General features: G+C 54.1%; 6 protein-coding genes across 12 annotated transcripts; 3 read left to right on the top strand and 3 right to left on the bottom strand.

The window, feature by feature from the left end:
* Positions 1-10257: 10257 nt before the first annotated feature.
* On the top strand, positions 10258-25462 carry LLGL1 (LLGL scribble cell polarity complex component 1; the record flags this gene model as incomplete). Of its 4 annotated transcripts, none has more annotated exons than XM_080713451.1 (22): positions 10258-10338; positions 15507-15604; positions 17392-17473; positions 17563-17693; positions 18658-18816; positions 18887-19049; positions 19123-19258; positions 19354-19408; positions 19523-19677; positions 19747-19970; positions 20067-20134; positions 21035-21188; positions 21259-21363; positions 22229-22521; positions 22606-22753; positions 22882-23035; positions 23615-23910; positions 24302-24566; positions 24660-24772; positions 24911-25019; positions 25177-25297; positions 25384-25462. In XM_080713451.1, the coding sequence occupies 22 exons, from the start codon at positions 10258-10260 to the stop codon at positions 25460-25462; spliced, it is 3189 nt and encodes a 1062-aa protein (XP_080569577.1). The 4 variants fall into 4 exon arrangements, with proteins under 4 accessions (XP_080569577.1, XP_080569576.1, XP_080569578.1 ...); XM_080713450.1 differs by having other exon boundaries at positions 24660-24774; positions 24907-25019; XM_080713452.1 differs by lacking the exon at positions 25384-25462 and having other exon boundaries at positions 19126-19258; positions 25177-25301.
* A 1038-nt stretch (positions 25463-26500) lies between these two features.
* On the bottom strand, positions 26501-44230 carry FLII (FLII actin remodeling protein; the record flags this gene model as incomplete). 2 transcript variants are annotated; one of them, XM_080713266.1, is made up of 30 exons in its annotated part: positions 26501-26635; positions 26715-26780; positions 26893-26998; positions 27077-27183; positions 27257-27385; positions 27468-27528; positions 27602-27756; positions 27852-28092; positions 28171-28310; positions 29144-29332; positions 29400-29591; positions 29670-29774; positions 31014-31185; positions 31274-31357; positions 31457-31531; positions 31646-31728; positions 33359-33538; positions 33693-33905; positions 34090-34223; positions 34354-34504; positions 35093-35177; positions 35596-35753; positions 35838-36013; positions 38347-38450; positions 38546-38707; positions 38784-38869; positions 39385-39465; positions 40523-40594; positions 41047-41157; positions 44168-44230. In XM_080713266.1, the coding sequence occupies 30 exons, from the start codon at positions 44228-44230 to the stop codon at positions 26501-26503; spliced, it is 3816 nt and encodes a 1271-aa protein (XP_080569392.1). The 2 variants fall into 2 exon arrangements, with proteins under 2 accessions (XP_080569392.1, XP_080569393.1); XM_080713267.1 differs by lacking the exon at positions 38546-38707.
* A 2820-nt stretch (positions 44231-47050) lies between these two features.
* Positions 47051-49657, top strand: MIEF2 (mitochondrial elongation factor 2). Its single transcript, XM_080712657.1, has 3 exons — positions 47051-47479; positions 47639-47801; positions 48531-49657. The coding sequence occupies exons 1-3, from the start codon at positions 47333-47335 to the stop codon at positions 49583-49585; spliced, it is 1365 nt and encodes a 454-aa protein (XP_080568783.1). The 5' UTR covers positions 47051-47332; the 3' UTR covers positions 49586-49657.
* A 3767-nt stretch (positions 49658-53424) lies between these two features.
* TOP3A (DNA topoisomerase III alpha) lies at positions 53425-78427 on the bottom strand (the record flags this gene model as incomplete). 2 transcript variants are annotated; one of them, XM_080712472.1, is made up of 19 exons in its annotated part: positions 53425-53612; positions 54936-55609; positions 57213-57335; positions 59628-59771; positions 60755-60920; positions 61015-61128; positions 62380-62509; positions 62602-62787; positions 65001-65208; positions 66451-66533; positions 66817-66891; positions 68708-68808; positions 69863-70033; positions 70147-70290; positions 71706-71814; positions 73712-73783; positions 74315-74392; positions 75518-75577; positions 78248-78427. In XM_080712472.1, 19 exons carry the CDS (start codon positions 78425-78427, stop codon positions 53425-53427), a joined length of 3006 nt encoding a protein of 1001 aa, XP_080568598.1. The 2 variants fall into 2 exon arrangements, with proteins under 2 accessions (XP_080568598.1, XP_080568599.1); XM_080712473.1 differs by lacking the exons at positions 74315-74392; positions 78248-78427 and having other exon boundaries at positions 73712-73787; positions 75518-75546.
* Positions 78428-79403: 976 nt separating this feature from the next.
* On the top strand, positions 79404-87471 carry SMCR8 (SMCR8-C9orf72 complex subunit; the record flags this gene model as incomplete). The annotated part of the gene is made up of 2 exons (XM_080713579.1): positions 79404-81763; positions 87018-87471. 2 exons carry the CDS (start codon positions 79404-79406, stop codon positions 87469-87471), a joined length of 2814 nt encoding a protein of 937 aa, XP_080569705.1.
* Positions 87472-92525: 5054 nt separating this feature from the next.
* SHMT1 (serine hydroxymethyltransferase 1) lies at positions 92526-108991 on the bottom strand (the record flags this gene model as incomplete). Of its 2 annotated transcripts, XM_080712783.1 has the most annotated exons (11): positions 92526-92698; positions 92943-93053; positions 94883-94999; positions 96043-96165; positions 97656-97772; positions 100241-100453; positions 101359-101440; positions 104176-104336; positions 104600-104715; positions 106178-106323; positions 108896-108991. In XM_080712783.1, 11 exons carry the CDS (start codon positions 108989-108991, stop codon positions 92526-92528), a joined length of 1455 nt encoding a protein of 484 aa, XP_080568909.1. The 2 variants fall into 2 exon arrangements, with proteins under 2 accessions (XP_080568909.1, XP_080568910.1); XM_080712784.1 differs by lacking the exon at positions 97656-97772.
* Positions 108992-118329: the final 9338 nt, after the last annotated feature.

Genomic DNA, 118329 nt, shown 5'->3' with positions numbered 1-118329 from the left:
CCGCCCCCCTCTCGCCTGCGCGTCTCCAGGCTCTGGAAGCGCATGCGCCTGTCCTCCCTCCCTCCCTGGCAGGGTGATGGGGTTGGTTAGAGGGCGTAGGCAGTCTAGCCCTGCCCCCCGGAGCTACTGCTGAGCCCTCAGGCTCCTTCCACGCCCTCTGGCCTGCTCTGCCCGCTCCTCCTTGGGCCGCCAGGGGCTGGCACAGTGGTCCTGACTCCTCCCAGAGCACGCCTCTTTGCTGGTTGCACCTTTCAAGCAGATGCGCGGGATTGTATGGAAAGTTAGACTGTCCGTGTCGGGTCAGTTTTAGGAGTTGTTTCTAGCTAGAGACTGGTGTCCTTCCAAGTCTGGCATTTGGGGTATGGGAAATCATTGTGGTGTGGTAGGGCTTTGTTTTCTGTTTTGGGTTCTATTTTCCTTGGTCTCTGGCTTTCTCATCCACTGGCCAGCTGGGGCCTCTTTCTTCTGTTGTCCCTCTAGGAAGGACCCCTCCCCCGTCCACCTGCAGCATGCATCCGAGGCCAGAGCTCAGGCCTACACACTGGGATGGTGCCTTCTCCGCCTCAGGGGCATGGGAGCTGGGGATGGGGCTTCTTAAAAATAATAATAATAATAAAAGAAAAAAGGTGACGTCTTTGGCAGTTTCTACCCACTCAGATCCTGGAAGGCTGCGAGGTTTTGCTGATCTAGATTCATTAGGAATATGTCTTGCCAGCCAGGCCGGGACCTGGGCCTGCCAGGATCGGGCAGGCCTCCCGGCAACCACACGGCCACCTCTCCAGGGCCTCGTGTTGAGAGGCCCAGGCCCGAGGCCGCGGGCTGCAGAAATCTGGGCAGCTGCCATCAAGAAGCCCCACTCAGGGGCCAGAACTCCTTTGCCAGCGTGGACTCCTCAAGTCAGGACTGCATAACTAAAGCAGTTGCAGTTTTATTTTTTTTACAGCTTTCTTCCCAAAAATGATTTGTAGTTGTGTGTGCAGCACTTTGCCCTGATATGTGTGCTCTACAATAAAAACCAAATCTAATATATTTTGAAACGGTTGTCTGATGCTGTGGTAAGAGGAAGCTTGCTTACCTTTGGTGCCTCTTTTTAATCCCTTGATTTTCTTACACGTTGAGCAGAGGTTGGGGAGCGGGGCTCACTGCCCGGCACTGTCCCAGGGGACACAAGCAGTTGCTGACACCGGAGCGTGGACTTGGCCCCTGCCCCGTCCACCCTGAGGAGGATGGCCTTCCTAGAGCACGGTGTCCAGGGGGCCACACCTCTCCTTGGGTGTGGTCAGAGGGGGCACTTCCCAGTGGGGGGAACAGCCTGAACCGAGACAGAGGAGGTTGGCTTGTGCAGAGGGTGTGCGAGTGGTCTTGCTTACTAAGAAAGTTCTAGAGCTCCCACAAGCTGGCCGGCCCCTCACTGGAGCCCCAGGGCCGAGCAAAACGCTTCTGGTCGCCGGCAGCAGAATATGGGATGGGGACGGGCGCGTAGTAGGCGTCTTTGGGTGGAGTGAGGCTGGTGCCAGAGGGCTTCAATCCCCTCAGTTCCCTGACCAGCTCCCAGTGTTCAAGGCTTCCGTCCGGAGTCTCCCTCACTCTTCCCTGTGCTCAGGGCCAGCTGGCTTGGCCAGGTTCCTGCTGTGGAAACCTGGACAAGCTGCTTGACTGCCTACTTAACAGAGAAGAGAGTCCAGAGGGGGCAGATGGCTGCCTGGGGCTGGCTGAGAACCAGTGCCAGGGGAAGGAGAGAGGCCAGGGTCTCTGTCCTGGGTGCCCTGGAGAGGAACACACTTGAACTGAGGGAGGTGGCTCACTGAGGGTCATTCAGACGCACGTGGCAGAGCGGTCACCCCTCCCCGTGCCTGGGCCCAGAGCATAGGAGCTCTGAGGGATGGCAGCTGGGCGGGACCTTTTATAGCTGTGACAGTCGGGCCTAGGCTCCTGTCAGCCCCTGAGGAGCACTCTTGCCCTTCATCCTGTGATCCTGGCAATTCCTGCTGTCCCTGGCTTCAGCCTCTGTCCTGTACTGTGACTCTGTAGCCATCCATGTGAGGAGAATCCTGAGCAGGGGCCCCAGCATCTGAATATGCCTCCTCCCTCTACCTCCCAGGACACTGGGCCAGGCGCTGAGTCCCATGAGCCCCTGCCCACCCAGAAGGGCACCCCGTTCCCCAACCCTGTGGTGTGGAGGGGAAACAGACCCAGAGAGGTTAAGGGACTCGCCCAAGGTCATTTGTTCATTCAAAATAAATCGGAGTGACCTACTGTGTCCCAAGCTCGGTGCTAGAGATATAAGACAGACCTGAGATAGAATGTCAGGCACACGTACACATAGGGTATCTTGAACTTTACCGATAAGAAGGTAGCACATAAGTTGTAAATAGTAAAAAAAAAAAAAAAAAAAAACCACAGCGCTCTATTGTTAATTCCAGATAACCAGTTATTTCTCACAGAACATTTTCATTGGCCCTTTTGCCGAATTCTGGTATTTTGTGGTTTTAATTCAACCACAGTGGGAGGGAGATGTCTCCTACCCGCTTGTATTCGTTTTCCAAACTGGGAAAACAAATGACCACAAACAACAGAAATTTATTCCCTCGGTTCCTGGAGGTCAAGTCCTAAATTGCTACCACTGATTGAAGTCAAGGTTGCTTCCTCCAGAGGCTCACGGGAAACCTGTCCCTTACCTCAAACACCTGGTCGCTTCCCTAATACAACTTCAGGCCCTGCCTCTGGGCACCCGGCCTGGTCACGTCTCTCCGCCCCTCTCAACAGGACACCTGTGATTGGATATAAGGACACCCACACAATCCAAAATAATCCCTTGCAAAGATCTTCGGTCACGTCCACAGACTTTTTCCTCACGTTGGGGGCCAGGGGACAGAGCCCAGGCCCTCGGAAGTGCTAGTGCTCCACCACTGAGCTACGCCCTCCCCAGCCCCTGACCCTTTCTCTTTTCTTACCTGTTCCTGGGCTGAGGACCTGATAGCCTTGGGTCACTGTTGGGTTCACCACGGTGCTCCTCTTGCCCATAAATTGTCATTAAACCTGATAGATACCCTATTGGTTCCTGAAGGAATTACACTAATTGGATTGAGATCTCTCGACCTCAGTATTATGTTGGAATTTATAGACTGTTAACATTTTGTCCGCTGCGTACATCTAGGTCTGCGCTATCCAATATGGTGGCCACTGGACTCTGGCCGTCAAGCACTCGAAATGTGGCTAGTTTGCATTGAGATGTGATTTAAGTGTAAATACATAGCAGAATTTGAAGTCAGGATGAGAATGTAAAATGTATCATTGATAACTTTATATTGATTACATGTTGAAATGACACTATTTTGGACATACTGGGTTAAATAAAATATGCTATTTAAGTTAATTTCACCTATTTTTTTTTTTGTTTCTGTATTTAAGATTTTTTTTTTTTTTTTGTGGTACTCGAGGTGGAACCCAGGGGCATTCGACCTCTAGGCTATGCCCTCAGCCCTATTTTATTTTTTATTTTGAAATAGGGTCTCACTAAATTGCTGAGGCTATTATTTTGCCCCAGCCCTAGGGATTTTAGTTTACATATGTGGCTCCCATTATGTTTTAATTGGATGGCACTTGTCTAGGAAATCATCAAATCAAGCCTGATTTGTGGTGTCTGCCAATTTCTATGGTGCAAATATCCCCATTTTTTGAATTGAGCATGATGTCAGATACCTGTAATGCCAGTACGTGGGAGGCTGAGGCAGGAGGATAGGCCAGCTTGTGGTAACTTAAGATCCTGTTTGAAAGATAAAAATGAGGCAGGCAATCCCAGGGTTTGGGAGGCTGAAGAGAATTGGAGGTTCGAGGCCACAGCCTCAACAATTTAGCAAGATCTTGTTTCAAAATAAAATATAAAAAAAAAAAAGCTGGAGGGTGGGTGTCTTGGCATTTGTTTTAATCCCAGTACTTGGAAGGCTGAGACAGGAGGATCTCAGGTTTGTGGCCAGCCTCCGCTACCTCCACAACTTAATGAGACCCTATTTCAAAATAGAGAATAAAGCTGTGTGTGGTGGCGCACGCTTTTAATCCCAGCATTCGGGAGGCTGAGACAGGAGGATCACAGGTTCTAAGCCAGCCTCAGCTACTTAGGCCCTCCTCAATTTAGTGAGACCCTGTTTCAAAATAAAGAATAAAAAAATAGGACTGGAGGTATAACTCAGAGGTAAAATGCCTCTGAGTTCAATCCCCAGTACTGAAAAAAAAGAATAAAAAATAGGGGTGGGGGTGTTGCTTGGAAGTAGAATGCCCCTGGGTTCCATCCCCAGTACTGGAAAAAAAGAGCATAGGTATTTTTCTAACTCAACTGATCATGAATAAGGGGGCGAAACTGATTGAATCAATGAATGAAGCATTGGGCTGGGCCTGCCTGCAGCTTAGTTGGAGAGCGCTTGTCTAGGATGCATGGAGTCTGGGTTCCATCCCAACCAAGCACCACAAAACAGACATAGATAATGGCAAATACAGTAAAAATAAACAAGAAATGCAGTTATGAATATTTTTTTCTGGTCCTGGGGAATTGAACCCAGGGACCTTCTAACCTCCAAGCTAAAACCCTAGCCCTGTTTTGTTTTTTATTTTGAAATGGGTTCTCCTGAAATTGCTGAGACTGGCCTCTAAACTGCAATCCTTCTGTTTCTACCTCCCAAGTATTAGAGTTACAGGCATGTGCCAGCATGCCCAGCTCCAATATGACTATTTATTTTATTTATTGTAGTACTGGGGGTGGAACCCAGGGGCTTTCTACCTCCGGGCTATACTCCCAGACCTATTTTATATTTTATTTGGAAACAGGGTCCTACCAAGTTGCTGAGAGCCTCACTAAGTAGCTGAGGCTGGCTTCGAACCTGTGCGATCCTCCTGTCTCAGCCTCCCAAGCAGGGGGATTACAAGCGTGCGCCACCATGCCTGGCTTGGCTTGTGGGATCTTGTAAGTGGCCCCAGCATACACTGGGCTCCAGGTGGAGGCTTTTTCATGGAGCAGCCCCTGCACCCCGCCACACGCTGCCAGGTCTCAGGAGCTCACAGCTGCAGTTCCCCATGCGTCCAGAGTATGGCAGCAGAGCCCGAGGATGGTACATAGCAGTGGGGGCAAGGGACAATTGTCTCTCCGTTTCCATGGGAACCGAGGGCCCCAGATCCTGCCAGACATTACCTTAGAGGCAAGAACGCAAGTTCCCCACTGTTTCTGACCCACTCTGCCAGGGCCCTCAGGGCTTGTTGCTATCGAGGGGCACTGAGACCTGGGGGGCAAGCAGGAGCCCCCGAGGTCAGTCGGGCTGAGCGCCCAACCTGGGTCACACAGCTCCTCTCCTGCTGCCTTTGCCCAAGCCAGTGCCCTTTGCCCTTCGCCCCAGGCCGCCCTGCTGGAAGCCAACTTCAGGGCCCCTAGCCAGGCCTCTTGGGGCAGCCCCGGGGCTCCCTCAGCTCAGCTCAGGGTGTACTCTGTGGTTCCAATGTTTATACTCCCTGCTGGGAGATTCAGTCTGAACTTCTACATTTTCTCTTTTCTCAGGGTAAATTCGGCCCTTGTCTTTTTTTTTTTTTTTTTTTTTTTTTAAGCGTAGTCCTGGAAATTGAATCCAGGGGTGTTCTACCTCTGAGCTACACCCCCAGCTCTATTTTACTTTATTCATTTATTTACTTAATTTGGGGAAGTTCTGGGGACTGAATCCAGGGGCATTCTACCTCCGAGCTACACCCCCAGCCCAACTGTATTCTTATTTGGAAACAGGGTCTCACTAGGTTGATGAGCGTCTCACTATTTGCTGAGGCTGTCCTGGAACGTGCGATCCTCCTGTCTCAGTCTCTCCAGTACCTGGGATTATAAGCATGTGCCTTATTTATTTACTTATTGGTGGTACTGGGGATGCTATTTTTTTATATTTTATTTGGAAACAGGGTCTCCTAAGCCAGCGATCCTCCTGTCTCAGCCTCCCAAGCGCGGGGATTATAAGCGTGCGCCACCACGCCCGGTTTATTTATTTATTTTTTTGAAACAGGGTACCAGTAAAGCAAAGAGTCTTGTCAAGTTGCCGAGGCTGGCCTCAAACCTGTGATCCTCCTGTCTCAGCCTCTCAAGTACTGGGATGACAGGCTTGCACCACTATGCCTGGCTTTCCTGTCTCATTTTAATCCTGGCCAATCTCTCTGACCTCATTTGGGACCAGTCATATCCTGATTCTACTAGCTGTGTGACTTGGCCAAATTACTTGACCTCTCTGGCTTCAGTTTCTTCTTGTGTAAAATGTGCCTAGAATTAAAGAAACAACCATGAGCTGGGCGTGGTGGCGCACGCTTGTAATCCCAGCCTTCGGGAGGCTGAGACCTGGAGGATCACGGTTCGCCGACAGCCTCAGCTACTTAGTGAGGCCCTCTGCAACTCAGAGAGACCCGGTTTCAAAATAAAGAATAAAAAATAGGGCAGGGGGTGTAGCTCGGAGGTCAAATGCCCCTGGGTTCCATCCCCAAACCCGCAAAAAAAAAGAAAAAAAGAAACAACCATGAAACTGGGCACAGTAATGCACACCTGTAATCCCAGTACTTGGGAAGCTAAACAGGAATGCAGATTCAAGACCAGCAGGCAGTAATTTAGCAGTCGCTGTTTCAAAATAAAAAATAGCTGGGCGTAGTGTCGCATGCTTGTAATTCCAGCATTTGGGACAGGATCATGGTTCACAGCCAGCCTCGGCTACTTAGGCCCTCTGCAACTCAGTGAGACCCTGTTTCAAAACAAAGAATAAAAAATAGGGCTGGGGGTGTAGCTGGGAGGTAGAATGGCCCGAGTTCCACCCCAGTACTGCCAAAAAAAATAAATAAATAAAAAATAGAACCGGGGGTGTAGCTTAGAGGTAGACTGCCCCTAGATTCAATCCTCGGTATCCCATACACACACACAGGGCTGAATCCCCTGTGCTGGCCCAGTACCCCACGGGGAGGAGGATGGGCAGGGTCTGCCCCCCCCCATACTCCCCTCCACTGCCCAGTCTGGCCTTTGTCCTACCTACTCCTACTGGAGAATGCTATTTATCCATTTATCCTCTGGGTGGGTGCAGTAGTCCTGAACCCATGGCTCCCTCCCACCGGCTCCTGCTCCCAGGCCAGCCTCAGTTTGCATTCCACCCTGCTGGAATCCCAGTCAGCCCCTCAGCCCCCCTTCTCCCTCCTCCCACCTACATCCTCCCCCCCAACCCCCAGCCGAGATTCTGAGCCAGGAATCCTTGGGCCTGCCAAGGGCTGGAACCACCCGGAAGAAACTGTGTGGGTGGTTGGAGTGTCTCCGAAGGGTCCTGGCCCGGGCTGGGATCTGAGCCAGCTCCTAGAAGGCAGGGCCGCTTCCTTCAGCCTGAGCTTGGACCCCTCCTCCCCACTGCCTGGGATCGCCTCTCCTCCAGCGCCTCCCTCTACAGGGAAGGGACCGGCCTCAGAACCAACCACCTCTCTACTCTCAGCTTCTCCTTCCTGTGGGGAAGTGGGGCCGTCCTCTACCTACCAGGACTGAAGGTGATGAGCCAGACGGCACTTGCTGGGGCACCTGCCTCTGAGAACACCCTCGATGCGTACCAGCCTGGCTCAGGGATGCCCCAGCACCCACCTGCCACCACCTGCTATCAACCACCTCTTCCTGTGTGTTTAATTCCTCCTCCTCCACCTCCTCCTCCTCCTCCTCCTCCTCTTCCTCCTCCTATTATTATTATTATTATTATTATTATTATTATTATTACAGGTCTGCGGATGAAACCCAGGGGCATTTGACCTCTGAGCTACACCCCTTGCCCTATTTTTTATTCTTTATTTTGAAACAGGGTCTAACTAAGTTGCAGAGGGCCTAAGTAGCTAAGGATGTCCTTGAACTGGTATCCTATCTCAGCCTCCAGAATGCTGGGATTACAAGTCTGTGCCACCACACCTGGCATTATTATTATTATTATTATTATTATTATTATTATTATTATTTTGTTTGTTTGTTTTGGTGGTACTGGGGTTCCTGGAAACCCTTCTACCTCCAGGCTACACTCCCAGACCTATTTTTTATATTTTTATTTGGAAACAGGGTCTCTTAAGCCAGTGAGGCTGGTTTTGAACCTGCAGGATCCTCCTGTCTCCGCCTCCCAAGCACGGGGATTACAAACTTGCGCCATCACGCCTGGCTGCTATTATTATTATTATCATTATCATTATCATTAATAATTTTATGTATGTGTGCTGCTGGAGATAACCAGGACCCAGTACATGCTAGGCACACATGTGTTCTACCTTTTTTTTTTTTTTTTTTTTTTTTGCAGTACTGGGGATAGAACCCAAGGGCATTCTAACTCTGTGCTACACCCTCAGCCCTATTTTTTATTCTTTATTTTGAAACAGGGTCTCACTGAGTTGCAGAGGGCCTCACTAAGTAGCTGAGGCTGGCCGCGAACCTGTGAGCCTCCTGGCTCAGCCTCCCAAGTACCAGGCGTGACCCATGGCGTGCGTAGCCTTTAAATGTTGCCGATACCTGGATCCTCTCTCCAGAACCTCTCCGGCCCCAACTCCGGAGATGGGCTGAGTGTGGGCTGCCAGGTCAGAGGTCAGCCCCTCCTCTCCTGTGCAGCTTGGGGCCCGCCCACCGGCCCCACCTAAGCTTCAGGGACCTCGCCCAGCAACGAGCCCAGGGCAGCCGATCCTTAGTCTGGAAGCAGAAGTTCGGCCAGGAGGCCTTTGTCCAGAAGAGAAAAGGTCTGGGAGGTGGGTGGGGATTAGCAGAAAGGAGTTGGGGGCGGGGCGCAGCTTTGTGCAAAAACCGCTCCCTGTGGAGGGGAAGCTCTTCTTCCTTCTCCGAAAAACCCAAACCCCGTCTCTGGGCAGCCTCGAATGCCAGCTCCTGCTGGGTCCTCGTCACTTGGGCTGATTTCAGCCCCGCGAATCCTCAGTGCTGGTGTAATGAGCCTTTTGCATCGGGTCCTGAAGGAGATGTCGGAGTTCCCCAGGGGTTGAGGAAGGAATTCCAGACCACGCAGCCAAGGCGAGTGTGTGGCAGTGGGAGATGCTGTGGCGTACTTGGGAAGAAAGTGGTGCTCCACCCCGAGAGTTATAAAATATAAACTTGGAGCCGGGCGTGGCGGCGCACCTTGCGATCCCAGTACTTGGGAGGCTGAGACAGGAGGATCGCAGGTTCGCGGACAGCCTCAGCTACTTAGGCCCTTTGCAACTCAGTGAGACCCTGTTTCAAAATAAAGACTAAAAAAATAGGGCGTATCTCAGAGTTAGAATGCCCCTGGGCTCCATCCCCAGTACCGGAAGAAAAAAAAAAAATTCTGAACCAGGCGTGAAGGCACACGATTGTAATCCCAGTACTTTAGAGGAGGTTGAGACAGGAGGATCACCTATTTGCCACCAGCCTCAACTACTTAGGCCCTCTGCAACTTAGACCATGTTTCAAAATAAATGAAATAATAATAGTAATAATAATAATAATAATAATAATAATAATAAATAAAGGACTAAGGGTGTAGCTCAGAGGTAGAATATCCTTGGGTTCAATTCCCAGTACCGCTAAATAAATAAATAAATGCAAAATAAGTAAAAAATACAAATCTGGGCAGAATGCTCCTGGGTTCAATCCCTAGTACCAAGGGTTGGGGATACATCTCAGAAGTAGAGTATTCCTGGGTTCAATCCCCAATATCACAAAAAAATTGCGTATATATGTATATATGTGTGTGTATCTTTAATGTATATGTAAACAAATTTGGCAACCATGGGACTAGTAGCATAAATGGGAAAACTTAAGGCTCACAAGGGCCGGGGAGTTGTCCTAGAGCTGGTCTGGCTCTCGGAACAGGGCTGTCCCATTTCAGGAATGTGCGCCAAAGAAACGTCCCTCCCGAACAGCGCCCTCTAAACAGCGTCCCCGCCGCCCACGCTGAAGCCGGGCCGGCGGACTACAAGTCCCGGCAGGCCCCGCGCCGCGCGCAGGCGCAGAGGGCGCCGCCTGGCGAGCCCGGCCGAGCCCGGGGGCCCCGTCCTCCCCCTTTGTCTGGACGGCGGGGGGCGGAGCGGACGGCTCGACGCGCTCGCCTATTGGTCGGCCGGCCCGTCCGTCGCGCCGCGCCGCGCCCGCCCCCGCCCTGGCCCCGCCCCCTCGCCCGCCTCCGCCGCCTGGCGCCCCGCCCGCGCCTCAGGACCGGCGGGGCCGCGCGGCGCATCCTGCGGGCGGCGGCGGCGGCGGCGGCGGCGGCGGCCGGGCGCAAGATGATGAAGTTTCGGTTCCGGCGGCAGGGCGCGGACCCGCAGCGCGAGAAGCTCAAGCAGGAGCTCTTCGCCTTCCACAAGGTGCGGCCGCGGCCGGGACGGGGCGGCGGGGGGCGGGCCGGGCCGGGCTGGGGCCGGGGTCCGCCACGTCGGGCCGGGGGAGGGGGCGCGCGGGGGGCGGGCCCCCCTCAAGCTCGGGCGCGGGTCGGGGTCCCGCCGGCTTCGGAGCCTGCCTCCCGGCCCCGCACGCCCGGCCGCGGTCCTCGGGGTCTGTGTCCGAGCCGCTCTTTGCAGGTCTTCGGGTCCTGCCCCACCCTCCCCGCCGGTGCCCGCCGCCCCCTCTCGGTGCGTGTGCGTGTGCGTGCGTGTGTGTGTGTGTGCGCGCGTGTGTGCGCGCCTCTGTCCCTGCGTGTCGGTCCCAGGGCCCCGCAGTTCCCTCTTTCCGTCTCTGTCTCTGCATCGGCTGTCTCTCCCTGCGAGCCTTCCTCCGTCTCTGAGGCTCACCCCTCTTCTTTCTCTCTCTCTCTCTCTCTCTCTCTCTCTCTCTCTCTCTCTCTCTCTCTCTCTCTTTTTCTTTGTGGCCCTCGGTTTTGTTTTGCTTTCGCACCCTAGCCGGCGGGAGAGGTGAGGGGTGGAGGCCGGAGTGGGGGTGGGGCTGGGAAATCCCTGGCCGGAGCCTCCCCTCCCCCACCTCCCCAGGCCCTGCCATACCTGGGGCTCCCAGTCCAGGGGACGTGCTCGGAGCCTGCTGCCTCCGTTTCCCCAGCAACGAAAGGGGGCCACTGCCCTCCTTAATGCCAGGAGGGCCGGCTCCAAGTGGAGGGCTGGTCCTTCCATTTCTGGGTGAGGCAGGAGGGATCCTGGGGGTCTTCAGTTCCCAGCAGCCCCAGCATTGGTGGGAGGTGCAGGGAGGCCTCCTCCTGTCTCTTGTAACTCCTCACCCGGTGGCCATGGCCGGGGTTGGTTTGTGCCTCGGTTTTACCCCAAATCAGTTTCCTGCTGTTTGAGATTAGATTTGTTATCCCCATCACACAGGTGAAGAAACAGAGGTTTGGCAAAGAGGCCTTGCGAAGTCACAGCGAGAGCGGGGCCACTCCGTCCCTCTTGAGTTCCCTGTGGTGCCATTGGGCCTTAGCCTCAGGGGCAGTGGTGTGGGGAGGGATTGCTGCCATCCTGAGCCAGGCCAGGTACCCTGGGCCACCCTGAGACTTGTCACCCACAAGCACTTTTCCTAGCTGAGGCCCCAGGTGGTTGGGGTGGGGGAGGGGCTGTCAGGATCCTTAGACCCTTAGACTAAGAACCTGCCAGGGACCTGAAAGGGGAGGGAGGCTAGCGCCCAGGGGCCCCCAGCTGGGGGCTGGGAGAATGAGTCAGTCCCCCTGAAGAGAGAGAATGACCTACCCAGGAATGCAGGGTCGAGCAGTGGGCTGAGGCAGTCAGGAGAGGCCTGTGACAGGTGGGGGAGGCTCTGAGCCGGGGGCTCACCTGGCGGCCCTAGGGCATCTATCTGGAGGTGAGGAGGATGAGGCTCCACTCCAAGTGGGCAGCACTGGTCTTGGGGAAGGGGCTGGCCTGGCACTGGCTGGTGATCCCTAGGGAACAGACCCCTGATTCCTGAGATCTGGAGACATCTTGGGGGTCGTCCCCAGCCTGGCCCAGGAGTTGCCTGTGTTGCGTGTGCCTTTTGTGTTCCTGTAATACTGAGCCCCTGCTCCTTGGTGTTGGGGACCCTGAGGAGACCCAAAGGGACAGACACCTCCGTACTCAGGGGATGAAAGTGCAGGATGGAGCGGTTTAGATCACGGCGCAGCTGCCTGAGGTTCAGCAGGGCCAGGGCCCGGGGAATGTGGCAGGGGGGCCGCTGCTGCAGCCGGGCTATTGGGAGGCCTGACTTAGGGAGGCCTGTGGGAGCAATTGCTTCCTGAGTGGTGGGCCATGGGAGTGCCGGGTGAGCCTGCTGGGGCCAACGACAGCAGATGCAAAGGCCCTGAGGCTGGGCAGGGCAGGAGACTGCCCCGCGAATTGGAGGAGAGCCAAAGGGCACTGGGCCTTGAGCCAGGGGGGCAAATGTGGACAGAGGGGACCAGTTGGTAAGGACTTTAGCTTTGACTGTGGGTAATCCAGGAACCCTTTCCCTCGGGCTTGCTTTGGCCTCTGCGGGCGCAGAGTGTCGGGACTGCTAGTCCAGGCAGGCAGCGGCAGGGCCTGGAGCAGCGTGGGGGCCCTCGGGTGTGGGATGGGTGGCCTCTGTGTATCTTGAAGCCAAGCTGGCAGGGCTCAGGAGTGGATGGGACTCCAGGCGTGAAGGACAGAGATGTCAGACAAATGGCCTGCCTCTTCTCTCTGGAAAGCGGAGTCCGCTGGGGCCCACTCAAGGCTGCGGGGACCTGCTGTGATCTGCCTGTGCCTCATCTGTGGGCCACTGGGCCGGAGCCTGGATCTGGCTAGCCGGGCTCAAGGCCCACCAGTTCCCAGTCATGTCACGAGGGTCACTCTGTCCTCGGGGAGCTCGCTGTCCAGGGCTGGAGGGGAATCACTTGATAGGTATTATGATAAGTCCAAGGACAAGTAGGCCACAGCCAAGCCAGCTGTCCAGAGGGCTTGGCCCCACCTGGATTAGCTGGGGCTGGGGTCACAGGCTCGGATGGGGTTTCATTTATGATTTATTTATTTATTCATTTATTATTTATTTATTTTGTGGTACTAAGAATTGAATCCAGGGGCATTCTACCTCCGAGCCAAACTCCCAGCCCTATTTTTTTATTCTTCTTTTTTTGTAGTGCTGGGGATTGAACCCAGGGGCATTTTGCCTCCAAGCTACACCCCCAGCCTGATTTTTTTATCCTCTGTTTGTTTGTGGTACTGGGGATGGAACCCCAGAGACATTCTACCTCCGAGCTATACTCCCAGCCCGATTTTTTATTCTTTATTTTGAAACAGGGTCTCACTAAGTTGCAAAGGACCTCACTAAGTAGCTGAGGCTGTCCACAAACCGCCAACCTCCTGTCTCAGCCTCCCAAATGCTGGGATTATAAGTGTGCACCACCACGCCCAGCTTTATCCTTTTACCTCTGAGCTATACCCCCAGCCCTGTTTTTTATTCTTTAGTTTGAAACAGGGTCTCACTGATTTGCAAAGGGCCTCACTAAGCAGCCGAGCCTGTGTCCACAAACCGCGATCCTCCTATCTCGGCCTCCCAAATATTGGGATTACAAGTGTGCGCCACCACGCCCAGCTTTATCCTTTATTTTGAAATAGGGTCTCACTAAGTTACGGAGGGCTTCACTATGTGGCTGAGGCTGGCCGCAAACCTGAGATCCTCCTGTCTCAGCCTCCGATGTACTGAGATTACAAGTGTGCTCCACCACGCCTGGCTGCTTTTTTTTTTTCTTCTTCATAATTATTTTTATACTGGGGATTGAACTTGGGGACATTCTACCTCTGAACTTCACCTCCAGTCCTATATTATTATTATTTGAAACAAGAGTCTTGATAAGATGCTGAGGGTCCTGATAAATTAGTTGCCGAGGCTGGCCATGAACTTGTGATCCTCCTGTCTCAGCCTCCCAGGTACTGCGGTTACAGGCCCGCGCCACCAGCCCTGGGTTGGGGATGCAGTTTTTCTGTGTCTTCCTGAGGCAGTGGCCTGCACTGGGTCTCTCACACTGATGTGTTCAGGATTTGGCTGGTGCCCAGGTGTGTGCCGGCTCTCCAGGGGGTGAGTAGGAGCTCTGGGGGTGGTGGACAAGCAAATGTAGGGATAGACAGCCTGACCACAGGAAGAGTGTGCAGGAGCCTGGTGGATGGAAGGGGCCACAGCATCCCTGGCCGGGCCTTCCTAGGAGTAGAGGACGGGCATGGAGCTGTGCTGTGGATGGGTCACCTTACCCCTTCCCCCACTAGTGGGCCTGGGACGTGTGTAACCTCGCTGTTTTCCAATGGGGAAGTAGAATGATACCTTCAGGTCAGGCCGAACAGGAAGCTACCTCTATCTGGAACTCTGGGAAGAACCTCTGCCTAGGTGATCCTGGGTGTTGACCTTTTTGTGTGTGTGTTTGCGGTGCTGGGGATTGAACCCAAGGGTGTTCTATCTCTGAGGTACACCCCCTCACCCTATCCAGTTTTTATTGTTTGTTTGTTTATTTATTTATTTATGGGTCTGGGGATGGAACCCAAGGGCATTCAACCTCCGAGCTACACCCCCTCCCCAATTTTTTTTTTCTTTATTTGAAACAGGGTCTCACTGGGATGCAGAGGGCCTCACTAAGTAGCTGAGGCTGTCCGCGAACCGCGATCCTCCGGTCTCAGCCTCCCAAATGGGGGGATTGCAAGTGTGCGCCACCACGTCCGGCTTTTTGTTTATTTTGAAACAGGGTCTCCCTAAGTTGCAAAGGGGCTCGTGTTGCTGAGGCTGGCTGGGAACCTGAGATCCTCCTGTCTCAGCCTCCCAAGTACTAGGATTACAAGTGTTTGCCACCAAGTTAGGCTCCTGGGTATTGACCTTGACCTCTGACCTATATATAGGCCTTAGGTTTGGGGAGTGTCGTGGACTTCACCTAGGGCTGCTGGCAGTATGACTTCACACCAAACTGCAGTCTGTGCCTCTTAAGATGGGGCAAAATTTGGGTGTGGTGGTGTACACCTGTAATCCTAGCTACTCGGGAGGCTGAGGCAGGAGGATCTTTGAGGCCAGATGGTGGTTCACGGCCAGCCTCAGCTACTTAGTGGGGCCCTCTGCAACTCAATGAGAGAGACCCTGTTTCAAAATAAATAATAAAAAATAGGGCTGGGAGTATAGCTCAGAGGTAGAATGCCCCTGGGTTTCGTCCCCAGTACTGCAAAAAAAAAAGGTTTGAGGCCAGCCTGGACAATTTACTGAGACCCTTGTCTTAAAATAAAAAAGGGCTGAGGGTATACTCGTTGACAGATTATGGCTCTGGGTTTAATTCCCAGTACCACACCAAGACCATGGGGTGTCTAAGCCTCATGGAGCAGGTGGGTCCTCTTGAATACCCACACCTCTGTGAGCCTCATTATTACTAGAACTTTGTGACTGGGGGGCTGGGGGGATGTACACGGGTGTGGAGGAACTGGAGGGGAGGGTCTGCGTGGGCTCAGCCTTTTCAGAGAGTAGGCACACCTGGCTCCTGCCCCCCAGTGCAGCAGTGGCAGAGACCCTAGGCTTCCTTGGGGTGGGCGGGGCAGCAGGGTGTGTGTGCCCCACCCCCAGCATCCCTTCTCTCCTGCAGACTGTGGAACATGGCTTCCCTAACCAGCCCAGCGCCCTGGCCTTCGACCCTGAACTTCGCATCATGGCCCTGGGCACCAGGTCTGGGGCTGTCAAGATGTATCCTTTGCAACTGTGGTGTTGGGCCCTACCAGGGTCACCTGCACACAGATCCCGGTGCCCTGTCCCAGCGGCCGCAGTGGGTGCTGGGATCTTGGAGGAGGTCCCCGCTGTGTGCCTGGTGGGGCTGCGATGGCCCTGGAGAAGATGAGGTCCTCTTGCTAGGAGATTGGTGGGGGGTCAGTTTGCAGTGGCCACAGCTGGCCCTTGCTGCTGTGTTCTAACGTGCCAGTTTCCTAGGCGACCTTGCCACCATCCCTGTTACTGTCTCTGGGGAGGCTGGGCTGTGATAGCCCTTAGAGGTGGTGGGTGGGCTGGGGAGTGGGTGCCCACATGTGGGTACTGGCGTGTAGAACACGTGTGTTAAGCCAAGGGGGCGGGACAGTGCCAGGCTCGGCGTGGCGAGCGCAGTGTGGCCCCCACCTGGATCCTGGCAGCGCACAATGGACCATGTGAGCTGCACAAAGCGGGCATTTTCCCCGCAGGCCTGGGCTGGGGGCGGGGCTGGCGGCAGCTGCCTGCCTCCTTGCCCTCCCTGGAGAGCCCCGCCCTGAAGCTCAGAGGGAAACTGAGGTCTGCGCAGGGTCTAGCCAGCAGCTGCTTAGTGAGGGTGCCAGCTGCCCCTTCACCGTGATAACTCGGGTCTCACTGCCCGCGGCCTGGACATCAGGTGGTGAAAGACGGGGCCATGTAGCAGGAACGGGAGGTGTGTGCGGGATGGGCGCTCCCCCAGGAGGTTCTGGTGAGGCAGGGGCGTTGGGGCTTGTGGTCTGTTAGGAGTATGGCGTGTCCCCTTTTCTCTCCTGTGCTCTGATCCCCACCTGCCTGCCGACTCCCCACCTTTCCCCCTGCTGCGGGGGTGGGGACCTGCAGCATATCCCTTAGAGTCTGAGCCATCGAGGCCAGAGTGGGCTCCCCTTCGCCTCCCTCCTTCCTCCAGAGCCCTTGCCTCAGGAAACTGAGGCTGGAGAGCGCCAGCCCAGCCCAGGAGCCGCCCCTCCCCCTGCCTGGCTGCCCCATCTCCTTGACGACCCTGCTTCCCGCCAGCTGCTCCTGCCCCCTCTTTTGTCCCCTCCTCTGTCCTGGCCAGGCTCCTGCAGGGAATCCCAGCTCAGGCTCCAGGCAACGGCTCCTGCCCGGTCACTGGGGCAACGCCGCCAAGACCCCTCACAGCCCCTGCGGGCCCTGCTGGCCCCAGTTAGCTGCGGCTGCCTGGACTTTGGACACAGGTGCTGGGCACTTCAAGCAGGTCCCACCCTCTCCACGCCTCCATGTGCTCATCTGCAGGGTGGATAGGCCAGGATCTCTGCTCCCTTGTGGTGGGCGCTGTTGGCTGCTGACCCAGAGGGAAGTGCTTTTCCTCTCCCATGGCCAGGGCCGTGGGGAGAGGCAGCCTGTCTGTGTCTGCCCTTCAGCTCCTTGTTTGGCCTGGCCTTGTGTCTCTAGCGTACGCAGTCCCAGCCTGCCACGCTCACAGCCTGAACGCGCGGCCCAAACAGAGCAGGGCCCTGGAGCGCCTGGTCTGACCCGGCGTGAGGCAGGATTTTATTCTTACCCGATCTGCAGCTGCTGTGCCAAGCTGGCGTCGCTGGCCCGTTTCACAGATGAGGAGGTGGAGGCTGCCCTCTGAGCCTGGGGGCTTCTGGGGGAGCAGGGCCAGAGTTGCCTCAGGTGTTGGAGCGCCCCTGGGTGGGTGAGTCTGTAATAGAGCCCATTAGGCCAGTCCTAGGGAAGGAGAAGGCGTATGCCTGTGTCCACATGTGTCTGTCCTTGACCGACCGCCTCAGCTACGGCGCGCCTGGCGTGGAGTTCACGGGCCTCCACCGGGACACGGCCACCGTCACCCAGATGCACTTCCTGCCTGGCCAGGTGAGCTGCTGCCCCTTCCCGCCAGCCTCGTGGTCCTTGCGTCCTCGGAGCCTCCAGGCCAGCCCACTTTGGTCTCTGCCTACCCCCAGGGCCGCCTCTTGACCTTGCTGGATGACAGTAGCCTGCATCTCTGGGAGATTGTCCACCACAACGGCTGCGCCCACCTGGAGGAAGCACTCAGCTTCCAGCCGCCTAGCCGGCTCGGCTTCGACGGTGTCAGGTGCTAGGGGCTTGGCTGGGGCAGCCACGGGCAGGGGGTCCCAGGGAGGCTGTGGGAGCTGGCTGTGCCAGAGTGCGGCAGGGACAGGCAGCTGCCAGCAGGGCTGTGCTTCATCCCTGGATGGGCCCCTGCTTGTCTGGTGTGTGGACTTTTAGGGGTTTGATGGGAGGTTCTGGCTGAGTCTAAGGTGAGCAGGCAGGGTCTGTGCTACTAATGGAGTCCATAGTGGGCATGAGTCCAGGACAACTCTGGCCCACGCCTGGCACTGTGTTCTCGGTAGTGGTGAGGGTGTCTGGCGCTTGGGGCCGGGTCTCAGTCAAGCTGTCCTCCCCAAAGGCCCCTGGTCCCTTGAGTTGGGAGTAGGGGATGGGCCATTGTGTGCAGAGATGAGTGGGCGCGGGACAAAGCAGGGGCCTGTCGGCTGGGCTAGGTAGGGTGCTGCAGATGCGGCGAATGCTCCTGGACCCCCAGGTGAGAGAATGGGGCCTTTCCCTACGCAGCCTGGCCTGCAGAGGCCAGAAGAGGAAGGCTGGACTCAGGGGCAAGCTTCTGGGCAGTCCTGGCCTCTCGAGGCAGGGCGCCTGGATCCTTCTGGGAAGTCGAGGCGTCCAGAGGGCCAGTGGCGGGGCTCCCGGGGGCTGGGCTGTGTGTCCAGGAGCGCTGGTTCTGGTTGGCGCGATGCCCTGGTTCCTGCCATTGCTTCCCGGTGGTGGAAGAGCCAGGGATTGGGCTCCAAGACTTGGGGAACCTATTTTTATCGCTCTCCCTGCTGACATCCTGATGAATAATTGAGTGCACTAATTACACTGCACGGTTGCCTTCCTGGGGCGCTGGGGCACCGGCCTCCTCTGTAAGTAGGCCCCCCGTGAGCACAGAGGGGCCGGCGTGAGGCAGCAGTGAGGGCCCGGCCCTCCACGCCTCCTCAGCCGGGGATGGCTCATACCCTACCCGTTCCTCCCTGCAGCGCCCCGTCCAGCCTCAGCCGCGTCACCGTGGTTCTGCTGGTGGCTGCTGGCAACACGGCAGCCCTGGGCACCGAGGGCGGCAGCATCTTCTTTCTAGACGTCACCATGCTGACGCTGCTGGAGGGGCAGACTCTCAGCCCAGACGAGGTGCTGCGCAGGTGAGTGTGGCCGGCTGCCCCCGGCCCCCGTGGGAAGTTCTCCCCACTCACGTGGGCTCCCTCTGTGCAGCGTGCCAGATGACTACCGCTGCGGGAAGGCCCTGGGCCCCGTGGAGTCGCTTCAGGGACATCCGCGGGACCCCGCCAAGATCCTCATTGGCTACAGCCGGGGCCTGCTGGTCATCTGGAACCGGGCTGCGCAGTGCGTGGACCACGTCTTCCTGGGGAACCAGGTAAGCGGGGGAGGCCTGCACCCCGTCGGGGCACTGTGCTGCCCGCCAGCTCATGCCTCCTCGCCGTCCACAGCAGCTGGAGAGCCTGTGCTGGGGCCGTGATGGCAGCACCATCGTCAGCTCACACAGCGATGGCAGCTATGCTGTGTGGTCCCTGGACACCAGCAGCTCCCTGACGCCACAGCCCACGATGGCGACCACGCCCTATGGTGAGCACAGGCAGTGCCTGGCCCCCGGGGGCCTGTCGGGGGCAGTGGGCCTTCCCTGGGGCGGGGTGGGAGCTGACACTGTCCTGCCCCCCCAGGCCCCTTCCCCTGCAAGGCCATCAACAAGATTCTGTGGCGGAACTGTGAATCAGGGTAGGTCGCCGAGTGGCATGGGTTGGGGTGGGCCTGAAGATGACGCCTCCTGGGTCACCGCACGTGTGCCCGGGACTCCGGCCTCTGGCTCACGGGACCGCCCTCCCATGGCAGAAGCCACTTCATCATCTTCAGCGGTGGCATGCCCCGCGCCAGCTACGGCGACCGCCACTGTGTGAGCGTGCTGCGTGCCGAGACGCTGGTAACCCTGGACTTCACCTCCCGGATCATTGACTTCTTCACGGTGCACAGCACGCGGCCTGAAGACAGTGCGTGCCCCCCACCCGAGCCCCCCTCCCAGGCCGTCCAGCAGCCCGCTCACCCTGCCTGCCCCGTAGGCTTCGACGACCCCCAGGCCCTGGCCGTGCTGCTGGAGGAAGAGCTGGTAGTGCTGGACCTGCAGGCCCCCGGCTGGCCGGCCGTGCCCGCGCCCTACCTGGCCCCACTGCACTCGTCCGCCATTACCTGCTCCGCCCACGTGGCCAACGTCCCTGCCAAGCTCTGGGCCCGCATCGTGAGCGCCGGCGAGCAGCAGAGCCCCCAGCCTGCCTCCGGGGCTTCTGTGAGTGCGGGCCATGTGTCTCTGGGGGAGGGCCCGGGCCTGGCTGGGAACGTGGGGACCTTGTCCTGACCTCACCTCTCCACTGTCTCTTCCTAGAACTGGCCCATCACCGGTGGCCGGAACCTGGCACAGGAGCCGTCTCAGCGAGGGCTGCTGCTGACCGGGTAGGTAGGAGCACGACCCTGTGTCCCTGGGCCGGCCGTGCCCCTGGCTGGGTGCTGAGAAGCCAGGTGACGGGTTCTGGGGGCCTCCATGGCCCGGGTGGTTTGGACGAAGCTTCAAGGTCCTGCCCTACTCTGCCTTTTGGCCTGGAATCACACTCCAGCAAAGCCCGGGGCTCCACCCACCTGGTCCGCCTGCCCTGGGACCGGAAAATCTGGGCTGGCCCACGCGGAGCTGCCCAAGGCAGGTGCTGGAGCGCCCAGGCGGGGCCTGGCGGGAGCTGACGTGCCTGGTGACTCAGGCCTCGCTTCCTGCCCTGCCCCGCCCTCCGGCCTGCACCGGACCCTTGGGCCTCTGAGCGGCAACCCTCCCCCACCTGAAATATGCTGGCCTTTAATGGCTGCTGGAGGGGGTCCAAGCAGGCCCACGCGTGGCCCGGGGCTCCCCCACAGTCTAGGTGCCCCGCTTGGGCTCTGCGCTGCGCCCCAGATTCGTCCGCTGCTGGCCTCCTGCCCTGCTTCCTCCTTGCTTCCCGTCTCCCTGCTGCTCTGCTGTGGCTGCCGCGGCCCGCCAGCCCCTCCCGATCCCCCCGCCCTGTGCCCTCGGCCTGCCTGACTCCAGGGGAGAAACTGCCCTCACCCATCTTCTCCCCGGAGTTTCCCTCTGCCCCCCTGGTGCCAAGGGTGGCTGCTGCCCACCCCGCTAGAAGGGCCCGGGTACGCGGTGCCTGACATACGCAGGTTCCACGTACCTGTCTGTTTGCTACGGCGGGTACTTAGCGCTAACTGCACAGTTCTGGCCAGTGTTTGGCATGCGTAGCGGGGACTCTGAGGCTGCTGGGCGAGTGCATGAGGGGGTGCGCGGGCCTCCAGGGGATGCTCCTGACACGCGCCCACCCTCAGCCACGAGGACGGCACCGTGCGGTTCTGGGACGCCTCTGGCGTGGCGCTGCGGCCGCTCTACAAGCTGAGCACGGCTGGCCTCTTCCAGACGGAATGCGAACACGCCGACAGCCTGGCCCAGGCCGCAGAGGACGACTGGCCGCCCTTCCGCAAGGTGAGCTCCTGCCCGGCCGGGAGGGCTGCGCCCAGCGCTGCCTGGCGCGCTCACTCTGTCCTGCCCTCAGGTGGGCTGCTTTGACCCCTACAGCGACGATCCCCGGCTCGGGGTACAGAAGGTGGCGCTCTGCAAGTATACGGCCCAGATGGTGGTGGCCGGCACTGCGGGCCAGGTAGGGCCGTGTCCCTGGGGAAGGGATGTCGGGCAGAGCTTTCCGGAAGAGGTGGGCCTGAAACACAGGGTCTAGTGGGGGAACAGACACCTTGAGGCGGGAATGGGGCTCCAGGCGGGGCAGGTTGGGGTGAGGACAGGTAGCAGGTGGGTCCTTGCGGGGGTCCTTGAGCGGGTTCTGGTAGGGCGGCTGTACACGGTTGGGGCCAGGGCAGGTGTCAGAAGATCTCTGGGAAGGACTGGGGTTGTCCCGGTCAGTGCCAAGCCTGTTACGCAGTATACAGAAGGAGCTCAGTGTGTGCTTATTGTCAAATAAGAGATGGGCTTGGGCCGGGTGTGGTGGTGCACACTTGTCATCCCAGCATTTGGGAGGCTGAGACAGGAGGATTTCAGCTCGAGGACAGCTTCAGCTACTACTTAGTGAGGCCCTTTGCAACTCAGTGAGACCCTGTTTCAAAATAAAGAATAAAAAATCGGGCTGGGGGTATAGCTCGGAGGTAGAATGCCCCTGGGTTTCAGCCCCAGTACCTCAAAAAAAAAAGAGATGAGCATGGAGAGGGGGGGTTCCCATAGGACTGGGTCACAGCCAGGTCCCTGGTGCTTGCACCATATACAGAAGGTGCTTAATGTGTGCTTATTGCTGAGTGGAAGACAGGCCCAAGGAAGAGCGAGTTCTCAGCTGAAAGAGGGCGGCACCAGGTGGTTTGCCCCACCGGGTTCCCTGCTCTGCGAGGGCCGGCCGCGGTGCACAGGCGGCTTTCAAAGGACACTCACTCCCCGCGGAGTTGGGTCGTGTTTGCAAGGCCGTGGGTAGAGGGCACCGGGGCCCTTGCCCGTGCTCACCCCTCCCTGCCCGCTGGGCTCAGGTGCTGGTGCTTGAACTCAGCGACGTGCCTGCGGAGAAGGCGGTCAGCGTGGCCAGCATGGACCTCCTCCAGGACCGTGAGGGCTTCACGTGGAAGGGGCACGAGCGGCTGAGCCCGCGCACGGGGCCGCTGCCCTGGCCCGCCGGCTTCCAGCCCCGGGTGCTGGTGCAGTGCCTGCCGCCAGCCGCCGTCACCGCTGTCACGCTGCAGGCGGAGTGGAGCCTCGTGGCCTTCGGCACCAGTCACGGCTTTGGCCTGTTCGACTACCAGCGCAAGGCCCCAGTGCTGGCCAGGTGCGCGGGGAGGGCGGGCGGGTCTGGCTAATGTGGAGGGCAGTGTGCCGTTGTGGCTGCCCCCTGACCGGGCCTCTGCCCCAGGTGCACCCTTCACCCCAACGACTCCCTGGCCATGGAGGGGCCGCTGTCCCGCGTGAAGTCGCTCAAGAAGTCCCTGCGTCAGTCTTTCCGGCGCATCCGCAAGAGCCGCGTCTCGGGCAAGAAGCGGGTTGCCAATGCCAACAGTAAGGTGAGTGGGGCTCCCGGGCCCACGCGTGGCCGCGCCGGGCCTGGTGGGTGCGTAGCAGTGAGGGGGCGCTAGGCAGCAATAGTGTCGGGGCTCGGGGAGGCCTGTGTCCAGGAACCCCACCCTTCCAGTTGCAGGAGGCCAACGCACAGCTGGCAGAGCAGGCCTGTCCCCACGACGTGGAGACGACGCCCGTGCAGCGCCGCATCGAACCCCGCTCGGCCGATGACTCCCTCTCGGGTGTCGTGCGGTGTCTCTGCTTTGCTGACACCTTCCTCAGAGACGGTGAGGCCAGGGGGTGGGCGGAGCGGGACCGCTGTGGGCCGGGAGGTTGGGGAGGGCTTGGGCCACGCGGCCAGAAGGTGTGCTGGGCCTCCCTGACCACACACACCCCGCTGTGTGATGGTGAGGGCTTTCTGCCAGAGCTGGGCAGGCCCCGCAGACCCCAAAAGAAGGGAGGCCACAGCCGGGCACAGTGATGCACACTTGTGATCCCAGTACCTGGGAGGCTGAGATGGGAGGATCAAAGGTTCAAGGCCAGATTCAGCAATTTAGTAAAACCCTTAACAATTTAGCAAGACCCTGTTTCAAAATAAAGAATAAAAAAAATTGGGCAGGGGGTGTAGCTCAGAGGTCAAATGCCTCTGGGTTCCATCCCCCAACCGGCCAAAAAAAAAAAAAAGGGCTGGGGGTGTAGTTTGGAGGTGGAGTACTTTTGGTACTGGGTTCATCCCCCAGTACTGAAAAGAAGTGGGGTGTGGTGGCGCACGCTTGTAATCCCTGTCTTGGGAGGCCGAGATTAGGAGGAAGGAGAGGTGTGGCCCACGGGTGGGGAGCGCGTCCTCACTGTGCCTGCGCCCACAGCCGCCCATCACGGGCCCACCATGTGGGCGGGCACCAACTCGGGCTCCGTGTTCGCCTACGCGTTGGAGGTGCCAGCGGCCACATCGGGCGGCGAGAAGCGGCCGGAGCGGGCGGTGGAGGCCGTCCTGGGCAAGGAGGTGCAGCTGATGCACCGGGCGCCTGTGGTGGCCATCGCCGTGCTGGACGGGCGCGGCCGCCCACTGCCCGAGCCCTACGAAGCCTCTCGAGACCTGGCGCAGGCGCCTGACATGCAGGGCGGCCACGCCGTGCTCATCGCCTCCGAGGAGCAGTTCAAGGTGAGCTGGCCCGGCCTGGACCCTCGGGGCTGTGGTCCGTGGTCCAGATCCCCTGCCCTCCCACGCCCTCGCCACGAGGCCTTCCGCATCACTCGTGCCCCATCAACGTCCCAGCCAGCAGAGACCCCCAAGGCCCTCCTCACGGCCCACAAGGCTCCCGGGTCTGTGGGAGGCCTCAGGTCCAGGCTCAGCCCGGTGCGCCAGTGATGCCAGGCACGGCCTCCCTGCCCGAGGTTTCTGGACAGTGACGCCGGGGGAATGTGCTGAAGGGAGGGCCAGCTGAGCGGGGCTGACGGGGCCCCGCGCAGTTGAGCTCTGGTCTGTGGGGTGAGCTGGACTCTGCCGTGGGGGCCCAGACCCGGCCCCGCCCTCACCAGCCATGCCCTGCCAGGTGTTCACGCTGCCCAAGGTGAGCGCCAAGACCAAGTTCAAGCTGACGGCCCACGAAGGCTGCCGCGTGCGCAAGGTGGCCCTGGCCACGTTCGCCAGCGTGGCCTGCGAGGACTACGCCGAGACCTGCCTGGCTTGCCTCACCAACCTGGGCGACGTGCACGTGTTCTCGGTGCCAGGCCTGCGGCCCCAGGTGCACTACTCCTGCATCCGGAAGGAGGACATCAGCGGCATCGCCTCCTGCGTCTTCACACGCCATGGCCAGGGTGAGTGGGCGGGCGGTCCAGGCAGTACAGGGCCCGGGGCGTGCGCCGGGGAGGCCCGACGTAGCTCCCTCCTCGCCCTCTCTGCCCACTCAGGCTTCTACCTGATCTCCCCGTCGGAATTTGAGCGCTTCTCTCTGAGTGCCCGCAACATCACCGAGCCGCTCTGTTCCCTGGACATTGCCTGGCCCCGTGACGGCTCCCAGGCCAGGTGTGTGGAGGGACTGTGTGACCAGGGCCATGCCCCACACCCTGGGCCCCCTGCCTGTCCTCAGGCCTGGGGGTGGGAGAGCAGGTGCGCGGTGCCCGCTGCATCCCCATCCTGACCCACCCACCTCTGTAGCCAGCGGCTCCAGGAGTCACCCAAGCTGAGCCAGGCCAATGGGACCCCGAGCATCATGCTGGCCCCACAGAGCCACGACGGGAGCCCCAATCCTGCCCACTGCAAGGGAGCGGGTAAGGGGGCACAGGCTGCGGGTGGCAGCGGGGCCGGGACGAAGTTGGGCAGGAGGGTGCCCGTCAGTGCCACATTGCACCATGGGTGGCATTATCCCTGAGACCCTGGGCGGAGAGGGTGCTGGAGGTCCTGAGGGCTCATGGCCTCCTCCTGCAGATACCCCAGAGCCTCCTGAGGCCACGCTCTCCCCCATGTCTATTGACTCGGCCACCAGCGCTGACACCACGCTGGACACGACAGGGGACGTCACGGTGGAGGACGTGAAGGACTTCCTGGGGTGAGGCCAGCTGCCCGGCTCCCCAGGCCCCCCTGGCCAGCAGGGGCTCCCCAGCTCTGATCCTCTGGCACCCGCTCCACCCCCAGATCCTCTGAGGAGTCTGAGAGGAACCTGAGGAACCTGGCAGAAGACGAGGCCCGGGCTCACGCCATCCTGATCAAGTGAGGTGCCGCGGGGCAGGTGCCGGCCCCCATGCCACGACTCCCAAAGCCTGGCGCTTTCGCGGGGCGGCCCAACGGGCCTGGGACCTCACACCAGTCTATTTCCATAGTCGAGTGCTAGACAAGAGGCCAGCCTGTCAGCCTTAGGCCTGATGGAGCGACCTGGGTGGGGTGGCTGGGCCAGAGCTCCTCCCCCAGCAGTCTCCGGGATGTCTGGGGGTGGGGGTCCTGCCAGCTGAGCCCAGTGTGCTGAGCTGGCCGAGGCTCGCCTGCACCCCGCCTAGCTGGAGCCCATGGGTCCGCCTGACCTGCACTGGGCAGACACTGCCTGTTTCTGTCTGCTCTGGGTTTGCGAGAGCTGTAGCCAGCCCGCCTTGGGCCGTCACGCACAGGAGGTGCTGGGGCCACAGGTGCAGCCATGGCTGAGTTGCCTTGGGCGGGTCACCTGCTCCTGCAAGCCTGCCTCGCCCTCTGCTGCCTCCCGCAGCCTGCTCTGCCTGGAGCTGGGCCCTGGCCCCTTAACATAGACCCACACCGCTAACTGCGGCCCCTGTGCCCTGCCCCACCAGTGCTGCACCCCAAGGGGAGGCTGGGGACAGGCCAGGTGGGCTGTACCCCCACCCCTTTGCAGAGAGTATTTTTCTAACGCCTGTGCTGGGCTGGACAGTCCTTTCTAAAACTATTTTGGTACTTGCTCCTGGGCTAGCCTCTCCCAGCCTGTGTGTGAGTGACTGGGAGCTCCGCTGGGCCCACACCGGGCCCTGGTTGGGTGTGTGTGCGTGTGCGTGTGCGTGTGCGCGTGTGCATGTGTGGTGCTGGTCAGGATGGGCCTCCCTGTAGACTGTACCTTGGGGTTTTTTTTCTGCCATTTTTTTAAGAGTTAGCCCTGTTTTAATATTAAAAATACTGATTTTTAATATTGAAAATAAAAGCATTTAATCTCTCTTAAGGGGTACCCGGAGTGCTGCGGCCCGGGGGAGGGGGCGGCGGCCTCCCGGTGGGCCGAAAGCTGGGCGCTGTGGCAGGGCTGTGCGGGGCTGTCCTAGGCAGGGGCCTGGCGGAAGGCGCTCCAGGCGTGGAAGCAGCGGGTGAAGGCGTACTGCTCGTTGCCCTTGCGGACCAGGCGCAGGCGGCGGGGCCGCTCCCGTTCCTTGGAGCGCATGTGCTGGATGTACACCTGGCAGGCAGGGGGCAGTGGGTCGGGCGGCCCCTCCTGTGGCTGGCCTGCGCCCGCCATCCAGCCCCTCCCCACTCACCTGGCAGGCCTTCAGACTCAGCTTGATCTCCACCTGACTGGTCTGGGTCCCCACCCACATGTAGACCTGGGAGGACAGCAGGAGGGGGCATGGCTTGGGAGCACTCTCCTGCTCCCACAACAGCTGCTCAGGGCCGGGGGCTCCTCCCCTGGCAGGGCCACGGGGCGGGCTGTCTCACCTCCTGGCCATTGTCTAGCAACATGATGTCGTCGTCTGCCAGGTCGTCTTGGCAGAAGTCAGAGCATTTCTCAGTCACCGCAAAGTAGCCCTTCTCGTTGGAGCACCTGGGGCCGGGGGTCAGGGGTGGAGGTGAGGCCAGGCCCTGCGGCTGGCCCAGGGCTGGGGAGGGGCCAGGGCCTCACCGGAAGAGCCGCGTGTGCTTCATGTACTCGGCGTCGTCATCGTAGGGCTTCTGTGCCCCGATGCCCACCCAGAAGAAGTTCTCGGGCTCCTCGCCTTCGTCAATGACCTGTGGGGAGGGGGCCGCTCAGCCCGGAGCCCCACCGGCCCGGCTCACCCGCCCGCCTGCCCGCCCACCGCACCTGTTTGCTATAGGAGGCATCGAACATGGTGTTCAGGATCTCTTCTGCCAGCTTGGCCTCGTCGGGGTCCGAGGCCCGGCCCACCCAGGCGTACACGATGCCCTGGTTGTCCTCGCTCTCGAAGGGGACCTGCGGGCGGGCAAGCGGGGTGCTCACGCGGCGCCCAGCCTGTGTGGCGCCTTGCTCCGCTGTGGGCGCACACCGCACCCACCTTGAGGATGAAGCAGAACTCGGAGTTGAGGAGGCTGGAGTCCGTGTTGATCTGGATGCACCTGGTGGGGAAGGAGGGAGTGTCAGGAAGGAGGCGGGGCCTGGCCCGTGCGGCCCCACCACCCCCGCCGGCACCTGGTGCACAGGGCGCTGCCGTTGGTGCGGATCTGATAGAGGCTGGGTTGCAGGGTGCCTTGGGCCACCTTCCTCTTGCCCCGGTGGATTATGAACTTTCTCTTGAAATGGGACAGGAACTTGGGGTTTTCCTGCTGCTGCGTCATGCGCACCACCTGGGGGTGCGGAAGGGTCAGAGGCAGCCTGGGCCCCGCCTCGCCCCCCCCCCACGTGCTCAGGAGGGCCAGGGCACGGATGCACCTCCCAGTACCTCCAGCTTGCCGGGGAAGAGGCTCTCGAACTTCTTCTGCAGGCTGAAGGTGAAGGTGAGCCAGCCCATATTGGAGGCTTCCCGGCCCTGCCAGAAGTACACGATGCACTGGAAGTCCTCCTCGGGCTGCTTCTCCTGCGCCTCGGCCCCGGCCGACTCGCCTTCTCTGCCCTCGGCCCCGGCCTTCCCCTCCTCTTCCTCCGGCTTCTCTTCCTCCTCATACTCCACGGGGACCCAGTACCTGCAGGGTTAGGCGACCTTGAGCCAGGGGACCCCTGGCCCCAGGAGAGGGCAGGAGGGGAGCCGTGCACGGCCGCACCTGCAAAGGAAGACGTAGCAGTCCTGCGTGTAGAAGTGGCCGAACTCCTCCTCCGGCAGCCGCGCGAACTTCTTGCCCTCCAGCACGAAGCCCTCCATGCCGTCCAGGTCCTCGTTCCACTCCTCCATCAGCTGCTCCGCCTGCAGGTGGCAGAGCCTGGCTGAGCGCGCACCCGACCACGCCCACCTTAGACCACGCCCACCCACGAGAAGCCCCATCCACGCGTGGCCACGCCCAACCAGAGCCACAGTCCATTAATCGGGCACGGCAGGCAACCAACACCTGCCCCAGAATGAGCTCCACCCACACCTGACTGCGCCCAATCAGAGCCAGGCTCTATTCTTCAGCCACGCCTCCAACCAATGCCCACCCAGGATAAGCTCCACCCACACCTGACCGCGCCCAATCAGAGCCAGGCTCTATTCCGCAGCCACGCCTCCAGCCAACGCCCGCCCCAGGATAAGCTCCACCCATAGCTGACCGCGCCCAATCAGAGCCAGGTTCTATTCCTCAGCCACGCCTCCAGCCAACGCCCGCCCCAGGGTAAGCTCCACCCACACCTGACCGCGCCCAATCAGAGCCAGGCTCTATTCTTCAGCCACGCCTCCAACGAACGCCCACCCAGGATAAGCTCCACCCACACCTGACCTCGCCCAATCAGAGCCAGGCTCTATTCTTCAGCCACGCCTCCAACCAATGCCCACCCAGGATAAGCTCCACCCACACCTGACCGCGCCCAATCAGAGCCAGGCTCTATTCCGCAGCCACGCCTCCAGCCAACGCCCGCCCCAGGATAAGCTCCACCCACAGCTGACCGCGCCCAATCAGAGCCAGGTTCTATTCATCAGCCACGCCTCCAGCCAACGCCCGCCCCAGGGTAAGCTCCACCCACACCTGACCGCGCCCAATCAGAGCCAGGCTCTATTCCTCAGCCACGCCCCAGACAACGCCCGCCCCCGCCGGCCACGCCCACCTCCGCCAGGGCCATGGGCGGCTGCCGCGGGAGGAAGAGCGCGGTGAGGTCGGCCTTCATCTGGTCTTTCTTCTCGGAGTCGCGCTTCACCTTCCCGGACAGCCCCGGGCCCTGCAGCACGGCCTCGGCGTTGCGCGTGTAGTCCACCGTCAGCACGTCGTCCCAGTTCTTGAACTTGGCCTTGAACACCTGGGAGACGGGGTGGTGAGCGCCCTGGGGTCGCGCGGGCCCCGCCCCCCGCTCGGCGGCCGCGCACCTGCGCCTCGGTGCCCTCCAGGCTGCGGCTGACCGCGGCGTGGCGGGGCCGGTGCAGCATCCCGCACAGCTCGTGGCCCAGCTTGAGCGCGGCGGCGCGCACCAGGCGCGGGGACTTGCGGCCGAGCCAGATGAACACGTCCGACCAGCAGTCCAGGATGTACACGCAGCGCGTGTCCAGCAGGCTCTGCAGCTGCGGGCCGGGGGAGGGGTCAGCGCGGCCAGGCCGGGGCAGGGGCCCGGCTCGCGCCCTCCCCGCCCGCTGCCTCACCAGCCGCATGCCCGGCATCAGCTCCACCTTGGGCCGCTTCTTGTGTTCCACGGAGAGCTTGTAGTTGATCTGCGGCAGCTCCAGGTAGCCCAGGCCCAGGCCCACCTGGCAGGAGGAAGCGATGCTCAGGTCGGTGGGGTCTGGCCACTCCAGCCCCGCTCGGAGCAGCCCCCTGCTTTGCACAGTGGCCCAAGCTGCCCTCTGCTCCCTCTAGACCTGGTCTCTGCTCTCAGGCCGTCTGAAGGATGGTAGCCTATCAGCGGAAGAGCTTTTTGATGGTTGTTTTTATTTTTATTTATTTATTTTGCGGGTCTGGGGATGGAACCTAGGGTCATTCAACCTCCGAGCTACAGCCCCCAGCCCTATTTTGTATTCTTTTTATTTTTTGAAACAGGGTCTTCATTGAGTTGCAAAGGGTCTAGCTAAGTGGCTGAAGCTGTCCCCGAACCGTGATCCTCCTCCAGTCTCTGCCTCCCGAATGCTGGGATTACAAGCCTACACCACTACACCCGGCCAAGCTGTTTAATTTATTTTCATAAGCCGGGCGTGGTGGCGCACACTTGTAATCACAGCATTGGGGAGGCTGAGACCGGAGGATCCAGGTTCACAGAGAGCCTCAGCTACTTAGCGAGGCCCTTTGCAACTCAGTGAGACCGTTTCAAAATAAAGAACAAAAAAAGGGCTGGGGGTATAGCTCAGAGGTAGAATGCCCCCTGGGTTCCATCCCCAGTACTGCAAAAAAGAAAAAAAAATTTTTTTTTTTTCATACTGGGGATTGAATCCAGGAGTGTTCTGCCTCCAAGCTATACCCTTTGTCTTTTATTTTGAAACAGGGTCTCGAACCTACGATCCTCCCATCTTAGCCTCTCAAGAACTGAGATTTCAGGCATGCACCACCACACCTGGCTGGTTCTAGGTCTTTATTGTTACTAATTCTCTAATTGTCCCTTTCCTTCTCACAAGACCTTACGCCCAGTTTCCTGCCACACACAAAATTATGTCTGAGAACTGGGCATATGCCTGGAATTCCAGTACTTGGGAGACTGAGACGGGAAGACCACAGGTTTGAGGCCAGCCTCTGCAACTTAAGTGAGGCTGTTAGCAAAACAAAACAAAACAAAACAAAAAAACAACAAAACAGGACTGGGGGTATAACTTGGAGGTAGAACACACACAAAATTAGGTCTGGGAACCTGGCATCTAGGCGTTCTGTCTCTTCCAGAAACATCCACGGCACTATTCCCCAAACCGGCCTCCGGACCTCCTCTCCCTGACAACGTCCACAGCCACGCCGTGGCGCCTGGCCTACCGCCCGCCCTCAGCGGCCCCGGCTCCACCGCTCACCTTGTACAGCTTGGGCTGGGGCGGCCAGAAGTCGTCGGGCACGTGCTGCTTGATCTCAGAGGGCTCCCCACCCAGAGCCTCCCAGAACTCGGGGGGCTCCTGGCCCTGCACCAGCAGCAGGATCTCCGCCTTCCCCTTCCGCTCGTTCTTGTTAATTTTCTCTGCAAAGAGCCTGTGGACGGGACGCGCAGCCTTGAGCCCGGCCCGGGCCCCTTCTCGGCTGGCCCCCTCTCCCCTGCAAGACGCAGAGCCCCCGGTACCTGGCTTTGGTGGTGCTGCTCAGCGTGGCCTGGGCCCCGCGCCACACGTAGATGTCCAGTCCTCGGTCCAGCAGGAACACGAACCTGGGCGGGAGACTTCTTTTAGAAGAACCCAAACCTGGCCCTCCCCTAGGCAGGGAGGAGGCGGAAGCAGACACCCCCACGTCACATCATGGGGCTCACCTTGGGTCCAGAGAGGCCCCCTTGAGGGGCACGGGCTCCAGCTTGACGTTCTTTTTGCCGTACACGCGGTACATCCTGGGGACCGGGGAAAGAGAGTGAACACCGAGGGGCCAACGTGCCCCTAACCCTGGCCCCTCCGGCCCTCCCCAGCAGAGTCCAGGGGTCGGCGTCCCCCGCGCCCTCCCTCACCTGGTCATGTAGTGCGTCTCCTCCACGGTGTAGAAGCCACTGGCGGTCCCGCCCTCGATGTACGAGATGTCATTGTCGAACACCTATGCAAATGGGGGGATGTCTCATTAAGCTGCCCCCTCCCCCCACTGAATACCCTATCAGGCTGGGCACCCCATTATCAGGTTACTGGGGGCCACAGATCCATGATGAGGCTAAAATAAGTCCGCCTAGCAGGTGCAGTGGTGTGCGCCTGGCATTCCAGTACTTAGGAGGCTCAGAAGGATTGCAGGTTTGAGGCCAGCCTCGGCAACTCAGTCAGACCCTACTTCAAAATAAATAAGGCCAGGTGTGGTGGCACATGCTTGTCATCCCAGCATTTAGGAGGCTGAGACAGGAGGATAGGGGTTTGCAGGTTTGTGGCTATAGCCCCAGCCCTTTTTACTTTTTTTTTTTTGTGTGGGTCTGGGGATGGAAACCAGGGGCATTTGACCTCCAAGCTACACCCCCTGTCCTATTTTTTATTCTTTATTTTGAAACCAGGTCTCACTGAGTTGCAGAGAGCCTCACTAAGTAGCTGAGGCTGTCCGTGAACCGCGATCCTCTGGTCTCAGCCTCCCGAATGCTGGGATTACAAGCGTGTGCCACCACACCCGGATATTTTTACTTATTTTTGCAGTACTGGGGGTGGAACCCAGGGGCATTCGACCTCTGAGCTACACCCCCGCCCCCATTTTTTATTTTTTACTTTGAAACAGGATCTCACTGAGTTGCAAAGGGCCTTACTAAGTAGCTGAGGATGGCCACGAACTGGGATCCTCTGGTCCCAGCCTCCCAAATGCTGGGATGACAAGCGTGCACCATCACACCCAGCTTTATGTTTTTTTTTTATTTTTATTTTGAAACAGGGTCTTGCTAAATCACTGAGGCTAGCCACAAACCTGCGATCCTCCTGTTTCAACCTCCCAAGTACTGGGATTACAGGGAGTTATGGGCATGTGTGGCCGCACCCGGCACTTTGGCCGCCTTTGCTCACCCAGGACGGCAGCCTGCCATCTGTCTTGAGTCCTGCTGATCACCCAGGACCCCAGCATCTTTTCTTTCTTTTTTTTGGCAGTACTGGAGTTGGAACCCAGTAGCATTCTACCTCCGAGCTATGCCCCCAGCCCTATTTTTTATTCTTTATTTTGAAACAGGGTCTCACTGAGTTGCAAAGGACTTAAGTAGGTGAGGCTGTCCACAAACCTGGATCCTCCTGTCTCAGCCTCCCACGTACTGGGTATTCTTTATTTTTTTGGTGGTACTGGGGGTGGAACCCAGGGGCTTTTCTACCTCCGAGCTATACTCCCAGATCTATTTTATATTTTATTTGGAAACAGGGTCTCACTAAGTTGCTGAGAGCCTCACTAAGTAGCTGAGGCTGGCTCTGAACCTGTGCGATCCTCCTGTCTCAGCCTCCCAAGCGTTGGGATTACAAGCGTGCGCCACCACGCCCGGCTGGTATTCTTTGTTTTTTGAAACGGTCTCACTGAGTTGCAGAGGGCCTCACTAAGTAGCTGAGGCTGTCCGCAAACTCTGATCCTGTCTCAGCCTCCCGAATGCTGGGATCACAGGCCTGTGCCACCGTGCCCGGCCCAGCAGCTTTGGTGCCGGCTCCGCCCGCCTGCCTCCAGCCGCTCACTGCCCTGCCCCAGCACCAGCTCCCGGCCGCCCTGCACCCTCGCAGGGCATCACCTGCAGGAACTCCTTGCTCTCGTCGCCCATCTCCTCCCGCACGGTGCGGCACTCGGCGCCCAGGTAGTTGCGCAGGTTGACGGCGTGGATGGCGGAACAGGCCTTCTTGTCCAACGTGGCCTCCCCGCCAATCCAGTAATAGATCTCCCAGTTCAGGGAGCCGCTGTCGTCCAGAAAGGTCTGGAAACCAAGATGGGGGCGGGAGAGTGCTCCTGGGGCCGCCCTGGCTTCCCGGCCCCAGGGAAGCACTCTGCCTCCACCTCGCCTCCCCACACGGAGCCGGACACGGGGCTCCGGCCACCCGAGGGTTGGCGCATGCGGGGCCGGCCCTCACCTTGAGCACTATGTAGCAGTCCGCCTCGTAGAACTTGCCGTGGAAGGCTTCCTCCACCAGCACGGGCACGAAGTTCTCGATCTGCCAGATGGTCAAGCCCGGCAGCTGGCCCACGTCCTCCGTGAAGAACTCCGAGTAGTCCAGGCGCGGCTTCTCCAGGCCTTGGTCCCAGCGCCGCGCCCTGCCCCCAGGGGCCCGGGCGTCCACGCTCTCCTGGGGGGACAGTCGCCGTGCGTGGCTGTTTCCGTGAAGCCGCTCCGGCTGGCCTCGGCTCGCAACCGCAGGGCCTTTGCACGGGCTGTTGTCCGTGCCCAGGGCCCTCTCTCCCTCTTGGGCTGGGCTGGGTGACTCCATCTGCCTTAGCAGTGCACGGGCCAGCCACCCTGTCCCGGCTCACCTCCTGCTTTTTGTTCTTCTCCTGCGCCACATCCGACATGCCCTTCAGCACCTGCTTGGCCTGGTCATCCTGGGCCGAGTCCTTGCGCCTCCGCAGCCGCATCTTGCGAGCCAGGGGGTCCTTGGGCCCGCTCCCTGCTTAGGGAAGAGCCCAGCAGCTGAGCCCTGGCTGGGCCGGCCAATCCCACGCCACGTGGCCAGAGAGCCGCATCCCACCCATCTTACGGACGGGCAAGTTGAGGCCCAGAGAGGCACCCAAGCTCACCAGCCGCCGCCGCTGCCGCCACGGTGGCAGGGGAGGCGCCGGCCAGCCGCAGCTGATTCTGCAGCGAGAAGTCGATGTTGTACCACTCGGCAGCGTGGTCGGCGGGCTTGGGTGGCATGACCAGGTTGGGGTTCTCCCGCACGTCCAGGACCTGCCGGGGGTCGGGGTGCAGAGCAGGCGTGAGCCTGGCTTTCAGCTCCTGTCTGCGGCGGGGCCAGGGTTCTTGTCCCAGCCACCTCTGGGGCTTAAAAGACGATGTCAAGGGTACTTGGGACACGGACGAAGCCCCCGTTTATCCTGCCGGCACACAGGCACGCAGGAAGCCTCTGCAGGCTCCCTTACACCCCTTGTTTTTGGTGCTAGTATTAAAGCCAGGGGCATTCTACCCCCCAGCCGCAGCTACACCCCTAGCCCTATTTTTTATTCTTTATTTTGAAGCAGGGTCTCACTGAGTTGCAGAGGGCCTCACTAAGTAGCTGAGGCTGTCTGCAAACCGCGATCCTCCGGTCTCAGCCTCCCAAATGCTGGGATTACAAGCGTGCGCCACTACGCCCGGCTTCAGTTCTTTTATTTTGAAACAGGGTCTAAGCTGCTGAGGCTGGCCTTGAACCTGGGATGCTCCTGCCTCGGCCTCCTAAATACCAGGATTACAGGTGTGCACCTCCATGCCCGGCTCCTCACACTACTCTGGGCCATCTTTTCTGAGCCCTCCCCGCGCTTGGCACAGACCCACACACACCTCAATCTCTGTTAGGAAATGGATGGCCTCCGGCAGGGTCACCAGGCGATTCTTGTTCAGGACGAGTTTCCTCAGCTTGGGGCACCTGTAAGAATGGGACCAGTCAGGGTGTGTGTCTAGGTGGTGACAGGGGTGGGGGTGAGGGAGAAATCCAGTCCTGGGGGGGGCTGCAGGCAGGGCTGGAGGACAGAGGGAGGAGGTGTCCTCCATCTTTTTTTTTTTTTTTTTTTTTGTGGTACTGGGGGTGGAACCCAGAGACTTTCTACCTCTAGGCTATACTCCCAGACCTATTTTTTATATTTTATTTGGAAACAGGGTCTCACTAAGTTGCCGAGAGCCTCACCAAGTAGCTGAGGCTGGCTTCGAACCTGCGCGATCCTCCTGACTCAGCCTCCCAAGCGCTGGGATTGCAAGCGTGCGCCACCACGCCCGGCTTCCTATCTGGGGTCTTCTCCCCACGGGGCCCCATTCCCGCCCAGCCCAGCGCGGCCCGGCCCGGGCACCTGCAGATGCTCTCGGGAATCAGTTCCAGGTTGTTGTCCGCGGCCAGGAACTCCTCCAGGCTGGTCAGTTTGCCGATGCCCGAGGGCAGCCCGTCAAAGTCCAGCTTGTTGGAGTTCAGGTAGAGCCTCTTAAGCTTGGTCAGCTTGCAGATGGCCGACTAGGGACAGGGGCGGGGAGGGTGCTCAGGGTTGGGCCGGGCCGGCCTCCCCGCCGCCCCCCACCCGCCGGCCCCGGGACGCACGGGCAGCGAGGTGAGCTGGTTGCGGGACAGGTTGAGGGTCTCCACGTGCACCCACTGGTCGATGCAGAGGGACAGCTCCGGGATCTGGTTGCTGCTGAGGTTGAGGCGGCGCAGGCTGGGCAGCGTGTACAGACACTCGGGCACGCGCGTCAGGTCGTTGCAGGACAGGTCCACGTCTGGGGAGGGCGGCGGGCGGGTCAGCAGGGCCCCGCCCCAGTGGGAACCCCGCGGCTATCAGCTAGGGCACCTCCCTGAGCCAGCTTCTCCAGATGGCCGGGCTTTGGGGTTTGGAAGATAGTTTACGGGGAGGACAGGGCGGCCCAGCGGCAGCGGGGCTGCGAGCAAACCCGGTGAGCTCCCAGAGGGGGCGGCCGGCCCCGAACCCTCTGCTCCTTCCTGGGGCTGGAGACCAGGAATCCTAGACCCTTCCATAAGGTATTCCCAGGCCACTGTGACCCTTTCACAGTGGGTGGATCTGGGCATAAAGTTAGTGCCTTTTTATTTTTGGTACTAGGGATGGAACCTGGGGGCCATTCTACCTCCCAGCTACACCCTCAGCCCTAAACTGGGGATGCATCCCAGGGACATCCTACCTCTGAGCTATACTTCCAGCCCTATTTATTTTTCATTTATTTATTTATTTATTTATTTATTATTTTGGTTTTTTTTTTATTTTTTGTGGTTCTGGGGTTCCTGGAAGCCCTTCTAACTTAGGGCTACACTCCCAGACCTATTTTTATATTATTTTTTATTTGGAAACAGGGTCTCTTAAGCCAGAGTGGCTGGCTTCGAACCTGCGCGATCCTCCTGTCTCCGCCTGCCTCCCAAGCGCGGGGATTACAAGCGTGCGCCACCACGCTCGGCTGACATTGAACTCTTGATTCTCCTATCTCAAAATCTCACACCAGCAAGCTTGGCTACCCCTGGTCCTTTTTATTTATTATTTTATTTGTTTACTTTTTGCAGTGCTGGGGATTGAACCCAGGGGTGTTCTACTTCTGAGCTACACCGCAGCCTTATTTTTTATCCTTTATTTATTTATTTATTTTGGTGGTACTGGGGTTCCTGGAAACTCTTCTACCTCTGGGCTATACTCCCAGACCTATTTTTTATACTTTTTAAATTTGGAAACAGGGTCTCTTAAGCTAGTTCGGCTGGCTTAGAATCTGCGCGATACTCCTGTCTCCGCCTCCCAAGCGCGGGGATGACAAGCGTGCGCCACCACGCCTGGCTTATCCTTTATTTTGAAACGGGGTCTTGCTAGGTTGCTGAGAGTCTACTTTCTTTTTTTTTTTTTTTCTTTTGGTGGTACTGGGGTTCCTGGAAGCCCTTCTACCTCCGGGCTACACTCCAGACCTAATTTTACATTTTTATTTGGAAACAGGGTCTCCTAAGCCAGCGCTCGCAGCTGGCTTCGAACCTGCGCGATCCTCCTGTCTCCCCCTCCCAAGCGCGGGGATTACAAGCGTGCGCCAACCCGCCCGGCAGTCTCTCTACTTTCTGAGGCTGTCCTCAAATCTGAATCTGTGATCTTCCTGTTTCAGCCTCCCAAGGACTGGGATTTATAGCAGTGCCATCATGCCCGCCTTATTATTATTTTTGTTGGAATTGGGAATTGAACCCAGAGGCATTCTATCTCTGAGCTAAACCCCAGCCACATTTTATTTCTTATTTTGAAAGAGGGTCTCAGCCTGGTGTGGTGGCGCATACTTGAAATCTCAGCATTTGGGAGGCTGAGACAGGAGAATCGTGGCTTGTGGACAGCCTCAGCTACTGAGTGAGGCTCTCAGCTACTTAGTGAGACCTTATTTCCAAATAAAGTATAAAATAGGTCTGGATATATAGCGTGGAGGTAGAAAAGCCCCTGGGTTCCACCCCAAGTCCTACCAAAAAATAAAATAAATAAACTGCTAGCTGGGCGTGGTGGCGCACGCTTGTAATCCCAGCATTTGGGAGGCTGAGACCTGGAGGATCGCAGTTCGCAGACGGCTTCAGCTACTTAGTGAGGCCCGCTGCAACTCAGTGAGACCTGGTTTCAAAATAAAGAATAAAAAATAGGGCAGGGGGTGTAGCTCGGAGGTCAAATGCCCCTGGGTTCCATCCCCAGACCCACAAAAAAAAATAAATAAATAAAAAATAAAAAATAAACTGCTGAGGCTGAACCTCCTGTCTCAACCTCCCAAGTACTGGGATAACCGGTACGCTCCTCCGCACCCGGCTATGAGCCGCATCAGTAGCAAAGGGGCAGCCGGGCATGGTGGCGCACACTTGTAATCCCCGCACTCGGGAGGCTGAGACAGGAGGTTCGCAGAGGTTCGAAGCCAGCCTCAGCTACTTAGTGAGGCTCTCAGCAACCTAGTGAGACCCTGTTTCCAAATAAAATATAAAATAAAATGGTTATGGAAGTATAGCCCAGAGGTAGAAAGCCTCTGGGTTCCACCCCCAGTACCAAAAAAAAAAAGAAGAAGAAGCAAAGGGGCCCCTGCGGCGTCCCCAGGGCGGTACCCACCTGCCAGGCTGCTCAGGCCCTCCAGGCTGGTGGGGAGGTTGCTCTGGGTGCGTTGTGTATTCCTTAGGTGCAGGGTCTGCAGTGCTGTCATGGCCGGGAGCTGCCTGCGGGGACCACATGCAGCATCAGCACCAGTAAACCGCTTCCTGGGCCCCGGGGAGGGGGGGACAGGCGCGGCCGGCGCTTGGGGGGCGCGCACCGGAGCTGGGCGTGCAGCAGCGGGTTCCCGTTGAGCACCAGCGTCTGCAGGTGGACCAGGCGGCGCATCTGGGGCGGCAGGCTCTCCAGGCGGTTCTCGCTGAGGTCCAGGTACAGCAGGTCGGTGAGGTTGATGAACAACTGGTTGGGGATGGTGTCGATGCTGCGGGGGGGGGGGTGTCACTGTCAGTGCCAGGCAGTCCCCGGAGGCCCCCCGGGGTGCCCGCCTGCCCGCGCACCTGTTATGGCTGAGGTTGAGAACCAGCATGTTCTTGGCGGTCTCCAGCTCCCGCGGGCACTCGGTCAGCTGGTTGTAGCTCAGATCCTGGGCGGAGGGGGGCAGGCCCGGGTCAGTCAGGGTATCCCCAGCCCTCGGGGCTCTGCCACGCTCAGGGGCCACCGTGGGCAGAGAGGATGAGGGCCGGAGGGAGACGGGATCGCGGGAGGAAAGGTGCCCGGGTTACAGGGACTGACTCCCTGAGTGACCTCGGGCGTGGTGCGGTGCGACAGACTGGCTCAATCGGGATGGCCGCTGAGTCCGTTCGGGACCGAATTATCTCAGAAAAGTGGACAAAGGTTTAGGTGGTAGTTCTGCAGCCACTTATCTGCAGCGATTCTTTCCCTTTTATGAAATAAACTCCTTTAAGTTCCTATTCACGGCGCTAAATGTGGAGATTCCTCTCTGGGAAAGAATCTGACATGGACCCATGCTTCTTGGGAATTGCTGCAGATAAGTCGCTACAGAAGTGCGTCCCACTGTAAGCCTCAGTTTCCCCCTCTGGAAAGTGAGAGGACGGTCCTAGGTGGGGGCGGAGTGGTTGGCAGGTGGGAACCACTGACCAGGACCGAGAGGTCGTCCAGCTTGAAGATGTCGTCGGGGACTCCGGAGTTCTTCAGGCAGTTGGCTCGAGCTACGATGGCCTGGGGAAAAGCCGCGGGAGTCCATGATTCCCGGGGTCCAACCCCAGGAAGAAGCAGAGGCCAGGACGCCCGAGTGCTCTCTCGCCCCTGGCTCCTATTTAAACCTCAGAGCCCAACTCGGAGATGCTCAGGAATCCCTCCTATTTTTTTTTTGGTACTGAGGACCAAACCCAGGGGTGTTCTACCTCTGAGCTACATCCCCCATTACTTTTATTATTTTTAATTTTTATTTATTTATTTTTGCAGTACTGGGATGGAATTCAGGGGTATTCTACCTTCAAGCTATACCACCAGCCCTACTCTTTCTTTCTTTCTTTCTTTCTTTCTTTCTTTCTTTCTTTCTTTCTTCTTTCTTCCTCTCTCTATCTCTTTCTCTTTTTCTTTCTGCAGTACTCGGGATGGAACCCGGGAGCATTTTACCTCTGAGCTACATCCCCAACACTATTTTTTTGTGTGTGTGGTACTGGGGGTAGAACCCAGGGGCTTTTCTACCTCCAGGCTATGCTCCCAGACCTAATTTACATTTTATTTGGAAACAGGGTCTCACTAAGTTGCTGAGAGCCTCACTTAGTAAGTAGCTGAGGCTGGCTTTGAACCTGAGCGATCCTCCTGTCTCAGCCTCCCAAGCACTGGGATTACAAGCATGCGCCACCACGCCTGGCTATTTTATTCTTTCTTTATTTATTTATGTATTTATTTTTTTGGTATTGGGGATGGAACCCAGGGGCATTCTGCCTTTGAGTTACACTCCTGGCCCCATTTTTCCTTCTTTATTTTGAAACAGGGTCTCACTGAGTTGCAGAGGGCCTCACTAAATAGCTGAGGCTGTCTGCGAACCGCGATCCTCCTGTCTCAGCCTCCTGAATGCTGGGGTTCCAAGCGTGAGCCACCACGCCTGGTTTTTCGGGTTCCTTTATACAGGGCATAACCGTAGCCTCTCAGGACAAGGGGCCCCTGTTGTAGCACCTGGGTCCCTAAGCCCAACACAGTGCAGAGGGGCACGGATGGTGGCGGCCCCGGGGCCTGGTTCCACCCTCAGGCCTGCTTGGGGACTTACCCGCAGGGAAGGAAGGCTGGACAGGTCTCCGTGAAGCGTGGTCAGGTTGTTATGGCTCACAGACAAGTGTTCCTGGGCCGGCCGGAAGAGGGGAGCAGAGTGTTAGCATAGCGGGTGGCATGTCCAGGCCCGTGTCCGCCTCCACCACTGCGCTATACGCAGGACAGATGTGCCGTCCACCTGTGCAGCCTCCCGCCCCTCCAGACCGGGCTTCTCCTCATATTCCTCTCATGCTCAAAGTTCTCCGCGTACTTTTTTTTTTTTTTTTTTTGCGGGTCTGGGGATGGAACCCCGGGGGCATTCTAGCTCCGAGCTACACCCCCAGCCCTAATTTTTAAGTTTTCATTTTGAAACAGGGTCTCACTGAGTTGCAGAGGGCCTCACTAAGTAGCTGAGGCTGGCCGCGAACCGCGATCCTCCTGTCTCAGCCTCCCGAGTGCTGGGATGACAAGCGTGCGCCGCCACGCCTGGCTCCTCTGACCCGTCCCACCCAAAGGACCCTCCTTCCCTGGCCCGCCGCTCACCAGCTTCTGCAGGGCGGCCAGCTCCTCCGGCAGGTAGCAGAGGCCCGTGCGGTTCAGCTTTAGCCATCGCAGGCTGGTCATGGCCTTGACATTCTCAGGGAAGTAGCCGCCCTGTGTGTGTGTGGGTGTCACCGTGAGAACCAGGGGCGTCTCTGGGGAGCCAGAGACAACTCCCCAGTGGGGAAACCCTGGACAAATCATCTTCTCGTTCTGTGCCTCGATTCCCTGTCCAACAAACTGGACTAGTAAAAGCCCCCTCGTGACAAACGCCTGGGTCTAAGGTCTGTTGCTCGCTGAACCTCAAGACCTGGGACAGACATCCCGGAACCCCGCTTTGTCATCAGCTCTACTAACGTTCCCTTGGTTGGGGGTCCCCTTGGCCATGTCCAGAACCCCCCGCAATGCGGAGGCCCCAGCTCCCTGTCCTGAAAGACACCTCCTCACCTTTTTTTTTTTTTTTTTTTGTGGTACTGGGGATGGAACCCAGGGTCATTCTACCTCTAAGCTACACCCTTAGCCCTAATTTTTTCTTTTTTTGTGTGTATGTGGTACTGGGAGTAGAACCCAGGGGCTTTCTACCTCCAGGCTATACTCCCAGACCTATTTCATATTTTATTTGGAAACGGTCTCACTGAGTTGCTGAGAGCCTCACTAAGTAGCTGAGGCTGGCTTCGAACCTGCGCGATCCTCCTGTCTCAGCCTCCCAAACACAGGTATTACAAGCGTGCGCCACCACGCCCAACTTATTCTTTATTTATTAATTTTTTTGTGGGTCTGGAGATGGAACCCAGGAGCCTTCTACCTCTGAGCTATACCCCCAGCCCTATTTTTTATTCTTATTTATTTATTTATTTATTTAGTGGTACTTGGGAATGGAGCCCTGGGGCTTTCTACCTCCGGGCTATACTCCCAGACCTGCTTTATATTTTATTTGGAAACAGGGTCTCACTAAGTTGCTGAGAGCCTCACAAGTAGCTGAGGCTGGCTTCAAACCTGCGCGATCCCCTTGTCTCAGCCTCCCAAGCGCGGGAATTACAAATGTGCACTACCATGCCCAGCTGTTATTCTTTATTTTAATTTTATTTATTTTTTTATTTATTTTTGGTGGTACTGGGGTTCCTGGAAACCCTTCTACCTCCGGGCTACACTCCCAGACCTATCTTTTAAAATATTTTTATTTGGAAACAGGGTATCTTAAGCCAGCAGCGCTGGCTTAAGACCTGCGAGACCTCCTGTCTCCGCCTCCCAAGTGCTGGGATGACAAGCGTGCGCCACCACGCCCGGCTATAGTCTTTATTTTTATTTTTTTGGTGGTACTAGGGTTCCTGGAAGCCCTTCTACCTCCGGGCTACACTCCCAGATTTATTTTTACATTTTTATTTGGAAAGAGGTTCTCCTAAGGCAGCCCACGCGGCTGGCTTCGAACCTGCGCAATCCTCCTGTCTCTGCCTCCCAAGCGCGGGGATGACAAGCGTGCGCCACCACGCCCGGCTTATAGTCTTTATTTTTAAAACAGGGTCTCACTGAGTTGCGAAGGGACCCACTAAGTAGCTGAGGCTGGCCACAAACTGCGATCCTCCTGTCTCAGCCTCCCGAATGCTGGGATTCACCACCTCACCCCTTCGAACCCATTCATTCACCCCCCATATTCCGGCGGGCACCTGCCGCCCCTGGCCCTGGGACAGGGAGTCTGAGACAGCCTGGCCTACAGAGCTTGGGCTGGTGTCCCCTCCCACTACGGCCACATTCCCGCCTGGTGACTCAGAATTTCCCGGGGCCGCAGGTAAAGATGGTGGGGATGGAGGCAGGGAAAGCGGTGAGGTCTCCAGCACTTGGGATCAGCGGTGCAAGCACCCAGGAGAGCCTCCCGCCGCCATCAGCCACACCCAACACCGGCCACACCCTCCCGCCAGCTCCTCCCCCTCTGCCCTCACAGGGCTCAAGTCTTTCTGTTTTTGGTAGTTGTAGTACTGGGGACCTAGCCCAGGGGCACTCCACCTCTGAGCTCTACCATAGCCCGATTTTTATTTTTATTACTTTGAGACAGGGTCTCCCTAATTTGCTCAGGCTGACCTCAAATCTACAATTTTCCAGTCTTACTCTCCCAAGGACTGGGATGACAGGCAAGTGCCACGGGCCCGGCTCCGCCCGTGGTTGTGTGTGTGTGTGTGTGTGTGTGTGTGTGTGTGTCACTGGGGTTTTCTATCTCTAAGCCACACCCCTACTTTTATTTTATTTTTGCAGTACTGGGAATTGAACCCAGGGACATTATATCTCTGAGCTACACCCCTAGTCGTATTTTTTATTTTTATTTTTTATTTTTTATTTTGGTACCGGGGATGGAACCCAGGGTATTCTACCTCCGAGCTACACCCCCAGTCCTTTTTTTTTTTTAATTTATTCTTCATTTTGAAACAGGGTCTAAGTTGCCGAGGGCCTCACTAAGTAGCGGAGGCTGAGGACGAAAACCTTCCATCCTCCCCTCTCAACCTCCCAAGTACTTACTGTGACTACGAGGGTGTGCCACCACGCCCAGCTCCCACCCTATTTTTTATTCTTATTTGGTGGTACTGGGGATGGAACCCAGGGCCACCCTACCTCCGAGCTACACTCCCAGCCCTATTTTTTAAAAATTCTTTATTTTGAAACAGGGTCTAGCGGAGTTGCAGAGGGCCTCACTGAGTAGCTGAGGCTGCCCACCGGCCCCATCCTCCGGTCTCAGCCTCTCAAGTACTGGGATGACAGTTTGCAGGCCACCCCGGGGTGGGGGCTCCGGCCCGATCTGGTATTCTTCATTTTGGAACAGGGTCTCACTGAGCTGCAGAGGGCCTTGCCAAGTTGCTCCCTGCGTTTTTGCCCCAGGGGCCCGCCTGGGGGGGGGGGCTGGTCTCTGGCTGAGTCCATCGGGGCTCGGGGAGCCCCCCAACCTGGCACCCCAGCCCCATAGACCTGGCCTCCCTGCGTCCTCGGCCTTCTATGGGGGAGCACCCAGGCTCGGGGAGGGGAAGCAGCTGGCCCAGGACCTCGCCCATGGGCGCGGTGGACCGGGCCGGGCGGGACCGGGCCGGGCCCCCCGGGAGCCGTACCCATGGGCCCCGCGGCCCGGGGCGGCTCGGCTCACCTTGAAGTCGTTGCCGCTGAGGTCCACGCCGCGCACGAACGGCAGCACCCCGGTGGCCTCCATGGCGGCGCCGCCGTCGCTGCCGGGCGGGTTCCGGGCGGCCCCAGAGCCCGGGCAGGGCGGCGCCGGCCCCGCCCCTTTAACCCGCTCGCGCCCGGCAGAGCGAGATTTTTATTTTTATTTTTATTTTTTTGCAGTATGAGAGGTGGAACCCAGGGCCATTCCACCTCCGAGCGACACCCCCAGCCTTACTTTTTATTCTTTATCTGGAAACAGGGTCTCACTGAGTGGCAGAGGGCCTCGCTAAGTAGCTGAGGCTGTCCGCGAACCGCGATCCTCCTGTCTCAGCCTCCTGAATGCCGGGATGACAAGCGTGCGCCACCACGCCCGGCCTGTTTAGCTTCTTTATTATTATTATTATTATTATTATTATTGATTATTATTATTATTATTGCGGATCTGGGGATAGAAACCAGGGGCATTCGACCTCTGAGCTACACCCCTTGCCCTATTTTTTATTTTTTGAAACCGGGTCTCACTGAGTTGCAGAGGGCCTCACTAAGTAGCTGAGGCTGTCCGCGAACCGCGATCCTCTGCTCTCAGCCTCCCGAATGCTGGGATGACAAGCGTGCGCCACCGCGCCCGGCTCTGTTTAGCTTCTTTATGGATTTGTCGCGTGCACTGGGAGACGAGCATCCCTCTGGGTCCTGTGCTCCTAGGGCAGGAAGGTGCCCGGTTAAATGAGCCACAGCCTTCTAGGCTCGGGCACAGGGCTCTGGCGTCCTCGGGAAAGCCGAGGCCTGGGAGAATGGCCCGCACAAGGTCGCAGGGTCTGGCTCTTTCCCCACTTTTTGTGCCCGTGGGCCCAGATGGGTAATTATGAGACCGCCAGGCAATCTCGCAGAGGCGACCTAAATCTTTAGATAAACCTGGATAAATCCGCAAATCGTGCTTGCAAATCTTTTTCCCAGTCCCCAGAGGGAACACGGCACAGATTTCTCCAAACGGAGACCCCCCCCATGACAAGCGCAGCGGAGTCACCAGAGGGCCAAAGCCAAGTCACTCAACCTGGCCCATCGCCCTATGGCAGGGTCGAAAGGCGGCTCTGCGCCTTTAAATCCGGAATGCGTCGGCGAGTCCCGCCCCCGGGGGAGCGTGCAGACGGCGAAGGGGCGTGGCCTGCTTGCCATTGGCTGAACCGCGCAGTATTTTGGAAGGTGTGCGCGGAGCCGAGCGCTCTGATTGGATCGGGGGCCTGCTCGTCTGCGCGCCTCGGGTCGGCGGCGGCCCGGCGCCTCGGCGTTCGCTTCCCGGGTCCTCCGCGTTCCATTCTCCAGGCGGGTCCGGGCTCCAGGCCCCGGCGGGCCCGCTGCGTCCGGGGATCGGTGCTGGGACGCAGGTAAGGGCGCAGCGCGGTGGGCAGGCTCCGGGGTCACCAGCCCCAAGCGCCTCTGGAACGCAGGTCGGGGGCGTGGTCACGGTCACAGCCGGGGAGGAGGGGCCTCGGGGCCCGAAGACCCGGGTTCGAATCCCAGCCCGATCCCTAAATGTTTGGGGACGCTGCGCTTGATCTCTTGGGTCCGGGCGTCCGCTCCTAAGAGTGGGGTGGCCACAGCCCCGCCTTCGGCCAGCTCTGGCCCAGAGCTCGGCGGAGGAGAACAGGCGCCAGCTGGGGTTATTTTTAACCACCCACTCCCCCTTCCCTGGAGGTGGCAGGCCGCGGGCTGTGGCCTGCGCGACCCCTCCAGGGGCAGAGCAGAGTCCCGGCTTAGACAGGCGCTGGAATGTTTTAAAGGGTTTGCAAAGGTGGGTTGTGGGTCCTAACAGGGGTGGTGGCAGTATTGATCTCCGAGGCACCCATGAGGAAGCAGAAACAGGCTCAGGGTCACTGTGGGTCACCTGGCTGGCCGCTCACCCGGCCGGGCACCGGGGTTGGGTCTGGTTTATAATCCCGTCCAAGTGGGCAGGTGTCCGGCTGAGTCACACAGGCTTTCTTTAGCTGCTCCGGGCACCCTGTCTCCTGGTCACTGGGCCCAGTGGGCAGGGCAAAAGTCCTTGGTGTCTGGTGGCTTTGACCTCATGGCTGGGTGGACTGGGCCCTGGGAGAGTTCTGCATCCACTTCCCAAGTGCCTCGCCCCTGACACACTTCGGGGCTGCTTACGTCCAAGCCTTCCTTGCCACTGATGGTACCGTCTTGACAGGTGAGCAAACAGGCCCTTCTCTGACACTTGGTGTCCTGGCAGCTGAGGATTCTTCCCTTTACCCCAACATTGTCTCAAGCCCCAGGCCCAGAGAGCCTTCTGTCCCGAGGCACTGGGCAGCCCTCTGGGGTCATCACCTCTAAGTTTACCATCTGTCTACCTCTGATTTGCACATACCTTTTTTTTTTTTTTTTCCAGTACTGGGAATGGGAGCCAGGGCCATTCTATCTCCAAGGTACACTCCTAGCCCTATTCTTCTTATTATTATTTTTTTGGTACTAGGGTGGAACCCAGGGGCTTTTCTATCTCCGGGCTATACTCCCAGACTTATTTTATACTTTATTTGGAAATAGGGTCTCACTACGTAGCTGAGACCCTCACTAAGTAGCTGAGGCTGGCTTTGAACCTGCGCGATCCTCCTGTCTCAGCCTCCCAGGCACTGGAATGATAAGTGTGCGCCACCACGCCCTCCTATTCTTTTGGCCTAGGCTTCCCAAGAAGGCCAGGAGCTGCCTGTCAATCGGCATACACCAGTCAGAGCGGAGCGAGGTGACCACCCTTGTCATCCCAGTATTTGGGCGGCTGAGACAGGAGGATCGCACAGGTTCAAAGCCAGCCTCAGCTACAGCTACTTAGTAAGGCTCTCAGCAACTTAGTGAGACTCTTATTTCCAAATAAAAATATAAAATAGGTCTGGGAGTAAAGCCCGGAGGTAGAAAGCTCCTGGGTTCCACCCCCAGTACCACCAAACAAAAAAATTAATAAAATAAAAATAAAGAGAATAAAAAATAGGGCTGGGGGTGTAGCTCGGAGGTAGAATGCTCCTGGGTTCCATCCCCAGTACCACATAAAAAAAAAATAAATAAAAAAATAAAGAAGAAGAAAGAAGCCGTTCCCTCCTGCCCACGCTGCCTTCTCCACCCCTCAGTTTTGCAGCGCTCCAGCCTCCCTTGCAGGCCGACCATGGCGGAGTTCTCCCAGCGGCGGGGAAAGCAGCGCAGCGACGAGGCCCTGGGCAGCGCCGTGGACTTCCTTCTGGCCAATGCCCGCCTGGTCCTGGGCGTGGGGGGAGCCGCAGTGCTGGGCATCGCCACCCTGGCTGTGAAGCGGGTAAGGCCGGGCCGGGGGGTGCTGGGCAGGGCCTGCCGGAGGTTTCCAGAAGAGGAGGGCCTGGCAGGGGCTGCGGAGGGGCAGTGGGAGGGGCCCCCACCAGCTTTGCTATGGCTGCACAGGCTTTGCATGGCCTGATCGTGGTCTCTCTTCCTGTAGCTCATCGACAGGGCTGCCAGCCCTCGGGACGAGGACGATGCCAAGGGGGACGGCTGGAAGGAGCTGAGCCTGCTCAAGGCCGCGCCGCCCCCACAGCCCCGGCCCCCACCTGCCGCCCTCAGCCAGCCCGTGCCGTGCCCAGCCCCCAGGCCCTCTGCCCTTGGTGAGTGGCACCCCTGCCCCTCTCATGCGGGTGGCTTCCCCTTGGGGTGGGCCGTGTCTGGGAGATGCAGCCCAGGCTCTGCCACCAAGTGGCTCTGCGGCCCTCAGCAAGTCTTCACTGCTGACTGAGGGATCCTGGCTGTGTGTGTGTGTGTGTATGTGTGTTACTGAGGGTGCAACCCAGGGGCTTTTCTACCTCCGGGCTACACTCTCAGACCTATTTTATATTTTATTTGGAAACAGGGTCTCACTAAGTTGCTGAGTGCCTCACTAAGTAGCTGAAGCTGGTTTCTAACCTGTGCGATCCTCCAGTCTCAGCCTCCCAAGCGCTGGGATTACAAGTGTGCGTCACCACGCCCAGCGGTGCTGGGGTGGTACCCAAGGACTCACACAAGAGCTGTCCTGCAGACCTCCTCCTGCTTTTGCTTTCCCACTTTCTACTTGCATAAAGCAGCACCCAGTGTCAGGGGGAACCTCAGATAGGGAAACTGAGGCCCGGAGACAGGCAGGACCTGCCTTCCGCCCTCCACTGGAGGCCCTCAGCTGTAGAGCCTGATGTGGGGACTCTGGGCCAGTGAGACTCTGGCAGCCAGTGCCTGCTGTCGTGTGCTTCTCTGTGGCAGGTTCAGCGAGGGCGAGGCCTGTGATGTCACGGAGCGAGTGATCAGTCAAGTTCCTTTAACTTGCCCCCCTGGTTGCTGATGTGTTCCCTGCTCCCGTCTCTTTGCAGAGGGGCCCACAGACGCAGGTCCTCGGCCGCCACCGCAGCTCAGCTCCCCCGCACCCCTGTGCCTGACCTTCCAGGAGAAGCTGCTGGCGTTTGAGCGGGACCATGTGGTTATCCCAGCGGCTCACCTGGCTTTGGCCAAACAGCTGGCCGGCGACATCGCCCTGGAGGTCCAGGCCTACTTGCACAACAAGTTCCCAGAACTGCCCTTCGGGGCGCTGGTGCCCGGCGGGCCGCTCTACGAGGGGCTGCCGGCCGGGGCCGCCGAGCGCGTGCGCCTCCTGGCGCCCCTGGTGCTGGAGCCGGGCCTGTGGACCCTGGTGCCCGGCGTGGACACCGTGGCCAGGGACCCTCGCTGCTGGGCCGTGCGCAGGACTCAGCTGGAGTTCCACCCCCGCGGGAGCAGCCCCTGGGACCGCTTCCTGGTGGGGGGCTACCTCTCCTCGCGTCTCCTGTTGGAGCTGCTCCGCAAGGCACTGGCCGCTTCCGTGAACTGGCCGGCCATCGGCGGCCTGCTCGGCTGCCTGATCCGGCCCAGCATGGCCTCGGAGGAGCTGCTGCTGGAGGTGCAGCATGAGCGGCTGGAGCTCACCGTGGCCCTGCTCCTGGCCGTCCCCGGGGCCGACCCTGACGACCGCCTCCTCCTGGCCTGGCCCCTCGAGGGGCTGGCGGGGAACCTGTGGCTTCAGGACCTGTATCCGATGGAGGCTGCCCGGCTGCGGGCCCTGGATGCCCGTGACGCTGGTGCACGCCGGAGGCTGCTGCTGCTGCTCTGTGCTGTCTGCCGAGGACACCCGGCCCTGAGGCGCCTGGGCCGGAGCCACGTGACCCAGGTGGTCCTGCGTCTGGGGGAGCAGGAGGCGGACTGGGCCGAGGAGGCCCTGGGGGAGCGCTTTCTGCAGGCTCTGGAGCTGCTCATTGGCAGCTTGGAGCAGGCCAGCCTGCCCTGCCACTTCAACCCCAGCGTGAACCTCTTGGACGGCTTGCGGGACGAGGAGATTGACGACGTTGGCTACGCGCTGTACAGCGGCCTGCAGGCGCCCGAGGGGCTGCTCTAGATGGGTGGGGGGCCAGGTGGCCAGCGTGTTTCCACCGCCCCTGCCCAGGGGTTTGCCGAGTGTGTTCTTTTGCTTTGCTTTTCATCAGAACAAATAAGGGTATACGTTACCTGGGCCCACGGTGGGCATATGCTGGGGCTGTGGCCGCCGGGCTCCCTGAGCCTGGGAGAGCTTGGGGCTCTGACCCCGGTGCGGCTTGGCGTGCCAGCCACTCCCTTGGGCGGCCCTGTGTGGCGACCCAGGGCCTTGGGTGCAGTTGATCACCAGCAGCGAATCCATGGAGAATGTGATATGGCTTCGAGAATCGCTGGCCAAGTGAAGGTCAGTTCCATTTTTCTGCCAAGAGAGGTATTTTTTTTCCTTTTTTTTTTTTTTGTAGTACTGGGACATTTTACCTCTGAGCTACACTTCTAGGCCTTTTTATTTTGAAACAGGGTCTTGCTGGATTGCTGAGAGCCTCACTAAGTTGCTGAGGCTGGCCTGGAACCTGTGATCCTCCTCTCTCAGGCCCCCCAAGCCTTGGGGTTAACTGGCGTGCACCACCACACCCAGTTCCTAGAGGGAAACTGACCACTCTTTGGGCGTCGTTCCATGGGGCTTTGGGGCTGTTGGAGGGTGGTGTTCTCTAGATGTCTTCTGTGTGTTTGGTTTCTTTGAGTTCTTCAGCTCTGCGGCAAGCTAGCTCTGGCCTGCACACCAGATACCTCAGGGAGGGGCCCCTGCCTTCCAGCCTGGTGAGTTTTTCTCTCCAGGCAGCAGAGGCCCCTGGGAGAGCCCCTGTGTTGCTAGGGAGGCTAAGGCTTAGCGCGGCTTCCCCTGCCCCAGCCAGGGCTAGCCCATAATAGTTGCTTCTGGGCCCCACCAGCAAGCAGAGGCCTCCTCCAGGGGGCCTGCGTGTGCACCTCCGGGTTCAGGAGCCATGCCCAAGTGCTGTGGGCCAGCAGCGAATCCTGACCTTGTGGCCTGGCTGAGGCAGCAACAGCGGGGGCTGGGAGGGAGGCTGCCTCCCCTTCTGAGGCCCCTCCAGTCTTTGGTATCTTCCCTGCTGAAACAAAGCTATGCCTTGAAGAATGTGAGCAGGAATAAAATGAAAAAGTTCTGTGTGTGTGACTCTTGCTAGGGAAGGGGGTCTGGCCCCTTCCAGGGCAGCCGTTGCAGTCCTCTGAGCCTTGAGGCTTGGCAAGAGAGCCTGAAATCAGCCTGGAGGTAGAAGGAGTTATTTTTATTTCTTTATTTTTATTTTTATTTTTTTGGCGGGTCTGGGGGTGGAACCCAGGGGCGTTTGACCTCCGAGCTACACCTCCTACCCTATTTTTTATTCGTTATTTTGAAACCGGGTCTCACTGAGTTGCAGAGGGCCTCACTAAGTAGCTGAGGCTGTCTGCGAACCGCGATCCTCCGGTCTCAGCCTCCCAAATGCTGGGATTACAAGCGTGCGCCACCATACCCGGCTTAGAAGGAGGTATTTTTAAAACGTAGGGTTGCCGGGCGTGGTGACGCACGCTTGTAATCCCTGTGCTTGGGAGGCTGAGACAGGAGGATCATGCAGGTTCGAAGCCAGTCTTGCTGGCTTAAGAGACCCTGTTTCCGGATACAATATAAAATAGGTCTGGGAGTGTAGCCCGGAGGTAGAAGGCCCCTGGGTTCCATCCCTAGTACCATAAAAAAAAAAAAAGTATGAACCAGGATGTGGACAAACAGTAATGCCTGCATGGTGCTTCTAAGATTATAAAATTAGCAGCCACTGTGGAAAATGTCTGGTGGTTACTCAAAAAGATACTTAAAAATGACTCAACGTCATTCCTTAGCATATGCCCCAAATGACTGGAAGCAGGCGCTCACGTACCCAGGCCAAGTGCCTGAGCAGCACTATTCAGCTGCAAAGGGGAGAACCCAAAAGTCCACTGACGTAAACAGACGCGAGACAGGAGCCCCCACGTCTGTGGTTTCAGGTTCCTGTGGTCAACAGTGGCCCAGAAATATTTGTCTTGACCCTTCTGAGAGACTACATTTACACAATTTTTATTACAGTATGTTGTTAGACATCTTTGTGTAACAGAATTGAACCCAGGGGGAATCTACCTATGAGCAATACTCCCAGCCCTTTTTACTTTTTGATTTACAAACAGGGTCTAAGTTACTATTGCTGGCCTTCACCTGTGCCATCCTTCTGTCTCAGCCTCCAAAGTACTGGGATTATAGGCGTGTACCACTGTGCCTGGCTATTTTTTTCTTTGTGGTGTTGAGGATTGAACCCAGAGGTGTTCTACCTCCAAGCTACATCCCTAGCCATTATTTTTACTTAGAAACAGGGTCTAACTTGCTGATTACCTTGCTGAGTTGCTGAGGCCGGCTTTGAATCGCCGATCCTCCTTTTAGCCTCCAAAATACTGGGATTACAGGCATGCATCACCATGCTTGGCAAGTCATTAATATTTCATTATTTTTGTGGTACTGGTGATGGAACCCAGGGGCATTCTACCTCCACGCTACACCCTCGGCCCTATTTTTGATTCTTTATTTTGAAACGGTCTCATGGAGTTGCAAAGAGTAGCTGAGGCTGGCAGCGAACCACAATTCTCCTCTCAGCCTCCCAAATGCTGGGGTTACAAGTGTGAAACACCATGCCTGGCTCTTTTATTGTTTGTTCTTATTTTTTTTAAAGGGGTTCTTTTTTTTAATTTTTTTGAACCAGGGAGCGCCACACCTGCAAAGCAGGTGCTTTGCCACTGAGCTACATCCCAGCCCCTCTCAAGGTTTTAAACATCTACTGGAAACTAACATATACATATAATGGAAAAATTACTCAGCATAAAAAGTGCTGCTCCATGTTACAGGGTGGATGAACCTTGAAAAGGCATGCTAAGTGAAAAGAGCCAGACATAGGCCACACGTTATATGATTCTATTTATATAAAATACCCAGAATAGGTAAGCCCAGAGACACACGGTAGGGGGTGCTACTGGGGGCTGGGTGTGGGAAGATGAAACACAGGCCTCCGCCGACAGGTGCTGGCAGAGACGCTCCAGAACAAGGCCAGGACTCTGCAGTGCAGAAGCCCCCACCCCTCCATGCCAGCCAGGGACACCACTGCTCTAGCTGAAGGACGGGCCAGCCCCGAGCCCGGGAGCAGCTCCGGGGTCTCCACTGAGTGGCAGTGTGGGCTGGCGCACCACACCACGCTCCCGTCACACAGACCTGGCTGTTACTGGCCTTGCTGGGGGTCCAGGCACGCAGCGCCATGCCGGGCTGTGCTGACTCCCGGGGTCTGCGGGGGCACAGGAGTGTGGCCGCTCCTGGGCAGCCTGCAAGATGGAAGGTCAGCGCTGGAGTCCTGTGGCGGCGAGGGCTGCCCTGGCCCGCACCTCTGCCGTCACCAGCGAGCGTCACCGCCGCTACACTGCCACCAGTCAGAGACAGGTAGGATTCTTTAAGGCACAAGAGCCTCAGACGTCCAGACTGGATGCGGCAGGAACGAGCCATTCCTGGCATCACGCCATTCTTCCTGGGATGGCGTGGACAGGGCACGTTCGCTGTCCAGGGCCGACAACAGGAGCGCCGCTTCTCTGCCAGGCGAGCAGCTCTGGATGCTTCTTGGTTTGCAGCTGGGGTGTCCTGGCAGGGAACATGCCGCACCAGGGTTCTCTCCTCCTCCTCTAGCTTTGCCACTACTCACTACAGTGACAGCGACCGCCCTCGGTCACTGCTGACCCGGGCGGAGGGGCCGTCCAGCAGAGCTGGCCTAGAGCGGCCCAACTCCCACACTGTCCCCAGGACAGTGAGGCCCGGCCCGTTAACTGCCCTCCTGGTCTGCCAAGGGCCCTCTCCGCCCTCCAGCCTCATCTGTTCTGAGGGCAGAAGGGACGGGTGTGTCCAGGCTGGTGGCAAAGGCTGCATTTCCGGGTCTTCTTGGCAGCGGAGCTTGAGTCTGAGGAGCTGGAGGAACCAGCGCGGGGTCTTTTGCTCCGAGCCTCTGAGCCCTGGGGCCTTCCTTTGCCTCCTGGCCAGGGTGGGGCTGCAGAAGTCCCTGTGGGAAGAGTAAGGAGTTCAGAGCTGATGAGAGCAAGGAAAGTGTCTGGCAGGGCATAGCCCAACTCCCAGCCAGCTGGCCCCTCAGGCCACACTCCCTCTGCTCTACCAAGGGCAGCTCCGGGTGTGCTGTGCTCACACACCCACCACCTCGTGTCACCTGACGCCTCTCTAAACTGCCCTAAGCTCAGGGCCCAGGGCTGCTCAGCAGCAGGAGCTCGCCCAGCATGTGAGGGCCTGGGTTCCATCACCAGAAACTCAAGAGGCAGCATCCTGACAAGGATGCTCTGGACTCCTTCCGGGCAGGCCCTTCCACAGGCCAGAAGCCCAGGTGGCAGCAGCGAAGTTGAGGAGCCTGTGCCCAACAGAGGAAGCCCAAGCTCTGGCTCCTCCTGGGCGTTCAGCAGGCTTCCAGGACCTACATCAGTATCCGATGGCCTGGAGGTGGCTTCAGGCTGCCCTGGGCCCTGCAGGCCTGGAGTGTGTGCAAGGACAACTACCCTGCAGTCGCTTCAAATACCAGCCTGGCACAGGAAGGCCGTTGGGCCTTGTGACTCCTTGACCTTTTCTTTTTGTTTGTTTCTGTGGTGCTGGGGATGGAACCCAGGGGCATTCTACCTCCGAGCTACACCCCCTGCCCCATTTTTTTATTCTTTATTTTGAAACCGGGTCTCACTAAGTTGCAAAGGGCCTAAGTGGCTGGGGCTGTCTGTGAACTGTGATCCTCCTGTCTCAGCCTCTTACAAACGTGCACCACCACACCTGGCCTGTCTTCTGCTTTTTACCAAGCTTTCTGGGCTTGTCCTGTACAGGGAAGTGTAAGCACATGCTTTGTCTGAGACTAATTCATCTCCCTTGTGCCGTCTCCTGTGGGCACTGAGGCTGAGGTCTGTTTGAGGTTGGACAGGTGGCCAGCTCTACACAACTGTCAAGCTCCACGTGGCTCTGGGTCATTCTCAGGTGGTCAGTTAGGCTTCTGCTGTGCCCTGGAACATCAGGGACCATTTGAGGGGCCCTCACATATACCGCGCACCAAGACCCGGTGCTTGGTAGCCGGTCCTCACCACATCCATTCCTGGGACCCTGGCCCCAGCTGCAGGACTCCGGGTAGGTTCCTGGACACCAACAGGCCAGGCTGCCCGTGTGGAGGGATGGGCTGATGGGGCTCAGGACCGCAGAGGCAGGGCTGCACTCTTGCCCAGGGCCCTGTCGGGTCAGCCTAGCCCTCACTCTCCTGTTCAGGGTGAAAGCTGTGTGTGCTGAAGCCCGAGCAGCACGGTGCAGGCCACAGCGAGCCACCGGGTCCTCCCTCTGGCCTCACCTGGGGCCATGTTCTCGTCCACCCACTGGAAGAAGCCACACTGCTGCTCCCGGGGCTTGGCACACGTGTGGAACTGGCGACCTTTGTTGGGCCCATCCTTCTGCACGGTCCGTGTGACGGCAGGCTGGCTGCACAGGCAGAGGGTGCCACCGCCGCCGTCGTTGCCAGGGCCGCCAGGCCCACCCCGGTGGCTGCCGGAGCCCGGGGGGCGTCCCAGGGGGCCGCCCGGGGGTCTGGATGAGGGCGCGGGGGGTCCTCCTGCTCCGGCGTGGCTGCCGTCTGCCCACAGGAAGAAGCTGCAGCTGCCACCATTGCACTTGTAGAACTGGCGGCCCTGGTTGGGGCCTTCCTTGCGGACAGTGAGCAGCACGGCCTCCTGGCCGCAGTTGCAGGTGACCGAGTTGCTCTCGCCCGTGGCAGCCGGAGGCAGGAGGGCCCGGGCGGGAGCACTGGAGGGTCCGGCCTGTCTGCTGGCAGGAGGCTGGGGGTGGCTGTGCTGGCTCCTGTCCATCCTGTTCAGGGACTGGCTGGGCTGCAGAGGGCCAGGGAGCTGGCCCCGTGAGAACCTCAGACCCAAGATCTCCTTCAGGGCCTCGTCGCACCCGCCAACACAGCCGACAAACTCCAGGGGCATGGCGGGGGGCAGGCTGCCGCGTTTGAACTTCAGCTTCAACCTAGCGAGGCCAGAAAATGGGAAACACATGGACATGCCGCGTCGGCATCTTCTCCCTGATCTCAGGGACCGCGCCAGCCCAGGCCTTCCCGCGCCAGCCCTCGTGGTTGCACAGGGGCGGGGAGCAGGAGCAGTGTAGACAGAACCCAAGGCCCCAGCTAACCGCCAAAACAGACCCCTCTGAAGGTCCTTCCTTGGCACCAGGGGTTCAGAGTGTGGGGCCAGGGCACTCTGGGATTCTGGGGCCGTTGCAAAGTGAGATCAAAATGTTACGAGAACATTAAGGAGCTGCGTCTAGCTCGTTCTGATTCTTCATGTGTGTGCCTGCCGGGGTCTTCCAGGGTTGGTAACACACGCTGTGGCTCAGCTGGCTGACTATAGGGGCAGAGATGGGAATCTAGTGTTGCAAAAATTAACGCAGCACCATTTTCTTCATTAGCGCAATTATTATGCTCTGCTTTGGGAAACAGGCATTTTATCCTAAATATTACTTTTTTTTTTTTGGTGGTACTAGGGATGGAACCCAGGGGCCTTCTACCTCTGTGCTACACTCCCAGTCCTACTTTATATTTTATTGGGAAACAGGGGTCTCACTAAATAACTGAGGCTGGCTTCAAACCCGTACAATCCTCCTGTCTCAGCCTCACATGTACTGGGACTACAAGAGTATGCGACCATGCCCAGCTTCTAAATATTACTTTTTAAATTTAGTCTATGTAATGCATTTGCTGTAAGTGAAAAAGTATTTTCTTTCTTTTTTTTCTTCTTTTTTTTTTTTTGTGGAACTGGGGATAGAACCCAGGGGCAGCCCTATTTTTTTATTCTTTATTTTTGAAACAGGGTCTCACTAAGTTGCAGAGGGTCTTATTAAGTAGCTGAGGCTGTCCTTGAACCTGCGATCCTTCTGTCTCAACTTCCCAAACACTGGGATTTACAAGTGTGCCCAAAATACCTGGCTGAAAAAGTATTTAAAAGAGGTCTCCAAGGCCGGGCGTGGTGGCACACGCTTGTCATCTCCGCACTTGGGAGGCGGAGACAGGAGTATCGCGCAGGTTTGAAGCCAACCGTGCTGTCTTAGGAGACCCTGTTTCCAAATAAAAATATAAAAATAGGTCTGGGAGTGTAGCCTGGAGGTAGAAGGGTTTCCAGGAACCCCAGTACCACCCAAAAAAAAAAAAAAAAAAAAAGTCTCCAGTTTAATTTCATTATTTGCCACATACTGAAACATTACCCAAGCTTTGTGGATTTCTCAATGACCTCTAAGCATGTGGGGTTCAGTGACCAAGAGGATTGAGAGCCAAGGTCCTGGTCCAGGACTTTGGGCTTTGTAGAGGCGCTTGGATACCATAATCACCACAAGCATAACTTCCTGAGCCTCGTGCGGCAGCGATCCATCTGGAGAGGGCAGGGAAAGGGTGTTTCCTCAGGAAGCAGGAGGTCCTTGCTAGCCTGGACTCTCTCCAAACACAGAGGACCTGGATTAGGCCAGCTGCGGGGCTGCGGCTGAGCAAAGCTTCAGGGCTGCAGGCAGACTGTGTGGCATTTCCTCCCGGGAAGCTCCCGACAGGGCTCGGGTAGGAGGGAGGGACGGACACCGGGCTCACCTGTACACGGGGGCTGGCTGGCACACCGGGCACACGCTGTCGTCCCTGCTGGCCTCCAGCACCGAGTCGGGGAACCAGATGGCTGACCGGCACTCGGGGAAACCCGTGCAGCTGAGGTAGAAGCTGGGAAGCAGGGCGGCTGGGGTGAGTCACAGCAGCAGGGGGACCTGCCGGCTGCCATCTTCCCAAAAACACTCCTGACTTCAGAGCACCTCCTCCTCCCCCAGGGCCTTTAACTAGATTTCAGGAAAACCAGCCAGCCTTTACTTCTCACATCTTAAAAACATGAAGTAGCTACTCCTGATACCCATGGGTGTTCTGCCTGAGCTACACTCCGTCCTTTTCATTTTTTATTTCAATCCCATTTTTTACTTAAAAACCCACCACCAACCCAGGTCACACCACACACAGAGGGCCCTGGGCTGTGCCCTCAAACCCAGCCTCACTTCTCTAGTACCCCAACCCAGGTGGTACTCAGCACCTCGGCCTGCCCACAAGCCAAGGCTCGGACAGGTCTGGAAGCCTGCCCAGGGGGGCAGGGATGTAGTGAGCCAGGAGCTTGGACTATAAACCCTCCCGGTCTGAGGAAAGGGCCTGGGCTATGTGTGTGGAGGCGCACGCCTATGATCCCAGTACTTGGGAGGCTGAGACAGGAGGATGGGGTTTGAGGCCAATCTCAGCAACTCAACAAGACTCAGTTTCAAAATAAAATAGGGCTTGGGGTGTGGCTTGAATTTAGAATATCCCCAGTACCAAAAAAAGCAAAAAATAAAAAAAAGAGAGAGAGAGACTTTCCTCCGTATAGCCATTCTGCCTGCCCTTCTTGGCCGATATGTGCTAGTCATGAAATTGGGGCTTGACTAATGAATACACATGCGGTTTACTCACGCCTAAGTGCGCCTGGGTATAATTGGAAGGAAACAACTCCTAAAACAGTTACTATTTTTGTGGTGCCAGGGATGGAACCCAGGGGCATCCTACCTCTGAGCTACAACGTCAGCCCTATTTTATTGAATTGAATCCAGGGGTTTCTACCTCCAAGCTACACTCTCAATTCTCTTCTTTTTTTGGTACCGGGAATTGAACACAGAAGCATTCTATCTCTGAGCTACACCCCCAGCCCTATTTTATTTCTGATTTGGAAATAGGGTCTAAGTTGCAGAGGGCCTAAAGAGCTGAGGCTGGCTGCAAACATGCGATCCTCCTGTCTCAGCCTCCCAAGTACTGGAATTACATGCTTGTGCCACCACGCCTGGAAGCCCCAGAGCCCTTTCTTAAAATTAATATTTTTTGTTTCAAAACAGCATCATGCTAGGTTGCTCAGTCTCCCTAAATTGCTGAGGCTAAGAACCTGAGATCCTCCTGTCTTGGCCTCCTAAATACCAGAATTACAGGTATGTACTACACCTGGTCTGATTGTACTTTTTTTTTCCCCCTGTACTGGGGATTAAACCCAGGGGCATTCTATCTCTGAGCAATACCCCCAGCCCTAATTTTTTTTTTTTTGCGGTACTGAGGATGAAACCTGGGGACACTCTACCACCAAGCTACACTCACAGCCCTATTTTTTATTTTGAGACAGGGTCTCACTGAGTCACAAAGGGCTTCAATAAATAGTTGAGGCTGGCAGCGAACCAGGATCCTCCATGTCCAACTTCCTATTTTTTTGTTCTTTTTTGAAACAGGGTCTCTCTTAAATTGAGGAGGACCGATGCTGGCCTCAAACCTGCAATCCTCCCATCTCAGCCTCCCAAGTACTGGGATTACAAACTTGCGTCACCACCCCTGGCTCTGATTATATATATATATATATATATATATATATATATATATATATATATATATATATATATAGTGTGTGTGTGTGTGTGTGTGTGTGTGTGTGTGTGTGTGTGGTACTGGGGTTCCTGGAAACCCTTGTACCTCCGGGCTAAACTCCCAGACCTATTTTATATTTTTATTTGGAAACAGGGTCTCTCAAGCCAGCGAGGCTGCCTTCGAACCAGCGCGATCCTCCTGTCTCCACCTCCCAAACACGGGGATTACAAGCGTGCGCCGCCACGCCCGGCTTGATTATATTTTAAGAAAAAAGAAGTTGTGAAATAAGAGTATTCGAGTAACTTGCTTCCGGCCACACAGCTCATGTGGGGGAGTGGGACGTGAAGTCAGGCCTGTGCGGATCTCTCTCTACCCTTCACTGTGAAAGATAAATGACGCCCTATACTCAGGGGACCCGAAGCCTCACGACTGCTCGGCCCCAGCCGCTCTGCATTCCTGCCGGATTTCACGCTCCAGATCCCACCCGCTACCCCGCTAGCACCAACACTCGGCCCCATGACCGCCAAGAGGAGGCCTGCCTTTGCACACGGGCTTTCGGAGCTGGCAGGCAAGATGGGGCGGAAGCCGGACACTGACCCCCCACTCTTCTTGGTCCTGAGGACCATGTCCTTGTTGCACTGCGGGCACTTCCGGATGGGCTCTGGCAGGGCCGGGTAGAGCTCCTCCTGCTGGGACACCTCTGCCCCTGCCCCAAAGTACTGGGACAAGGCCTCATCCAACCTGGAGACAAAGCAGAGATACAGTCACTGCAAAGATATTCACAAGGCTTCTATTTAGGTGGGGGGATACCAGGGCTTGAAGCCAGGGGCATTCTGCCTACAAGCTACACCCCCAGCCCTATTTTTATTCTGTATTTTGAAGCGGGGTCTCACTAAGTTGTGGAGGGCGTAAGTAGCTGAGGCCGGCTGCAAACCGTGATCCTCCAGTCTCAGCCTCCTGAATGCTGGGATTACCAGTGTGTGCCACCACGCCTGGCTTGGATTTATTAATTAAGAATGTGATACGTAATTGAAGATTTCAAAATCAAAAGAATGGCATTTCCAGCTGGGTATTGTGGCATATTCTTATAATTCTAGTACTTAGAAGCCGACAGGGGGATCACGGGTTTGTGGCCAGCCTCAGCAACTTAGTGAAAAAAATAAAAATAGTGTTGGGGCTGGGGGTGTAGTTAGAGGTAGAATGGCCCTGGGTTCAATCCTTAGTAACATACACATACACACACAGAAAAAAAAAAAGAAAGAGAAAATGGGATTTCTAAAGCCAACAGCCATCCATGTGTGGTGGCGCACGCTTGTCATCCCAGTACTTGGGAGGCTGAGACAGGAGGATTGCGGTTCGTGGCCAGCCTCAGCTACTTAGTGAGGCCCTCAGCAACTTAGTGAGACCCTGTTTCAAAACAAAGAACAAAAACTAGGGCTGGGGGTGTAGCTCGGAGATCGAATGATCCTGGGTTCCATCCCTAGTGCTGAAAGAAAAATAGAAAGCAGCATTGCTAAAGCCAACAGCTTTAGAAACTGGAGATTGTTCAGATCACTGCTTCTATACTGACAAACATCCACAGAAAGGAATACAGAACCTGGAGGAAGAGGAGACACGGGGCCGAGCCCGGCGGCAGCAGCAGGCCCTCTGCACTCGGCGCCATCCTGCAGGCAGGGCGTGGGCCCGCCGGGACGAGGCTGGAGCGGGGCGGGGACTCTACTCACTTCTTCGCCTTGGCCACTGCTTCAATGAACACCTGCTTGTACTTCTGCACTTGCTGCCTCAGGACCACGGATCTGTCCTTCTTGCCCTCACAGATCAGCTTCAGGTCGGCTTCCAGCTCAGCCCGGAGGTCGGGCTTGGACATCTCGTAGCCCATGGAGTCGTAACCTGCAGGGAGGTAGCACAGCCCTGCGTGGACCCGCATGACACCGCAGGGCCGGGCGACACGGCCTCCCCACCGTTCACGGCAACTCCCCCTTACCTTCCACGAGTCCCATGCCCAGGTGCCCGGGGAGGAAGCGCTTGTCTGAGGTGAGCCCGACGTACATCCGGGCTTTGATGGTCTCGATGTGCTCCGCGTGCGTGGCGTCCGTACCTGGAAGCCACCGCCCAGGTCCTCAGAGCCGTGACACAGCGGCCCCGCACCGTGCACCCCGAACACCCACGAAACCCCTGGAGAGCCTCTGCAGGAGACGCCTGCACTCACGTGTGGCTCACACTAGAACCCACAGCAACATCCTCTGCTCTTCGGCTGCCTGCACTCATGACTCATCACAGCTCACAATTTTTTGTCCTGGGGATTGAACCCAGGATTCTACCTCTGGGCTATATCCCCAGCCCTATTTCTTATTCTTTATCTTTTTTTTTTTTTTTTTGCGGGTCTGGGGATGGAACCCAGGGGCATTCGACCTTCGAGATACATCCCCTGCCCTATTTTTTCTTTATTTTAAAACAGGGTCTCACTAAGTTACAGAAGGCTTCACTAAGTAGCTGAGGCTGACTACAAACCTGTGATCCTCCTGTCTCAGCCTCCCACGTACTGGAATTACAAGCATGCGCCAGTACGCACACCTGGCTTCTGAATTGTACATTTTTTTTTTTTTTGGTGGTACCGGGGTTCCTGGAAGCCCTTCTACCTCTGGGCTACACTCCCACGGGCTACACTCCCAGACCTATTTTTTACTTTTTTATGTGGAAACAGGGTCTCTTAAGATAGCGAGGCTGGCTCCGAACCAGCACGATCCTCCCGTCTCCGCCTCCCAAGCGCAGGGATTACAAGCGTGCGCCACCACGCCCGGCTGAATTGTACATTTTAAACGGGTAAACTGCTGAGTGTGATGGCGCATGCCTGTAATAATCCTAGTACTTAGAAGGCTGAGACAGGAGGATGGAAGGTTAGCGGATACCTCAGGAAGCAGTGAGAGCCTCATTAACCGAGTGATACCATTTCACAATAACATAAAACAGAGCTGGAGATGTAGCTCGGTGGTAGAATGTCCTGGGACTCAATCCCTAGAACCCCCCCCAAAAAAAGGTAGATATAGTGGCATATATGTTTATAATCCCAGTACTTGGGAGGAGCACAGGTTTAAAGCCAGCCTCTGCCACCTAGCAAGGCTCTCAACCTACGGAGACCGTTCCAAATTAACAATAAATACAGGCTGGGGGTGTAACTTGGCCTTTGGGTCCAATTGCCATTACCAAAAAAAAAAAACCACCAAAAACCAATACTAAAAAGGAAAACAACAATAAAACAACCGGGCAAATGAGAGTGGGGCCAGAACAGAGCGCCTGCCCTGTGGGAACAGAGAAGTGCCCGGGAGCCGTGAGCACCCGAGCTACTGACCAATGCCGTGCTTTTCCATGAGGGCAATGAGGTCGGCCTCGGTGAGCAGCTGGGGCGGGCTCGTCTCCCCATCCACCATCTCCACGGTGCTGGGCTGGAAGCGAAAGCCTTGCTCGTAGACAGGGAGCAGCTACAGGGAGCGGAAGGGTGGGGTCAGTCATCCCGCGGGTGCTGCCGCCTCGGGCACGCGTCCACCCTTCCCCCAGGCCACCCCTTCGCCACCTTGTCACTCCAGTGATCGTATGGATACACGTCCAGGTAGTTTCGGGCCAGAATCATGAGACCGTGGGCAACGAAGCGCTCCTGAGTGATGTCAATCTCCACGGTGGTCTCCTGCCCCTGAGCATCTTGGGAGCAGCAAGCCAGGAAATGGCGAACAATGAACTCATAGAGCCGCCGCTCATCTCCCTAAAGAAAAGGAAGAGCCTGGTTCTGCCTCCGGAACAGAACCTCTCGCGGATGGCAGCACCACTGGCTGTTTCGGCCCAGCTTGTGTCAGCGTGTCGCTAGGCACAGAACAGCCTCGGGCTCCACAGCCTGGGCACCAACATGAGCACCAGGCAGGTCCTTGGGGAGCCGAGGGGCCTCCTGATACACCTCACAGCTCTGAGCAGGCAGAGGCAAGCAAGGGGCCATTGCTTCCTGCAGCCTGGGAAGGGGTGCTTTGTTCGTACTGAGGATTGTATCCAGAGGCTTTCTACCTGAGCTGTAACCGAGGGCTTTGTATTTTTTACTTTGAACCAGGGTCTCAATAAGCTGCTGAAGGTCTTCCCACACTTGGAGCTGGCAATCCTGCCGTCTCAGCCTCTGAAGTATTGGGAGTACAGGTGTTTGTCACTGTTCCAGGTTGAGGTTATAATTTCATTATAAAAAATATGACATGCAAGCCAACATGGTGGTGCATGCCTGTAATCTTAGCATATAGGAGGCCGAGACAGGAGGACTGCAGGTTTGAAGTCAGCTGCAGCACCTAAACGATCGCTTATTTTTTTATTTTTATTTTATTTTTGTGGTACTGGGAGTGAAACCCAGGGGCTTTTCTACTCCAGGCTCTACCCCCAGACCTATTTTTATACGTTATTTGGAAAGAGGGTCTCACTAAGTTGCTGAGAGGCACACTAAGTAGCTGAGGCGGGCTTTGAACCTGTGCGATCCTCCTATCTCAGCCTCCCAAGAGCTAGGATTACAAGTGTGTGCCACCACTCCCAGCTTGAGAGCTCATTTTAAAATAAAATAAAGTCGCCGGGCGTGGTGGCGCACGCTTGTAATCCCAGCACTTGGGAGGCAGAGACAGGAGGATCGGGCAGGTTCGAAGCCAGCCGCGCGCGCTGGCTTAAGAGACCCTGTTTCAAAATAAAAATATAAAATAGGTCTGGGAGTGTAGCCTGGAGGTAGAAGGGCTTCCAGGAACCCCAGTACCACCAAAAAATAAATAAATAAAATAAATAAATAAATAAATAAATAAGGGCCGGGGGTGTATTTCAAAGGTAGAATGTCCCTAGGTTCAATTCTCAGTGCCAAAAATAAATAAATAAATAAATAAATAAATAAATAAATAAATGAAAATAAAAAATTAAGGTAAAAAAATAAGCCAGGCATGTGGCGCACACTTGTCATCCCAGCATTCGGGAGGCCAGACCAGAGGATCGCGGTTCGAGGACAGCCTCAGCTACTTAGCGAGGCCCTCTGCAACTCAGTGAGACCCGGTTTCAAAATAAAGGAAAAAAATAAAAAATAAAAAGGCAGAGGGTGTAGCTTGGAGGTGGAATGCCCCTGGGTTCAATGGTTCAATCCCCAGGACCACCAAAAAAAAGCACTTCTAGTACCTGAGAGGCTGAGACAAAATGATCACAGGTTTGATGACAACTTCAGGAAATAGTGAGACCCTAATTAACCTAGCAAAACCCTGTTTTAAAAAACAAAAACAGAGCCAGGCGTGGTGGCGCACGCTTGTAATGCCCGCGTTTGGGAGGCAGAGACAGGAGGATCGCGCAGGTTCAAAGCCAGCCATGCTGGCTTAAGAGACCCTGTTTCGAAAATATAAAATAGGTCTGGGAGTGTAACCCGGAGGTCAAAGGGCTTCCAGAAACCCCAGTACCACCACAAAAGTAAACAAATAAATAGGTCTGAAGGTGTAGCTTGGATATAGAACACCTGGGGGCTCAATCCCCCATATCACAAAGGAAACAAAAAAAGGGGCTGAAGCTGACTTAGCCACACGGTGCCCACTTCCAGTAGACGGAAACCTGAGGCACTGAGCCACCGGGCGCGCGGCCCAGGTCACAGGTCTCGCCTTTGAGGATGACGAGGCCTGGTGTGGGTGGCCAGGGCGCAGCAACGCCACACTCACTCTGGGGGTGGCGGCTGTGCCAGGGCCCAGGGAAGGCAAGGTGCCCCGCCAAAAGGCAGCAGAGCTATGAGAGTCCACCATGGGTGCCTTGTGATGGCCAGGCCTGAGACAAATACAATGCTGGCGCTGGCTTCTCTTTTTTGAAATAGAAGGGATATTTCTAAATCACTTATTTCCCCAAATGAGAGGCTGCAGAGGAAATCTGAGTCCTACTGCTGCCCCCAGGGCTTGCCTCCAGGCTCCGGCAGGCCGCGCACTCCAGGAAACCAACCTGCAAGTTGCTGGTGTACTTGGTGGGGTGAATGGGAGGGTGTGCTTGGTCAGATTTGTTCCCGTTGCGTGGGGTGGGGCCGCCCCGCTCTAGAATGTTCTGGGCAAAGGCCCCCCAATGTGGATCCGGGGTCTGCTGTTCCACCAACGCCGTCAAATTTAAGTCTTTGGGGAAGATGTTCGTTTCTGTCCGAGGATAGCTGATGTATCTAAAAGACGAACAAAAGAAAGCACCAGGCTCCGGCTGTGTGTAAGCTGAATGCCCCAGTCCACACCTGCAACGGCCCCTCTGATGCAGGGTGCTCTCGAGGAAGGCACCGAGGTGACCCAGGCTGATAGCTGCAGACGGCGCCCATGGGGCAAACAGCAGCAGGCTCTCCTGCCAGGACACTCAGGGAGCTGGGGCACCGGCACCAGCCTCTCTCTGGGTGGGTCAGCATGACAGAATGACCCTGTGCGATGCACAAGTCCAGCTCTGCATTGGCCCTGACAATCCCAACAGTGTGTGCTCCTAAAACTTTTCTTTAAACATACAAATAACATGCTGCTCAAATAAAACTATAATGTGGCCTCTATATGATTTAAAATTTCCTATCACCCACTTAAAATAGAGACTGGGCTGGATGTGATGGCACACGCTTATAATCCCAGTATTTGGGAGGCGGAGCGCGGTATGCAGACAGCCTTAGCTACTTAGTGAGGCCCTTTGCAATTCAGTGAGACCCTGTTTCAAAAACAAAAAGACTAAGCCGGGCATGGTGGTGCACGCTTGTAATCCCAGCATTCGAGAGGCTGAGACCTGGGGATCGCAGTTTGTGGACAGCCTCAGCTACTTAGTGAGGCCCTCTGCAACTCAGTGAGACCCTGTTTCAAAATAAAGAATAAAAAAATAGGGTTGGGGGTGTAGCTTGGAGGTCGAATGCCCTGGGTTCCATCCCCAAACCCACAAAATAAATAAATAAATTAATTAATTTTAAAAAATAAATAAAAATATAAAAAGACTAAAAAATAGGGCTGGGGGTGTGGCTCAGAGGTACAATGCCCCTGGATTCCAACCCCAGTACTGCAAAAATAAAAATAATAAAAAAATAAAAAATAGAGGCTGGCAGTATAGCTCAGTGGTACACTATGTGCCTGGCATGTGTGAGGTCCTGGAGTTGAGACCCAGCACCTCAAAAAAGAGAGGGGGAAAAAAACCTGACATAAATTTACATCTTATTTTTGTAAAGTCTTCGAAGTTTAGCATATATTTCACATTTATATCATACTCTAACTTGGACAACCAAAATTTCAAGTGCTTAAATACAGAACTTGTTTCAAAATAAAGAAAAAATATGGCTGGGGGTATAGCTCGAAGGTAGAATGCCTCTAGGTTCCATCCCCAGTTCCAAAAAAAAAAAAACATAAAACATCAAATCATCAAATCCTACTGCCAAATGGAGAATATTTACCCCTGAGTGTAGAGCTTCTCAGCAATCCTCATGGTTTCTTTAGCATTTATTCTCAACTTTCGAGAAGCCAGCTTCTCCAGCTCCTGTAAAGACGGTCAACAGGCATGTTAAGGTGAGTCAGGGCACAACAGGACAACAAGATCCAGCTCCAATGTCCAGTCTCTCTCTCTCTCACTCACACACACACACACACACACACACACACACACACACACGCGCGCGCGCCCATGCCCAGCAGGCCTCCGTCTTCCCCAAGCGGCTTCCTGCTGTGTGGCTCTGTATGGGGTTCTTCCTTCTGCTGGGCCCCAGCCCGCACAGCAGAGCCCCAGCCCCAAGAAGAGGAAGGAACAGGCGCCTGCAACATACCACGGTGTCCAGAGCTTGAGGCCTCCACTTGCTCTTGGGCTTGGACCTGACGTCCACCACAGTTGCCAGGGGATCCTAGGGAGCCAGGGATCAGAGACCTCGCTGACCTGGGTGCGCCGCCTCCAGCCTGCCTCACAGAAGAGGGCGCAGCCACAGCCCAGGCACCTGGTTTAACATCACTTGTCGCCAACAGTGTGGGCGACGCCGTCATCCTTTTCCCACTCAAACCACACAAAAAAATTTTTTTTGGTGGTACTGGGGGTGGAACCCAGGGGCTTTCTACCTCCAGGCTATACTCCCAGACCCTTTTTATATTTTATTTGGAAATAGGGTCTCACTAAGCTGCTGAGAGCCTCACTAAGTAGCTGAGGCTGGCTTCCAACCCTTGCGATCCTCCTGTCTCAGCCTCCCAAGTGCAGGGATTATAAGCGTGCGCCACCACGCCCGGCTACCAAACCAAGAATTTTCAAGAGCAGTTTTACAAGCCTTATGGTGCCTGCTCCAGAGCTCATGAAATGTCGGTCCATCCATCTCTGGAGTTCAGTTTCCAACTTACACATGCATGGTGTTATTTTTTTTTTTAATTTAGGACAATATAAAATTTAAAATGGGATGAATTACACAATATGAGCTTGAAAACATTACCCTTTTTTAGATAGAGGGATTCTACCTCTGAGTTTCACCCTCAGTTCAAGTTTGATGAGAGTCTCACTACTTGCTGAGACTGCCGGCACCTGTGATCCTCCTGTCTTCCCTTCCCAGAACTGGAATTACAAGGATGCCCCACCACGCCCAACTTGAAAACATTACTCTTAAAACCAACCTCACACTTTCAAGAGACTGTAAATGAATGAGGAACTCAGCCTAATTGCTTTGCTAATGAGGATGTTGGGTCCTGCAATCCAAATTTTCCCTCCCAAGCAGGGGTGGTGGAGCACGCTTGTAACCCCCGTGCTCGGGAGGCTGAGACAGGAGGATCCGCAGGTTCGAAGCCAGCCTCAGCTGGTTTAAGAGACCCTGTTTCCAAATAAAATATAAAATAGGTCTGGGAGTGTAGCCCGGAGGTAGAAGGCCCCTGGGTTCCATTCCCAGTACCACCAAAAAAAAAAAAAAAAAAAAAACACACACAAAAATTCTCCCTCCCAAGACTGAGGGCCAGCTAACTCAGAGTAGACCACCAGCCACGTGCCCCCGCACCACATCCCGGAGCAATAGGGCAGGTCTTTTTATCTAATGGACAAATGTGCAGGAGCTGGGCATGGTGGCGCACGCTTGTAATCCCAGGATAATCCCAGAGCACTGCTGTACGCAGCAGGCTGGTCTACACTAGGCAGTTAGGTGCTGAGGATGACATGTGACCTCAGGCCAATTCCTCCGAGGCTGGACGTGGACAGGTGTGGTCCAGTGCTGCCACTGACTGGCTTGTGGCCAGAGCATTTGCCTGCCAGTACTGTTTTCTCTCCAGACATACTTTTTTTTTGGGCAATACTGAGGATGGAATGTGGGAGCATTCTACCTCTGAGCTACACCCCCAGCCCTATTTTTATTTTGAAACAGGGTCTCACTGAGTTGCAGACGGCCTCACTAAGTAGCTGAGGCTGGCGATAAACCTGAGTTCCTCCTGTCTCAGCTTCCCAAGTACTGGGGTTACAAGCGTGTGCCATCACACACGGCGACTTCTCAGAATTTCTGTTATCTAAAAGTTCTGCAGATCCTTCCCTCGTACACGCTACTGCTACCCACAGGGTTCTAGTCGTCCTGGTCCCCTAATGTTGCGCTGCGGTCAGATGCAAACTTAAAGCCAAAAGCACTCAGTGGTGGGCCGGCGGGCGGGCGGTGGCTGGGAGGTGTGCGGATGGTTTCCTAGGCCAAAGCTCTCAGCGCTTCTTACCTCTACACACATCTGATAGAGGACAAGACAGGCTGTGTGGTTAAAGAGACGATGCCTCTTCCAGTTGAACTCAACAGTGCCATCTCTGTGGTCATGAGTTACTGTATTGGGGAGAAAAAAAAACATGATCTCAGAGATGCTACATGCTATGACCGCAGACAGAAAAAGGTAAAGTGTGGTGGCGTACGCTTGTAATCCCAGCATTCGGGAGGCTGAACCGGAGGATCGCGGTTCGCAGACAGCCTCAGCTACCGAGTGAGGCCCTCGTAACTCAGTAAGACCCTGCTTCAAAATAAAAAACAGGGCAGGGGGTGTAGCGCAAAGATTGAATGCCCCTGGGTTCCGTCCCCAGACCCGCAAAAGAAAAAAAAGAAAAGAAAAAAGTCCATTACAGTGAAAGTCAATGGAATAAGAAATAGGGAGGAGTTCTGGGTAACTAAGGAAACCTAATTGGATTCTGAATATTATAATGGGGCAGCGAAGGGCAGTAAGGCTACCCCCCCACTTTGACTTTGGTAATAATCCCACCATAAGTAACTCTTGAAATTTACCTTTTTTTACTTAACACTTTTTTTTTTTTTTTGCAGTACTGGGGATGGAACCCAGGGGCATTCTACCCGAGCTACACCCTCAGCCCTTTTTTTTTTTTTTTTTTTTTTGGTGGTACTGGGGGTGGAACCCAGAGGCTTTCTACCTCCGGGCTACACTTCAGACCTTTTTTTATATTTTATTTGGAAACAGGGTCTCACTAAGTTGCTGAGAGCCTCACTAAGTAGCTGAGGCTGGCTTCGAACCCGTGTAATCCTCCTGTCTCAGCCTCCCAAGCGCGGGGATTATAAGCGTGCGCCACCACGCCCGGCCCTATTTTTTATTTTGAAACAGGGTCTCACTGAGTTGCAGAGGGCCTCACTAAGTAGCTGAGGCTGGCCGTGAACCAGGATCCTCCTGTCTCAACCTCCCAAATGCTGGGATTACAAGCGTGTGCCACTTCACCCGGCTCCTAATTATTCTTTATTCTGAAACAGGGTTTTGCTAAGTTGCAGAGAGCCTCAACAAGTAGCTGAGGCTGGCTAGCCATGATTCTGTGATCCTCCAGGCTCAGCCTCCCAAGTATTGGGATCACAGACATGCGACATGCACTAGGCCCATGCCCACCTTTAATTCTGTGGAAGACTTCTGGCACAAAAGCCTGAATGGCTTTGAACCTCTCCACCACGAACCCCAGTGTTGGAAACTGGCAGCTGCCATAACTGATGAGCTGCTCTGCCAGCACCTGGGGAAAGATCTTCTGCAGCCGCAGGGTCTGGAAGCGAGTGAAGGCAGCGCCTAGACGGTGCGGCACAAGAGGGCAGGATGAGTGCGCGCTGGGCAGCGGGGCACCTCGGCTCCAGCAGGCCACCCCAGCACGAGGCCAGGCTGTGGGCCCTCCGGCTCCTCACCAATCCGCAGGTCCAGCTCCTGCCTCACTTCCACGGCGTCGCTCACTCGCTGGTCGGGCTCGGTCAGGTTCTCGCAGGCTGTCCTGACAGCACGCGGGGTGATCTCGGAGAAACGGGCTCTGAGCACCTGCAGACCTGGCTTCACTGCCGAACACAAAGGGCGGCGAGTCAGCCTGGGGTCGCCCGGCACTCCCATCACAGAGGGTGGCCGTCCCTACACCGCCTGGGCACGAAGGCGCTCGGCGGAAGACACTGTGAGGAGGCCGCTTTGCCTCTAGTGAGGTGAAGGGCAGGCGATGTCTACGTGGGAAACTTCTCTACAGACTTTAACCTGAGTGTTGTCAGAAATAATTACAGGGTCACCTTTGGCTGTAACAAAAATTCTCTCTGTAAGGTGTGATGGCACACCCTTGTAATCCCAGTATTGGGAGGCTGAGACAGAAGGATCGCAGGTTCGAGGCCAGTCTCAGCTACTTAGTGAGGCCCCCTACAACTTAGTAAGACCCTGTTTCAAAAATAAAAAAAAGGGCTGAGGGTGTAGCTTGGAGGTAGAATGCCCCTGGGTTCAATCTCTAGCACTACAAAAATAATAAATAAATAAAAAATAGGGCTAGGGGTGTAGCTCAGAGTAGATGCCCCCGGGGTTCTGACTACACACACACACACACACACACACACACACACATACACACACACACTCTCTCTCTCTCACACACACACACACACACACACACACGTGCATCTTAATTATACATAATAGTGAGACTCCTTGTTATTTATTTATACGTGTATACAACTTGGTCAATTTCGTTCCCTAAATTTTTTTTTCGTTCCCTAAATATTCTAATATTCTCTCTCTCTTTTTTTTTTGCGGGTCTGGGGATGGAACCCAGGGGTATTCGACCTCCGAGCTACACCCCTTGCCCTATTTTTTATTCTTTATTTTATTTTTTTTGGTGGAACTGGGGATGGAACCCAGGGACCCTCTACATCTGGGCTACACTCCCAGACCTATTTTATATTTTATTTGGAAACAGGGTCTCTTAAGCCAGCTGAGGCTGGCTTCGAACCTGCGCGATCCTCCTGTCTCCGCCTCCCAAGCGCGGGGATGACAAGCGTGCGCCACCACGCCCGGCTTATTCTTTTATTTTGAAACAGGCTCTCGCTGAGTTGCAAAGGGCCTCCCTAAGTAGCTGAGGCTGGCTGCAAACCGCGATCCTCCTGTCTCAGCCGTCTGAATGCTGGGATGACGAGCGTGCGCCACCACGCCCGGCTTCCTAAATATTCTTTTGCATATATTTCAGTATGTAATAAAAAAAAACACACAACACACTACTCGCTGACCCATTTAGCCACCAGAGCGGCCATAGGAGGCCTGAGAGAAGGAGGCTGCAGCCACACGGGTCCAGCAGCTGGCTCCAGCCACACAGTGACACACGGCGACCCTGGATGGACTCAGGAGGGGGGTGAGTGGGGAACTCGCCTCGGCCCACATGTACAGAGACCGAGTGGGCAGACTCAGGGTTCTCCCGCCGCGGAGGTGAGCAGGACACACTCACCGGCTCGGCACACGTGAATGATCTCAAACCCAATGTTTTCGCCTTCGCGGTCACAGTCAGTCCAGATCACCAGGGCCTGGCACTGCCGGGTCTCCCGTTCTAGAGTTTTCTGAAATCGAGGCGGAGGGGGCAGTGAGCGCAGACTCCGGAACTCCTTGCACCTCTACGCTGTGGAGATCTGACTGGGGGTCGGTGCCGTGCTCTGAGCACGTCACCGCTGCGAGGGAGAAAGAGATCAGAGAAACCTGCTCCTACCACCGCGCATGACGGCGCAGGCACCGGCACGGCCCTTCAGAGCCACGGCGAGCTTCTGGAGGACCGAGGGCTGAGCACAGCTTCCTGAAAGGGGGAGGTGCCACTTACAGCTTGGATCTTACGCACTTCTGCCCTGGCGGTTCTGACCACAGGCTGGCTAACCCAAGTTAGGTGCTCTGAGTTTCATCTCAAAGCTTCCTGGTTAGTAGTGAACTAACCAGAGGGCTCCTACGCTGACAATGTACTGTCAATCAACCAGACACCCTGTAGCCTCTTCAGTCTATCTAGAGGTGGGATGGGCCCAAGAACTAATCATTTAGCAATACTTATTCCTAGGATTTAATTAATTAATTTATTTTTTGGTGGGTGTGGGGATAGAACCCAGGGGCATTCTACCTTCGAGCTACACCCCCTGCCCTATTTTTTTACTCTTTATTTTGAAACAGGGTCCCACTGAGTTGCAAAGGGCCTCACTAAGTAGCTGAGGCTGTCAGTGAACCACAATCCTCTGGTCTCAGCCTCCCTAATGCTGGGATTACAAGCGTGCGCCACCAAGCGTGGCTCCTAGAATTGATTTAAATAAATAACGATTCTTTGCTGAAAAGGGGTGGGGGTGGGCGGGTGTGGTGACACAGGCTTGTAATCCCAGTAGTTGGGAGGCTGAGACAGGAGGATCACGGGTTTGCGGACAGGCTCAACTTGTGAGGTCGTCTATAACTCAGTAAGACCTTTTTAAAATAAAGAATAAGGTGGCTGAGCGTGGTGGTGCACGCTTGTAATCCCCGTGCTTGGGAGGCGGAGACAGGAGGATCGCGCTGGTTCGGAGCCAGCCTCGCTGGCTTAAGAGACCCTGTTTCCAAATAAAAAAATATAAAATAGGTCTGGGAGTGTAGCCCGGAGGGAGAAGGGTTTCCAGGAACCCCAGCACCACCAAAAATAAATAAATAAATAAATAAATAAATAAATAATAAAATAAAGAATAAGAAATCAGGCTGGGAATGGAGCTCAGAGGTACAATGCCCCCTAGGTTCTATGCCTAACATACACGGAGAGGACTCATGTTGGGCTCTTGGGCACTTAGTTAAAAAAAAAACTCATTTATACAATAAGTAGGAACACTTTTTTTCTTTTGGTGTGGTGCTAGGGACTGAACTCAGGAGCATCTACCTCCGAGCCACACCCCTAACCCTATTTTATTTGTGGTACTGGGGACTGAACCCAGGGAAATTCTACCTCCAAACTATACCCCCAGCCCTATATTTCTTACTTGGAAACAGGGTTTCCCTAGGTGGATGAGAGCTTCACTATGTTGCTGAGGCTGTTCTTAAACCTGTGGTGCTCCTGTCTCAGCCTCCCAACTACTGGAATTACATGTGTGGACCAACATTCATGGCCGAGAATAACTTTTTTTTTTGTGGTACTGGGGATGGCCAACCCAGGGACATTCTACCTCTGAGCTAAAGCCCCAGCTCTATTTTTTCATTCTTTATTTTGAAACAGGGTCTCACTGAGTTGCAAAGGGCCTCACTAGGTAGCTGAGGCTACTCTTGAACCGTGATCCTCCTGTCTCTGCCTCCTGATTACAAGTATGCACCACCTCACCCAGCTGAGAATAACTTTTTAAATCATGACACTTGAGTGTGGTGGAGAAACAGTTCAAATTCCAATGCACTAAAAATTAAGAAGCCACCTAGCTCAACTAATTGTGGTTGTTTCAACTTGAGGGCCATCTGCCTTCCAAAGGACTTTACCTTGATGTCTACAAAATTCTCGGGGCAGTACTTTTCGATTTCTGCTTCAAAGAGGACAAGGGGGTTGCAGCTCTGCCTAGAAAAGAAACAAACGCACGGTCTCCATTCGGCCCCAGACTCCTCTACTCTGTCCAGAGTGCGCCCTTCAGCGGATATACCGGTGCAGACAGACAGAAACAGCTCAATGGATCTGTGCACGGGCCTGGGGAGGATGGAAAGACTCTGGGGTGGGTGGAAGGGGAGGGGAAGGAAACAAAAAGAAAAACAGAAATGGCCTAGGGGATTGAGAGCAAAGGTATGATCCCCTGCACAGACCACTGTCCACTCCCCCATGAAGACCAGCTGCTACAGAGCCATTCCAGGATGCTCTCATGCACAGCTGACAGGATAAACGCCACCCAGCAGCTGTACGAAAAGGCCTATGTTGGCGAAAAACCTAAAAGAGGTCGTTTCAAGGTATGATAAAAACGTACAATGAATCAAGTCATCCTAGGTCACTGTGGTATTATAAATTACACAGCAATGTCAAATGTCTCAAAATTCTTGTAATGTTTTTCATAACTTACTGTAGTAATCAGAAAGTCCTTCCCCAAGGAATTGTACTGACCATTTTCGAAACTGCATCTGAAAATCGTGAGCCAGCAAATGTCCAGAAACCGAAGTCATTACCATGGTAACATTCTGAATGACAATAAAATTCAAGTTATTTATTTATTTGCAGCACTATGGATTGAACCCAGGGTCATTCTACCTCTGGGTTACACCTTCAGCCCTATTTACTCTTTATTTTGAGACATTGTCTCACAAGTACCTGAAGCTGGCTGTGAACTTATGATCCTGTCTCACCCTCCCAAGTATTAGGATTCAAGCATACACTATTACACACAGCTCTTAGTTTTTTTTTTTTTTTTTTTTTTTTTCTGTGTGTGTGATACTAGGTATGGAACACAGAGGCATTGTACCTCCAAGCTACACCCCAGCCCTATTTTTATTTTTATTTTGAAACACAGTCTCACTAAGCTGCAAAGGGCCTTGCTAAGTAGCTGAGGCTGGCTGCAAACCTCGATCCTCCTGCCTCAGCCTCCCAAATGCTGGGATTACAAGCCTGTACCACCACACCTGGTTAGTTTTTTAACAGTTATATTTTGCCAGACCATTTGATGAAAAGAAGCAGACAGTCTTAGACTTATTACTTGATTCATTGTACATTTTTATCAAACTTTTAAATGACTCAGCTACTTTGTGAGGCCCTTTGCAATTCAGTGAGACCCTGCTTCAAAAATAAAAAGACTAAAGCCAGGTGAGGTGGCACATGCTTACATGCTTGTAATCCCAGCATTTGGGAGGCTGAGAAAGGAGGATCATGGTTCTCAGACAGCAGGGGTGTTCTATTATTGAGTTACATTCCTAGCCTTTTTTGTTTTTAATTTTGAGATAGGGTCTCACCAAATTGTCCAAGCTGGCTGTGAATTTGCAATCCTCCTGCTTCAGCCTCCTGAGTCACTGGGCTTATGCCACTGCACTCAGCATACTTCAATTTTTTTTATTTTTTTTTTTTTTTTGCGGGTCTGGGGATAGAACCCAGAGGCATTCGACTTCTGAGCTACAGCCCCTGCCCCATTTTTTATTCTTTGTTTTGAAACCGGGTCTCACTGAGTTGCAGAGGGCCTCACTAAAGTAGCTGAGGCTGTCTGCAAACTGCGATCCTCAGGTCTCAGCCTCCCGAATGCTGGGATTACAAGTGTGCGCCACCACGCCCGGCTCAGCATACTTCAATTTTATGAGAGAAATTATTTTAACACCTACCTGGCCATAAAGATGATAATCAAATTCATAGATCTTGTTGAATTTAGAAAGTCCTTCTCTCTGTAACACAAAACCAAAGTAAGTTAAAAGTAGAAATCATATTAAGAACAAATGATTCCTCAGCATAAAAAGCAAAATCCAGATAAAAGGGAATATTTAAAAAGCAACAGGCCGGGCGTGGTGGCGCACCCTCTGCCCTATTTTTTATTCTTTATTTTGAAACAGGGTCTCACTGAGTTGCGGAGGGCCTCACTAAGTAGCTGAGGCTGTCCGCAAACTGTGATCCTCCTGTCTCAGTCTCCCAAATGCTGGAATTACAAGTGTGCGCCATCACGCCCGACTTACTTCTCCTATTTATTGGCTTCTCTTCCCACCATACCAGACTTCTCATTGGTTCTAACCATGTCAAGCAGTTCAAGCCACTGGGTTTTCTTTACAGCTTCCATTGCTTGGTAAAACTTTCCAGATTCAGCTCAAAAATTCATCCAGCAGAAATTTATTGAATGTCTCCTGTATTTTGGCACTGTATTAAACATTGTTTGGATGGAGAATTTGACAAAATATAGTCTTGCCTCTGTAATTTACAACCCAAGGAAGGGCAATAAGGGAAAACAATTAATAATTGCACTGGGCATAGTCACACATGCCTGTAATCCCAATACTTAAGAGGCTGAACCAGGAGGTCACAGGTTTCAGAACAGCCTCAGCACTTATATGGAGGTCCTCAGTAACTTACTGAGAACCTGTTTAAAAAAAAAAAAAAAAGAGTAAAAAAGGGCTGGGAGTATAGCTCAGAGTTAGAATGCCCCGGGATTCAAACCCTAGCACCAGTAAAAAGAAAAAAAAAAAAGAAAAAAAAAGAATCCCCATGGGTTCAATTTCCCAGCAACGCCCTCCCCATCACATTCACAAAAATAAAATGAGAATCTAGTTAAGCAGAGAAAGTCATTCTCAAGAATTCAAGGGAGCTGGGTGTAGTGGTGCATGCTTGTAATCCCAGCATCTGGGAGGCTGAGACAGGAGGATCAGGGTTCATGGACAGCCTCAGCTACTTAGGCCCTTTGCAACTCAGTGAGACCCTGTTTCAAAATAAAGAGTAAAAAGTAGGACTGGGGGTGTAACTTGGAGGTAAAATGCCCCTGGGTTCCATTCCCAATACTGGAGAAAAAAAAAAAAAAAAAAAAAAAAGGTTGAAGAAAAAAAGTTTAAGAGTCCCAGAAATAGTCAAACCTTGGGGCTGGTCACCAGGATGTTTAGTGTCCTTGAAAGAGGTAACATGCTTGGCCAGGACCCATTCAACCCTGGCTCCCACTCCCCCTGTTCCTGTATTCCTGAGTTGGAAACAAAGGTCTAGGGATCCACCGGTTTCTAAAAAGAGTACGGAATTTCTGCCCCATCCTCTTAGAAATGTTCTGCAGAAACCCATTTCAGGATCCACTTCAGAGATTTTCCTAAACAGGACTCAAGGTCCACCCTTGCCTTCTTTAAGAAACCTTTTCTTAAGCCGGGCATGGTGGTGCACACTTGTAATCCCAGCATTTGGGAGGCCGAGAAAGGAGGATCGGGGTTCCTGGATAGCCTCAGCTACTTAGTGAGGCCTTTTGCAACTCAGTGAAACCTTATTTCCAAATAAAGAATAAAAGATGGGGTTGAGGGTATAGCTCTGAGGTAGAATGCTCCTGGGTTCCATCCCGTAACCTTTTCTTATCTTCCTTTTGCTTTCCCGTCTCAGCCTCCCAAGTACTGAGATGACAAGCTTTCGCCACCACACCTGGCTCCGATGGGCATTCTCTAACAGAGTTAGGACACATTTGCTTGAAAACTTTTGATCTTTCCCCACAGCAGCTTCCAAAACTTGTCTGATCTTCAGAAACCCCTGGGGATACTGGCCATGGTCCTAAGTTCAGTTCAGTTGGGAACCCCCAGCTGTGCTCTTTTTTACTTTAGAATGCCAGCCTTGTCTGGTCATTTCTCAGCTACCTGAGCCCCGCCCATCCTCTTGTCTTGTTTCCTGGATTCTGCAGTCTCTGTGACTTGCCAGCTTCTAATGCACCTGATGGTGCAACGCTGTGAGGTTCTGGGATTAGAGGTGAAGTCAACCCTGCTCCTACTGTTACAGACTGATTCCAAGAAACACAAGGGAGGTGTTCAAGACACACTAGAGGCACAAGAAAAGGAAGATAAGAGCCGGGCGTGGTGGTGCAAGCTTGTAATTCCAGTGCTTGAGAAGCTGAGACAGGAGGATCGCAGGTTCGAAGCCAGCCTCAGCTACTTAGTGAGGATCTCAGCAACTTAGACCCTATTTCCAAATAAAATAGAAAATAGGTCTGGGAGTATAGCCCGGAGGTAGAAAGCTCCTGGGTTCCACCCCCAGCACCACACACACACACACACACACACACACACACACACACACACAAAATGGCCATCGGTCCGAAGAGCGCCTGGCACCCGGGAGGGCAGCCAGGAGGCCTCTGCAATGGTCCGGGCGAGAGAGAGGCAGTGAGGCCTCGGAGGTGGCAGAAGTCCATTTTGGGGGCTAGAGGTGCAGCTCAGTGGCCGATTGCTTGCCTAGCACGTATGAGGTCAGGGGTTCGAGCCCCAGCACCGCAAAAGAGACAAAGTGCTTATGGAAAAAAGCAAATAAAACTCAACTTCGGGAGCCCACTCCGCCGCCCCCTGCGGCGGGCTCCCTTCAAGGAGCGAGCTGCTGGCACACGCTTTTCTTACCCGCCTCATGCGGCCATTGGACAGCAGGTCGGCGATACCCTTGGCCGCGTCGTTTTTCTCGGCCACACAGAGGACTTTCCGCACGCCTCGGAAGGCCACTTCCATGGCGGCGCGGGACAAGGTGCGGCCGCCGGGCCGTGGAAGCCACCGGCGCGCGTAGCGGGCGACCGGGAAGATCATTCCTAGCCCCGCCGCCCGCGGCCCATCCCCGTGTGCCCGCGCATGGCGGGGTGGCGAGAGGCCCGGCGTGCACCGCCAGGGAACCGAGGCTCCGGGAGCCGCGCCCCCGCTCCCGGTCACTTTCCCGCGAGCCCCTTAGCCTTCGGCCCGAGGTCTCCGCGCTTCTACCCGAAGCCGCCGCCGACTGTGGACCTAAGCCCTAAACAGCGTCCAGCTTCCGCCCGCCTTCTCGGGCCACTTCCGCCGCGGTGCGAACTACAACTCCCAGAATGCCCCGCGCTCCCGGAAATGCTCACTGGGGCCCATTTCCCCCGCTCTTCCCGCCCCGCTCGGCCCCATTTTCCCTTCCTGTTAGTGTGTGGGATAATAGACCTCGTCCTTGGGAGGGGCCGCAGAGCAGGCCCGTTCCCGGCGCTCGGTCTCTAAGCTTTTCCCTCTCCGACCCGGAAGTGCGTGCGTACGCTTCCGGGTCACGCGGCACCGATGACCGCGAGTCATGTGACACCAAGATGGCGGCGCCGCGGTAGCTGGCTCTGGGTTGTGGCGTCCAAGGAACCGCGGCAGTTTCTCCCCTCCGGCCGTGGGGGCGGCAACGCTTCGCTGACCCTGCGGCGGCCGGTAGCCGGCAGCAGGCGCTCGATCCGGAGCCGGGCTGTTGCTGTCGCGGTGCGTTCGGGGCAGTGACCTCGCTGCAGGTGCCTTGCGCGGCCGTGCTTGACGGAGGAATAGGAGGGCGACCAGCCTCTTCAGTCATCGGGGCCTTTGGAGTTCATGAGGACTCCGGAGAAGCCGGGCCTCTGAGGAGGCCGCGGGAGTTCGAGTGCTTGGGCGTGTGAGAGGCAGCCTACTACCCCTGGGGGCTCAAAGAAGGCCGCAAGGGCTTCGCTTCCTCCCCCAGAGACCTTGCTTCGCCACGTCCATTAACCCCGTGTTCTTTCCCACTTCCTCTCAATGTTTTCTCCATATAACAGGAAATATGATCAGCGCCCCTGACGTGGTGGCTTTCACCAAAGAAGAGGAGTACGAGGAAGAGCCTTACAATGAGCCGGCCCTGCCGGAGGAGTACTCGGTGCCGCTCTTCCCCTTCGCCAGCCAGGGAGCAAATCCGTGGTCTAAACTGTCCGGGGCCAAGTTCTCGAGGGATTTTATTCTCATCTCCGAGTTCTCTGAGCAGGTGGGACCCCAACCCTTGCTGACCATTCCCAATGACACCAAAGTGTTTGGCACCTTTGATCTCAATTACTTTTCCTTACGGATCATGTCTGTGGATTACCAGGCTTCCTTTGTGGGCCACCCCCCTGGGTCTGCCTATCCCAAGTTGAACTTTGTGGAGGACTCCAAGGTGGTGCTGGGGGACTCCAAGGAAGGCGCCTTTGCGTATGTGCACCACCTTACCCTCTATGACCTGGAGGCCCGAGGCTTTGTTAGGCCCTTTTGCATGGCGTATATCTCTTCAGATCAGCATAAAATCATGCAGCAGTTCCAGGAGCTTTCAGCTGAATTTTCTAAAGCATCTGAGTGCCTGAAGACAGGCAACAGGAAGGCATTTGCCGGAGAACTGGAAAAAAAGCTGAAAGACTTGGATTACACTCGGACAGTGCTGAACACAGAAACGGAAATCCAGAAGAAAGCCAACGACAAAGGCTTTTACTCATCTCAGGCAATTGAGAAAGCTAATGAACTGGCCAGCGTGGAAAAGTCCATCATCGAACATCAAGACCTGCTGAAGCAGATCCGCTCATACCCTCATCGGAAGGTGAAGGGGTCTGATTTGTGTTCTGGTGAGATGGAGAACACCCAGGAGCAGGCTGCTGAGCAGTCATCTGCTACCTCCAACCCTGAGGAGTCGACTGACACAGATCTTTACACCTGCAGACCGGCTTACACCCCAAAACTCATCAAAGCAAAGTCCACCAAGTGTTTTGACAAGAGGTTGAAGACCTTGGAGGAGCTCTGTGACACTGAGTATTTCACGCAGACCTTGGCCCAGCTCAGCCACATCGAGCACATGTTCAGAGGAGACCTGTGCTATCTCCTGACCAGTCAGATTGACCGAGCACTTTTAAAACAGCAACACATAACCAACTTCCTCTTTGAAGACATCGTGGAAGTCGATGACAGGGTGGTGGAGAAACAGGAGAACATCTCCTCTCAGCCCATACGAGACATGCCGCCTTCCCAACCTCTGGGAGAATGCCCTATCCCTAAAGTGTTAATTAGCGTTGGTTCATACAAGTCCAGCGTGGAATCTGTGCTGATCAAGATGGAGCAGGAACTTGGAGATGAGGAGTCCAAGGAAGCAGAGGTGACAGAGTCAAGCAGTTTTGACCCCCAGGAAAACCTGGACTACCTGGATATGGACATGAAAGGGAGCATCAGCAGCGGTGAAAGCATTGAGGTTCTGGGCACGGAGAAGTCCACCTCTGTCCTGTCCAAGTCCGACAGCCAGGGTAGCCTTACAGTACCACTGAGCCCCCAGGTGGTCCGGAGCAAAGCGGTCAGCCATAGGACCATCAGTGAGGACAGCATTGAAGTCTTGAGCACCTGCCCTTCTGAGGCCCTCATCCCTGACGACTTCAAGGCCAGCTACCCAAGTGCCATTAATGAAGAAGACTCTTACGCAGATACTGAGGGGGCCATCCATTTCCAGGCAAGCATCGGCCCATCAGAGCTGGAGGAGGCTGGGGAGGGCAGCTTGGAGAACACCCCGTCCCAAATAGATTCCTCCTGCTGTATCGGGACAGAGAGTGACGGACAGCCGCTGCCGCTCCCCGCTGTGGCCCATGTTCTCCCTGATGAGGACGGCGTGGTGAGCATCCCCCCACAGCGCTACAGGCAGAAGGACCAGGGGTTCCACGTGGACTTTGCAGTAGAGAACACCAACCCTTCTTCCCGAGACAACAGTTGTGACGCATTCCCAGCCTATGAGCTGGACCCAAGCCACCTGTTGGTTAGCCGGGGCGTCAGTAAGACCAGCCTGGACAGCTGCTCAGACACCACCAGCTACGTGAGCAGTGTGGCCTCCAACAGCTCCGACAGGACTCCCCCCGCTCACCCTGTCGCTGGATCCTCCGAGAGACATAAAAAGAGGGCTGGCCAGAATGCCTTAAAATTCATCCGCCAGTACCCCTTTGCCCACCCGGCCATCTACTCCCTGCTCAGCGGGAGGACACTTGTGGTCCTGGGGGAAGACGAGACCATAGTGAGGAAGCTTGTGACGGCGCTGTCCATCTTTGTCCCCAACTACGGCCGCTCTGCCAAGCCCGTGAAGCACTGGGTCTCCCCCCCTTTGCACATCATGGATTTTCAGAAGTGGAAGCTTATTGGCCTGCAGAGGTAACTGGTTCCGGGTGGTGGGGGAGGGCCCAGGCCGGTTAGAAATGAGACAGGCTGGTGTCATGGACCCAGAATCAGGAGGCCTGATTTCTAGGCAGGGCCCAGCACCAACACATCATTTTGGCAAATCATTCTCCTCTGCCATGTATGGAGGAGGGTGTTTGGGGGTTGCTAAGGGATTACAAATCCTCCTGTGTCCCCTGCTGTCAGAATTATTTGGGTGATTTCTTTGGTGCTGGGGATTGAACTCCGGGGCATTCTACCTCTGAGCCATATCCCTAGCCCTATTTATTTACTGATTTTGCAGTACTGGGGATGGAACCCAGGGGTATTTTATCTCCAAGCTACACCCGGCCCTATTTTTCATTCTTCTTGAAACAGGTTCTCACTAAGTTGCAAAGGCCTCCTCACTAAGTAGCTGAGGCTGGCGGCAAACCTCGATCCTCCTGTCTCAGCCTCCCAGATGCTGGAATTACAAGTGTGCACCACCATGCCCGGCTCCCTAGCCCTTTTTAGTTTTTTATTTTTTATTTATTTTTGACATAGATGAAAATTTATTTAAGAAAGCAGGAGATACATATTCAAGGGAGGATGAGTTATTTTGATTTTTTTTTTTTTTTGTCGGTATTGGGGGTGGAACCTAGGGGCATTAACTCCACGAGGCACCCTTAGCCCTATTTTTTATTCTTTATTTTGAAACAGGGTCTCACTGAGTTGCAAAGGACCTCACTAAGTATCCGAGGCTGTCCTCAAATTGTGATCCTCCTGTCTCAGCCTCCCAAATGCAGGGATTACAAGCATGCACTATCACGCCTGGCTTTATTCTTTATTTTGAAACAGGGTCTCACTAAATTTCGGAGGGCCTCATTGAGTTGCTGCGGCTGGCTTTGAATCTGCAATTCTCCTGTTTCAGCCTCCCAAGTACTGAGATTACAAACATGCACCCTGGTTTTTTATTTTGAAACAGGGTCTTGCTGAGTTGCTGAGGCTGGCCTTACATCTGTGATCCTCCTGTCTCAGCCTCCCAAGCATTGGGAATACAGGTGTGTGCCCGGCTTGGGAGAATTTTTTAAACCATGGATTTCTAGGCCCCACTTTGAGATCAGATTCTGATTCAGCTAGTCTGGGGTAAGGCGTGTAATTTATGTGGTGTACAGTGTGGTACGGGAACTTCTAGCGTTGCAGACTGACGGGCCTTAGGTCCTTTCTAACTCGCAAATTCACACGCTGGTGTAAATGACTGTAGCCATCTCTGGTGGGAGGGCCAGGAGGGCTCAGTGACTTCACTGGGCTTTTGTGCTTGCTCTAGAAGTTTATCGTAAGAGCCAGATTTCCCTAGTGCTTTCAGAGATTGTCTTTCCAGATCCTGTCGACAGGACTCGCCGAGAGCCTTCCCTCGGCGTCTGCACGGTGTTCCTTTTCCTCATTTGTGGCCCTGGTCCAGTCACTTTCCTTCCCCACACTCTTCTATTTCTGTGTGTGTGGTACTGGGGCTGGAACCCAGGGGCTTTCCACCTTGGCTATACTCCCAGACCTATTTTATACTTTATTTGGAAACAGAGTCTCACTAAGTTGCTGAGAGCCTCACTAATTAGCTGAGGCTGGCTTTGAACCTGCGCGATCCTCCTGTCTCAGCCTCCCTAGCTCTGGGATTACAAGCGTGCGCCACCATGCCTGGCTTCCCCACCCTCTCTGCTCATTTGTAAAACGAAGGTGCCAAGCCAGGGATGAAGACAGTCCGCGGACAGAAAGGAGGAAAGGCTTTCCTCCCAGCTGCCACCAGCAACTCTTTGTCCTGACTTCCTCCCTGATATCAGTGAGGTCACTTCCTCCAAGGCTGCTTGTGTTTGCTGCTCGCATGGAAGTCACAGGGTCACCCTGACTCTTACTGCTTAGACTGTGGTGGGTGGGGGTGGGGACATTTCAGTAAGTGCCGCTTCCTGGCTTGAAATCACCTGGGAGAATCCACTCCAGGCTGTGCTGGCGGGTGCTGGGGGCCACTGGCGGTACCAGAGTAAGGCTCTAGAAAGTTGAGAAGAGACAGGTGACCAGAGAGCGCCGTGGTAGTGGGGTGCTTCCTGTGTTTGAGAAGAGCAGGAGACACACTGGAGTTGGGGGGGGGTGATGCCTGGAGGAAGACCTGGGGTTCTGCCTAAGTTCTCAGGAGGGTGGAACCACCGGTCACTACGTCAGGGAGCCTGGGTGAGGGGCCAGGCTTGGGAGGGCTCCTAGGAGGCCTCTGGATGAGCCGGTCCTCTGGCCTCATGGGGGACATCAGTTCTTGCTTCTGGGACTGTCCCTGACAGGGAAGGCTTTTCTGGATTGGTTTTGGTTGCTGTTACTTGTGGAGTGATAGGTTGGTGTCTCACACACATACAGCTGACATGTAAAAGGTAAAGAATCCAAAGACAAGCTGGCGTGCAGTCACTTAACGAGACCCTGTTTCAAAATAAAAAAATAGAGCCGGGTGTGGTGGCACATGCTTGTAATCCCAGCATTTGGGAGGCTGAGACTGGAGATGGTAGTTCGCAGACAGCCTCAGCTACTTAGTGAGGCCCTCCGCAACTTCGTGAGACCCTATTTCAAAATAAAGATTAAAAAATAGGGCTGGGGGTGTAGCTCGGAGGTCGAATGCCGCTGGGTTCCATCCCCAGACCTGCAAAAAATAAATGAATGCCACTGCGGTGGCACATGCCTGTAATCCCAGTACTTGGGAGACTGATGCAGGTAGATCATAGTTTGAAACCAGTCTCAGCAACTTAGTGAGACCCTGTCTCAAAATAAAAAAATAAAATAGGGCTGAAGGTGTAGCTCAGTGGTAGAATGCTCCTGGGTTCAATCCCCAGTAACACACACACACACACACACACACACACACACTAGCTGGGCTTGGTGGCACATGCCTGTAATCCCAGTACTCAGTACTTACTTGGGAGGCTGAGACAGGTGGATTGCAGGTCTGAGGCCGGGCATCTCATCAGGGTATCAACATACAATGGCCTTTCTGGAGGCTTCCCTCCGTTTCCCTGTGTAGTATGAGCTGGAGTGGTGGAGGAGGCTTGGGGTAGTGGCAGGTGGGCCTTGGTGAGGGCTTGCGCAGCCCTGGGCAGGCTGAGTTGGGGAGGTGGGCGGATCTGTGAGTGGTCTCAGGAGGGTCCCCGGGAGTGTCGTTGGCCTGTGAGCAGTGTGCGTATTTGACCCTAGGAAGGGAAGAGGTTTGGGTTCTGGGACTGCCCTACTCTGGCTCATCCAGTGGGCTACTGGGCAGATCACGTCTCCATTCTGAGAAAAGAAGGTTGGCCTAGTACATAGTCATTTGACAGGTATTTACAAGGGCATCAAAGTGCCCTGCACCGCCCAGAGCCAGAACCACAAGGCGAGCCCCGCCCTCCTCCTGGAGCACACACTGCTTTCCCACCTGTGATATGCAGTGGTGGCGGCGGCGTGGGGCTGGGGCCGAGTCTGACACAGTCTTGGAGCTCTAAAATGTTTGTAGGGTGTGATATCTGTAGGGTATGGTGGCGCACACCTTGTAATTCCAGTACTTGGGAGGCTGAGATGGGGAGGGTCACAGGTTCGAGGCCAGCCTCAGCAACTTAGCCCTCAGCAACTTCAGATCCTGTTTCAAAGTAAAATAGGGCTGGGGGGGTGTAGCGTGGAGGTCAGACACCCCTGGGTTTAATCCCCAGTATCAAAAGTAAAACAAACGAGAGGCTCATCAAATGGGGGAAGAGTAACCAGACAGTAATCACCACACTGGTTGGTGCTGCGTTCGTAGTAGTGATGGGGATGACAGCACCCGCTGAGGGCCGGGCCCATCCTTAGATAACTCGTTTTGTCACTGCAGTGACCCCATGACAGAGAAGTGAGGCTCAGTCCCAGGAGCGTGACCAGGGTCACAGGGAGGCAGAGGCACAGCTCAAGGAAGGCTGGACTTGCTTTCGGTTGGCCTGAGGCGAGTCCAAGAGAGAAGGACATTTCAGGCAGGGCAAAACAGGCAAGTGGTGTTGAGGCCCCACAGAAGGCTTGGCCTGCTCCAAGTGGAGTCCAGTCAGGTAAGTAACAGAAGAGGCACCAGAGACCAGCAGGAATCAGGTTACACAGGGCCACGGGCTAAGACAGGAGGATCACAGGTTCAAGGCCAGCCTCAGCAGGTTAGGGAGACCCTCAACAACTTAGTGATACCCTGTTTCCAAATAAGAAAGAAAAAGGGCTGGGGGTGTAGGTGGGAGATAGAATGCTCCCGGGTTTAATTCTCGGTACCCAAAACAAATAAGTAATAAATATAAAAGTAAAAAATAAATTTGGGCTGAGGGTGTGGCTCTGAGGTAGAATGTCTCTGGATTCAATTCAATTCCCAGTACCACACCAAAGGAAAAAAAAAAGTTACACACGTTTATGTACATCTGTAATCCCAGTACTTGAGAGGCTGAGACAGGAGGATCACAGGTTCAAGGTCAGCCTCAGCAATTTAGCAAGATGCTCAGCAGCCTATTTCAAAATATAAAATAGCCAGGTGTGGTGGCACACACTTGTAATCCCCTTACTAGGGAGGGTAAGCTAGAAGGATTGAAGGTTTTCAGCCAGCTCTGCAACTTAGACCCAGTTTCAAAACAAACAAAATAGGGCTGGGAAAGCCAGGCATGGTGGCACATGCTTATAATCCCAGCATTCGGGAGGCTGAGATGGGAGGATCCTGGTTCGCAGACAGCCTCAGCTACTTAGTGAGGCCCTCTGCAACTCAGACCCGATTTCAAAATAAAGAATAAAAAATAAGGCAGGGGGTGTAGCTCGGAGGTCAAATGCCCCTGGGTTCCATCCCCAGACCCGTAAAAATAAAAATAAAAAATAGGGCTGGGGATGTAGGTTGGAGGTCAAATGCCCCTGGGTTCTAACCGCAGTACGTCAAAGAAAGAAAAATAGGACTGGTAATAAAACTCAGAGGTAGAATGACCTTAGGTTCCATCTCCAGTGCCATAAGCACACACGCACATGCACACACACACACACACACACACACACACACACACAATAAATAATTAATAAACAAAATAGGGCTAAGGGCATAGCTTGGAGGTATAATGCCCCTGGGTTTAATTTCCTGGTACCACACACAAAAAAGATTTGCTTTCTGGATGGAGCCCCTGGGTGCTGGCAGCATAGGAGCTGGCCAGGGGCAGCAAGCGCTATCCCCGAGTGCCCTCCATCTTCTTGTCTCCTGGCCTTCATCCTGACCTCCGCCCGTCTGTTTCAGAGCGGCCTCCCCCGGCGGTGCGGGCACCCTCCACGCCCTGAGTCGTTACAGCCGCTACACGAGCATCCTGGACCTGGACAACAAAACCCTGCGCTGCCCTCTGTACCGCGGCACCCTGGTGCCCCGCCTGGCCGACCACCGCACTCAGATCAAGCGGGGCAGCACCTACTACCTGCACGTGCAGAGCATGCTCACCCAGCTGTGCTCTAAGGCCTTCCTCTACACCTTCTGCTACCACCTGCACCTGCCAGCCCACGACAAGGAGCCGGAGGAGCTGGCTGCCAGCCGCCAGGCGAGCTTCCTGAAGCTGAACCTGGGGCTGGTGAACGAGGACGTCCGGGTGGTCCAGTACCTGGCCGAGCTGCTGAAGCTCTACTACGTACAGGAGTCTCCGGGGGCCAGCCACCCCATGCTCAGGTTTGACTATGTCCCCAGCTTTTTATACAAAATCTGAAGTTGGTCCCAGCCAACTGCGACCGAGACCTGTGACTCAAGGTGCGGAAGGGGCAGGGTTGGCATGACCAAATGAGCACCCAAGCTGGACCGTCTGGCCTGCCGGTGTGGCTGGTGAGGGAACCAGGGGGCCACCGTGGCTCTGGCATGGCTCTGGGCCGCTCGTGAGGTGGGCTGGGCAGAGGCTCCCTGAAGGCACCTGGAAGGATGGTTGGCAGCTGCCTCGGTTCCCCGGTGAAGAGTGGCCCCGGGTGGGTGGTGTCTGGCTTTCCAAGGGCCAGCTGCCTGGGCTCCTTGGTAGGCCGGGAAGAGGTGAGGCCTGTGCTGGCCACTCAGCATCACGGGACGCTCAGATGGTGATGGGGACATCGGTGAGGAAGCGACCTGCTGACCCACGATTCAGTGGGAACCGGCAGCAGAGTAACCATCGCCTCTGCCCCTCCCCGTGCCTCCGCCTCCTGCTCGAGCCCCTCATCCCAGGGCCGGCCCTGATTGGGGAGCGAGCTTGACCAGCTGGGAGTGGGAAGTGCCCACGTCTGCCCTGCTGTCCTCCACCTGGGAGGGAGGAAAGTGCCTGTGACCCTGGAGGGCCCTTCTGGTCACCACCAGGCCCAGGTGTGAAGCAGGTGTCAGCTGGACCACCCTGGGAGCAACAGGTGGAGCAGGCCAGGGAGGGGAGGCCGTCACACTGTGCGAGGGGCCAGCTGCCTGCGGCTCTCCTGGGCCACCCGCTGGCTCTCGCTGGCCACAGGAAGCTACACCCAGGCGGGGCCTCGGTGAGGACGCACACCTGCTGCCACCTGGCAGACCTCTGCAACCGCTTCACTACCTCTCCTGGGGTGTCACGGGCTGCAGCTGGCAGTGGCACCGTGATGGTGGGGCTGGCCAGGCCAGCTCGTGCGGCTCTCCTGACCGGCCTGCCCTCTGGGAGGCTGTGCTCCTCTGTGCCCCCCGCCCCCTGGCTCCTGACTGTTTCCACACGAGTGCCCTCCAAGGAAGGCATCTGAGCTTGAAGGAGATACCCCTGCCCCCTCTCTCCCCCACCGGCCCAGTGCCCAGCAAGGCCTCTCTGGTCCCCTTACACAGCTGCCACTGGTATGCAGAGGGCTTCTCAACTCCTCAAAACGTCGCACTTTTTCTTTTTTAAAGCTGTCTTTTCCTCCTGAGTGGGGAAGACTCTTGGGTATTACTGCTGCTTACCCCCCGCCCACAAAAATTGTGATAAATTGGACCTGCACCAGCCTGTGTATCTGCTAGGGGCCTCAGGCCCTGTACTTGTGTCCTGCTGCTGAGGCCTGGTTGTCCTGTGGGCCTGGGCCACCAACGTCACAGAGGGAGGCAGAGACCCCCCCCCCCCCAATGGAGCCAAGTGGCCAAAGAGCTTAGGCCACATCAGTCCTGCTGTTGCCTTCCCTATCTTGGTCCTTGGCTCAGGCCTCTGGCCGGGTCCACTCTCTTATCACAGGTGCGTGATGTTGCTTCTGTGGCAGGCGGCCCTGCCTCTGCTGCTCGTCCAATGTGTCCAGAGTTGCCAGGAATGCCCCGGCAGCTTCTGACGGGATGTCCGGCTGTGTCCCCATGCGCTCCCTCGGCCTCACCGCATCCCCAGCTCTACGTGCCACTCTGCTTTCTGACCCTGTGGCCAAATGCTGGCTCCTCATCCACCAAGGATGTGGCTGTGCTTTATCTTGAAGGGAAGGATGTCTGGGTCCAGAGGACGACCTGCGCTGGCCACTGACACCATCGTTGCACCCGGCACACCGGCGTGGGGACGCTCAGCTAACACCGCTCGCCCGGGGAACTGATGAAGGTGGGAGGTGGGCTTCAGTGGGTGCTGCGCTGCAGCCACACCGACCTTCTAGAAGCTAAGCCACGCAGTGCTGCTCTCCTCAGTGGATGTTCACCTGGGGTGTCTGTGTGGCACTTGGGCGGCTCGGAGGACTAAAGTGGGAGTAGAGAGAACAGACGGCCCGAGGTGGCAGGCAGGAACCTCTCCCACAGAGTGCTGCGTCACGTAATGATGTCTCCCCGACTGGTGTTTGAGCCGACTTAGATTTTGGTTTAAAGACTTAACTTTGCCACATGGTGATTTGAAAGGATTATTTGATGCAAAAGTATGTCTCCTTTCAGAAGAGTCTCAGAGTGGTGCCAGCGCTGAGGCACAGCTGGGCAGAGGCCGTGAATACGAACACTCCCCTCCTCGTGCCCCTTCCCCTCTGGGGGAATCAGCCTAGACGCCTCGCACCCACACAGCTTGGTGACGTGGAGACCTATGCGATGGGACTGGTCCCCTAGAGTTTTTATCGCAAGGATTTCTCTAGTAAGTCTTAACATCATTTAAAAAGCACTTCCCAGAAAGGTGACATCAGTGCCCCCTATTCTTCAGTCCTGACTGTTGCTTCAAGGCCCTGGCCCTGACACTGGCCATCTGAGGTTTCAGCTTGACCTCCAACCCACAACTGCCCTTCCCCCAACTTCTAAAGCAGTCCCGGTTTAGAACCACCTGATCTGGTCGGGCTGGCAGTTACGCACCAGCACCTTCAGGAGCCCGCAGCAGAGGCCAGCTCTCGGCCTCCCTTGGCACGAGGGCTGGTGGGCACAGGCTGGGGCTGCCGGCTCCCACTTGCCCTCTCCCAAGGGATCTAGCTTCCTCAGTGGAACCCCAGGATTTGAGAAATCATGACTCCTCCATAATTTGCAACAGTGGCTAAAGTTATATACCCTGCTCCCAAATTTGGGACTGGATGGTGATGGTGAGCCTGTCCTTCCCTACCTAGTTTCTAACTCTTGTTTTAGATCAATTGCTATCGTAAAACTAAGATTTTAGCTACACACACAGACACAAAAAACCATTTCAAAATCCTAGGAAGGTCAGTAGATCCCCTCCCTGCTGGGAGAGCCGCTGTGGTTGTACTTCCTGGTCCAGCGGCAGAGTGGCGCCTTGGATGCCTTGCGTGCACACTGAATGCCCGTCTGCGGTGCTACACGCATGCTCCATGTGACCGGTGCCCCATGCCATGTTGCATATGCATCTGCACACAGGCAGTGCCAACTCAACCTGCAGGGAGTGTCGTGTGTGCAGGTATGCAAGGTTTTTGGGGAGAGGAGGCCCCATGGAGGGCGGGCAGGCCTGGCCCAGGCTCCTCTACTTTACCTCCCTGGAAAGTGCCCTGTTTGTGCTTTGAAGCAAACTAGCCAGTTTTCTGGCTCTGCCCTAATTCTGATAGGTAGGGAGTGATAGGATTGGGATGTGTTAAGAGTATTAGCAGACTGCAAAAAGGAAAAAAAAAAAGTCCCTATGTCTGTCTGGAAAGCAAAACTAACCTCTGCCAGTATGGCTGGGCACTAAACTTTGAGCCCTGAACCTGTGAAGGTTTGGTTAGAGCTCTGGGTAGGAGGTGGCCGAATGGGTGGGAGTGAGCACTCTGCAGCAGGTTAACAGCACTGTCCCGGTGCAGCTTCCGGGAAGCAGAGGCTGCACCAGGGCCTTGGATGTGTCCGGGCATCCTCAGCTGGGCAGGAGGGAAGCCCCTGAATTTAAGACTTCTTAGGCAGCACAGCAGCTCCCAAGTCGGGGGCAGAGACGTGGTGACTGGCACGAAGGAGACGGCGGGCTGGGCCTGGGCCATGGGGAGCGAGCGCCGCCTGCAGGACTGGACCCCAGTGGGAGTGAGAACCATCTGAAGTGCTAGACGCCACTTTCGAGGTTGAAGCGTAGACTATGGTGAACTTGTATTCGTTATTTTCCAAGAAGCTATTTTATTACTGCATGTTTCCGTCGTGTCTGTGAAAGTGCGGCCAGACCCCACCAGCTGCAGTCGCCGTGACGGCCGGAGCCGCAGCAGGACGACGTGCGTGACATCTCCCAGGCATCGCCGCACAAGAGCTTAACCTGAGTCCGCGCCAAACAAGTAGTATGAAGAGTGGACTTTTTAAGAAATTAATTTATTTGAGTTCAGATTATTTTTTGAAATATAAAAATTGGTTGTATTTTTTAAAGCTGTAATTCTTGTAGACATTCTGTGGTTAAAAACTTGAGTGTTCTTATTAAAAATGGTCACTTATGGTTTGCACTTCAGCTATGTGAAAAATAAAGATTTTTTGAGAAGGTGACATTTGGGTTCCTGACAACAGGAGGCAGTTGGTTATCTCGGTGGAAAGGAAAGCCCCGGCCTAGACAGGACCAGGCACTTCCCTGGGTGGAACAGACCACTTCTATACCACAGTATTTTTTTTCCTTTTGGTACTAGGGATCAGGCTAAGTATATGCTCTGCCAGTGAGCTACTCTCCCGGGCCTTCCCTGATAATATTTAGAGCTGCTGAGGGCAAACCTTCCCACTGTACCAGACATACTGGTAGACAGTCTGACTTATAATTTAAAGCATAGAGCCAGAGATTCAGAGTTATTCTCTCCAGGTATAATAGTCACGAGTCAGTGCTTTTTAAACGTCCCACTAGTCAACAAAATAAGAGAAGAGTGGGCAGCACTTACAAGCTGTAAGACAGCTGCCGCGTAAGCCATGCGAGACCCCAGTGACTCGGGAGAAAGATGGGATTTGCTAGGCGTGGTGGTGCACACTTGCAATCCGTCCTTGGGAAGCTGAGACAGGAGGATCACATATGAAGTCAGCCTCAGCAACTTCGTGAAACCCTGTTGCCAAATAAAAAGTAAAATAGGGCTAGGGGTGGAGCTTGGAGGTAGGATGCCCCTGAGTTCAATCCCCAGTACCAAAAAAAGAAAATCCCCCCCAAGCCCCTAGACTGCTGTCTTGCTATCTGAACGACGGAGGTCCAATGGCTACACAGCATTTTGTTTTTCTAGAATAATTATACATAGCTGTGGAGAAAGGTTCAAATTTAAATTCTTTAACCTCTTGAAGAATTACTAACTATGGGACTTGAATAAATTTTGATTTGTGAAAACACGAGGAAAAATCCAGAAGAAACACTTCAAAACAGGCACAGAGGAGCTCAGCAGGTCCCTTGGGGCGGCTCGGAAGGCTCTCCAGGCGGCTCAGAGTGCGGGGCGGGGAGAGGTGCGGGCGGCTGCTCCTTCAGAAGTCAGGCAGGCCGGGCAGCGGGAAGAGAGCAGCGAAGTGCTCCACTTCCTCCCGCAGAGCCTGCACGGCCCGCTGGTGCCTCTCATCCCCTGCCAGTTTCTCCTTGAACTCCTTCAGCGTGGCCCTCGCGCCCATGTCATTCTGAATCTGCAGGGTCAGCTCGATCCCTGTGCCACGAGAGAAAGTCCCCTGTGGGTCTGCCCCGCACCAGCCCACAGCACACACAGCCCATAGCCGAAGAGGCTGGCCGGAAGAGGAGCAATAGCTGCGAGCGCCCCCAGCTGGCAGCGACCGAGCCCTAGGAGTGTTGATGTTCCCCTCAGGGCAGCACGTTATAAACCTCTCAGGCAAGGTGGCCTTGCTGTTCCCTGCACTTGGTCTTGGCACTTGGCCCCCAGGTGTTGGCCTCACCTCTGTGGATGAAGTGCGCTACTTTTCGGAAGTCGTCTTCCACCAGCCCTCGGGACGTCAGTGCTGGGGTCCCCAGTCGCAGTCCACTGGGCCGCAGTGCGCTTTTGTCACCTACAAGGCAGACAAGGCTGTCCCCAAGCTGCACCCACGGTACCACTGCGATTTATTTATTTTGGGTAATAGGGATGGAACCCAGGGCCTCACACACCCTAGGCATGAGCTCTTCCATTAAGCAATATCCCTAGCTCCGACCCCCTTTGGTACTGGGGATCGAACCCAAGAGCACTCTAGTTCTGAGCTACACCCCATTCTCTTTTGTTTTCTTATTTCTTGTGGTACTGGGGATTGAACCCAGGGCATTCTACCTTGGGGATATATCCCAGCCCTATTTTATTTTTATTTTGAAATAGAGTCTCTTGTAGGTTGATGAGTCTCAGTTCTTCCGAGCTCTGCACCTGCAATTCTCCTGTCTCGGCCTCCTAAGTACTAAGATAAATATTAAGATTACAGGCGCATGCCACCAAACCCAGCTCCCTAGCCTGTTTTAAATCTTATTTTGAGACAGGTTGCTAAATTGTGCAGGCTGGCGTTGAATTTGGAATCTTCCTACTTTAGGTGGGATTACAAGTCTGGCTTGCCACTCTACTTTTTTTTTTGTGGTACTCGGGATTAAATTCAGGGGCTATACCTCTGAGATACATCCCCAGGCCTTTTTTTGTTGTTGGGGGTGGAACCCACAGGCTTTCTACCTCCGGGCTATACTTCCAGACCTTTTTTTATATTTTTTTATTTGGAAACAGGGTCTCACTAAGTTGCTGAGAGCCTCACTAAGTAGCTGAGGCTGGCTTCAAACCCGTGCGATCTTCCTGTCTCAGCCTCCCAAGCACGGGATTACAAGGGTGCGCCACAACACCCAGCTTCCCCCCAGGCCTTTTTATAAAATTTTGTGTGTGTGTGTGTGTGTGTGTGTGTGTGTGTGTGTGTGTGTGTGTGTGTAACTGGGGATGGAACCCAGGATTATTCTACCTCTGAGCTATATTCCCAGCCCTATTTTTTATTCTTTATTTTGAAACAGGGCCTCACTGAGTTACAAAGGGCCTAAGTAGTAGTGGATGCTGTCCTTGAACTGCAATCCTCCTGTCTCAGCCTCCCAAATGCCAGGATTACAAGCGTGCCCCACCATGTCCTGCTTTATAAAATTTTGAAGCAGGGTCTCACTAAGTTGCTGAGGCTCAAACCTTCGATCATCCTGTCTCATCTTTCTTGATAGTAGGATTACAGGTGTGCACCACCAGGCCCAGCTGCCAGTGTATATTTCAAGAGCGTGAGAAGACCTGGCCTGAGAATCCAGGCTTGATCTAGTAATATATAGCCAATTTTAAAAAGTAGTTTTCTGTGGTGCTGCCCTTGCTCTAAAAAGGTCAATGTCTACCTGGGCTTGGGATGTGTTGCCACTGTATTAACATGTTTAGAAATGCTGCCTGTTGCCGGGCGTGGTGGCGCACGCTTGTAATCCCCGCGCTTGGGAGGCAGAGACAGGAGGATCGCGCAGGTTCGAAGCTAGCCCCGCGCGCTGGCTTAGGAGACCCTGTTTCCAAATAAAAATGTAAAAATAGGTCTGGGAGTGTAGCCCGGAGGTAGAAGGGCTTCCAGGAACCCCAGTACCACCAAAAAAATAAAATAAAATAAAAGAAGTGCTGCCTGTTTTCAAGAGGCCCTGGCCCTTGCATCTTGGCTGTTCCATGCTGAGGGCTCCACGCCAATCTCTCCCTTTCTGCTGGCTACAGGATGACAGCAGAGTCCAAAGGAGTAGCTGGGGAGAGAGCTAGCATCCCCCAGGATGACGAACTGTTCCCAAAGCCAAATACATTCATCAGCTACAGCTTCGGCTGGAAGAAATGACAGGATGGGTATGGAAAGGAAGCCAAAAGAGGCCTGACCTGGACAGGTGTTCTTGTTACAGGCGATAGAACAGGCTTCTAGCACCTTCTCAGCCCTTCCACCATCCGTGCCCTTGGAACGGAGATCCACAAGGATCAAATGGTTGTCGGAACCACCTGGAGACAGAGTTGAGATCAACATGACAAGATGCAGAAGGCTGATTGTGGGTGAAGTAAGGAATGGGGGAGGGGCAGGAGGCCACGGCGGCAGCGGGGGGGGGGGGGGGGGGTTTGTAAGGCAGGAAAGTGAGCACCCACCAAGGGGCCTGAGAACTGGGAGGGCGCCCTTGCAAACAGGGTAACCAGTCATGCTGAGCAGCGACGGGGCTGCGGGGTAAGGTGCCCACGCCCATGACTTCAAACTCTAGGTGCTGGCACAGGCTTTTCTGGGTCAGCCAAATGACTCGAGGAAACTTTCCAAGAGTCCCCAGCTTAGAGATCCATGTTTTGTGGATCTTTTAATTTTTGGTATTAGAGATTGAGCCCAGGGGCATTGTACCCCTATGAACTATACCCTCAACATTTATTTTATTTTATTTTTATTTTTTGGCGGGTCTGGGGATGGAACCCAGGGGCATTCAACCTCTGAGCTACACCTCCTGCCCTGTTTTTTATTCTTTATTTTGAAACTGGGTCTCACTGAGTTGCAGAGGGCCTCACTAAGTAGCTGAGGCTGTCTGCGAACCGCGATCCTCCAGTCTCAGCCTCCCAAATGCTGGGATTACAAGCGTGCGCCACCACACCCGGCAACCCTCAACATTTTTTATTTATTTATTTTTGTGGTGCTGGGGATGGAACCCGGAGGCTTTCTACCTCCGGGCTATACTCCCAGACCTATTTTCTATTTTATTTGAAAACAGGGTTTTCAGTTGCTGAGAGCCTCACTAAGTAGCTGAGGCTGGCTTGGAACCTGTGCAATCCTCCTGTCTCAGCCTCCCAAGCGCTGGGATTACAAGCGTGCATGCGCCACCATGCCAGGCCTTATATTCTGTTTTGAAACAAAGTCTAGCTACATTGCTGAGGTTGGCCTTGAACTTGGGATCCTCCTGTCTCAGCCTCTGAAATACTGGGATTATAAGCGTGTGCCACCATGCCTGGCTCGAAAGAAGCTTTGATGCACCCACGAAGAGGGTAGTCCTGCCCGAGACCCGTGTTTGTACCTGTGACTATCTTGTACCCCAGCGCCTTGAGGGCCGCCGACAGAGCCTGGCAGTTGGCCACCACCTGGAGCTGATAGACCTTGAATTCCGTCGTCATGGCTTGCTTCAGCGCCACCGCGATCCCTGGACAGGGAGATGCCAGTCACCAAGGCAGGATGGAGGAGAAAGGCAGAGGGTGAGTCACAAGCAGGCTTCTTTTCTACCGAAGCTTCTTTGCTTTGAAATGTCACCCAAGGGCGCGGGTACTTACATCTCACCCCAAACAATAGATTTCTACTTTTTTTTAAGGCGCTGGGGATGGAACCCTGGGCCTTGTCCATGCTATGCAAGCACTCTACTGCTGAGCTGCACCCCCGGCCCCAGGTTTTTTTCCTTTTTAACGCGGTGCTGGGGATTGAACCCATCGGTCCTCTACCTCCAAGCTCCACCCTCAGCCAGACCTTTATTTTTAAACAAGGTCTTGTGAGATTGCTGAGGGTCCCACTGAGTCCCAGGCTGGCTTCAAACCTGTGGATTTCTGCCTCAGACTCTCACGTTCTGAGATTACATGCAGCACCATGCCCGGCCCAGTCCCATTTCTTTAACTTGATGACTACCTGGCTAACCTTGCAGACTTTATTAAGGAAGCCTCCCTCTGGGCAACTGCTTTTCTTTCTTTCTTTCTTTCTTTCTTTCTTTCTTTCTTTCTTTCTTTTTCTTTCTTTCTTTCTTTCTTTTTTTTTTTGTGGTCCTAGGGGTGGAACCCAGGGGCTTTTCTACCTCCAGGCTATACTCCCAGCCCTATTTTATATTTTATTTGGAAACAGGGTCTCACTAAGTTGCTGAGAGCCTCACTAAGTAGCTGAGGCTGGCTTTGAACCTGTGAGGTCCTGTCTCAGCCTCTCAAGCGCTGGGATTACAAGTGTGAGCCACCACGCCCGGCTGCTTTTCTTTATATTTGTGGTACTGGGGATTGAAGCCAGGGGCACTCTACCTCTGAACTAAATACCCAGCTTTTAGCGTGCATGGTACTGGGGATAGAGCCCAGGGGTATTCTATCTCTGAGCTATATCCCCATCCCTATTTTTATTTTAAAACAGGGCCCCACTAGATTGATGAGCCTCTACTTGCTGAGGCTGTCCTTGAACCTGCGATACTCCTGTCTCAGCCTCCCACACACTGAGATTTCAAGCATGCACCACCACACCCAGCTCCCACTTTATATGTTGAAAGAGGGTCTTGCTAAGTTTCTGAGGCTGGCCTTGAACCTGTGACCTTCCTGTCTCAGCCTCCCAAGTACCCAAATTACAGGCATGCACTACCATGCCCAGCCTCCTGTTGAAGTTTCTTAGAGTGCTCTGCATACTTCACAAAACCTGGCCTGGCCTATGGTTTTGCAGGCGGGTGGCCACCCGAGTGGAGCAGACACCCTCCCGTCTGGCCTTCCCCCTTTTCCTGTGTTAGCATCTCCTGGACACAGACCACCCACTAAGTGTCTGCTCCAGTGTGGAAGTCCTGGCACACACTTTTAGAGGACTGCTAAGGTGGGAACTAGGGACCACAGTAGGACCACCATGGCTCATGGTGAAACCCAAGAGCCACCCGAGGGCTCTGGGTAGCTGTGGTGACTTTACCAGCAATGGCGTGGTTGTGGGGACCTCCTTGCAGGCCCGGGAACACGGCGGAGTTGATGAGCGACTCCAGGTTGTACTGGATCTCTTTGCCGGTCTTGGGATCCACGCCGCACACCCCTGGGTGAAGAACACCATGAAATTTGTGGTCCTGTGGCCGATCCCCCTTGTTTTCTCCTAATGTGGACTCAAATCTAGTTGGTCTACAGGCTGTTTCGCACTGAGCTGGTCTGTGACGCTGTGGAGTGGAGGGGGCCCTTAGTCCTTGTTCTGTGGGAACGAGGACATCACGGGTGGAGACTGGCTAGATGCTGGTCTCTGCACTCCACTGCACCCTGCCCCTCTGATGGCATCTTCCCTTTCCCCTTTCTTTTTTTATTTTTTGTAGCTCAGAGGTGCTTTCCCTCCGAGCTACACTCCCGGTCTTTTTTATTTATTTTTGGTGGTACTAGGGAATGAAGGGACATTCACCCCCAGCCTGATTTTATTTTTTATTTTGGAACAGGGTCTCACTAGGTTCAGGAGAATCTCACTACTTGCTGAGGCTGTCCTCGAACCTGCAATGCTCCTGTAGCAGTCTCCCAAGTACGGAAACTGCAGGTTTGGGCCACCATGTCTGGCTTTATTTTACTTTTTATCTCAAAATCTCGCTACGTTACTGTGTACTATCCTCGGCCCTGTGATCATCCTGTCGCAGCCTCCCAAATACTGGATTACAGGCGTTACCTTCACACCTGTTCTTAACATATGACTATAACAAGACCTTAAAACTGAAAGGATGGAAATTTCCCTCCACTGACACTGTAGTAAAGCACATGCGCTGGCATTTTCCTCAAGAAGTGTCCAGGACCACAGCTTGACAGAAATAATGATCAGATGGTCACTCACGATGAAGGTTTCGAGTTGAAAAAATGTTTTAATAGTAATAATAATGACTACTCTTCAATAATAAGCAATACGAACATCTCCATGGAGCTTCTTGTGGGCCAAGAACTGCTCTGGGCAGTCTGTGTAATTCACTGAATCCTCTAAACAGCAGTCCAGAGGGACAGGTGCTATGATTACAGCCCCCACCCTGGAGGTGCGGAATCGAGGCAGAGAAGCTGCAGGGTGGCTAGGACCACACCACCACTAGGACTTGCTCCGGTGGCTAGCTCAAACGGGCTGGCACAACCGGGCGTGGTGCGCAGGCTTCCAATTCCAGTACTTGGGAGGCTGAAGATAGGAGGGTCAGGGTTTGCGGCCAGCATCAGCTACTTAGTGAGGCCTCCCGCAACTTACTGAGACCCTGTTTCCAAATAAAGAATAAAAAAGAGGGGTGAAGGTAGCTCAGAGGCAGAATTCCCTGAGTTTTATCCCTAGTACTTAAAAAAAAATCATCTGGCACTGGGTGTAACAAATCGCATCAACAAAGGCTAGGGAGAAAAGCAATGTCTACCAGGCAGGTAGGAGTAGCTACGTGACCCAGAGGTGTAAAGCCAGCTGCCAAAGGTCCCTAGAGCACAGGAGTGCCACGGCGCTAGGAAGAAGAGTGGGGTCCTGACTGGAGCTGGCCTTGGCTGGGGTGGGACGAGGAGATGCCTCGTGGGGTAAGCGGCAACAGAGGGCTGGTTTCTCTGCTAATGCGATGCTGAGGCATCCCACGTCACCACAGGTGAAGGCCTCGATGCGCATGCAGCTTTTCTGGCTATGGGAATCCCAAAGTAAGGGGTGCGAGTGCCTAGAGGCGGGCTGTAAAGTACATGCAAGAGAAATGCCCCGCTAAAATGATTACTGAACTTATGCGTTCCCTGTGGATCCTTGCTGCAGAGCCCGCCACTGTTCCTTCCCAGGTCAGATGCTGGGGACTGAACCTAGGGGCGTGCAGCCTCTGGGCTATATAGCCCAATATATATATATATTTTTTTTTACTTTTTTTTTTTGGTAGTACTTAGGATGGAACCCAGGGACATCCAACCTCTGAGCTACACTCCCAACCCTATTTTATTCATTTACTTTGAAAGAGTCTCACTAAGTTGCTGAGGCTGGCAGTGAGCCTGTGGCCCTTCCTGTCTCGGCCTCCCAAGTACCAAGATTACAAGCATGCACCACCATGCTTCACTTATTTACTTACTTTGAAACCGGGTCTTGCTAAATTGCCGAGGGGCTCACAACGTCGCTGAGAATGGCCTTGAGCCTGTGATCCTCCTGTCTTAGCCTCCCAAGAACTGGGATTATAAGCATGTGCTACTACGCCCACCTCCCAAACTCCCATCTCTTTTATGGTTCTGGGGATTGAGCCCAGGGCCATTCTACCTTTGAGTTACACCCTCAACCGTGTTCTAGTCTTTATTTGGGAGCAGGGTCTTGCTAATTTACTGAGGGCCTCACTAAGTTGCTACGTCTGGCCTCAAATCTGTGATCCTCCTGTCTCAGCCGCCCAGGTACTGGCATTGTAGGTATGCACCTCTAATGTGCACACCCAGCCCAAGTACTATTTTCAGAAATTCCCAGGTAAAGAGTTTCCACCAGCTTCCTCTAGCAAACCCGAACCCCTGCAGGATAAACGCCCCCGATCACTTGTCTGTCCCCCACAGCTGGAAGCTCACCTTTCCTATAAAAGATCATGCCAGCGCGGCAGCCTCTCAGGGTCTTGTGGGTGGTGGTGGTCACCACGTGGCAGTGTTCGAAGGGGGAGGGCACCACGCCAGCTGCCACCAGCCCGCTGATGTGGGCCATGTCCGCCATGAGGTAGGCCCCGCTCTCGTCTGCAATCTTCCGCAGGCGTGCATAGTCCAGGTTTCGGGAGTAGCAGCTAGTTCCTGAGACAGGAGAGGAGAGCTGAGTTGGAGATATCTGCGGGCAGCTGAGGCAGCTTCAGCACAAATCTAGAAAGCGGCCCCTGGGCATTTAGCTGGGAAAGCCTGGAGACCTCTCCCCTAAAATCTCTTGAGCGGAGCGGAGGACACCCTTGAAAAGCATCTTGTGCTGAAGGCCGGCTGCCCTGCCCTGCTCTCCACAACAGGGGGTCGCCATGGCTTCTATTATCACCAACACTGACAACCAGGATTGACTCGTTTCTTTATTTTTTTATTCTTTGGGATTGAACCCAGGGCCATTCTTCCTCTGAGTTATATCCCCATCCCTTTCTATTTTATTTTATTTTTAATTTTTTGGGTGGCACTGGGGGTGGAACCCAGAGGCTTTCTACCTCCGGCCTATACTCCCAGACCCATTTTATATTTTTTATTTGGAAACAGGGTCTCACTAAGTTGCTGAGAGCCTCACTGAGTAGCTGAGGCTGGCTTCGAACCTGTGCGATACTCCTGTCTCAGCCTCCCAAAGTGCGGGGATTGCAAACGTGCACCACCACGCCCGGCTATCCCTTTCTATTTTAAAACAGGGACTCGCTAAGTTGCGGAGCTGGCATTGAACCTATGATCCTCCCATGTCAGACTTCCAAGTACTGGGATCACAGTTGCACGCCACCATGCTTGGCTGGGATGAACCTTCCTAAATGTTTCTCTGAGAAAAGCCTCAGACCTTATTCTGCCAACCACTAATGGTGGCCCACACAGACATGTGTCCTGAAAGAGGAGTACACTCTGAGCCAAGGAGCTCGGCTATCCAAGGCCGGAACCGGCAGCGAGCTAGGAGAGGCGGACCATCTCTGCAGCCCCCGGTGTAAAAGGCGTGGAATGCGGCTGTCGCCCACTGCGCTGCTCACCCGCAATGATGAGCCTCGGGTGGAAGAGGCGGGCATTCTCCTCCAGCTGGTCGTAGTTGATGTAGCCAGTGTCTGGGTACACCTGTGGGGTGTCAGGGAGACACAGGCTCAGCTGCTTCCTCTGGTCAGCATGCCTCCTGGGTCCCCACTGTTATGGGCTCACTCACGCGCCCAGGAGGCCCTGGCCCTGGGGCACCCCGCGCAGAAGGAAGACTGTGAACAAACACAATGCACAGACCGAGGAACAAGACGAAAAATGCCTGCTACACACCGCTTCTATTTGAAGAGCCACAGGCGAGAATAAGTAATAAAAGGCGTTGAGGATTAAGAGAGAAAAAATACTAAAATTCTCACAGAAAGCATAACTGGGCACCATGAGAATCCAGCAGAATCTAGAGGCAAACTATGAGAATAAATAAGGGAACCTAGCAAGGTCACTGGCTACACCAGCAAGGACTGAAATCCGGACTGGGAGTGCGGCCCGCTGGTAGAGCGCATGCTTAGTACACACAAGGCCCTAGATTTCTTTGTGTTTGTTTTTTGGTGGTACTGGGGTTCCTGGAAACCCTTCTACCTCCGGGCTACTCTCCCAGACCTATTTTTTATATTTTGTTTGGAAACGGTCTCTTAAGCTAGCGAGGCTGGCTTCGAACCAGCGCGATCCTCCTGTCCCCGCCTGCCAAGCCTGGGGATTACAAGCATGCGCCACCACGCCCGGCAAGGCCCTAGATTTCATGCCCAAAATCAGCCTCCCCCCCAAAAAATCACAATTCAATTTTATATGTACAAGTAAGTAGTAAGAAATAAAAAGTGAGTCATGAAAGAAATGGTGGGGCATGCCTGTAATTCCAGTTCTTTGGGGGGGTGGGGCTGAGACAGGAGGATCACAGGTTCAAGGTCTACCTCAGCAACTTAGTGAGACCTCAGAAAATATAGTTCAGCCAGGAGTGGTGGAACATGCTTGTAATCCCAGAATTCGAGAGGCTGAGACAGGAGGATCGCAGTTCAAAGAGAGCCTTAGCTACTACTTAGTGAGGCCCTTTGCAACTCAGTAGACCTTGTTTCAATATATAAAGAATAAAAAATAGGGCTGGGGGTGTGGCTCGGAGGTACAATACCCCTGGGTTGGATTCCCAGTACTGCCAAAAAAAGAAAAGAAAAGAAAATATGGTTCAATTCCCAGTATAACACATATACACACATACATACACGAAAATTAGACAAAAGAGCTCTTGGAAGCATCCATAGGCATTTATTCCAAAATATGCTGGGGCCAGGGCAGTGCAGAGGCCGGGGGCTAGGAAAGGAGTCTCCCCCAGTCTATAGGATCAGAAAGAGGAAGGGGCCCCTCTGACATAGGGAAGGACAGGAGTCACTGGCACTCCCAAAACCCCCCACATGGTAATTACTTGAACTGAGACATGGACCACATAAACACAGCACAATCAATGAGACGCTCCAAAGAGCACAGATGCCAACATCAAACACTGACTTGATGGTCTTTTTGTTTTTGGTGGTGCTGGGGATAGAACCCAGGGGCTTTCTACCTCCAAGCTATACCCTGAGCCTGATTTTTTTTTTTTTTTTACAGCACTGTGGATGGAACCCAGGGGCATTCTACCTCCAAGCTACACCACAGCCCTGTATTTTATTTTTTTATTTTGAAACAGGGTCTCACTAAGTTGCAGAGAGCCTCACTAAGTAACTGAGGCTGGCTGCAAACCGCGATCCTCCTGTCTCAGCCTCCGAAGTACTGGGATAACAAATGTGGGCCACCATGCTCGGCTCCTGTTTGACTCTTTCTGATGGCTGAATTCTGTGGGTGTACCTCACTTAGCCAATTTTCTTTTTTTTTTTTTGGGCGGGTCTGGGGATGGATCCCAGGGGCATGTGACCTCCAAGCTACACCCCTGCCCTATTTTTTATTCTATATTTTGAAACAGGGCCTCACTAAGTAGCTGAGGCTGTCCGCGAACCACAATCCTCCAGCCTCAGCCTCTCAACTGCTGGAATTACAAGTGTGCGCCACCACGCCCGGCTACTTAGCCAATATCTTAATGGGAGACATTCGGATGACCTCCCCCAATTTTTTTTCTTTTTTGCTGTTACATAGTTTATTTGAATTGCTATCTAGGAGTGGAAATGCTGAATCAAAAGCTGTACATAATGTCGGGTGCAATAGCACATGCTTGTGATCCCAGTACTTGGAAGGCTGAGACTGGAGGATCGAAGGTTCGCCCCAGCCTCGGCTACTTATTCAATAGAGGCCCTGTTTCAACACAAACAAAACTATTTATTCTATAGCCTGGCATGGTGGCACGCACCTGTAATCCCAGCACTTGGGAGGCTGAGATAGGAGGATTTCAGGTTTGAGGCCATTGTCAACAACTTAGCGAGGCCCTCAACAACTTGGTGAGATCAAATTTCAAAATGAAAAATAAGCCAGCCGTGGTGGTGCACGCTTGTAATCCCAGCATTTGGGAGGCTGAGACCGGAGGATCCCGATTTGCAGACAGCCTCAGCTACGAAGTGAGGCCCTCTGCAACTCAGTAAGACCCTGTTTCAAAATAAAGAATAAAAAATAGGGCTGGGGGTGTGGCTCGAAGGTACAGTGCCCCTGAGTTAGAAGTATAATGCCCCAGAGTTCCATCCCCAGTACCACAAAACACAAAACAAAAACAAAACAAAAAACTTAGGGTTGGCGAATAGCTCAGGGGTAGACTACTCTAGATTCAATCCCCAGTACCACAAAAGGGATAGAGGGAAAAAAGGTTTCCCAGTGCAAAGAACGCTCTGGAGAGACACACACACTCTTACCTTATAAGGCATAGATTCAAAGAAGATGGATGTGGCGGAGATCTTCTTCTTGTCTGTCATGAACCCGTGGGTCAGGTGGCCCCCGTCAGGCAGGTCCAGACCCATGATGCGCCCATGGGGCTCCACCAGCGCGGTGTACACGGCAAAGTTGGCAGGGGAGCCTGAAATGGGGAGGCCAGAGGAGCCGCAATTATTCCTACAAGAGAAACCATGGGGCCCCCCGAGCTTGGCAAACAAGGTAAGCCCCAGGCGAGGCTCTGCGCCAGTCACCTCGAGAGTCAGGGCTGTGCAGGGATGTACAGAGCTGGGAGATGGGGCCACGGAGCAGGCACGCACCATGGTGGGCATGGCTTCTCGCTTCTGGGAACACGGCGGGGGGCCTGGCATGAAGGGGCTGCCTGGGGCTATTGGCGGGGGCCATCACCTGAGTAGGGCTGGACATTGACCCCCCAGCACTGTGGGTCCAGATGGTAGGCTTGCAGCGCTCGCCTCTGACAGAGCGTCTCCAGCTCGTCGATGAACTCATTCCCGCCGTAATACCTGTGGGAGAAGCAGGAACCGCGTGTCCACCGCGGCCGCCAGCCTGTGCACCTAGCAGAGGCCGAGGCAGCCTTGGGGTGGGAAGACCTGGTGCAGGGAAGTGAGTCTCGGCTTCCCCATCTTGCCCTGGAGGATCCAAGGACACATTAGTGCTACCCAGAGAATTCCTTGGGGCACAATGCAAGAGCTACTTATGCACAGTAGGAGAAAGACCAGGCCTTCAACTTGACTCTCAGACTAATGTAAGGGGCTTCAGGGACAAAGCTGGATGGAGTGGCAGTCCATTCTCCAAGGGCGACCCTTCTTTTCCTATGCCCACTGGAATTCAGATGCACAATATGCTGACTATGGCATCCTCTATTTTCTTTGCCAATAACAATGAGCCAGAGGTAGAAAAGCCCCTGAATTCTAATCCCAGTACCAGAAAAAAAAAAAAAAAAAAAAAAGATAAAAGAAAATAGGGCTGGGGGTAGGGGGGTATAGTTCGAAGGCAGAATGTCCCTGGGTTCCATCCCCAGAACCAAAAAAAAAAAAAAAAAAAAAGTTTTCCCAGGACACAGGAGGCTGAGACAGGAGGATCACAGAAGGCCCTCCCCAACCTAGTGATATCCTGTTTCAAAAAAAAAAAAAAAAAAAATCTATCTATCTATCTATCTATCTATCTATCTATCTAGGGCTGGGGTATAGCTTGGAGGTGGAATACCCCTGGGTTCAATCCCCAGTACCGAAAATAAAGGTGGGGGGGCTGGGGGCATAGTTCAGTGGTAGAGCACTTGTCTAAATGTGTGAGGCCCTGGATTCGGTCGTCAGCACTCTTCCAACCCACAAAGTTTGAAATTTTGGAGCATTATGAACTTGGAACACTTAAATAATGAAATCTATGCAAATATCCAAAATCTAAAACATTCTGAAATCTGAAACACTTCTGGGTTCAATCTCAAGCACTGCAAAAAAAGAGAAATTGAGACAGGGCCTCACAAAGTTGCTAAGGCTGGCCTTGAACCAGCAAGCTTCCTGTCTTAGCCTCCCAAGACTCGGAATTATAGGTGTGTGCCACTGTGTCTGGCTTCAAAGGGACTTGTTGAATCAACCTTGAGCGTAACTGCTACAAGAACATCAGTGGTGCTGGGCATGGTGGCGCACGCTTGTAATCACAGCACTTGGGAGGCTGAGACAGGAGGATCGCGGTTCGTGGACAGCCTCCATTCTAACGAGGCCCTTCACAACTCAGTGAGACTGTGTCAGAAAATAAATAGGGCTGAGGATATAGCTTGGAGGTACAACACCCCCTGGTTTCCATCCCCAGTACCACAACAAAGAAAAAAAAAGAGTGATATCAGAATCGTAAGAGAGTGACGGACTGGCCGCCGAGGGGAACACAGACCTCACAGCTGGGAAGCCTGCTGTTTTCTGAAATGTACACATCATTTAGATACCATATCGACTCAACACTTCCACTCACCTCTGGCCCGGGTACCCCTCTGAGTATTTGTTATTTAAGCAGGAGCCGAGGGCCTCCAATACCGCTCGACTGGCAAAATTCTCGGAGGCGATCAGCTCCAGTCCAACCCTCTGCCGGTGACTCTCCTTCTTAATGATGTTGTAGACCTTATAAAAAGGAACAGAGATTGCACATTTCAGTTGAAAGTCAAAGCCACCATCTCCCAAACGGAAAAGATGCTATTACTGATTCATATTTGCTCCTAGACGCTAACTGTAACCCAAATAACAAAGTTAAGAAGACTCTGGTAGAGTCTGGTAGAGGACACAACACATCTTCTTTCTCAACGGTTTTAGCATCTGGAAAAGAATAAAACAGCTGGGCATGGTGGCACACATCGATAATCCCCGTATTTAGAAGGCTGAGATAGGAGAAGCCGAGATTCAAGGCCAGTCTCAGCAAATCAGCAAGGCCCTCAGCAACTCAGTGAGACCTGTTTCAAAAATTTGAGCCAGGCGTGGTGGCGCACACTTGTAATCCCAGCATTTGCAAGGCTGAGACAAGAAGATCGCGGTTTGCAGATAGCCTCAGCTACTTAGTGAAGCCATTTGAAATTTAGTGAGACTCTGTTTCAAAATAAAGAATAAAAAATAGGACTGGGGGTATATCTTAGAAGTAGAATGCCCCTGGAGTCCATATCCAGTAATATGCACGCACGCGTGCACACACAAAATAAAATAAAATAAATAAGCTCAGTGCAGTGGTACAGGTCTGTAATCCCAGTTCTTGGAAGGCTGAAACAGGAGGATCACAGGTTCAAGGACAGCCGCAGCAATGTGGTGAGACTCAGCAACCTAGCTAAACCCTGCATAAAAAATAAAAAAAAAAGAGCCGGGCGTGGTGGCGCACTCTTGGGAGGCTAAGATGGGCGGATCGCATGGGTTCGAAGCCAGCCTCAGCTACTTAGTGAGGCTTTCAGCAACTTAAAGAGACCCTGTTTCCAAAAAAAAAAAAAAAAAAAGGTCTAGGAGTATAACCCGGAGGTAGAAAGCCTCTGGGTTCCACCCCCAGTACCACCAAAAAAAAAGCCAGGTGTGGTGGCACACGCTTGTAATCCCCGCTTGGGAGGTGGAGACAGGTGGATCGCACAGGTTCAAAGCCAGTCGCGCTGGCTTAAGAGACCCTGTTTCCAAATAAAATATAAAATAGGTCTGGGAGTGTAGCCTGGAGGTAGAAGGCCCCTGGGTTCCATCTCCAGTACCACCAAAAAAAAAAAAAAAAAAAAAGAGAAAGAAGGAAAGAAAATATATGAGGTCTGGGAGTGTAGCTTGGAGGTAGAAGGGCTTCCAGGAACCCCAGTACCACCAAATATAAAATAAATATTTTAAAAAAAAGAGTGAGGGTCAGGGCCGGGATGTAGCTCAGTGGCAAAGCGCCTGCTTTGCAGGTGTGGTGCTCTGGGTTCGATCCCCAGTTCCAAAAAGGACAAAAAAAAAAAAAAAAAAAAGAGTGGGGTCAATCCCCAGTACCAATACCTAAAAATAAATAAATAAAGGCCAGGGGTATAGCTCAGGCATAGAATGCCCCTGGGAAGAAGGCAAATGATTTAGGGGAAAATTATCTTTAACTATCTTTTTTGGGGGGGCACTGAAGATTGAACCCAAGAGCTTTTTACTCTCAGGGTCCACCCCAGTCTTGTTAAATTTTGAAAGAGCATCTCTCTAGGTTGCTGAGGCTGGCCCGGAAGCTTTGATCCCCCTGTCTCAGGCTCCCAAGCACTGAGATTACAGGTGCGTACCACCGCACCCGGCTCCCACCTAATTTTTAATTCTACACCATCCTGGGGTTTGTTTTGTTTTTGTGGTACTGGAAATGGAACCCAAGGGCATTCTACCTCCAAGCTACACCCCCAGCCCTATTTTTTATTCTTTATTTTGAAACAGGATCTCACTGAGTTGCAAAGGGCCTCACTAAGTAGTAGCTCAGACTGTCTGGAACCGTGATCTTCTGTCTCAGCCTCCCGAATGGCGGGATTATAAGCCTGCGCCACCACGCCTGGCCATCCTGTTATTTTTATCCCTGCATTTTACCAAGTCTCTTCCTCACTGAAGCTTACTCCTTGTCCTCTTCCTTAAAGGAACAGGTGCTTCAGCAAATCCAGAGAGAGAAAGTAGATTACCTAAGGACTAGAGAGTTTGAGGAGGACCGGGGTGACTGCTAATGGGTTCTTGGGGATAAAAATGTTGAAAATTGATGTGAATACCGACATTCCCTGACTTAAGATTTTATTTTGACTTTATGATGGTAGGAAAGTACTTGGTAGAAATCATACTTCAGATTTTGTGTTGGAGCCGAGCGTGGTGGTGCACGCTTGTAATCCCAGCATTTGGGAGGCTGAGACAGGAGGATCTCGGTTCGCGGACAGCCCCAGCTACTTAGTGAGGCCTTTTGCAACTCAGTGAGACCCTGTTTCAAAATAAAGAATAAAAAATAGGGCTGGGGGTGTCGTTTGGAGGTAGAATGGCCCTGGGTTCCATCCCCAGTACTGCCAAAAAAGAAAAAAGAAAAAGTAGATATTTAGGGTCTGAGGGCATAGCTCAATGGTAGAAATCTTGCCTAGTATGCATAAGGCCCTGCATTCTATCTCTAGCAATATAAAAAATTAATTAATTAATTAAAGAACTAGGAACATATACAAGGCTTCTGATGTAAAAACACATGGAGACCCCATGATCTCACCTCGATGTCGCTGTCCTTGAGGGGCTGCACCATCATCTTGTCATGGGAGGACCACAGAGCAGCATCCCTGCGGCTGCCGTTTACCGGAGTCTCCATTGCACTGGCTCAAACTCCCCTAAGAGAACAGACAAAAGCGTGTGTGGCTTCCAGAATTAAGCCTGGGCAAAGCTCATCACAACCTGCAAGTTCTCACGAGTTGCTGAAGCACTAACACGCGCCTTTCTCCTCTCCCTCAGAACTGCGTGGTAAATATGAGCACAATCTATTGCAAAATCACCAGGTAGAGCTTCTGGGTCCTTTCAACTGGGGACCCAATCGCCCTCTCTCCCACTCTGCCCACCCCCAAACCCGCCTCCTCTGAGGCCGTGCCAGGAGGCTCCCTGCGTGGAGCCCAGCAAGGCCCTCTTGCCGCTCAGCTTCTTCTGCTTCACCGTCTCTCCCAAACCCTTCAAGGCAAAAACTTGGTTATTTTTATTTATTTAATTATTTTTTGGGGGGAGGGGTGTGTGGTTGAACCTAGAGGCATTCCACTTTTGTGCTTTACTCCCAGCCCTATTTTTTATTCTTTATTTTGAAACAGGGTCTCACTAAGTTGCAAAGGGCCTCACTAAGTAGCTGAGGCTGGCTGCAAACCTGCCACCCCGCCCAGCTTTCCTGTTTTTCCTTTTCTTTCCATTTTTTTTTTTTTGAAGATTTAAAGAAGTTTATTAGAAAGACAGAAATACAGAAAATAGAAATACAGCCCCATGCCAAAATGGCATGGAGGGGTGACTCAAAATGAATAAACCCTTTTCTTTCCATTTGTTTTTGGTACTGGTGATGGAACCCAGAGGCATTCTACCTCTGAGCTACACTCCCAGCCCTTTTTACTTTGAAACAGGGTCTGATTAAGTTGCTAAGTATCTTGCTAAATTGCAATCCTACTGGGAATAAGCCGGGTGTGGTGGCGCACGCTTGTAATCCCAGCATTTGGGAGGCTGAGACTGGAGGATCGAGGTTCCCCAACAGCCTCAGCTACTTAGTGAGGCCCTCTGCAACTCAGTGAGACCCTGTTTCAAAATACAGAATAGAAAATAGGGCTGGGGGTGTAGCTCAGAGGTAGAATGCCCCTGGGTTTCATCCCCAGTACTGTAAAACAAAACAAATAAACAAAAAAATAACAAAACTGGGAATATAGGGGCCTGGCTTGGTAACACTACCTAATGTGTTCATCCCTTCTACCCCCATGTTTCCAGTAGTAAAAGTAAGGCTCAAAAAGTAAAGCATCTTAGTCCAGCACTGCACAGAAAGCAGGCCATGGAGGCAGAACTCAGAACCTCAAGGTATGTGTTCTACATAGCTACAAGTTAAAACACGCACTTGCTGAAATACACATCTTCTAAGAATTACAGGCCAGTTGTAGCCAGGTGCACGCCTGTAATCCTAGTACTTGGGAGGCTGAGACCGAAAGATCACAGGTTTGAAGACAGCCTTGGCAAGTAGCGACACTCTCATCAACCTAGCAAGACCCTATTTTATTTATTCAAAACTAAAAATACTAGCCGGGTGTGGTGGTGCACAATCGTAATCCCAGTACTTGGGAGGCTGAGAAAGGAGGATCACAGGTTAGCGGCCAGCCTCAGCTACATAGTGAGGCCCTCCGCAACTTAGTGAGATCCTACTTCAAAATAAAGAAAAAATAGGGCTGGGAGTGGAGCTTGGAGGTCAAAAGCCCCTGAGTTCAATCCTCAGCACCACACATACAAAAAAAAAAAAAAAAAAAAAAAGAATCATAGGCCAGATTCAAATGTTTATATTTCTTTTTTGGGGGGAGAGGGGGGAAGAAATGAACTCAAGGGCATTCTACCTCTGAGCTACACTTGCCCTTTTTAATTTGAAAGAAGGTCTTACTAGGTTGCTGAGCTATCCTTGAATCTGTGATCTTCCTGTCTCAGCATTCCAAGTACAGGCATGTGCCACACACCTGGGTGCATGTTTATGTTTCTATGAGAAAGCACAGCCCCATAAACCTAGAGCTCACTCTCTGGGTGTGGTAGTGTATGCCTGTAATCTCAGTAGTTGGGAGGCTGAGACAGGTGGATCACAGGTTCCAAGCCAGCCTTAGCAGTTTAGGGAGACCATTAGCAACTAAGAGAGAGCTAAGTTTCAAAAACAAACAGAACCAAAAAGAAGCCAGGCATGGTGGTATAAGCCTGTGATTCCAGTACTTGGGAGGCTGAGACAGCAGGATCACGGGTTCAAGGCCAGCGTCAGCAATGTAGTGAGACCCTGTTTCAAAATAAAAAATAAAAGCTGGGCGTGGTGACGCACGCTTGTAATCCCAGCACTGGCTGTAATCCCAGCATTCGGGAGGCTGAAACCAGAGGATCGTGGTGAGTGGGCAGGCTCAGTTACTTAGTGAGGCCTTTTGCAACTCAGTGAGACCTGGTTTCAAAATAAAAAATAAAAAACAGGGCAGGGGGTGTAGCTTGGAGGTCAAATGCCCCTGGGTTCCATCCCCAGACCCGCAGAAAATTGACTAAATAAAAACAAATAAAAATAAAAAGGGATGGGTGTGTAATTTAGAGACAGAATGCCCCTGGGGCTGATCCAGCCCCCCCCAAAAAAAAAGTTTTACAAAGAACTAGAATTTTGCGATCAGTGGCATTTCCTTTGGATTGAAAGTTCAAACATTTATAGGCCCATCCTGCCTTACAGTAATCAGCTTTTCTGTAGTTTCCATCAATTTGGTTAAGCTTCCAAGTAAATGCCATTAATTTGACAAGTATCTATTGAATACCTGACTGCAGCCATGACCTCCTGGGGTTTCCCTGGGGCCAGACAGGTGACAAACAAGGACACTAAATGTGTAAGGACAAAACAGGTTTGGGGGATGGGAAGACGAGAGGAAGGGCTCAGTTTGCAAGGCCGGGACAAGAGGCCTAATCGAGGAAAGGAGATCTAGATTAATTTTCCAAGGGTGCACATGGAATACTGTGCTATACAATCAACAAATAACAAGTACTTGAACAGCTTCGCCTGCTATGGCGGCGCATGACCGTAGTCTGTCCTCCTTGGGAGGCTGAGGCAGAAGGACTGCAGGATTGAGGACAGCCTGAGCAGCAGTGAGACTCCTATCAGCCTAGTGAGACCCTGTTTCAAAATAAAAATAAAATAAGGCTGGGGGGTGTAGCTCAGAAGTAGAATGCCCCTTGGCTCCATTCAATCCCCAGTAGCCCCCTCTCCAATACAGCTTAAGTGGTCCCAAATCACAACAATCCTTCCCTCTCTCTGGCAGAGCTAGTAACCAGGAGACTTAACCAGGAAATTCCTAACGGGCTTTTTTGGATACTGAGAATTAAACCCGGGCAGTCTACCTAAGCCACACCCCCAACCCTTTTTTATTTTGAAGCAGGGTCTCGCTAGGTTGCTGAGGCTGGCTTCCCACCTGCAATCCTCCTATCTCAGCCTCCCTCGTACAGAGATTACAGGTATGTGCAGTCAGGCCCAGCTCTAACTGGGGCTTTTAACGCAGCTGTTATTTTCACACAAGTATGATATCATTAGACTTATGGTCATTCCAAGGCCATGGAATGCCCCTCAGTCAAAGCGGCAGCACTCCGTGGCAACCACTTCTGCTGTTACAGGCGGAGGGCAGGGCAGAGCTCAGAATAAGTGCTGTGGGGCCAGCCCCCCTGCTGCTCCCCGCTGAGCTCTGCTCTCAAGCATCCCTCGAAGGCCAACTCCCACCCTCGCTCAGCAGGTGCAAACCCACAAACTAGCACAAGAACCAAACTAAGCCCTCTGGTCCTGGAACCTCAGAGAGCAAACGTCTTTTAAATATTAACTACTGGAAGTGAGAAAGAATTCAAAGGTAGCCAGCAACACAGAATCTTTCTTAACTGTTGAGGTGCCAGAACTGTTACAGGGGGGCCCTGCTGGATCCCGAAACTGTAACAATGAGAGATGTAGCCACCCGTTCTTGTTCTGAGCTATGTGTAGGAAACTATAGCCCAGCCTCCTGCTGTAAGCTTAAACGATTTTATTATTACAAAGACAGAAAGATAGGACAGAGTTAATAATGCCCTATACCAGAGGTAGTGTAGGGTGGTGACTTGAAAAGAAGTCATGCAAGCCTCTCAAATACAGAAGAGCTTTATACCAAGTCTTCTGACCAGACTAGATCCGCCCTTTCGCCAGGGCAGGTCTTTTGATGTGGGGATTCCTTCCAGTAGACCTGCCTTGTCTCCTGGCACAGACCCCAAGCCTTTTGTTATACCCCAAATGTGGTAATTGATTACCCTTGTCTGGTATCTCTTGAAGGCTCATGGCACCCCCCCCCCCACATGGTTGGGGAAGTTTGCTTTTCTTAGAAATGTAAAAGACCCTGGGCTTCCTCTATTTTCTTGCTAATCCCCCTTGGTGCCTGGAACTCTACCCTTCCTTTCCCAATACCTGCCCGTTAATTAATCTTTCCCAACACTGGTGCATTAACCTCCACAAACTAAAGTCCACTTGGAAGCCTCCTCTTTTCCCAAGGGTCAGATCTCCAATCATCTGGTGAAGGACATTCAGTTGGACTCTTCCTGGAGAAAACACCAGAATCAAAACCATCCACTGACTCCCAGGTTCCACCTTTCAGCAAAACAACTTGCTACTGTGTGCACACGCACCAGCACTGGAAGATTGGTCCCAGGGGTATTCTACTTACAAGCTATGGCCCCAGCACTCTCTTTTTTGAAACAGGGTCTCACTAAGTTGCTGGAGAGTCTTGCTAAGTTACTGAGGCTGTCCTCAAACCTGTGATCCTTCTGTCTCAAGATCCCAAGTACTGGAATTGCGGGTGTGAGACACCAAACATGGAGAATCTTTTCTTTTGATCTGAGCTGGGCGTGGTGGCACAGGCTTGTAATCCCAGCATTTGGGAGGCTGAGAACAGGAGAATCCAGGTTCGGGGCCAGCCTCAGCTACTTAGTGAGACCCTTGGTAACTCAGTGAGACCCTGTTTTAAAATAAAGAAGAAAAAATAGGGCTAGGGTGTTGCTTGGAGGCAGAATGCCCCTGGTTTCCATCCCCAGTACTGCATAAAAATAAAAATTAAAAAAAATCTAGAGGTTGCCAATAACTTTGCTTTCTTCTTTTCTTTTTTTTGTTTTTTTGTTTTTGTTTTTGGTGGTACTGGGGTTCCTGGAAGCCCTTCTACCTCCGGGCTACACTCCCAGACCTATTTTATTTTTTGGAACAGGGTCTCCTAAGCCAGCGCGGCTGGCTTCAAACCTTGTGCCTCCCACCACGCCCGGAATGCTTTCTTTTTCTTTTAAATTGTAGTAAAATAGCTGGGCCTGGTGGCAAAAGCTTGTAATCCCTGCATTTGGGAGGCCGAGACAGGAGGATCGCACAGGTTCGAAGCTAGCCGTGCTGGCTTAAGAGCCTCTGTTTCCAAAAATAAATAAAAAATATATAAAAATAGGTCTGGGAGCCAGGCATGGTGGCGCACGCTTGTAATCCCCGTGCTTGGGATGCTGAGACAGGAGGATCACACAGGTTCAAAGCCAGCCTCAGCCACATAGTGAGGCTTTTAGCAACTTAGTGAGACCCTGTTTCCAAATAAAATATAAAATAGGTCTGGGACTATAGCCCGGAGGTAGAAAGCCTCTAGGTTCCACCCCCAGTACCACCAAAAAAAAAAAAAAAAAAAAGGTCTGGGAGTGTAGCCCGGAGGTAGAAGGGTTCCATCCCCAGTACCACCAAAAAATTAAAAAATAAACAACTAACTAAATAAATTGTAGTAAAATATACAAGGCATAAATTTTTATCATTTATTTGGAAACCGAGTCTCTTAAGCCAGCGCACCTGGCTTTGAACCTGCGCAATCCTCCTGTCTTTGCCTCCCAAGCGCGGGAATTACAATCGTGCGCCACCATGCTCGGCTTAATTTTTACCATTTTTAAGTGTACAATTCTGTGGCATTAAGTACATTCACATTCTTGTGCAGTCACTTCCACCATTCATTTCCAAAATTCCTATCTTCCCCAACTGAAATTTTGTACCCATGAAATATTAACTGTGTCAGGCGTGGTGGCGCACCCTTGTAATCCCAGCATTTGGGAGGCTGAGACCAGAGGATTGGGTTCGTGGACAGCCTCAGCTACTACTTAGTGAGGCCCTCCACAACTTAGTGAGACCCTGTTTCAAAATAAAGAATAAAAAATAGAGAGGGAGGGGAACTAGGCCTTTCTCTAAAGACAGATCTATGATTAGATAAGCTAACAAGGATGGGAGGAGGGGTCGACCTTGAAAGGAGACAGCTTGCCACACCTTGCTGAGGGAGGAACCTTACAGGGACAGTACTATGTCAGAGGGGCTGTATCTTCTGTATTTCTATCTTTTTAATAAACTTCTTGCCGCGCGTGGTGGCGCATGCTTGTAACCCCCACGCTTGGGAGGCGGAGACAGGAGGAGCACGCTGGCTTAAGAGACCCTGTCTCCAAATAAAAAGAATAAAATAGGTCTGAGAGTGTAGCCCGGAGGTAGATGGGTTTCCAGGAACCCCAGTACCACCAAAAACAAAACAAAAAAAATCTTTTTTTTAATTAAAAAAAAAATAAACTTCTTTAAATCTTCCGCAAGAAAAAAAAAAAAAAGAGAGAGAGAGGGGATGTAGCTCAGAGGTCTAATGCCCCTGGGTTCCATTCCCAGACCCGCAAAAACAAACAAAAAAACCCCCAAAACATTAACTGCCCATTCCCACCTGTCCCAGCCTCTGGAAACCACCATTCTATCTTGTGCTTATGAATTTGACTGCTCTAGGTGACTCAGAGAGTGAAATCTTTAAGTGTTTGCCTTTTGTATCTGGCTTACTCTACATAGTGTAATGTCTTCAAGGTACACCCAGGTATGTGTTAGAATTTTCCTTCTTTTCAAGGCTGACATAATATTCCATTGTATGTATATACCACATTGTTTATTCATTCATTTGTGGGTTTTTTTTTTTGTTTTTTTTTTGTGGTACTGGGGGTAAAACCCAGAGGCTTTTCTATCTCCGGGCTATACTTCCAGACCTATTTTATATACTTTATTTGGAAACAGGGTCTCACTAAGTAGCTGAGGCTGGCTGTGAATCTGTGCAATCCTCCTGTCTCAGCCTCCCAAGCACTCGAATTACAAGCGTGCGCCACCAGGCCGGCTGTGGTTTTTGTTTGTTTGTTTGTTTGTTTTTGGTACTGGGATTTGAATCGAGGGGCATTCTACTTCTGAGCTACACCTCAAAGACTTTTTTTTTTTTTTTTGGTACTAGGGATTGAACCCAGGGGCATTCTACCACTGAGCTACAACCTTACTTTTTTTTTTTTTTTTTTTTTGCGGGTCTGGGGATGGAACCCAGGGGCATTTGACCTCTGAGTTACACTCCCTGCCCTGTTTTTTTATTCTTTATTTTGAAACAGGGTCTCATTAAGTTGCAGAGAGTCTCACTAAGTAGCTTAGGCCATCCGCAAACCCCAATCCTCCAGTCTCAGCCTCCCAAATGCTGGGATTACAAGCGTGCACCACCATGCCTGGCACAACCCTACCCTTTTTCTTTAATTTTGGAAATAGGGTCTAGCTAAGTTAGCACATGCTGGCCTCAAACCTACAATCTTCCCGTCTCAGCCTTTCAAGTACTGGAATTACAGGCATGCTTAATAATTCTTTAGTGTATATACTGAGTTGTGGAATTGCTGGGTCATATGGTAATTATATGCTTGATTCCAAATGAGCTTCTTTTGTGTGTGGTACTGGGGATTCAACCCAGGGACCTTCTACCTCTGAACTATCCACTCTACCCTATTTTATTTTGACTAGGGTCTCACTAAGTTGTTGAGGGCCTTGCTAAGTTACTAAGGCTGGCCTCGACCCTGTGATCCCGTCTCCAAGTACTGGGATCCCATGTGCACCACCATGCCTGGCTTTTGATATCTAAGTGTTCTACTCCACCACTAATAGCCTACAATAAATTCAGGCACGGAACTCAGCACTAAGGATACAGAGATTGATGAAATAGAGTCCCTGCTTTGATGAGGAACAAGTAAGCAAGAAATACATATGATACAGGTGATAATGATGGTCGTCAGGACAATAAACGGGTGGCGGGTTGTCTTAGATCTGGCCCTGGAGAGTGCCTGAGCTGAAATCTTCACAGAAGGACCATGTTCATGAGATTTGGGGTAAGAGCAATCTAGGCAGAGCAAACACTGAGTGCAAAGCCCTAAGACGGGAAGAAGCCTTACCTTTAAAGGTCAGGAAGCAGGTTCCCGTGGCTGCAGCCTGGCAACGTGGCCGTGTCCACAGGAACGCTTAAAGGCCCAAACCTAAGAGCAAGGAACAGAACAGATTTCACCTTCATATTAATATACATTCAGGGCTTGGTGTGGTGGCGCACACCTGTAATCCTAGCGCTTGGGAGGCTGAGATAGGAGGATCAAGGCCAGCTGAGATAGGAGATATGAGGATCAAGGCTAGCAAAGACCTTCAGCAACTTAGTGAGACCCTTTTAATAAAAAATAAATAAAAATTTAAAAATATATACATACATTCAGTTCAATTGATTTTAGGTTGTTCCCCAGAAACCTTGGCATTAACCTATTTCCCAGGCCATCTTGTGAAATCTGAAACTAACGATGAGCAAAATCCAATGGGAGAAGATCAGGGTTCCTTTTGGAACAGAGCAGATGGAGATGTCACTTCCAACAGCAAGGGCGGTGTGCTGAAGCTCACCACAGGAAGGGCGGTGGACATGGCACCGATTCTGGGTGCAGATCCTGCTCTGCCACTTCCTAATCTGCAACCACAGCCTGTGTCTCAGTATCCTCGCATCCAGCCAGGGATAAGGATGTTCTGAAACTGGCTGTGTGAGATGAATGAGGCATAAGGCTGAAAGCACTCAGAAAGGCACCAGCAGGGCTTGGTGCACACTTGTAATCCCAGTACTTGGGAGGGTGAGAAAGGAGGATCGCAGGTTTGAAGCTAGCACATGGTCACTGAGTGAGGTCCTGCTCCAAAACAGAAAGGGCTGGGGTAGTGTAGCTCAAAGGTATAACCTGAGGTCTGGGAGTGTAGCCCGGAGGTAGAAGGGCTTCCAGGAACCCCAGTACCACCAAAAAAAAAAAAAAAAGGTATAACCTGTGATTCAACACCACTGGGTTCAATCCCCAGGACCACACACCACACAAGAAAAACCAACCCAAGAGTCTCAGGGCCATTCTCACTGCATTACCAGTGACATCTGAGCACCATCACCAATACAGCTCAGTGCTGCGCCACTGCTGCTACAGTGCTGGGCATTTCTGTAGAGGCTCAAGCCTGCCATGCTCCTCACATCCCCAGGAAAGAGCCCTGGTAAGTAAAGTCGTCTGCAAGCTCCCCAGTCTCCCCATATTTCTGAATCTTAACGTGGATTCTGTGTTCTCTGCTTTACA

This window comes from Muscardinus avellanarius (assembly GCF_963383645.1).
Source record: "Muscardinus avellanarius genome assembly, chromosome: 16".
NCBI classification, from domain to species: Eukaryota; Metazoa; Chordata; class Mammalia; order Rodentia; family Gliridae; genus Muscardinus; species Muscardinus avellanarius.
Note: the sequence above shows the minus strand (reverse complement) of the source record. Positions and strands in the feature narration are given on the sequence as shown.

Bases quoted from the DNA above. Each gene is read 5' to 3' on its own strand.
- MIEF2 (XM_080712657.1), top strand. From the start codon at position 47,333: ATGGCGGAGTTCTCCCAGCGGCGGGGAAAGCAGCGCAGCGACGAGGCC. The intron at 47,480-47,638 runs GTAAGGCCGGGC...CTCTTCCTGTAG, and splicing joins CCACCCTGGCTGTGAAGCGG to CTCATCGACAGGGCTGCCAG. The intron at 47,802-48,530 runs GTGAGTGGCACC...GTCTCTTTGCAG, and splicing joins CCCCAGGCCCTCTGCCCTTG to AGGGGCCCACAGACGCAGGT.